Here is a 121,896-nt window from a genome sequence, read left to right as displayed (position 1 = left end):
TGGATGGGCCCGTGGCTGGATCAGCAATAGGCACACAACTCCACTCTGACTCAGATGCCAGCAGGGTGGAGGTGGGGCACTGGTATGGGCTGGAAGTATTAAAGAATAGCTTGTTCGGGATGAAGATGGACTCTAACTCAACTCCCAAATTTACTGCCAATTTCTTCACACAGTGGTACAGGAAAAGTCTGCATCTATCAAGAAGACCATGGTATTATTGCAGGACAATGCTCCACCTCATGCATCAAAGTTCTCCTCTGTGTGGTTAGCCAGCAAAGGCCTTAAAGAGGAAAGAATAATGACAGACTCCATGGACGGAAGACTTTTGAGTGTTATTGAAAAAAAGCGTGGCTATATTGGTCACTGATTTATTTTTTTTGTAAAGTCTGAGTTGTTTGTTTATAATTCTGACTATTAATCTGACTTTAAAAGATGAAAATAAAGAAGTGAGATGGGGATATTTTTGTTTTTCTTTCAGTTGCGTAATAATTCTGTACACTAATAATTCTGTACCTCACTTTCACTTTTAAACATTCAGGCTTAAGGTTAATTAACATTTGGGATTGACCAAGAGCACTGCCTTTGTTAAATAATAAAACTAATCCTCAGAAGTGCAACTTGCCTAATAATTGTGCAGGCAGTGTACTTTGGTTGATCGTCCAAAGTTTAGACAAACAACACGAATGCTTAAAAACAAACGACACAAAAGACTGAAAATGCTAAAAGACAATTTATTAGTAGACACTCATCAGCCAGAAATTACCACCTGAAAAATGTCTTCCTGAAATACACCATTTGATTGGCAGTGTAATATAAGGCAAAGGGCTTAAGATCATCTTTTATACAATTTGCACCACCAATAAACTGTTATACATTCACTTGTTAATGTAATTATGCTTTTGACAAATCTGTCCATACACCCACGTACCAAGAAAACTTTATTAGCTGGGGTTCAGTGACTGACAGGGGTATTTGCAAGAGTAATATTCATCATAATGCAACAGCATTTAGGCCAGAGATCGGCTGCGCCTTATCTGACCATAACCTAAACAAAGGTTCAATTTTGTAATTGCAAAAGCCAACACTATACTGACAGAAGTTCATACAATTACCAGCACCGTGAAAGGATAACACTACCAAAATTATTAAAGGTCATTAAAAATCGATTATAGAGTGTATAGATTTAAATCATAGGAGTTTCCCTTTTTACCATGAGCAAACACATTTCTTTAAAAATCATTTTGTTAACAAAAACACATTTCCAGTGAGCTGCAAAGCATATAGATGAACAGTGACTTTATAGAAGTCTATCTATAGGTTCTTCCCAGCAACACACCGGATCATCATTGCTCACCAAAAAGTAAAAAGAAATAAATAAATAAAAGAAATAAAAAGAAGCTTAATTTTTGTGTTGTGTTAATTCAAGGTATGCTGTTGATTTTCTTTTGCCGTCATAGTCATTATATTTTATGACTTACTGTATCTTAGATATTGTCTAATTTTTATCATGGGTTGTATTAGTCCTTAATTAACAATGTCGGATTACTTAGACCTTAAAATGGTCGATGTTTGTGTAGTTTCTGGTAGTGCACATCGTTGTTTGGGCTGACCTTCATCGAATAGAAAAAAAAGTGATGACTCCGCAGATGGGTGGTGTGTTAGGGATAAAACAGTCTACTTATGTCACACATAGTTGCAGTGAGTGTACATACGTTTTGGGAAGATACAGAGAAAAAGATTTTCAAATGTCTAAATTACTTATTCAGTAACGCACACGCAGCAGAGTGGCTATGGGTGAAAAATGTTGTTAGCCAGGATGGGTAAGTAGGTGAAATGCAGCTCATCTGTACAGGGTCTATTAACCTACTGAGAGTCCAAACAGATCTGGGTAGTAATTAATCAAAGAGATAATTTTCCAAAATTATTTATATCCAGTTTCATTGGATAAAATCTTCTGCTACCTCCAAAGCACCAAGTGGTAAATATTCAAATATAGTTGCTGTGCATTTAAATTATGCGTCAATTAGACGAGTGTTTTAACTTTTAACCTGGTGGATATTTCGTTTTGGAAAAAAAACTCTTCGTTTGCACAACACTCACTGATATTACAGAAGGAACAAGAAATGACATCAAAAAGGAAATGAACATACCTTCACCAAGAAGCACTGAATATATATATGTATGTATGTGTGTATATATATATATATATATATATTAGAAATACATAGAAAAATATATAGTCATCTGAATGCCCATTATACAATTTTACACAGTAGAGTCAGAAAAAGCCTATATGGTGTGAAGAATCGACGTGATACATACATACAGACAGTGTGAGATCTGGAAGTGAAAGCTGTTCACTGGGTGTTTAATTAGTTGGATGGAGGAGTTTGGGCACACTTGCTTCTTTTGTCTCACTCCGGAAAATCCCAATCATTACGTGTTTTCAAAAAATATTTCTGTTTTTGGGTTCATTCTTTTAATCTGTTGAATTTCGCCTATTTGGTTTTGAACGCTCATCACTAGAAACTGAACGAGTCTCACAGGCATTAAGAGAACTTGGCGGCCACACTTTGTACCCTGCAGGTACCTGGACATCCTGCGTTACCTCTAGTGACCGAGACCTACACCACATGTACCGTGTGTGTGTTTTAGACTAAAGCACAAACTCAACCAACAACGTTAGAAGTATAAAAATGCTACAATAGAGTGCACACTACTTCTAGGTGGGCAGCACTTGACACGTTTAAAGGATTTATAGTATTTATAGAGATTCATTTTGTTGTTGTTTATATTTAGTAAAGCCATTCACATGAAATATCTGTATTAGTATGCACTGATACATAGAGGTATAGTGATTCCCAACCAGCTGTGAGTCAAATAGCGGCAAATGATTCAAATTATAATCAATAATCTGAGCCAGCTGAGCTCAACCAAGGGCTAAAGCTACTAGATATATTTTAAAAACATTGTGGTATAAGTATTCTAAAGTCAGGTGGTAGATGCTCAGATAATATATTGTATTGTACTGTATAGAGTATTGTTAGGAATCTTGCCTGTGTAAAGTGGGGCGGCTAAGTTGAACATAAAATGCATTTACAAATGCTACTTGACTCACAGTAAGGCATCATTTAAAGCCTGTTGAACAATAATAAACTTTTTTAGAAGCATAACTTTTATAATATATTTAAACTTTTACTCACCAAGAGAATAAATACCTTGCATGTCAGGGCAATTTAGAGAGTACACCAGCATATTAACATACTGTACTTATCTCATGTTTGTTCAAATTTGGTAAAAATGTAGTAAAACACTGATTCTGTGAAAATCTGCAGAAGTTTGGTCTCTCTGATTTCTCTCAAAGACCCATATGAGCATGTGAGTGAGCGTCTTAATGTTAAGCGGATCGCTGTCATGGTAAGGATGTAGACTCCAGTGGAATGTGACTGTAATTCAAGAATCATGAGAGGGTCAATCAATATAACTCTTTAAAAGGCTTGGTGTAGTTAAACATCAAATAGTCCATGTAGTAGAAGTCGTATACTCGCTGTTTCTGCAACATGCTGACCTGCGAAAAGTAATTTTCTGTGATCTGGTGAGAGGTCCTCTTGTCTTTTGGGTTCCTGTCTTTGAATGTGGGAAGTCTGAGGCTTGGTGGAGCCCCGGTCAACCGCAGGAGAAAGTTGGACTCTTCCTCCATGCTCTCAAATTTGCCGATGAAGTCGTAATCTATGAGACAAGGGTGGCAGAGCTGGTTTGCCTGTTCCCAGTGGATGTCCATCCCCACTGGCCGGTGGACATCCAGCAAGTACTGAACAAATTCCTCGAATGTGACCCCGTCGCCTGTCTTGAGGGCTTCAGGTGATGGTTTCACCCTGTATTTGGCGATTATGGGTTTGCCAAACAGGTTGTGATAGTAGGGGTTGGGATTTTCAAGCTTGTCCCTGTAAGCTGACACAACTCTTGCCATGGGTTCACGCACAAACATGATTTTGGTGTATGTTTTCAGACGGTGCATGATTTCCTGCGGGTCAAAGCTGTTGAGCAACCTGAGACCGTTGCTGTAGTGGACTGTATGGTGCTTAATGTTGTCAGTGTTGGAGGCCTGACCCGCCAGTACCATTAGGGTCCTCTTCCAGTTGGAGCAACCTGACTTGGGTACCTGGCAGTACAACAACTTGTGCTTGTCCTCCACAAAGATAGACTGGACATGCCTTCGTGTGATGGCCTTCGAGATGCTGCTTTTGTACTTGGCACAGACCTCCTTCATCAGTTGCCGACGTGCTTCTATAATACCTGGGATCTTTTTCCAGCTCTCAGTGACAGAAGATCCTAAAGCAGTAGAGGTGGAAATGGAGGCCACCAGGGATGTGGAGGAAACTGAGGATGAGGAGGAAGAGGTGACGTTACTTTTGTTGTGATTGACTGGGGGACTTGTTTTCAGCAGTTTGCGTTGTCTTTTGGAGACATGAAGGGAGCTCATGTCCTGCTCTGGAAACACTGGGGTGACTGCCTTAGCGCTCTTCTCAAAGTGCGGGAACTGCATCGGAGTGATGGGGCTGGTCAGGATGGCTTCAGCAGTTTGATGATAGTGCTGAGAACTCTCTGATTTGCTTCTCTCACGGTCCTGAGTGGAAAGAGTCTGTAAAAACAAAACAAAACAAAACAAAACAAAAAACACATTTTAAGTGATAATATGGATTCACCCAACGTATGCTTTTTAGTCAGTCCAGACGCATTCACATTTACTTCACATGTTCCACTCTCCAATAGGCCACTTGATGGTGCTGTTTCACTACCCCACACACAAAGCTTTAACTTTGTTACATGCAAATGTCACACACTGCCTAGCGCCATCCATGACCTATCAATAAACTAAGCTGTAATACCGTATAAATGTCTTATAAACACTTAATGGGGAATCTAAATTAGAATCATCCACTTCCTGATTACCATCAAATGACGCCCAGGGCCATCATGCATTCTGACATTTTATTTCAATTAAATGCTTAAATGACATCATAAAGCCAACGGACTGAATGTGTAATTTTAATTTTACAACAGACAAGGTGACAAGACCATCATGAATCTTGGTTCACCTCCCTCCTGACTCAAATGGTCATATCCTTTCATCTGGAGGGTGAAAGAAAAAAAAGGTTTCCTCCTTGTCTGTTTAGTGTGCAAGACGAGTGCGAGGAAGGAACCTATACACCAGACATCACGTTCTTCAGGGCTTGCCTTGATGTAAGTCTCTCACTGGTGCTGATTATCACAGGGAAGAGAGTAAGCAGGGGTCAGCTGAGAGAGCATACAGTAGTTTTAGCACGTCTGACATAAAACCCTAGTTTGGGGATTGTCAGGCGGGATGTTTCTAGTTATCTGAACCATGTCTGATAAAGAATGGTCCAAATTCTCGATGACTTTGGAAAGATATGTTTTAGAACAAATTCTACCCATGTATTTGTTTTATTTTGTTCCATTCACTGCAATTACTGCATGGATACAAATGGATGGTTAATCATCATCAGGCTTTACTGACGCTCAGTAGTAATGCTTAAAAAGCCTAATCAAATACATGTAAAGAAACGTCTTGCCACCTATTTGACTGTGCTTTATCAATGCTGGTAACTGGCTTTATTATTATAATCTGCATTTAAGAAAAAAGTTGTCTGAAGCATGTTCAGATTTCACTAAAATGTATTTTTAATAATAAGTAAAAACAATCTAGTTTGATATTAACACACAAAAATATGTTGTTCTAATTTATTCATCATTCAACTATTCATGGTGTACACTGGAAAAAAGTATGTGAACAAGAGTTAGGCTGATCTGGAAAGAGTTACAAAGTCAGGTATTCATTTGTTCATTTATTTATTTTCTGTTACCACTTGTACTCTGGAGGGTGACAGAGATTACTGGAGCCTGTCTCACCTGCCACTGGGCGAGGGGCGGGGTACACCCTGGACAGGGCGCCAGTCTAGAGAGCCTAATGAGCATGTCTTTGGCCCAGGTCGGCTGGTGGATTCAAACCCAGAACCTCCTGGCTGTAAGGCATCAGTGCTAACAACGACAGCACTGTTCCACCCCTTCATTAGCTCACAGCTGGCAAAAATATTGCTGAACTGTTTGAAAACTCTGAAACAATGAAAACATAATTTCGAAGTGGATGGAGCATCATGATTGGGGGCTGCTTTGCTGCTTCAGGGCCTGGACAGCTCACAGTCATTTTAGGAAAAAAGAAATTCCCGTGTTTATCTAGGCATGTCACGAGTTGATGTTTCAGTGGCTTTCCGCCGGCTGAAGTTTAGCAGAAGATTAGTGAAAATGGCTCCTACAGAATGCCTTCAAACAGAGTGAACAACACAAAGAGAGTCCACCTTTGTAACGGCCCAAAGACAAGACCATTACATGTCGTTTCATTACGCTCGAATCTGAAGAGAGGCCATCACCAGACTTCCTAAGAATATGGCCAAGCTGAAATGGTTAGATAAGGAAAAATGGTCAAAAATTCCTAATGAAAATCCTGAGAATCACGATATCGTTGCAGTGGAATGACATTTGACCTGTTATTTGATTTAATTTGAGGGTTCACCTTCTTTTTTCCAACAACTGTGAATGTTTAATGTGTGGGATTAATAAAGAAATGGATTGTTATTATGACATTATTGCTTGTGACAAAGCTTTTTCTATGTCACTGTCAACAAACAAACAAAAAAAACCCAACTCTACATGTGATTTTGGCCTAGTTCAACAGGGGCCGTTTACTCACTAAACTCAGCCTCAGCCCCACTGACTGAATGCACAGTGTGAGGTCAGCCTTTCTACACAGATACTATCAGACATGCTGAGAGGTACAAGGCTGACAATCACTTTCTTTTCTTTTTTTGCAACAGATAACAAGTGGGAGCAACCTGTGTGCTTGTGTTTTGGGAGAAATGGAGTAGACACATACCTCTCTGGACTGCCGTGGAGTGCTTCCAAGCTTCATGTCTGGAGAGAGAGAGAGAGAAGAGACAGGAAAATCAGCACTTAAGTAAATAACGTGTATTTTTGTCCTTGTGGAAGAGAGTTAGGTGCCGGTGATGCATCAGAGGCTCCAATAATTCAACGCTTCCTATCACTTAACATGTCTGTTTTTGATCCGTAGCAAACCACCCGTGCTCTGCAAGTCCACAGAGTGAAGACAGGTAGCTCTAACTGTGCAACGAGCTGCCACAAGCATGGCGAGCTTGCAAATGCGTCGCGCTGCTAATAGCAAGCGCAGAGAAAGCCAACAAACCAGGGACGAGGATTAATGAAAGTTCGCATCGTGCAGTTTCAAAACCGAAGGGTAGACCAACAAAAAGAAAGATGCAGTTTGTTGAGATTGTGCAGGACAGCAGGTGAGTGATGGAGACGTACAGATTGACTTTGTGGCAGCCTTGGGGACAGGTGGTATTGGCAGATGTGCAGCAGCAGGACAGACGAAGTGTTTAGTGGTCTGTCTCCAGCTGGACATCTCCTTTCCTTAGGTCCCCCCATCTTGCTGATATGTAATCAGGGTGACAGCTCTGAGTGGGGCTGCATGGTTGTTGATGTGTGTGTGTGGAGGGGGGGGGGGGGGGGGGGGGGGGGGAGACACCTCTGCCTGAGTGGCTTGTCACTTTCAATTTGAGGGTGGAAGTGATAGGAACCTGCACGGGGGGGTGGGGAGGGGGCTGCAGATGCAGGCCACAACCTTCCCTAAGTGATGAGATGTGCAGAGCCCTATCTCACACTTAAACACGCATCAGTGGGGAGGGAATAGAACATGTTGCACAGATGCAGTGTTGTTTTAGATTAGTATGCGCTAGAGAGCACTCGGTTGCTGTCTGGCTCTGTGCGTTGAATCTTTGTCTTCATTCTTCTGATGACGAGGGAGGAGGCAGGGGAGTGAAAAAGAGGAGCAGAGTGTGCTAAAGCGGTGGCATGTGACATTTCCTGATCTTGTTTGGGTGCCGCTGTGTTATTTGATCTCCTAACCCTAATGACTGCTCATGTAGTATGCTCAACTCTGATTTCAGTTACATGAAACACATGAATACTAATCACAACACGCACAGATTGCCAGAGAAACACATCCAAGCACAACAATAGCAAAAGTCTTTCATTGTCTGCTGTTCTAAACTGATGAAGCGGCCAAGACCCTTGTAGCCCTGGCCATCTTATAAAGACCCTTGGTTATTGATCTTGAAAACCACATCAAGCTGGTAATTGAAATCTCCGAAGGTTTAATTGGTTCAATCTAAGAGGTGTTTTGTCTGACCGTTGTTACACTTTTGTCATAGCGGCTGATGTCAATACTGTCTAATTTTCCCATTCTATGTAGCACCTTTATGCCGTGCAGAATTTGAAACCTTTCATTGTACCATTCTCAACCGCTGACACAATACAAACTTTTTTTTATTTTCTCCTCTTCTTGAATGTTTGACCTTTAGTCACATGCTCAGCTCTGCAAAGGCAACGGCTTAAGAAACGGGAAAACTGAAATACACCGAGTCTGGATTTGATTTAAGCACAAGGCTAAGCATAAAGGTGGTCCTGTTCAAGGCTCTGTCTCGGCAGTGTCTTGTTAAAGTGGTTTTGAAATGACAGGATTTGATTTGATTTGCCAAATCTAGGCTTACAAATCAGTTACAAAGAAGGCTTGGATTCTGGCTCTGAAAATGCAATTTTCTCTCAAGTGGTGAGCCAAAATTACATTTCATGAGAGGAACATTTTTCACAGAGTATATGTGAAACAAGTAATTTAACGATGTAAACTGAATTTCTGGGGAATTTGTAAACATCATTTATCTCTGTAGTATCTATTTGGCTGAGGCTAATAACTGCTGTTTGATTGCAATTTCACACTCAGTCAATTCCACTCAGAATAACTATGCTATTGATTTTCACTGCTGCGCAGTGAAACTGTAATAAATTGTTAAGAGTGACGCTTCATCCTGAGAGATGCAGAATATTCCTTCTAGTAATTCCAGATGTAATAGCTACAGCAGACATCTATGTTTTATTTCTCTTTCCGAAAGTTTCACTAAATGTAAATCTGAATATTCTAGAGGTTTACGCTGTATGTTAATATTTGTTGTTATTGTTCATTGCAGCATTCACAAGACTGACTGACTGCAGCACTTCCAGAGAGACGCAGGATAACTGCCTCAATGGGCTTTTCTGCAACGGAAAGAAAACATTCCATTAAAGCTAAAGTCGTTCATACCCCCAGATATTAAATGTCAGATTCTGGTGCTTCTTCTTTTGAAGTTCTAAAGTGTTCCAGTAAACATATTCAGATATAAAATACACCATTCACAGGATAGATCAAAAGAAGTCCTATGTTAAGCTTTGCTTTGATTCTCTGGCATCTCACTGTAATTTTGCTGATGATGGAAGCTGATATGAAAGCAGAGCCTTGTCCTCTGTTGCCCTCTAAGATAACCTTGAGCAGTCACCTCCCTTTCAGAGACTCTGAATATTCATGCAGACGACCCAGCATTACGGCAAAGATCCACAGAAGCAACGGCCACATCATTAGTGGATCCATTATCATCCCTCCCTCCCAGAAATCCTTGTGCAACTCTCTAACAGAGACATACATCAAACATCATCTTTTTTTATCTGGCACTGCCGGAGAGGAGGAGCAAAGGACAAAAACAATGTGAGATAATGAGCTTGTTAAGTGAAGGATTGTGGCCCCATGCGCTGAGAGAACTTGTTAAATGCCTGTTTTTAACCAGAGACAGACCAGGAGGGTGCTAGAAGCCAGACAAGGCGTGTCCTCCTTCAGCCCACCATTCAGACTAGGCAGTCACGCTGTGCCACCATAAACCTTTCATTAGTCATTCAGCACAGTGAGCCACTGTGACCCCAACCAGCTGCACTCCCCTCTCTCCCAATAAACCACCTACACCTGCTCTCTGCATACACGTTCCTCCTCCACTTGACTCTGTGTGAGGATACAGGGCTCGGGCATGCTAGTGTGGTTTATCAGAGGAAAAACGCTTGAGAATGAAGGTATTAGGCTTTGAGCTCTGGTGCATTGATGTTTTAACTTGTTGTGGTAGGAGATAAAACGATGTTTCAGCCGCTGTTGAAATCCTTCAGGACCAGCCTAGAGAGAGCAGCTGCTGGGGAGGAGGAGGAGGAGGAGGAGGAGATGGGTGAGCAATCAGTTATTTAAGATTAAAGATGCGCTTGCTGAGACTCGCCAAAGACCACAGACCATCCAAAATGTATGCGTATTATCATCTGAAGACTGGCTATGGAAGAAGGCTCGGAAGGTGTAAGACGTGCTTAGGTGTTCACAACTCAAAGCGCAGGTTTGGCCAAGAATGAATCAAAAACACATTTATAATCCAACTACTGATTGTGCGTTGTAAATGCAAGGAAAACCTGAACACAAAGACACTCTCCTCTGCTTGAGTCCTTGGATTCTGTTTGACTGAGTCAAGAGTTTAACTAATAATCTGAAGTGATTGCAGAAGAACTTACACAGAATAATAAGGTCACAGCATCCCACTGTGAATGGAAAGACTATACATTATGAAAAGTATTTTTACTGTAGTACTGTACTTGAGTTCAGTCTTTTTAGAATATGTTTTGGCTTTTTGTTACTCTTTAGGGAGACATGAGATAGAGCATGACATAGTGGTCCCTCAAACTTTGAGCATCTTAACTTCTCAGCAACAAGGATGCCACACTTAGTAGTTATAGTTATACTTTACCTAAATATCTTCTAATTTTTGCTACTCAATAATATATTTCCATACACTTCAAAAAGAGATTTTACTTAACTGTGCTTTGACGATGAACGTTCTACATAAAGAACACACAACATACAAAGAATGGCCGACTGCCAGTGATAAAACTACTGTCTTCACCGACTGGAACACTAAAATATTACGGATGATCGTCATGGAAACCAAACACAATATAATCATGCATATTGGCTTTATTACAGTCTAAACCGGAATCAGTACTTTCACTTCGATACGATTTTTTGTATGAGAGCGGTACGGTTTTGAAGAACTGAGAGAAACGTTAGAGCTGGGTGATAAGTCTCTGTGGGTTTGTTTCTATGATCGACTACTTGTACATTTTCAGGTACAAGTAGTCTTGAGATCAGTTTTAATATAAAAATATTGATTATGGCTCGAAATTGCTGGCTTTACTTGAGCAGGAGTTCTTATGTTTTATGTTGTTGTATTACTGCATTTACATGTGCTCTGAAAACTTGTAATACCTAACAAATCCAGGGATTAGTCTTTTGTGTTAGGCTAGTAATCAGTCTCCTAATTACTTTTTTCATATTCTTTAATTTATTTTTCAAAAGAACAATCCTCAGTCACTAGCATTTCGACTCTCCTCCTCCTCCTCCTCCTCCTCCTCCTCCTACATACTGCCGTGACGGTGCACCGCGACACGAGCAGGAGGCTGGCATCAGAAGATGCACCACCTACAAAGGTTACATTGCATCAGAGCTGAAATGTCTTTTTCACAAGACAGGTGACAAAGTGTAATTATTGCATTATTGAATAACTTTTGTATTCATTTGACATTTCTGTTGGTTGCTCTGTGTTGTAATTACACCTTATTAGTCTTTAATGTTTGTTGTTTGTTTAAATCGCTGGCTAATTGCAGGCTTCAGGTGTACGGTAGGGGCTGTGGAGCCAGTTTTTTTCTCCCCCTTTTAACTTCTGTCTGATATCATCTAACGGTACATGAGTAACACAATGAAGGACCGCCTATCCTTGTCCTCAAGCCTAACCTTTACCATACCACGTGAAAAAAACTAAAATGGCACGCAAAATGCGCCTGAAGTGGAGTGCTATTTATACGCAACTCAGTGATATCACGTTGTCAGAGTTAGGGGGCAGCTGATGCAGTTCGTCCTGTTCGCCAGTAGAGGTGAATAAAGGTCACTGATGACTACTCTGCTCTAAAGACTGTGAATCCGCGCTGATATCACAATGGTTTTTTAATGCATTTACAAGTACCTGAGATGAGACATGGTGCGTGATGTGGCAAGCAAACAATAACCATATGATTGCATTTGCTTTGCGTAGATGAGCGCTGCGTTCAGTTGCATCTTTGAATAAAGATTATTAGTGTGCGTTATGATAAGGAGCATTGTAATTTTATAAACAGCAGCTTCCGGGCTAGTTGTATGTTCGCGCGCCTCCTGACCTCCCTTCCTAAACCCCATTATAACAGACCTCTGACCTCCTACTCTGACCTGTTTTCCCTTTACTGCACCTCAGAGGCGGCACGCAAGGATTTAAGGAGTTAGTAAAATCCATAAATTTTTGATGTTCAAAACGCCACGTGTGGGCTCCCGTCCACCCCTGACCCCACGTCAAGGTCAACTGCTGGAAGGATGTGCTCTCTCATTAGTTGAAATCCAAACGAAAGAGAGGACACTTCCTCCAATCCCCCGCCACAACATTAAATCATCGTGCCCTCCGCGCGGCACAGATAACACACGGTTCGGCTCATAATTGTCCGTGACTGAGCACAAGCCTAGAATACGAAGACTACATCAACATTCAGTGAGATAAAAATCGAGCTCAGCGGAAGACTATTTATGACGCCAGGCTGTGGTGTTGCATTAACACCTTTGCACTATTGTCAGAGCACTTCCAGCTCTGAGGCAATGCAGCTGCTCAGCTCACGTCCTATCACTTTGATCATCCCGCCTGAGTACGAGTTAATGAATGGGTTAAACGTGCCAAAATATCAGGAAGCAAGATGGATTAAATGGGCTTTTTTGTCAAGATATCATTTCTGATTTAAAAAAAAAAATAAAAATGTTTGATTGGAACAATGATCTACCGTTCATTTGAAAACCTCAAGGCATTATTTCACAGTGCTTTTAAAGTAATTTTTTTATGCACAGGATCGTCTTTATTTCAGTATAATTAAATGATGAAACTGAGGCAATGGGATTTCTTCTTCACTATAAATTGACATGCTGTACAGTGCTTTAGGAATAAAACCTTTCATACTGAGCCAGAGAAATTGTGATACCGCATTTAATGACAACGAAATTCTGCCTCTGTCAGGCAGTAATGTAGGTAGCTATAATAATCTGCCTCATATTTTAATTTGTTCCAGACTTGTATTCTTTTTTTTATTATTATTTCTGTACAATCTGCAGACTCATGTGTCATGCTGGTAACTTGGGGAAACCACACAGCAGGACAAAAAATAAATAATGGACTAGAAAGATTGCAAATGCTGAAAGGGGGTTTCGAATACGGAACTGATTTCCGTTTTGACAATTCATTTTGACAACAATATGTTCTCAGAGTCGATCCTACTCCGAGCACTTTTCAAGGTTAGGAGATGCAAAGTCTTCCCAGGGCAGATTTCCATGGAAACAGAGTCAGTGAGCTGTATGTGGGGATGTGGTGGGAGGTGGCTTGTTCTAATATAATGTGGAGGACAGGGCCCAGCAGCTTGAGTGAAGAGGGATGTGTAAACAAATGCTACCTGTCAGCTGTGAGCTCAGGGTTAAGTGAGTTATCTTGGCCGAGACAAGGTGCAAGAGGCCTTAATTGGCACATATCTTATTTAGATGCTGCAGAGTTCTTGACCCGTAGGTACAGAGTGCTCTCTTGAAAATGAGACGCCGCTGAGATACAAAAACTACAGAGTAAGGAGATGTTTTGAAAAAAAATGGGACAGGCACGACTTGACAAACAAAAGGAAGAAGGATTCAGATGGTGACAAGACAGGAGTGATGTCCTCTCATGTATCTATAGTCTGCTGTTCAAAGAGGAAGAAAAGACAGACACTATGAAGAGAGCGTCGGTTCTGACAGTCTCTACGGATCTGAAAATGATTTGACAGCAATCTTAGAACCAGGGATCTTGGACACCACAGCTCACTAACAGTAACGCACCCAAGGCTTCGGTCTATTCATCTACACCACATGTGCAGATGACTCCAATGGCACACCCTCTGTCACGGGGTATTTAAAATACACAGATGACATGCCCATTCATGGAGTCCTCATTAACTCTGCTGTGGCCTATCCAGAAATCAATTATGGACTTTTCTTTCCTCTCTGCACCTGAAGGTCTCGGAAACAAAGGAAATGCTGATCAGCTTCCCTGCAGCAAAAACACATTCTCACTATCGTCCATATCTTAGACAGTGACCTCATTTGCAGCCGACACAACAATTACATCAACAAGTGCTTGTCAAAGACGACTTTCAGGCGTCTGTGTGTAAAATACAACAATGTAGCCACAAATCTTCCTGTGATGCCGCAGAATCATTAGTCGCGTGAAAGAAAACAAGATGAATAAACAGCAAAAAAAAGTTTGTTTCTTCTCTTAGCTCAGTACCAGAACGTTGTTGAATTTGACATACAGCTCTCCTACTGATTGGTCTCTCCTCTCATGGTGTATTAGCTGGAAATAGCCTCTTCTGCCCTTACATGAAAAGCATGCATGATTGCAACAGGCTGACTACTCACTCTAGAACCACTTCACGCTCCCCGCCTCCCGCCTGCTTATAGGGCACAATCACATACCGCAGGGCCTGCATCAGCAAAAGCTTTATTTCCCTTATCCCCACTACCATGTTACATTCAAGTAAATAAATACACGGTGAATAAAATGTCTGAAAGGTTTGAAAAACGTCATATTCAGCTGGTTTGGGCACGTTACGGGTAGCTTCTGCTTTTTGACTATGGACAGCTCCTGGTGCTGAAATAAAATAAGGGCTAACTTTATTTATAGGGAAACGTGGAACCTGATTTAATGAGACAGTAGGATATCTTTTTGAATAACACGAGATCAAGAACAGGTTTTTCTGTATTTGCTCAAAGGAAGGAATGTGTGCATCTGTTAAACACTGATGGGCAGATGAAAAGATTATTAGCTAACAGCAACAGAAAAATGAATAATGGTCTGAAATTAGCTTAAAAAAAGACAAGGGAATTGTCATTCTCCGGCTTTTGTTAACAACCATATTTTTCTTTGATTTGAGAGCAACCTCACTGCAGAAAGTGTGCCGGCTTTGATTGTACCCTTCAAACAAATGAAAGAATTTTGACCGTAATTGCTTACCCCAGTTCATTATTATTATTATTTATTATTTTTTTTTAACAGTGCCATAAGCGTCGTGCTCTAGCTTTAGGAATGATTAAAGGAGTTATTTGATGACCTGTTTTAAGTCTTTGTTTCCCCCAATTTTTCATTTCCTCTAGATTAAAGTCGGTGCCGAATCCTTTTATCGTGACCTGTGGGTACACCGGTGGCGCGCCGAGGTAGTCTGATCAGAGGCTGCTATGTCTTCGTTAAGCCTCCGCGCTCCCCTGTTCACCTCTATTTGCAGTGAGATTGGGAACTGGAATTGGCCCTGTCACTGTTTACACTGGCCTCTCATTTGAGTTAGCGTCACGTACTCTTACACACCCCTTGTTTTCCTGTCAGAGCACTGCTGATTACAGCTGGGACTGATGAGTCCAGACATGTGAGTAAAGCCCAGGACCGCGGTTGAATACTAAGTAAATAGTTTGGGGACCGCATCGGCGTTTCGATAGATCAGCAGCTTTAGCGCTCACCTTTTGCCTACAGTCAGTGTGATTGCATTAAAAGGAGAAAGAAATATTAGCCAGATTCCGGTGTTGATAATCATTGCTTACACAGATTTTTTCTTTTTTAAGTTTGCACTGAAACAACACACACCAAAAGCCAGATCTGCTACTGAAAAGACAGACTTTAACATGGAATGTATGATTTTTAGATAACAGCACAGACGATTCACAAACTAAGGTCACGGAGAAAAACACATATTTTACAATCTCTGACATTGAGATGTATGACTAATAACAGCCTGGTCGACGTGCAGGAAATTGATTGAAGTTTCCAAGCTTTCTTAATCCCTTATGAGGAATCCTGTGGAATAACTCAAGTCTAAATAGCTCAGATTGATTAGCTGTCATAAGGAAACACGCAGTATAAATTGCCCATTCGTTCTTCCTCATTCCTTCTTTGTTACTGTGGCCTTAAAGCCATGCTCTCTTCACATGCCTGCCAGCTCACCCCTGGGCTCTAGCCACCCCGCAAGCACACCATCCCAGGTCTGCATAGAGGCTTCTGATTAGCCTCAAGCACTTTCCCCGTTTTCTTCTATTCGCCTCCAGTCTCGCCTCTGTTTTCCTCTACTCTCCCTCCATTATCATTTTGCCCCCTCCAGTGGCCGGTCCTTTATTACATCCTCGACCAAACGTCTTATCTCTTCTTTTCATCCCCTCCACTCCAGTGCATCACCTCTGGCCTCTCATCTCCAACCTATAATTTCTCCTCTTACTCCTCTCTCTTCCTTCTGAGCTGCTCACCGGCTGCATTCGTGCAAAACCAAACAAGAAAAATAATTATCTAAAACATTTAGAGCCCTCTCCCGTGTCCCCAGCCCTGCATTGTAATCATAAAATGGGAATAATGACAGTTGCTTTTTCCCTCATAGATGCATTTTTTAACAGAGGCCTCTAGTCCCAGAGCACTCTGTGTGGTTGGGCTCTGACAGGCAAGTGAAGTGTACGTGCACATCTGAACAGAGCAACACTTACTCAACCCCTTTACAACTCTGTGCTAATGAGAGGGTGTGCATGTGTGTGCGTGTGTGTGTATTAATGCTGCAAAAAGCTGTCACGCTGACTGACACCGCCTTATGCCTGAAATAACTCTTACACACGTCAGGTGGCTGTTGCCCCGAGGTCCCCAGAGCTGAGGTGTCATTTAAGAAACACAACTTGTTTTTGCTGCAGCTTACATGCTACTGACTGCCAGCCCATTTCTGTGCCTCTTGTGGGGAAAACAAAAGCATCAGTGCCGGGGCAGATGGCTATGACCGAAAATTGCCTGTAATCTGCAGCTAATCCCACATTCTTTCTGCATTATTTTTCTTTTACTTGAATTCTTGTTGTGCAAGCTCAGAAAAAAAGCCTGCTTCTTTTTGATAATTACATGGCTCTTGGATTTTTTTGGATGCCTTGCACGGAAACACTCAAATGATGTTCAAGGATGTTTTGCAAACTATACTTAGGTTTCTTTTCCCAGTGCTGGGCTTCATGCTAGCAGCATTATGTTCACATCACCTGTCTAAGCCTCTGCTCATTGGTGCTTACTGTCTACTCCACATATGAAAAACGCATGAGCATGAATTTGACACAGAGCAGCTGATGGTGACCAGTGTTGTGGGTTAGAGTACTCTAATTACTTTTTTCGTGTAACTTGTAACGTAACGCGTTAGTTTCGTGCGTTAAGTAATCAGTAACTTCGTTATTTTTAAAAAAAAGTAATCCGTTGCTTTAAGAATTTCTCCGGATAAGGAAAGAAAAATTCCGACTACAGCCTGCTTTTTGTCAGACAGTACTGTGCCACCTGCGGATGTGTCAGCGGAGGCGCAGCGCTGTGATGATGCGTCTGTGCCCTGCTGACCTACGTTACCTGTGTGTGTATGTGTGTGAGTGAGTGTTTTCGAACCGCCGGCAAGATGGCAGAGAGGACAGCTTTTGAATCGTGGAAGCAGGGCCGTTTCTAGCTTTGTAGGGGCCCTAAGCAAGATGCTGTTTGGGGGCCCCTAGTTTGTCAAACTTCGATGAAGATATTCCTAACTCTTAGATGGTAAACTAAGACGCCACAATCTATTACACTTCATGAGCAAAACAGGCTTCAGTCAAAATTAAACATCTTAAGTTGAGCCACTCATGCAAGTTAAACTGATGAAAAACTATAATACAAGGAAAATAACAATCCTCTATGCGTCAATAAAAAAACAGATTTTGAGTGTTTACTTTAAATAAAATAATACAACAAACCAACATCTATTTTAAGTGCAAGAATGAAAACAAAACAACAATGATGTCCTCATGTGACAGATGCTTGCCTATCTCATGCATGGTTGATGAGGAATGTGATGATCCTGGAGCTTCCTGGTCAGGAAGTTCAGTAGATCCCTCTGGCTCAATGTCTGGAGCTCCAACATATTTTAGAATTGCTCCTGCAAAGACAAAGCTCCTTATCAAGCAAAATAGATCATGAGCGCATATTCCTATTGTGTAATTGCAGTGATGTTGCAGTAACACCGAAAATTAAAGTGTTTTTATATTAAACATTGTGATGTACAGTGTCCCTTTAAAGCTTGTACCTAATTACAAAGTTGTCACTTTAAAGAGTTTTCTGCGTTAATTTATACATTGGACTAGTTAAAGAAATAAAACTAATATAAATGATCCACTGCCACAATAGTCTAAAATAATGAACACCATGCCTCATATTTACAACTCACTTAAAAAACAGACCTTTAAAATATTGATTTAAATTATAAAATAGTAGCACACTTCTAATTAGAGGCATATAAAGCACACACTAAACTTTGTAAATGAATCCTAGGTAATGCTAAAATATATGTAATATAAGTATCAAATATCTGAGAGACAACTTCTACAGTGCGGTCCAACGAATATGACCTAATAATGCCACAAAAACACCAGCCACAGCTTATCATTGCAGTTTATTTTACTTATAAGCTACGTTTATTTTTAAGCATATAAGGGATGTAACAAACACACGAGATAGCAACAGATAAAGACAAGACATTTTAATTCTCCTCAGATGAGGACGAACATGCAACTTTGGGGCCCTAAGCATTCGCCTAGTTCGCCTATAGCAAGAAACGGCTCTGCGTGGAGGTACGCACATTATTTTCAATTCGCCAGAGAAAAGGACAAGAACAACATAACGGTAAAATGCACACTGCGGTGGTGAAAAGCTTCTGTCGACTGCAAAAAATTCCACTTCCAATTTTAAAAAAACATCTTGTATCCAAGCACCACTCTGTCACCTGGTATTGTTATCCTGCAGAGTTAATTTGGTTGGATGAATGACGTTATTCATTGTCAGGACTTCTCGGTGCATTTAAAGGAGGCTGTGTGTTCATGTCAGTTAAGTTGCAGCATGTGCGAGGCGCTGCAAACGACTTTTAATTTTTGGTAACGCATGAGTACTCTAACGCGTTACTTCTATTCATAGGTAACGCTGTAACGTAACAGATTACTTTTAATTGATGGTAACGTTGTAACCTAATTAACTACTTTCCAAAGTAACTATACCCAACACTGATGGTGACACATTGCAGAATGAATGAAATTAATTCAGTTTTTAAGTTTTTTTTTGTTTGTTTTTTTGCCTTGTATGTGAAGCACCTGATCAGGTATTCAAAACCTACAGCCTTGCTTGGTAGATCTGCAAGAAAACAATGCTTGACAAAAAAGTCTCAGATCCCACAGCACTGTCCTGGTCTCTGCCAGAGTCTGTCTGATTACCTGGCTTCAGCATTTAAAATGCTCATTGAGCCCAAGCCCTCCCCTTTTCTGCTATCCCAGACTCCTTTCTTCTACCTGTCAGGGAAAATGCCAGAGAGGTGCTGTGAGAGCCATGCTCCGCTCCCAGCGCAGGTAATTTGACAGTGAGCAGAGAAGGGCGCAGAATAATTGGGATAGCATTTACGTGTCAATGTGACACTGACGAAGAGCGCTCAACATTTAACGTGTCCGAATGGAATTGGAGGAAAAACGGCGAGCCTGAGATTCCCGTAATAGATTTCACAAGTTGTCTAGCTAAAGAAGCAGTGGGTTAATCAGACAAACTAGACATCTGGCCTCTTGTCTGGGCTGCTTGTGTCTGAGGCTGTGGGAGAACAGACGGGAGCAACAGCAAATGATAATTTTGGCCAAGCTCTGGTCTTGTGAACAACAAGCCAATACTGCCTGAGCCTGGGCTTGCGATGGTTTTAATTGGACTTTACTCAGTGGGGCAGATGCGATCAGAGACAATTGGATGATATGAGTGGCAGCTTTCGGCGGCAGTGACAGTTTTACTGTTATCAGAATTGTTGACTTCTTACTGTGTTATAAGAAGTGAAAAAGCAAGCAGTCTGAAAGTACGCTTGCACTAATGAACTAATTCAAAAAGCAGTAGTGATAAGACTAGCAGGTTTCACGTAGCTTTTTTAGCTGGTTCTTTTCACTGAGCAGTATAGATTCACAGCTCCCAGTGTGAATAAACTGAATCTACTGACTTAGTGCAATGATGGGGGGGAAAGGCACATTGCACAAATTTCAGCAACACTTTTGTACTATTTGGACAGTAAAGTCTGACACGTAGAGGAGATGCTGAAACATATTAAATTAACATAACTTGTGTTTTTTTGCCAGTAAGAGAATTCTACAGTAATAATCATTGCATGAGACATCAGTGCTGGCTAGCTAGCGTAGACGACTTTTTGTCCCTTCTGTTCTGCTCTCATAGTGGCTGCCGCTGCCAGTCTCAGAACAGAGGGACAGCACAGTGTAATGAGCGGGATTACCAAGGGAGACTGGCAGGAATAGTACGGTATCAAAGGAAATCCAGTCAGTAAGGGATATTCAGACAGCACTCCCATTCTTTTATTCATTGCCTGCACGCCCGGAGTGACTCAGCTCACTCTCCTGCTGTCAAACCCTGTCATTATCCATTAGTGTGTTTCTGCCTCGCCAGGGACCGCCCACTGTTGCTGCTGGCGTGTGTGAGTAGGCGCATGTTTGTGTGTGTTCCCTATAAGCAGGTGCGTGTGCACGCCGTGTGTATGTGTGAGTGCATAGGTATGTTTGCGTGTGTTTCTGTGTACATAGTTGAGGTTAGAGTTTGACTCAAAAGCTGCCGGTAATAGGCAGGTTTTCTGCTGTGATTGTTGTAGCTATGGTAATACCTTGTTAAATACTGGGAGCTTGACAAGCAGTAGCAAAGCATTCATTAAGACCATTCAGATAGATGGAAAAGAACGATCACTTGCTGGGTGTTGAGAGGATGTGTTTTTACACATGGTGCGATAGTCATGTTAATGGGATCTATAATTCTACATGCAAGTTCGCATTTACATGAAGGGAAACAATTATTTTCTTGTCTGTGTTCTGAAGCCACAGCAGGAAATTACAACTTCCTCATAATATTAGAGCATTAGAGAAAGAGTCACACTTTATTATAAATACAAGCATTATTTTGTTGTGAAAGTATTATTATTACTTTTTTTGTCTGGGAAACATCCTAGGAATTAAAAAGTAAATTATTCAAATTACAGACTTGTGCAATAAATATATAACGTAAGGTGAGGTAAGGTTGGATAGTCCTACAACCAATCAGAGCTATTTTGTTCTAAACTAGTTCAACTGGGCAGATTAAGTCCTCAATAGAGTGACTGCAGACCAACTTTCCACGACAAAAAGAAAAAAAAAAAAAAACAAGGACGGAGGAAGTTTGGGCTGGCTTCCAAGTATATCATGTCAGCAAATTGACTGACTAATGTATTACACAGACTGCAGATAAGCCTGCCTTAAAACCCTCTTTCTGGCAGACATTTTGACATGTCTTACTCTGTAAAGCAAAGGTGTAATCCATAATGTCAATGATGGCTGCTGAGACATTTAGTCAAGCCATAATTAAGGTCATTAGTTATAACTGAGCCTTTCTGGATGCATCCAGACTAAATCTGGATCCAGATTCACTAGCGTATTATTTTATTATTAACCTCAAACACTTCATTTGAAGCATACATTACGGAGACGAGAAGGAGGATGACACTGTCATGAACTGGCTCGCCAGGCATGGCAAATGAATGAGATGAAATAATTGTCTAATCTGTAAAAAGAAACACAGGGATTAGCAGAAATCAAATGTAAAATAGAACAGGATGTGACAGTTGTTACAAAGGATAATAAGTTGTCAGAGCTGCCGTTGTTTCAGAACCATGGACAGCGCTGTTTGTGCGACATAATTATGAAGATTTATGTATAAATCTGGGACTTAACATTGTAGGCTAGAACACAGCATAGTAGGAAATAAGTACATTAATACAATCAAACGTTTAACTATGTAGTGTATTTAAACACAGTTAAAGCATGAAAATTCAAATGAAATAACCAAATCAGTAACACAACAAATGGAGCTGGAATGAGTATGAAGTCATTAGAGATAGAGAGATTGGAATAAAACAATTTTGCGACTGCAACAGCGATCCACGGTGGAATCCCTGGGTTATAGGCGGCCATTTTGGGGCTGTCTAACCAGACCTCAGATGAGCCATTCATACGTCAAGTGATCCACAAACCAGCAGGTTAAATTTCTTCCCCACAGTATTTCCACCATTGCTGGTGGCCTTGCATTCCACCGTGTATTTGCCAGATCTGTCAGACTGCCAGTCTGAGCCTGAACCAAGATGACTCCAACTACCCTGATGGTGCCCAGCCCCCTACCGCACTGACAGAATCACATCATACAAGGCTAACAGGCAAGTGGACCATCACAGCATCTGCCAATCCATGCTACTTTCACTGACAAATGCCGAGATTTTGTGGTGTAGTCTTCAGCTGCGTGACCACCATTAGCAGCCTGTTGAGGCCTAACATTCTTTTACTAATGTCAAGTACGACTAAAAATTGAAGACCAGTTGTTACAAGTCGACAACAAAAAGATTCCAGTAGTAGAAAAATGCAATTTCATCTTGCTGTACAGAATAAACTGTGATTCATCAATAATGCATGCGTGACAAGGACAATCTCGTAGAGTTTCAAGAATCCTCCTGTGCTCATATAAACTTTTTTTTCAGGTTGTGTGAGCATATGAGGGTGTAAGTGTGTCTGTGTGAATGATAAGGAGGCTAAGGAGCCTGGGTCTTAGGTGTTCCTCCTCTTTTCTCTCTGCTCAGCTGTGATCCCTGAGGAGGGCAGGCAACGGGCCAGAACCAGCGGGCTGGTAGAGATCCCGATAAGATGGACACAGAGAGAGAAAGGGACGTGTGCACCAGGGCATATGTGTGTGCACACGTGTAAATGAGGGTGTGAGGCCAAACATGCTGTATGTCTTGTCAGAGAGAGAAAAAAATAATAAATCAGATGAGAGAAATACAGGAAGAAAGAAAAATAGGTGGAATAGAAAGCAATATATTTTGAGAGAGAGAGAGAAGAGGAACAGACATGATAAAAAAAAAACAAGAGGGATGGAAAAGAGTGAGATGGAGTGAGGCTAAGATGTAATAGAGAAGTAGACAGAGTGATGGATACAGAGCGTGAGTTTCATGAAGTGAATTCTTTCAGCCCTTCTGCCAGCTTTGTTCACACAAGTGGAAAGTCCACTTTGGCCTCAACCCAACACCACCATTGATGTGATTACTTTCCCCGGTGAAAAGGTAATTACATTAACAATTACATTCAATTCAAAGCCATCCTCTGGCTAGCCGGCCGCTGCTAAGCCTATAGAAATAGCATATTTCTATCTGCAGTGTATGACTACCACTGCATACATGAGCTAGTCACTAAAGGTGTCTGCTGTTTGTTTCTAGGCAGGCAGCATACAGCGAATATGTCAAAGCTTTTAGTCTAAATAAGCTGTCTGAGAGTGGTGAAGTAAATTTGAGAGCCCTGAAACCTATACACATTAAAAACGGTGAAAAGGATGTAACTAATAACTGTTCCAGCAGAATAAAGCGCTGAAATTATGTTTTCAAATAAGAAGTGTTGAGTAAGCAACTATATTCATTGGCTACCTTACAAAAACACACACACACAAGTTCTTCAAATCCTCCGTGATTCTTACATAACAGCTGTCTCCTTTCACCCAAACTCCCGCCACATACTTGTTTCCAAATGTAACGAGAGTGACAAACAACGGAAGCACAATCTGAGCACAATCATAGTGCCGTTGACTTAAAATACATCAACAAACATAAATCTGGTCGTGCATGTTTAAAGAATACACGAGAATAAGTGATACTGGTATCCTAGTATCACAAAAGGTTGTAGCTGCTCTTTGTGAAAGCTGTGACACCACGGCGGTGCATCTCAAACACTTGTAGCATGATTAATTCAGTTGCCTTTGGTGTAATCTACTGTGGCAGAAGTTACAGCTCTCTAATGGATGAATAAAATTTAAGCACTATTTGTGGATTTAAAGAGCAATCCACTACAGTACATGTACCACTGTGTGCACGCTACTATTGGTACTCTGTGTTAGTGAGCACTGAAATTTAAATATTTGTACTTAGCCTTTTGTTTAGTAGCCGCAGTTTAATGGTATTCAGTACACTCTTAGTAAATTAAACGATGGCCACACTTGTGTTGTACATACTGTAGATGCAGACAAACAAATGCCCTTTGCCAAACTTAGTGTGCAAGGGTCATAAGATGTGTTTACTGTTGTTAGAAAACACCTACACGCATAGATACTATCAGCATTTATTGCCCCTGCCCTGTCTATATTGTCTACACTTGAATGAATGAAGACACCATTCTTCCGTTGCAATTACACTGTGAAGCTACACCAATGTCCAGTTAAAGTCCACAGTACAGAGCTGTGAGAAATGAAGGCAACCAGCCAAGAAGGGCTGGTGTAAGACTCAGAGTTAGAGCTTGTTTTACTGAAAGGGCTGCGTATTGTTAAAAAAAAAAAAAAAACTGGGTACTATGCATCGTCTTGTAAAATAGTTCAGTCAGTCACAGTTTGTCCCTCGGAATGAAAGCTGCAACTTTCCACTTCGGGTGTGAAAGGAGAAGATTGACTGTCCTGCTATCATTTACTATCATTCTCAACCCACATGCACCAAAACAAGCTGTTAGTGCAAGTCTATTGAGCCTTACTGGAAGTTGCAAATATTAACATACTGGTTCAACATAACAGTGGACGTGTAAGAGAGGTTTATTTGTCGGTGAATAATAGAACTGTGGCTCCGACTGGCAGCTGAGCTTCACTGCGTGTTACATTGTATTGCAGAGAGTGTAAAATTTGACATGTTAGCGCCATGCCCAGTCACCTTAGGTTAAAACTATTTAGCTTCCCCAACACTGTTATGTTGCTTGCCGTTTGATGGTGCTGACCTAAAACCTAAAGCTTATTTTATCACTGCACTCACGGCATCAGTGGTATGCCTACAATGAAAAAGTGAAAGCAACCATTCTTTGCCCCTGCTGTGCCTGTCTGCTTTTATGGCAGTGTCTTTTTGTCTTGTTTTGTAGTGTGTTGTGCTATGAGACTGTGCTGCAGAATTTGGCTGGTTTCTATATACCCACAGCAGGCCGATCGACTGACAGCTCTGATGTTGCATGAAAAGCAGGTTCGACTGATGAGGGCTCTGGCCGAGCGGGAGTTTGGCCGGCGGTGCGTTGCAAGAGCGCTGGCTCTATGGGAGATCTGTGTGATTGAATTGGGTTCACTTTGAACTCAGAGCTTTGCTCAGTGGCTGACAATGGACTTATAACAAATGTACCAGTTCTTCAGTTTGCGCAACGTCGACAGCCAGGACAGAAGCCCTGGTGGGCTGCACCGGGGGCGTGGAGTGTAAACAGAAAAAGGAAGAAAACAATAGGAGACGGATATGGAGAGCAGTGTGAAGGAGAGGTAGTGGAAAATGACAACAAGGGGCAGAGTGAGAGGAACAGAGATAGTAAGAAACGAGAGAAAGAGAGAAAGAAAAGGCAAAGAAGCATAAGACACAGAAACAGAATACTAGTGGAGTGCAGCAGTACAATATGTGACCCAAATATGACAATGAAATAAACTAGAAAGAGAAGTGGGTAGAGATGAGACGCTCTCATGGGCCTCTCACGCTGCTATTATTCATGAACTGTGGCCAGACGTTCATATCACAGAATACCTGTTAACCACATGCTGATCTGCTCTCAGTAACACCTGTTTTTCCTCCTTTTTATCTCAGTAATTGTGCTTCATTCTCCCCATTTGTTTTGACACAAGTGTCTCCTCTTCAGATTTTAATCTTGTGTCATATATTTAAATAATACATTCGTTTTGAATTGTCATCCAGGGATGCATCTGTATTTCCTACGAATGTCATTTAGCAGCCAAAAAGCACAGATCAGCTTTTTGGACATGCAAGCCATGCTCCTGAAGCACTGGGGTTGGGATATTGTTTTTAACCCATAACCTCTCACTGATCTTTAAAAACGCTGAACTGTGTATTCCTATCAATTTTTTATTAACTTGAGCTATTTACATCCTCACATTGACCAAACCTCACTAAATCTGCTATTCTCCTCACAAAGGACAAAAATCGGGGGCAGAAATAAGCATCAGGACTGTGTGGACTATGGAGGAGTACGTAAATTTTGTCTTCGGCATAATTTAATTGGCATCCGACTCAAGAATAGGTGTCACAAATATTTATCCACAAATATTTTTGGGGTTAAAAAAAATTGCAATGTACTGTAAATGTGGATGGATAATAAGTTAACCGAGTGTAAGATAGCAAGTAGTAAAATCTGGGGGCTGCAAATATTCTTTTTTTTAATAAGAATTAAGGTTGTCTCTCTTTTATACAGTTCACTTTCTGTTGGAGCAGATAAACTGAGCTGGAAGTGTTACGTCCCTGCAGGACTTGATAATCAGATTGAGTTTCATGCCTATCAGGAAGCATCTTGTTACGCTACTTAACCCATTAATCTGTCCTGTGCATGATCAAATAGAGAACTGTCCACTGGCGGGTGTAAGTGAACAACAGTGGACGACGTCAGCTAGCGGGAAGACGAGTTGTCAGTCAGGTGATTGAAAGACTAGTCGGGATCAGCGTCTGAAAGCTCAAAGGAAACCGCCGAGTGCCTCAGAGGATGAGAGAGGAAGCAGTGAACCGCCTTCCCAGCCATCCCGCATAATGACGGCGGCCCGCAAACCAACATACCAGGAAATATCAGCCTTGTGTCATGTCAGCACAGCGTTATTAATGACAGGCACTTAAAACCTTATTACAAGCCCAGCGCTTGTGCATGGCTGGGAGGCTTGGCCAGGCAGAGATTGGCCAGGTAATGAATAAATGACACGCTTAGCCAATCCACAAAAAATAATACTGCGCTACATTAATACCAGACAGAAAAGGAGGGAGTTTATAAAAGAGGAATAGCACGTTCCATATGAAGAACAATGGCAGCCAAGTTACAGTAATGGCTGTCAGACAGCAGCAATGAACAGGTGAGATTATGAGCTGATGTGATCCTGCTGTTCCCCATGGCCAATTTTTATATTCAAAGGGACTTAAAAGGCTGAAGTATGGCCTGGCTATAGACTTAATATCTGTCATTAATCTTCATAATGTTTCCACAGAAAATGGATGAGAATTTATATCAGCTTTTCAATGCAAGTGTCCAAAGAGAGGGTCAGCCAATGCCAGACTTGCTCTTCGGCTGTCTTTAATACTACCACCTTTCTTCTTCTTTTTTTTTTTTTTTTTTTTGATACTGTATTGATCCCACAAGGGGAAATTATCCCTCTGCATTTTGACCCATCGGGTCGTGTGCTGCAGCCTCTAAGGGCCGCGCCCGGGGAGCAATTTGCGGGTTAGGTGCTTGCTCAGGGCACCTCAGCCATGGACACGGGGGGAGGTGAACCTGGGACCCTCCAGCACCAAGCTGCATCTCTAACCACAACTTTTGTTTCTGATACTGCACTATTTATTGTCAAATCACCGTGCATTAAGGTAAATGGGTCACTCACAATGAAAACCTCTGCGGTTCCCTGCAGCTTCACAGAGCATTTCAGTCTTTCAGCTGTTTGGTTTTGGTTGGCTGCTTTACCCCTCTTTTTCATCCAGGGACTGAACTGGTTAAGATATGTGCTTTTAAAAAAATGTGCTTCACCTCCATGCTGGCCAAGCAGATGCTCTGCTTGAAGACTGCAGGCTTACATTTGTTCTATTCAATCGAATCTTTTTTTACTGCCTATGCAAAACAGAACGACCTCGTTGGTAAAATGTATTATACAAATAAACGGACCACTTTTGCATTTAATTTCCCGTTTCATTTCCCCCAGTGAACCCTTTGCAACCCTTCTCTCTCCAGCCCAGTTAACACGGAGCGCACCTTAAAGCCGAAATAAAACCCGGCACCAGCAGTCAGTGAGGAGACAGGAAGTTTTAAATGTTATTTGGGCAAGGTGCACATTTCATCCCCCACGGTGCGGTGAAGTAATTGCGCCGCCTGCCAGCATGGAGTGAGCACCTCCTGTTGAGTGTTTCCATCATTTTGAAGGTTATGGCACTTTGATGTAACACAAGCTGCTTCATTTGAATATCTAATGCCATATCCTGCGTTTAAGGCAGCGCTCTGATGCACATGTAGGCCACAACAAACGCTTCAAATGAAAACATTTAACATAAAGGCATGAAACGCCGTAACAATAAACCCAAATTGAATAAATGCAGAGGGAGTTTTTCATCTTAAATTGGTAATATGTTATAACCGAGCTATAGTTAATGTTTTTCTGACTGGTGGTTTCAGATTTAACCTTAAATTTGTCAAATTAATGGTTGCGTGATAAAAAAAAAATTAACATGCGGCTAATGTGGCGAGCTGATGTATGAGTAGGTGTAATGTATTTTTCACCAGTATTATAAGATTCATCCATTTACTCTCTGCTGATGTTTAAACCACAAGGACAAATGCCAGCCTTAGAAAGATAATTTCTAACACCTATGACACAGCCATTACCAGAGGAATCACATTAAAGCAAATGATAAGGAGTTATTAGATGCATCTGCCATCTACACGTACTCAGATGACAGAGCCCTGACAGGTTTGACAAAAATGAAAATAGTGGGAAAAATAAACTAGTTAAGCAGCAGGTATGTGCAAACTACATTTAATGGCGTGAGAATATGTTGGACTATGTTAGGAAGCCGTAGCAGCCATGCTCATCCTCACACTCTTGGACTATGTGACAGTGTGTCAGTGCCCATGGTACACTATAATGGCAGCAGGGGAAAAGTACAGCATCAACTTAACAAGCTAGAGTGTTGAACACTGATACAAATGTGAACCCGCACGGCTGAACGGCAGGATTTGACCTCACAAATGTACAAAACATCAATTAATTACTAGTATTGCCATTAGCTCATTTGCTGCATGATTGGTGACAGTCCCTTGGGTGTCCTTCCGACATACAGAGGCCCATAATCCAAAACAAGAAAAAAAAGATTAAAGCTACTGTAGTTCTGTCTGTTAACCTTAATTGCAAATGAAACCTGGGAGGCATCATTCATTACAGCGGGGTATACACCGGAGCTCAATTCAAAGGTTTCACTCTGCGACAAACAGCACACGGGGCATTCGCGCTCTCTTATTTCTCAGCTTTGTGTATTATAGTTCCAATTTCCTTTGCTCCTAAAGTTTGGCATTAGAGGGGATATTGGCTGCTGAGAGCCTTTTTCTCAAGTACACTGGGATAAGGTTATAATGGGAAAAAATGAGAGCAGCCAGAAATTGCTCGGATACTGAAGCGAGGAATCTTAAAGTTAAGGTAAGCACCGCCATCTTCATAATTGCAAATATCTGAGGTCTCCTCTCTCCTCCTCCGGCCTAATGATTTGTTTCTTAATAGTGCTTTCTGTTTTCTGTTTCGCATGCATTAGGGCTTTCCATTAGGTTTTCTCGAATTCTTACTCAAACCAGAGAGGAAAAGTTGATATCCCTCTAACTTCTGGCCTCATATTAAGTGAAGAAAGAATCTCTACGGGAAGCAGTATAGGGCAGAGGGTGTCACGATCAGAATGCACCGAACACACTATCAGCTTCTCTTTGCTTTGTCTGATGAAATGTGAGGCAGATAAGGGGATGATATTACCATTGGCAAACTGTCTCCAGGTTGATGGACAGCTTTTGATATTGGTGGTTTTGAACAAAATGAATCTCTTTATCCTTTTAGAAGACGGCAGCGTGGGCTGTGGAAACCACCCGGATGTCTTTGGGGTTGCATTTTCACCTCAGTCGTTTTGTTCATGTGCTAGTTGTGAGAAACTTGCAGTGAGTGCAGGAACGAAATAAGTTTCAGTTCCTACATCACCAGCATCACAACCTCGTGTGCCAACACAAGTTTGAGTTCTGAGTTTTGATAGAAGCAACCAGAAGGTGCTGTGTAGGAGGAGTGACATGGATGAGTTATTGGAGGGTGATGGCAGGGCAGGCTGCAGACTCTTGAACACTTTCAGCCTTGTTCCAATGGCAAAGAGTGAAACCAAAAGTCAAAACTATCCAGTAAAGGATATAGAAGACTCTCGCTTCTGCTTGACCCCTTTAGTGAACTTCTAACGTACATGTCTAAATCAGAAAAATATGAGATAACACAAAATCCAAATAACATTATGTGCACTATGATGATTGAATCCCTCTACAAGAGAAAGCAATGAAAATCTGTGAGAATGATGCCAAGACAAGGATCACAACCCTTTCATAGTCCATATCCAGCAGCTCCGAGTGCTGGAAAAGGTCAGCTCTGTTTTCACCGAAGGCGGCTGGAACTGGATTGAGTCCAAAGCAACTGGTGTGGAGAGAGCTGGCGGAAGGGCGAATCATTCTGACCTGGCAGCAACCCCTGCTGTGTGGGCGCTTCTCACAGTTTCGGACCATCTTTTCTTCCATTTCTGTGTTTCTGGTCTTCTCTTCACAGCTCTCATACGGACGCTGTTTAATATGCACTCGAATGCACGTGCACGCCCGCACAAAGGAAGCCATCTGCTGAGAGATGAATCATTGGAGTAATCACTCTGGAATCACCTCCTCCCACTGTGGCCATCATTTTATGAATATCTTGAGAAAAAAGAAATCATTCAAATAAATTAAACAGAGGGGGGAAAAAAAAGAAACAAAGAAGGAAAGGAGGGTTGATGTGCTTTGCATTGTGGCAATGGGTGTGGCTGATGGGCCTTTGGGTGACACTGACATTTCACCACAGAAGAGGATTCACGCTGCTGCTTTCTCACGTTCCCGTTTTAGGCGGCTTTTAAGACGAGGGGCATATTGTGTTGTGGTAGCATAAATGCCACCAACAAAGGCTGCTGTTTCCCTGTTTCCTCTAATGCCAGGTTGAAAGGGCTTTCAAATATTCATAAACATGCCCATCAATAAAGAAAAGCTGAAGTTACTGCCTCACCCCCACAAAGACGGCTCTAATGGCTGAGAGGTTGAAAGGCAAAGAGGTTGGCGGTTGAGCGAGGGGCGGGTGTTTGTTCAGGATGATGCCACCTCTCCCACAATATTCACATCGATCGTCAAGGTCCATTCTCAGACGCCCCGTGTGGAGATCACTTTTGCAAATGCGTTCTTGTGTTTGGCAGCGTCCTCTGGGATTTTTCCAGCATCGCCTATGTAAACTTTGCATATTGAGGAAATGTGATTAAGTGATTAAAGGACAAAGTCAGGACTTGGACCAGCACCACTCAATCAATAGCTCTAGTAAATCAACAAAACAGAATGCTGGCTTGGTCACTTAAGCTGCTTACCTGACAAATTGTGAATCTGAACGAGGGAGCTCGTATAATGCTTTGAAACATTTTGCCATTCCTTCGACAAGTCTCAGAAAACTTGCAGCAAAAAAGCTGTGGAACCCTGTTGCTGATATCTCATGCCACGTTCTTCCACATTAAGCATATTATTATAGCATTAATGCTGCTACAGGCGTGCATTTGTAATTACCCCTTCGATAATTGAAGCCTTAACAAAAAATGGAATTTTCCAGCGAACATGGTCATGGTGCAGAAAATTAGACATTAATACCAGGATATTAGAGCAGAATTGAATTTCACAGAGAAACGTATAAAGTTATATGCTTTTGCTCTCTGAGCTACGCCTGTCAGAGCCCGATGAAAGGCCACAAAGTTAAAGGATCCACCAAAGAGAATATTTCTCTTGCAGGAGTGAGTTCAACTGATCCTCTTTGAACATGTATGCTTTCTATGAAACCGCTGAGAGCAAATATTACCATTAGACTGACAGAGGAGAGCATTTGATTATATGCGGAGACAGACGAGTGAAATGCATGTGGGTTTGCATATATCAGTGTGTGTCCAACGTGTTTGCATGTGTGCTTTTAGTTGCAGACTCTACTATCAGACAGGATTCGTGCTGAGGGTCCCGTGTGGAAGCAACGCATGCAAAGCCGCGCTTCATTGACTCTCTGTCACGCCAAAACCTACAGCACATCTGATGTAGGGAATATTGTTTCAGAACTCTGCGTTCACTCCAACAGCATGCAATTTATTTGACACCACAGCTAATCTGAATGCTCCATCTTATTCGTGCGTGTTATCTGTTAAAACACTGCATCTGTTCTTAGCTGTGGCGTGTTAACACCCAGCGTGCGCGATAAATCGCCACCTCCTGCGAGCACGAGATGGATTACAGCGCTTTCATAGGGAGAGAATCACCTACATTAGCAAAACGAAAGGCCACCGTCATATACAATGAACCCAGCACCCCATAAAAAGGGAGCTAATTCCTGAGGGAGCTATGAGTGTTATACAGGGGAAATAGGAAAGAACAAAAGGACAAAGAAGGAGTTGATGGCTGCAAGTTCCCATAAGAATAGAAAATTAATCCTTATAACCAAATATTTCCTATCAGTTCCAGGCAAGACACAGCACTGTTTGGAGACAGCACATGGTTATATACACTCGCATTTAATATAGATCAGATGAATGTTAATTCATAGTTAATTAAAAATATAAAAAAAACTTCAATTAAAACTGAAATAACACTGGCATATGATGAGATTCATGGATTGAAAGATTAAAGATTATTTGATTTAAATATCTCAAAATATCTTTTGATCAAAACAGACGCGTTCTTCTGTCTTGAGCTGTTCATCATGTAAACAACATAAATGTAGTTTTCTTGTTGGAGACAAGGACAGTGACAGGAGAAGTTTAGAAACTAAAAAGTACATTTACAGACGAGGAAAACGAATTCCAATTTTACATAATGTGATTAAACTACATGGAAATTACAGGCGATAGCTGGAGTGTCGAGCCTCGCCGTTTAATTCAGAGGCAGCGGGAATTAACACGGTGACTGGTGATATCACCATTTGAATAATCTCTCACATTTCAAGCGCTTCGGTACATGTGCGCCATCCCCAAGGTTTGTATGGTTCTTGTTTAAAGCGGTCACTTTTCTGTCATGAAATAATTTAAATGTATGACTTTTTTTTTTTTTTGCATGAAAATGAGTTTCCCCAGAATTTCATTCTTTGGGTAAATTGATTGAATGAAGGCTGTTCCAATCCAAGGACAGTTCTATCTGTGCAGTGCTATGTTCTGCTTGAAGGGTTTTTAACATTTAAATCTTGAATACTGCAGCTGTAAAGACTGTGATATAAAGAACGGAGGTTAACGGTAGGACTGTGAAATGAAAGCAAATATTATGCAGCATCCTGTACCAAAAAAAAAAAAAAGATGTAACTGTGAGTGTAACTCTTTGTTTTTCGTTCGTGCTTGTGTCTTCTGTGCACGGCAGCGCAGTATGAGTTTTTGAGTGCGTGCTCCTCTGCTTCTCCCGCAGGCATGTGCATGCGAGTGTGATTGTGCTGTCTGAGAGTTAAAGCCTGTGTTATTGGGCAGCAGCCCTCCAGCTCTCGGCTCTGTGTGTATACAGTCAGAGCAGTGGGACAGACAGAGATTGCCACCACCTGCGGCTCAGCTGGGAGCTGCTGCAGAATGAGAGGTGAGAAAAAAAAAAAAAAAAACAACGAGGAGAGAGGAGAGGTGGTATTGGAGAAGAGCTGAGAGGAGGGAGGTGAAAGAGGAGGACGTAATTACAGGGCAGAGCAGAAGCTCATCTCTGCGTACGCCGAGAGCCCCCTTCCTCTTTTCAGTGCACACACACACACGCACAGCCCAACCCCATCGCCTTCTCTTCCCCCTTTATGTCTTCATTTGGGAGAAAACAATCCATCAGACAAAGGTCAGAATACCCCCACTTTCACTGTACCATGTACGTAGAAGGAGGAGCAGAAGAAAATGTTACGACACAGTAAGAAAAACAGTTGTTTTGTTTTTTAAAATTGATTTACAAGCAGCACAGAATACAGTATGTAGAAATGTACACGTGAGAGCAACATTTTTCTGTGTTTATATGGAAAAAATGAAAGCATATCACCAGTATTGTAAATCCTAATCTGAATGACTTCCCTCGACATGAACTTCACATAGTGCTACTGCAGCTAAGGATCGATATGCAGATGCATAAAACAAACAATAAAAGGAGCAGTGCGGTAAGGAGAGCAGCGAGTGGGCTCATTCAGTTGAAACCACCGTGGCGGTATTTGTCTGAGACGCAGGCCCGCCCGCTGACCTGCCCAGGAAAAGCTGGATCCGACTCAAGCTTTGAAAACCTTTCATGGTGCTGCTGCTGCTGCTGCACACGACTAACCGATCGATGGATGCTATCCCGCTTGACAAATGAAAAGAGAGTCTGTTGATTCTCAGACATGGAACAAAAATTGATTCTATTTGAATGTGATTTCCCGAATTTGCTATTTATTGGGATGTCAACACGGAGGGAATCCTTAAAAAGACGTAAAGTGAAGCACTTCCTGGGTTCCTTGGGTTACACATACAGAGGTATCAAATAAAATGCTTGAAAATTATAATAAATGCAGGTTCAACTGTGCTACAGCTGAACAACCTGCCTTCGCGGATGCGCACGGTAGTCAGAGATGACATCGTCCAGGTCAGAAGACATCATCCGTAGATTGACCTACAGACCCCGGATGATGATAACAGGTAACTCCGGACTCAACGGGGAATAGCATTAGTGAATCATAACAAAATATTGGCGAAATGAACGAGTTTCGTGGCAGATAATGCGTTATTTAGAGGCTGCGTCTCGATGCCCCAGTCACTCCCGCTATATGGATATACGTTGATCTAATCATTTCCTGAACAAGTGCAAATGACACAAAAGTTACATGGGTGAGTAAACAATCGTATTTTATGCTAGAAATAAGGTCCAGGTTGCAAAAAAACAGTAGTTCCCCTTTAAAATATGAAAATCAAGTACCAGTTCATCTGCAAAACTGCTAAATAGTTAGTGAATAGTTTTGTTCATAATGTAAGCAGCAATTTGATGCTATGCAGATGAAAACAGTTTTGAGTACCTTCTGAAGGAGCTATTAATAACTTGAGGGTTTGTTTTATTCCAGATATTTTATTTAAAATTCTTTTCATTTAATATTAGTTGTGCTTTGTGATAAACTGGGCACTGAGACAATCATGTCATGTATAGGCTAAGCCTTAACCTTGGAAGGTTTCTATATTTTTTGTACCAGAGCATTTAGACTTTGTCTTCCTCTGTAGAGTTCATTCATTCATGCATATGTTTTATACATAACATCTTAATTGGATACAAGATAAATATTATCTAGAGTTTAGCTCATCAGCTCTGCAAACTTCCACCGTTAAAATGAGAGCAGAGGATGCACTCCGCTGTCTTATTATAGCGCATTCACAGTAGCTGCAGCGTTTTCATCACCTTGTGATGCCGCTCCCCGTCTTTTAATTTTTAGTGAGGACATTTTCCGGTAGCTGAGGCAACTCAGAGATAATACTTCCCAACAGCAGCCATCTTAATGTGCGACACGGACTTTTTCAACCTGTATTTTGCCTGAAACGCTCCTCGAAACAATTAGCACTACTTTCGCAACTACTTGAGTGTAAAAACACAGCCAGTGTTAACTGTTCGTCAACAATACGTTATCAGAAATAATGTAATTTACACTTTCTGCTGGGTGCGATGGTAATCTACTAATAAAGCACCCAGAAGACACATTGTATTCAAAACTACTGGGCAGAAAAGAAGGGGTAAACGATGAAGCAGTCCACATAGATGGAGCGCAGATTCAAGACAAAATCTAAGACAATTCAACTGTGAGATTAGAACAAAATGGAAGCATGTCGATAAAAATGTGTTTTCTTAAAAAGATACAGTTGATTTTGATAGAAAGAAACACACTATACAAGTACTTTTTTCCAGTTACAGGTGGAAATTAAAAAAAAATATCCTGCTCTGCTAACTCCCATTCTATTCAACCTGAGCATGAGTGATCCGAGCAAGCAAGATGCCATATTAAAATTCAAATTACAAGCATATCTCTGAGTCCTCTATGTGTACGGTATATACAACAGAAGAGAATCCAAAAGTAAATTCAAATTGTGACCTGTTTGCCTTAAGAGAATATTAAAAATGAGAAACAGAAAGTAAAGTGCCAAAATCAAACAAAAACAAAAAGTTTAGCCAGAGTGTTCGGTTTGTGTCACGTGTTTATCAAAGGGTCTTTTTAATATTTGTCCCGGTTGCTCTACAATTACACAACTACTGATTATGTCTTCTTAACAATGCCATCAAAGGAACATATTTAGCAGAGAGCCGTGTTTACAATGAGTAAAAAGCATGACTTGTGATCATTGTTACAGAGAGAGAAATTTATGTTGACCTTTTGTGGTAATACTTTGAAGACCATAACAGGATACACAATAGAAAAAAAAAAAAGACACTGTACACAGGGATTAATATCAGCAAGGTTTCTCGTGTTTGAAAGACAGACTTTTCTTTGCAGGTAAATAAAAAAAGACAAGCTCACTCCCAAAATGCCACTGCATTGAGATACAGTGCACCAGAAACCAATAAATCATTTTCAAAATGAAAGAAAGCTGCCTGAAAAGATCACGCGGTTGTTGTTTTTTTTTTGTTTTTTTTTGTTATTTTATTATGAATATCCATAGCAATATTTTATTGTTATTAAAATCCTCTGGTCTATAGACAGCACTTCATATCTCTCAGAAGGGCTGTTTCAATATCCTTATAATTTAATATCCACAGTAGGATTCATTTTTATCTCACTGTCTGGAACTGCTCCCTGCAACTTACGCTCAGTGACAGCAAATGTAGATGTAGTGCATTAAGTGACACTCCTGAATAATAATTCCATGGCAGTGATATGACAGTATCTCTCTCTGTGTCTTTCTCTCTCTGTCTCTCTCTCTTCTTTTTTATTCACAAGGGTGGGTAATGATTCATATTTGCAGTTGAATCTCTGTGAAAATTACAAGGGGAGAGACTGATTTTGCATAATAGGTTTATAAATTCAGCGTGTGCAGAATTTTCCCTAACAGAGGGAAGGTCAACAACCCATTTGACTTAATGGGATTTTAATTCCTACTCTAAACTATTTACATCAGGCTTATTCACATACCACTAGTTTGTGCTGAAGCGGACCAACCAAGTGCTGTTCGAATGCCGAGCCTGGAGGACGGCTGTGCATGCTCAGTGCATGGATTATAATGTTGGCATGTTTAAGTGTCTGTTTTGGGCTGAGGTAGGCCTGAGATTGAATTGGTGGGTTTAAGTGTGTGTTTGGGCGTGGAGTTGGGAGTGGGGACACTGTGTTTGATCAAAACCTCTCAACGCACGGCTGCGGATGCTGTTGCAGTTTTCGTCTGCTATTGTTTTCGCTGGTGCGCGTCTCTGCACCCGCCTTCGTGGTCTGAAATGATCCGTGGCCCAACCCCACAGGTGTGTGTAGGTAGTCATGTTCACTGTCAAGTACACACGCAGACAAACACACAAAACCGCAACGTGCCTCAGCTTTGAACCAAGTCTTCACAATAAAACGTGTGCGACTGCACAAACAGATTTATATTCCCACAGCGCGAGCAGTACAGTACGTGCATTTAAGAAGGAGCAGGAGGAAATACTGCCACCGGCAGGAAAGAAAGAGTCAAAAATTATCTTATTTTTTGGAGATGCTTTTGAGACACGGGTGTTGTGCTGCAGTATTTGGTATTGTATGAAAAGAGGACTAAATTTACAATTAACCCATCTTGTTCTTGCACTGTAAAACATTTCAAGTCACCTCATTCTATCTGGTCAAATGAACTCACTATTTCAACTCATATTTCCAAGTTAAGATCAATTTAACTATCTTCATATAAACCGCCATTTTAAGTTGAGAGCACTACTGTTTTTCTCATCCTGACCACTAATGGCAAGTTTTAAAGTTTATGTAAACTTCAGACAGACACAGCTCACATCTTGTTTATTTTATTTATGTCATGGTTCTGTGTTTTGATGTTTTGAGTTTAGTTCATGTTGCATGTTTTTGAGTTTCCTGTCTCACCTTCTTCCTGTCCTGTGATTTCCCACCTGTGTAATTGTCTGCCCGTTTTTGTCTTTTTGAAGGTTTTGATTCTTGTTTTTGGTTCTCCTGCTGTCTCAGCAGCGCTTTGTGTTTCCTTTTTTGGCCATCTATAACTGATTTTGCACTTAGTTGGACTTTATCCTTAAACTTTTCCTTCCTCTATTAGGGCAGATGACTGCAACAGTCAGGAGAGACAAACCAGGCAAATTATTGGGCACCCCACCTCAAGAATATGTCAGTTATGGCCACTTACATCGTCTCGTATCTTTATTGACAACTTTAAAGTCCCTTAAATCCCCCATGAAGACATTATATAGTACACTACAAGTGCCCCTAGTAGGTTAGGGTTAAGGTCTTTGCCTGGTGTTCACCAGAGTCTAGGATTTCCACTGTCTACAATGAGAGTCTGCTTTGGGTCACTGATAACCACAAGGAACAAAATAATTAGCATTACTGTTGATGCACTTTCATAACTAATCCTGATGAAGACCAGTAGACTAATAAAGTTGCTCCAGACACTACAGGTGCTGCTGGAGTCTTGACCTTTCCACAGTTTCTTTTCCACCGCCATGCACCTTGGTAACTGGTCAAGCTGAGCCAGAAATCAAAACATTTTCTGATGCAATTTTACAAAAAAATACAATGCTGAAAGGAACAGAATGGATCTGGATTTCACCATCTCTGAGTTAATCATGCAACACATTTTCTCAGGTTTCCACATCTACCCTCTGCTAACTACTATTGAAAAATGCTCTGTGAGAAATTGTTGTTCTCTGCATGGCTCGAGTTAGACCCTTAACTTCTGATTCAGTAGCAAAATGGGTACAACGGTCAATTCTTCATTTCTTTTCCCATGGATTTCATGGCACAGTGCGAGCCAGAAAACATATCGAATCTCATTTACCTCCAACACGGCGCATATTGCTGCAGATTACCTTATTAAGAGACGTTTGGGAAAGCTGTTGTGAAGTGCATGTTTCAATTATAGACAAAGAGGGACCAACTAAAACATATTAATGCCTGAAGAATGAGTGGGAATTCTATGTTCAATACCTGCACGGTCTTAACCACTTGTGAACTGTATTGACTGGATAAGAAATCCATGTCAGGCAAGCCACTTTTAAAACTCGAAGAAATGAAATGCCACTGTGAACCAATTTCAGACGGTTGTACTCACACAGTATAATGAGACATATGGGTATTGCATGAAATTCTTACCGAGCATATGATCTTAATTACTGCCCAGTCTGCAAGCCCAAGTGGTATAGAAAGATATGCTCAGAGAAAAAAAAAAAAAATCTAGTTGAGAACATCATTTGAGATTTACAGATCATTTAATTATTTATTCATGGTCAAAATTAGCATTCTGACTTTAAAACTCTACATTTTGTGAAATAAATTTGTGTGTGATCCAGAAATTGCTGAAATCGCCAGCTCCGAAAGACAGCCGTGTTAAAGTTTTCAGTTCGCATTGACTTCACGTAGCAGAAAACTGTACGATGTTTGCATTTACTAAACCAATGCAGGTCATGAACGTTAGCCTTTTCTGTTACATTGAATAAGAACTTCATGTTATATCATAAAAACTGCTCCATTAAATCTGTAATTATAACTGGCCTGAGGAAAGAGAGATCTAAATCCAGAAGTGGCCGGTGTCTTTTCTCTTCCCAGCGGTGCTTGTCTCAGCTTTAGGAACAGACCCTTATCCTCACGCGGTGACTACCAGGCAGGATATCTCATTAGATCACACAACAGAACACTAAGCAGCTCTCTGCACTGACGGGCCAATAAGGTGCTCAGTCAAGCACGCTGGATGCCACTCAACTCACATCCCAGATGCTGCCCAACACTGTCAGTTCATTAATGGGATACAGCAGCATGTTCAGTGATTAGGCTGGGTAATGGGGAGTGACTGCCTCTGGAGGCTGTGGATGGTTTTTTTGGGGCGGCGGATGTCGAAGACAAAACCTCACCCAGTCCTTTTTGCGCAATTCGAAGAAGAATGGTCCAGACAATTGTGTACATGCACTTTCCCACATGAAGACAAAAGCCGCACAGTCTCTCACTTCTCTCGTGTGAAGGTGGTAAGGGGGATTAGTATTAGAGATGGTGAATAATTTCATGACTTTTGGCACAGCCACTCTGGAGTCGCCTGGGAGACTGCAAAGCCTGTATTATACAGGAGGTGCCCATAGAACCCAGCTACTGATGAAATAAGAGCTCCACTGAGCTTAGGCTCACTCTAGCTTTCAGGGAGTGTTTGCAGTTGGAAATAAGGACTAGGATACCTCGTATAACTTTGATTTGTGGGCTTCAGGGTGTTCTTTGAAAGAAACACTGATTCACTTTTTACTTTCAAAGAAATCTATAAGTATAGGTAGCTTCCTGACCAGAGCGTCTAGGAAGATGGTACATGTAGGAGGCAGACTCAAAGACATTGTGTGTGAAAAGCTGATATAGCCTGGTGTTACAGGAGAGCGGGGAACAGGACAAAAGCAGAAAGAAAGTTTTGCATTTTTTGTAGGAGAAAAAAACTGGATATAGGTATACTGTCATATATGACAGTCAGATCCTGAGAATCTACAAGCTTATATAGACAGTGAGTTTAAAGCAAATGTAAAATAATGTTGCAATATATTCAGTGGAAATGATAATAACAGTCATGGCTCTGCAGTAGAAACCGCAATTTGGATTTTGTTGCATATGTACGGGCCCTGTCGGTGTCATAACTAGTTCATGGCCTGTGCTCATTACCTAGACTGACCCTTGGCCTTCGTGGGCAGCTGTTTACCGTCTGCTCATTAGGCTTTCATTTAGACCCTGATGCTATTTCTTCTTTGCTTTGAATCACTTCTTTTTCTTTCTTTTTTTTTAATTTTTTTACCTGAACTTTTGATCGATTCTTAGTGGCTCTTCAGTAACAACTCCTTTCACATCACAGGAAATGTTTTGGTTCCGTGCTCATACCCAAGATCAGACCTAATGGAGCATTAATACTGACAAATCGATGTTTAATCTTCAGATGAATTGAAGTGGTCAGTCCAAGATATAATTGAAAGATTCATAATTGTTTTCCACTCTTCCATTGGGACAAATCTCATTTTACACAGTTTTAATGTTGTTTTCTGCTTTATACCATTGTAACGGCTACGAACAGCATCTTCAGTATGTACAGCACATGATGCTAGTTTTGCACATTTATACTCAAACGTATGGTTTTAAATCATGCACATTTGACCTCCAAGGACAAAATACTGTAATAGGTTATTGTTCTTCTATGAGTTTTGACCTCTATTTCTGTTGCCATGTCTATGTCCATGTGAAGGGGGCGTAGTGCATCGGCTGCAGGAGAGAGGTGTGGAGAGGGCTCAGGAGAGCAGCGCCAGGTGAGAGTGATTGGCACGCCTGCATCCTGTTGCACTAATCACTCTCTCCTTTTAACACAGTAGCATGCTGAACCTGGGAGAGAGACCAAACATGACGTACAGGGACGCACACATGGCTGTCGGCAGCGTGGAACAGAGAGTTGCCTGCGAACGACACCAAAGGATGTGTGTGAATGTGTTGTGAACTAAAATAAAAGAACTTAGACGTCATCGCTGTCTGAGTGATTGTCTGCTGAAGAACCCACGGTGGCATCAGAGTACGCCACAGTCCACTTCTCTTCTGTATTCCCAGGTACCATTCAATAATGCAATGCATGTCTTCTTACATATATAGTAGATATAGTCTAGCAACAGCACAGAGCATATTAATTATATTCATCAAATGACCAATAAAGAAATACATCCTTCCTATGCAGGTATCATAGTCCTATCACTACAGTCCATTAGTTAGACTGCAAAGGTGTAATATAGTAATTTAGCCAACATGATAAGTTTTTCCTTCGCTGGTCCAAAAACTGTGATGAACACACGCTATGTCCGATGCTAAGTCAATTTAAATCACTTTGATCATTTAAAATTGAATTCAAGAAATTCCAAACACGAGTATACACAGTCTCAGACATTTTCAGCTTCATTAAAAATGTATTTAGAGCCAACACATAAAGTAGCCTAAACACACCAGACACTTCACTGAGCCTCCCTCAGGCTGTGCTGGACTTTTTCTGTGCTTTGCCATCAGAGTGCCTGATAACAACTTCTCCATACACACAGAAAGTCTGAAACTTGATAATTCATATTTTTAGTGCTTTTGGTACAAATCGACAAACATATCAGTGATCTGGAATACCTGAGAGGACGCCAGGGAGGACACAATATACTCTGCTACTACTATACTGTATCGATGCGGCTTTCTCTGTATGGATCACCACAGCATGGAGGAGAGGGACGCACGGGTTTATGTGTGGTTTGCTTTTTTGCATCCCGGCCTCTGTACATCCCACATACTGTACCGTACACCGATCGGCCACAAAATTAAAAATACTGACAGGAGAAGTGAATAACATTGACCATCTTGTGGCAATGCAATGTTCTAGACATGTGCCACCCACCTTGACCAGACTAAGCACCCCCATCTCATAGCAATGACACTCCTTGATGGCAGCAGCCATCCCCAGCAGGATGCAGCCTGACACAGACATAAAAACAGTTTAGGAACAACTCAAATAAAAAACATGAAAAACAGCACAAGGTGTTGACCTGGCCTCCAAATTCACTAGATCCCAAACTGATCAAGTATCTGTGGGATGACCTGCAGAGACCCCTCCCCTCAACCCATAGGACCCAAAGGCCCCCACTAACAACATCCTGTTGCCAGACACCACAGGACACCCTCAGAAGGCCCATGTCCATTCTCTGATGAGTCAACTGTTTGGAGGCACAAGAGAGACTTACTCAATATTAGGAAGGTGGTCATAATGTTATGCCTGACCGGTGTATGCTAATTTATGATAATGATCAGAAAGGTGTCATATTATTAACCTGTCTTGCGCACACAGCACATTTATGATCACAAATTGGAGCCTCCCAAAAAAGCTTCACTTTGTATTTCACGGTGAATTTTGAGGACAGACTTTCTTCTTTTAGATTTTTAACTCGCTGCATTTGCATGCAGAATTTGCTGAAATTTAAAGGAATCCATTCTTCACCACTTTTCCCCTGTGCCACTGGCAGTCGCACAACCTCAATTCCAGACCCATTCGTTTTATCAAACGGTTCTCTTTTCTTCTAACATACCTTGGGTAATTACGGCCAAAGAGCTCAATTTTAACTTCGTCTGTCTGGAGCAATTTTTTCAAAATGAGATATTTTTTGCAGACTTCAGACAGTGGCTGTTGTGATGAGGTCGCAGGTGAGGTCTCTTTCTGATGACTCTCTCCTGTTTGTGCTACCAACGTTGCACATTGACACACCAGGGCTGCGTCAGCGAAACGCTCCTGCAGTTCCTTTGCGGTTGCGGTGCAGTTTAATCAGTTTTCTTGGTCTTCCACATTGTGTCCTCGTTCCACTTATCTGCCATTTCTTCAGATTTCAGATAGCAGAAAATGAATGCGTTTTGATATCTGTACATCATCTCTATCAATTAAATTATTATTATATTGAATTCATTTTCAGATTTCCAATCAGTTGTTGAGAGAAATCCGTCATTGTTGTTTGTTAACAAAAGCTCAGAATTTCAGCAATTTATAGGTGCCCTAATGATTCAATTAAGGCCTTAAAAGTTAATGAAGTAAATACATGCCTAATGTTTGAACGCCACAATTGCAGTTTGTGACATTAAAGACAACAGAGCATCAACATTTAAACCTTTGCATTCAACTGCATATACTGTATTTTAGGAATAACAACAAAATAAAATTTCTAGGCCAGATCTAACACACTACTCCAGGTTTGATGCTGTGCTGCTCAGCCCTTCGAGCCTCTCCCTCCTCTGAGGTCCTGCCTTCTGTTCACTGGTACTGTTTGTTTCCCACTCATGGCTCAATATGAGCTGCCAACTGCTCGTCCTCTACTCCTCCCTCTCTCCTCAATCTCCTACAGTAGCTTCCTGTGCTGGATGAAGGCCCAGTGTTTCCAAGCTTAAATAATGTGCATTTCTCTCCTGCGTCCCAGCTTCTGAAAGAGGAGCAGACTCCTCACCTGGAGACCGCGGAGTCCTTTCAGTCTGCTCCATCCAGGCGAACGCCAGCTTCGTCTGCTGTTTTATTTACCAACCCCCCTGAATTATTGAGTACAATTTAGCCTTGCTTCAGTCAGCTGGAGAAAATGACAAGCTATATTATAAGCCAGCATGCCCTCAAAAACCTGATGAATAATACACTGTAAGAGGAATTAATCTCTTCAAATAAACAATTGCGTGATTCGTTTGGAGACCGGGCCAGAAAAACAAACATGTCTCACAGTGGCACAGCGTCCGTGCCGTAGCTATTGCGTCTTTGTGAGGAAGCACAGCCTGAGGAGATGCTTTGTTTGGTCAGGGATGAAGCTAAAATCCTCATGTAAGACAGTGGACAAACCTGTAAGATGAAAAAAACGTGAATCCTTCCTTCTTATCACCCAAAGTAGTCTCTCTGTGTGGCTTCTATGCTAATTAATATGGCAAAAAGTACACATTCTCAGGGAAGGACCTCATTGTGTTGGATCCATCAGCTTTGTAAAGCAAGTTCTGGCTTAGTTAGAAATGCATGCAATGGGATTAGATGCATAATTCAGCCTCCTTCGTTTTATTATTTCAGGTAAAAGATGAATTCTTTATCACTCACCCTCCAGCTCTGAAACGCAAGTCTCCTCCCCAAATAGCTAAAATCTACTGCATGGTCCCATTTCCTTAAAACCTGTCTCCCAGGGAAGCTGTTAAAGAGGCAGCACTCTCCATCTGTCACTCAACACCAGCAGAGCAATTCCTTGTTTGTGATTGTGACTTGATAAATATGTCATCAGCTGTCCAATTTATTTTGCCTGTAATTGATTACTTGCTGAAATGTGAGTTTAATATTAGAGTTTGGGATTTTGCAGTACACCCCGTGTAACCCCTATTCACTTTGCGTTAGTTCACAGATGTGACTCATAAACAAACTCTTGGAGGCGTTCCTAGCGGAAGTGCCGCTGACCTCATTTCCTGACACCCCTAGTCAGGTTTTACACCTCTGCCTCCGCCATCAACACCACAAGTACCAAACTCGACACTGCCGTCTTATCAGGGAGTCGTTAACTCCGGCACCTATTTCTCTAACAAGCCTGTACTCACTGTACAACTGGTGGTTCAATGGTGCTGCGTGTCAGGACAGAGAAAACACACCGGCTGCTATAAATAGACTCTTCGTCAACCTTGGAGCTTTGTGGGTCACTGACTCCTTCTATTGATCTTCAGAAATTACAGGGATATATAAACACTTTTGCCAGACCAGTGTTTGTGCTCAGCTTGCAGCTGACTACTACCATATGTATGGAATAGGACAAAAAGGGACAACAGAGTCATCTTTGACTTAAAGCACCTCTTTCAGACTGAAAAAATCTGAATAAAAAAAACATACTTTTCTCAGTCTGCCCTCTCGCACTTATCTCTAACTGTTTGGGGAGTCCTCCGTTTAGATTTGGACTCAAGGGTGAGCTGATAGTGCATGGGCTGAAGGCCAGGAGGGACAAAATTTAAAACATCCACTCTAAGGGCAAGGCGTAAGCTACCAACAATCTGAACCTTGATGATATCACAGAATCAGGTGTAAAGCGATGAGCTGGTGAAATGCACAGAACAGAACTCAGTGGTCCTTTGTGTCTGGGGGTAATAGGATTGGCGGCATTGCATATATCAAAGTAATCTGAGAACAGAAAGAAATATGATTGATGCAATCTCCTTAGTGTGCCCATTCAGGTTGAGAGAAAAGCTCTTTTGGCTTTCAAGTACTGAGATGAGCTCTGTGTCAGGTTTATTTCATTCACTTTTCCTTGTAACAAATGGTTACTGAACTTTCCATGGAAACTCGCATGTTCTATAACCAGATGCTCTCTGTCAGGAGAGGCAAAACTAGCAAATGTTTGGGGCCCATCCAAAAATAGGAGCCCTTTGGCACATTGGCACGTTTGCAATGACAATTATACGCCCCCAGAAGCCTTCCAGAAAGTCCCTTTACAATGCAATGCTGCTGCCCCAGAAGCCACCAAGTGGGACCCTTCTAGGTTACACTGTAGCTGAAAGGGGGCCCACTTGAGAAGATGAGCAAAGAACACCAGCTGTTTCGGAACATGATAGTGTGTTACAGAGTTCTAATAATGACATGAGCATTATTGTGAGCTGACACTGAACGTCATGTTGCCCCTCTGTTTTTCAGACACGTGTGTAGCAGGTGCTCTGTATTATTTTCAAATACAAAATTATCGATCAAGAATTGACTGCCTGCTTTGTGTGGGGAGACCGGGATAGCCACAGTTGCTTCCTTGCAGACCTCTGACGAAACTGAGGAGAGTAAACACTACGATCTTTTAATTGCTATCCCTGCATCTGCCACCTGCTGAGGTTGGGCTTTCATCTGCATTTTAAATGTGAAGGTTGCAATGTTTGAGCACTGGAAAGTATAAAAATACAGATAATGTTTGGGATTTCTTTGCCAGCATATGCTACAAAAATCAACACAAGGTCTTTCAATCAGTTTGCATAATCACCACGTGAGCTGAAAACCCATCAAGTAGCTGTGATAATAGTCTTTCTGTTACATTACTCCTGAGGTGCTTGTTTCTTCCCTCTTCTTCTTACTATGATGTATCTTACAGATGCATTCTGCTTCACAACCGCCTCTTTCTTCCCTCCCTCCTTCTATCTCCAGGTATGTTTTATCCCTTGCACTGAATTAATGCAGCTCCCTCTGCACACAAAACAGGCTGAGGTACCAGCATTTGTTGGTGGGAGGCTGCTTGGCCGCTGGATTCAAGAATGAGTGGATGCAGCCCAGAACAGAGTGCAGTAAAAAGGACAAACTGTTCTTTAAACTTTGGTAAGGAAAATGTATAAATCCTCAGAGGGTTTACCTGAAAACACCATAGCTAACAGTGGCTTTCTTTATTTGATGCACTGATGAAAGAAAGATAGTACACTTGTAAACCAGAAACTGGCAATTGATGCAACAGTTAAGCAGCTGCATCATAAATCCTGAGTGGGGCTTTTTTGTATCTATGAATAGAAAACTCTCCTTTTCTGCATTTGGCTACGTCTCTGTGTTTTGAGGATATTCTCCTGACACGGCTTTGGAAGCTGGGTTTTACTTAGCTATTGTATTCAAATGAGATATTATTAGCTCAGATGGCAGCTCAGCATCAGCATCACCCAAAGGTCACAAGCTGTTTAAAGGGAAGACTGCTCCCAGGCTGTTTAGGTTAGGAGGCAGGGCGGAGATGAAGATGGAACACGGGGCGACAGATGATAAAAGAATGAGGGAAGAAGAGGCTAGCTTATAGATTATCTTCAGCACCAGGAAGAGGAAATGTTTCAGGGCTTAAAGGGAAGATTTTGCATTGCTTGATATTAATAGTTCAAGGTGTTATTGTCAAGTGTATGATAAAAACGACAAAATCAAGAATGTAAATAGCTTTTTTTCCCCGTCAATAAAACACAGTGCTGTTTTCTTTGTTCAGTGTTTGACTATTTGCCTCTCTGTACTTAAGCAACATGTGCAGGCAGCTTGACTTCCATAGCAGTTTAAGTGCATTCCTTGACTTGCAACACGTTTAATACCAAAACACACTCACTTGATGGAATCCAATGAAAAAATGATGAAGCTGTCGGTTTAGATAAGATCTCCGTTTCATTTAATGCACTTTCATAAACACTGTATTGGTCCAATTACATTAAAACGTTTCTGACAGTAAACACAGCGCACCGTGCAGAAGGTGTTTATTCAGAGGAAAGCAGCCGATGCACCTGCCTCCGCTGAAAGCATTTGGCTGAAACGACAAAAGAAATCCCTGAACTGGGCCTCCAATCCAAATGGAAATGAACCTTCCAAGATGTGCATGATGTGCGCAGCAGTGGAGCATGGGAATCAGAGGAGATTATGAGGGTTGCTTGCCTTATCATCCTGTGTTTACAAGGAGAGAGGCACTCATTTTGTATGCTGTTGATTGAAGGGCATGAGAACTGACAGAACGGATTTACAACCCAGCACTCCACTCATGGGCCTCAATTTACCCAGAAGCTATTGACATGGAGGCACTAGTAAAGCATAATAACCGCCACAGGAATACTGATAAGTAATGTAATAATAATAATAATAATAACAGACTTCTTTTTCTCTGATAAGGCAATTTTACAAACTCGAGGAAACCATTTTATTTTACTGTTCAAGAAGATTTCCTCATGACCTTGGAATGAATTCTGCAAAAGTCTTTTCTCTTTAGTCTCCTGCAGTGTTTGTGTCCCTGGGTCTCTGGTAGAAAACAACGATCTCATATGCACCCAATTATATTTCATGATCTTTCCATCCTGTGTGCTTTTCTGAGGCATCAGTGAAGCCAGAGAAGCCGCGCCTTGGTTCTTCGATGACTTCCAATGTAGGCTGTCCCCATGTTTTATGTCTGAAGTTAATATAATTACAGAGGGGTAAACTGAAAAGGTCAGTTTGGATCTTAATGCTTACTGACCTCATAACTGCCCCATTAGACGTGCATCATATGACATGAAAACATGGGTAACACGCTCCGATGTGACAACACACAAGTACATGTAATCCTGCGTTCATAGTAAATTTTAGTTATTAATCTCAAGTTATAAGCACACATGTCGATGGTAGTGTAACAGTGAAGTGAAAATGAGCGACCAGAGATTTCTGTCCATAGAAAACCCCCTGACCTGCGATGTAAAGTCCATCAGCGTTGATGTGTTAAAGCTGAAAAGTCCTTTGTTTTTCTGCCTCTGTTCTTTCTCAATATGTCCCTGTAAGTCTTTTTATTGTTGGCGCTATTGGTTCTTAAGTGCAGCAGAAGTGCATGAGCATAAGTTGCGATGCACATTCTGTATGAAACCGGATTAAATTGCTCTGTCGAGATCCTCCAGAAGGAGGTAGAAAACGTTGCTTTGACTGCTGCCACCCTTACCAGACTCAGCACAATGAACGGATGCATGTTTTTATAATAGCTTCGCGTTTAGTGTGAAGGGCAACCTGCAGCTCCACTGAATCCTTCACATTCTTCTAATAATCTGGCCCAAAACACAGGCCGTCACTTTAGGTCTAGCTCATTTTTGAGCCATTCTGGGCAGTTTTGATGAGGCTGTTTCACAAGTTAATAAACCTAACTGCATATACTGGCTATAGGTAATGCTTGGGTGTCCGATTTCCCAAAGTAAAGGTTTTCAACTATGTTTGAGTTGCTTTAAAAAAACATACACAATGCGATGTTAAATATGGTAGCATTTGAGTTTAAGAATAAATGTGTCTGCTAATTAACCAATTTCAAAACAAGCACATTCTTAACAGTAGCGGTTCACACAATGCAAATGAACCCCACAGCATAATGCCAAGATGCAATTCACGACTGGAGAACTGGCGGTAAAACAACACTAACCTCTTTTTTTACCAGATGCAGTACAAGCCACGCTGAGAGAAGAATTAACATAAGACATTTTTTCCAGTATTTTCACAGGCTGCCTCTCTTTTAAGACATTTGATAGCCAAGACAGGCAGAAATGCACAACCCTGTACATAAACTTGAACAAGATAATACTCCTACACATCGAAGTAATAAATATTTTGCCAGTTCTTCAGAAACAAGTGGGAAGCAAGCTTTTCTAAAGCCTGCCTGTATTTGAATCTGAGAGATGCAGAAGTAGAGTAATAGCATACATAGCAGTTTTACTGTTATTTCATCATGGTCGACACCACGCTGACTCCTCACAGAATGAGCACAGATGCCCTGGAGACATCTACGACACAATACACGCAGTACATGCAATACGTGCGTTTCGTTCAGCGGAGATCAGAATTTATGAATTGCAACAGCTAGGCTTGGGTTGGTTGTACAAGTTATCATTAAAGTAGAATAGCTAAATCATGCGTAAGCAATATGCAAGTTTGGGCTCCATGATAATCGGGATAAATGTGAAGATATTACAAATTCAGAAGGCAAACTATATGAAGAAACTCTACTTATTAGTTAATGTATAGATTTATCAGGGTACTGCTATCGCAATAGTAGCAAGTATTGTTGAGTGCTTCTACACACCTACGTAAAAGGAAATAAGTCAGACATAAATAAAATATGTTTGATTGCCTCTGTTACAGCATTTCTCTGATTTACAGAAAACCTCTTACTGGTGCAAAGTTTAGCACTTTTAACCAAACTTTGGCTGTTTATCACTTTTCTTTGTCGGTCTTGGTGACACAGTTGCAGATCACGAGCGTGCGAGAGAAAAACCAAGAAAGATATTTAACTATTTTATCTGCAGGAAATGAATTCGTATTTTCCTCCTCTTCAGTAATTTGTTAATGTCTCATCTTCAGGCGAGAATTGGCATATTGCATGTCAGTTTCGCTCAGTGGCGCCTTGACGACCCGTGATTCACTGCTGAGTCATGCAACATGAGCTGTGAAGCTTATTCAACCGTCCCTGGATGTGATATAGCCATGCAATGTGTTATCTTTTCTCCTCATTAGTATACACTGTTAAGGGAACTGAAAAAAAGTATGTGAAACATCAGGAGGCAAAGTCCAAGGGGTTACAGAGAGTGGGCTGAAAGTAAGTTGTTTGCTTTTCCTTAGTTAGCCTTGCAGAAAGAAATGCCTCCAATTTACCACAGGCACTATAATGATCCAGGTGCAGAGCATGTCTGTCCTTTTCCCAGTGGCTAAATATTGACTGTGCTTGGTAGCAGCAGATGGGCTGAACGGTGAATGCAGGCTGTGCTGGAAGGACTGACTGAGTGTACGAGTGACATCTGGTCCTTCCTGTGCCCAGTGGACCTGGTTGCTACATCAAGCTGCCTCATTAGAACTAGCTGGGGCTTTAGGAGCATTCTGCCACTCAAGCCACTGCTCTAGTGCTCCCCATCAAATCTCTCATTTGCCACTGCACCAAGACTGAAGGATCATAATATGTTGTGTCGGCAAGTTTTTGCACATCCCCCGGTTTCGCTGCATTCTGCTGGGGTCACCTACTCTCACTTAGGTTGATTTCATTTCTTGCCCGGAGAAAACTGTGATGTGGTGGCTGTTCAAAATTTCCACATTCATCCTCAACTCACAGCTGGCTTTTAGTAAGGCTTCCTGGCAAGTGGGATGTGGCTTTTAAACTGACACTGAAAATAAAAAATGTCACTTACTACACCCTTAGAGTGTCTTTATGGATACACTTTACTGAATCCCTTTTTCCCCCCATAAAAATTGTAAAATCTGTAGAATGTCTGTAACATACGATCTAGGAACCCCTGATGAAACCAGGACACAGATTTATTCACACATAAGCTCAAATTTTCCTTAAAAATGTCACTCTCTCTGACCAAATATGGTCAAGCCTTGCAACTCGGCAAGCATCTTGGTAGCCACATGAAGTTTGGGTTAACAAAGGTAGGACCCCTATCTGAATGGTCATCATAACTGCAGGAGAGACTGAGTCGTATCTGCAATTTCTATGGTTTCTATGGAGACATAAAAACAGCTTGTTTAGAATCATCTGTCAAATCTGATTAAAAAAAAGAAGCTTAAACTGTTGTTGACTTTGCCCAAAAAGTAAATTTAAAAGGTTTTTTTTTTTCACCCAGGGGATAAACCTCTGTTACGCATGCACAGTGTTTCATGACGCTGATATTTACGGGTTATTACCAACATCTCTGGCTCATCCCACCACAGCACACGATTATAGGCTATAATGGAGTCTGCTGATTCACGTTGCAGATACAATAAGCCAAAAAAGATTATGTACTTACGCTTACTGTTGGAAGTTGGTCTGAACCTGCTCCTAACAAAACTGAAACTCAACTGTGCGCTAGTGTCAGAGCAGTAACATGTGCGACTCGCAGGTCGCAGGATACCTTATGTGTCATGCAACTACCAACTGTGGCACAACTGTCTCCGGTAGATTTCTATGCAGGACACTTTGACTGGTTTGTCTATCTCCCTCGCTTTCCCCTTTATTTTTTATTAATAGTTAGAAAAGCATTTGATTTATAGAACCTCCTTTGATACTGCTGCTGTGATTCATAAAACCCACGTGTGCCAGCTTCCCAGACAGGCTGTCAGCTGTGATGGAAGTATTTAGGTTCAGCAAAATAAAGTTTCTGTAAATAAAATATTGTGGTTATTTCACAAAACAAAACTACAAGAAGTGCCTTGACATTTTTATGCCTTAGCACAATTCATTAACAAAAAAACACAAAATACTAAACAGCATGGAAGTGATTCTGGGCGATCATAAAGCGGCCCCTGTCAGACTGTTTAGTGGGGATCAAGAGGCAGGGATCCGATTCCTGATTTCTCCCTTCAGTAAAGTGGCATCTATTTCTCCGACATGAAGAGTGCTCATCTCATTAGAGTGTGTGGCCCTCTCCTCTAATGGTAGAGGCGGTTGGACTGGGCTCTGGTTCAGCGGCTCAACTCGCCTTTCCTCGGGGCTGCAATCATCTGTGGCAGCATCTACTTATCACAGAGGGCTGTTTGGATTACCACACCATGTTAAATGGCAGGCTGCCATATGATGAAAATCATAGTCAACAACGCAAGCAGCGCTGCACATTCTGCGTCCCTTCACTGAGCACTGTCTTGCTGATTCAAGCACACAAAGTCTCGTCCTTGTGAGCACATAACTCTCGGTACATAGCACAAATGACGCTGGATAATACAGAGGCTCTTCTCTATACAGCACGTGCTATCTGCAGCACGACACAGGAAAAAGCACGGTGAGCCACAACATCCCTGAAATCAATCATTAATAACCAATACAATTCACTGGGGGTGTGCATTATTTTGGGCTTTCTGTGAAATAAATAGACTCATCAAGCTGTGACAGAGCAGGCGTGTAATTTTCTCTAAGCTTAAAAGTGGCTGTGGCAATAGGAAGGTGTGGCACATCACATTTTCTCATTTCAGTCCATGGCTTCAATCAGGATGTTGAACTCGTGGCACAATTTTTATTTTTATTTTTTAAAGCTATAGACGGGGCTGGCACACTCAAAGCAACAACTGAGCAATATAAATCAATGCAATTCAATAGCCCTGCTATAAATCCTACCTCTGTAAAGTGCAGAGTTTTTACTGAGTGTGTAAGAGAGAGCTGTTAATTCAGCAAACACAGAGTTTCTTTTTTATGGTGTGTCCCAGTAGCTAAAAAGATTTGACTCTGTTTTATCTTGCTCATGTCGAATGAAGGCGTGTTTGCAACCACCCTTGCACGGTTTTCCAAGTACTGGGCCTGTACACCTTGTGCTGGCACCAGTGTAGGTCTTCAGGGCTGATGCGGTCAGTGTGATAAGGCGCAACCATTTGTGCCTTATCACAGTTATTCTTCCTCAATCACAGTTTTGAAAGAAAACCTCCTTACTCTGACCACTTGGCCGAGTCAAGAAAACTAATTTGTGCTCACCTGCCTCCAAAAACACAAAGACAATGAACAAATGTTTCCTGTTTCAGACAGGGAATCTTCGTCCTTTAATCTGAAAAAGCACCTCTTCATTTTGTCCCCGTTCCTCCTCAGCCGTTATTTCTCTCTCAGTCCTTCATGCCATCCTTAAACTCGCCCTGCTGGTGAACTCGTTTCATGTCACTCTTGATAGAAGCTAAAAAGGATGACATGAATAATGCAGCTGGGCTGAATCGAAACCAGGTGTTGGTGATAACAAGTCTGGAATGATTCTGTGTTTAAGCATGAAATTCTTCGAAATTCTCATTCTCAGAGAATCATAGTGACATGCTGTACGTGTCATTGCTGTGAATTAACTTTTTTTTGAGCAAGTAAACTACAAAAGCTTAAGGAGGATAACACAGTTGCCTTCCTACATAGGTAAAGTGCTTTAATTTTCATATGTCCAAGATCAACCTCAACAGAATTTCATTCTAATGTGCCCTACTGGTGAATAAATAATAAAGGAAGTCTATCTATGTCTTGCACGTCGATGTGAAACAGCTAGTTACGGGTGACAACGTCTTCTGAGATAGAAATGCTCAGTGCATCAACATATGGTCCAAAATAAATTAAAAAAAAATTAAAAAAATCGGAGAGCCAGTGGTGTTCCATCCATTTAATTCAACACTGTCCCAAGAGCTGCAGGGCAGCTGCTGCCTGAATGCACGAACTTCTGGGGTGCTAAGATGCGCCTGGGCACTATATTAACAGGGAGAGGGCTCCTGCCTGATGGAATATTGATAAAATGTTTTTTGTTTGCTGCACATTGCTCGGAGAGTTGACGGCTCGCTGCACTAAATCATAAAGCCCACTTGGGCGTAGTGCAGAGTCAATAACCAGTTCTTTTTCTATTCTGGGAATGCACTCAGTTTCTGGGAGGTCGTCCAATGAAGAAACACTGGTGCTGAAAGACTCTAATAACAGTTCCACTCTGTGGTACACTTCTATGTGGTACAGGTTTTCCTTAATGGTCTTTCCTAGTGTGGCAAATAACTTCTGAAGCGGTTTGTTAAACAGCATAGACACTGATGATATGTATGTTGTTCAATGGGAGCACAGCATGAGCCTCCATGAGTAGTAGAAAGACCTGCCCTGTCTTCTTCAGTCTGCACATGCTGCTATCATCCTAATACTATGTATACCACAATGTATTGGGATTTGTTCTTGGTTTCTGACATGTCTCCACACTTCTATAGAACCAGGACAATCCCTATAAACGTTTCTGTATTTGCGAAATGAAATGATGCTGGTTCTGACATTCCCTGTCTGTGTATGCTCATGCCTTGAAAGACAGATACGCATATCAGAAAAATCCGTCGATATCCCCCCCAAAAAAACTCAGTGATTTGACAGTTATTGTAAATGCTTGTGGTTCTCAGTGAGAGGTAGTGACATGTATCTTCGGTGTGAATGAAATGTTTTCCTCTGCATGGTGACAGGTGGGTAGAGCATGCTGGATCTCTGGCAGGCTGTGCACCAGCAGCAGCAGCAGCAGCAGCGGTAGCAGCAGCAGCAGTGGCTGCTCCAGCATCGAGGCTGAGAGCAGGAGACGGCCTGCCAGGGGAGGGGATGATGCCAAGAGCCGTTGTATCATTACAAAGCCACTATGAATTATACACTAGGTTCTTTAAAGCTTAACTCTGGTGTTTCCAAATGTTTAAGAGGGTACCTGAGTGAACTGCCATGCTCATTTTCACGGACACTGACCATTTAGGACACAATATTTTTTGTATGAGTTATACAAATTTGCATAGATTAAATTGCCAGGAACCCTGGGGAATGCATGTATTATTAATGATGATATATGCTTGGATAATTCTTTGTATTAGTGGGTGTTCATTAGCCACAGATTATGGATGTGTCAGTGAGTAATAAAAACAGGTGCATCTAATGCATCTGCCATGAATATATGATGAGAATAGCTGTCGAATCACAGTTTCCAAATCCCAAACACCATTACCTCTCAAAGCAAGAGGTGAATCTGAGTTATATTTAGCATAATGGCAGCTTGCGAAGGAAGAGATGAAAGTGTAACGGCGGTCCTTGATCAATATGACGTGTTTGCCTGTGTACCCTGAACGGTGGACAGCATGTTCAGATGGTATCTCAGGAGGCAGAGCATGAAGAGGGTCTGTGATGTGTTTATTTTTAGAGCACAATGAGGCTAATTGGTAAATTGGTCCAATGATTGATTCGCGATCGAGTTTGGTGTCGTCTGACTCCACAGTGAGTGATGTCTTGAAATAGCAGGGATGACAGCAAGGAGAAGGAGCGGCCAATACTCTTCCCTGAGTGCATGATCCTCCAATTAACTGTCCAGAGTCTCCCTGTGAGCTCAGCCCACTGTTAACAATTAGACACATTAAGGTTATGGCTCAGTCTGGCTGTCACCAGGATGAATTAAAGCCTTCTGTTGAAAGTTTTCTGTTTCCACACCCATGGGAAAGCTCTCAGTTTTCTGTATTACCTTTTTATTACCTCTGCTTTTAATGCATTAACCAACCAAATAACTGATCTGAGGCTGCTTATAAAATGTGCGTAATCATAAGAGGACGTAGCAGCTTCACTCTACACTGAACTTGTATAAAGAGGAGATCCTAAGGACCCTGTGGTCTTAAGCTGTCTGACAGAAAGCACTAATAGCATGGCATAACATGGCCCTGAACAGATTATCTTTATGTCTGCCCAATTAAGCATGTCCCTCCGTCTTTTTAGAGTTTACTTGGGTTTTAGTAAGTTGGGTTTAATCCATAAATTCAATAAGCGTTGAAGTCTCTCGGTCACAGCAATCTAATTTTATCACATAAGTGTTGTTTCAACAAATGGGGTTATTCCTCTCCATGGCAGAGAGCAGCCCATTACAAGATTTGATGGGCACAAATAAATCAAGACTTTATGCATAACAGTATTCCACCTCACGCAGAGGACTTAGCTCAGGGGCCTATCTGGTTCCTGGCTTCAGGTTTGAAATTCAATTACCCGCTGCCCTGGGTAGCTGCTTGCTGGAAGCAAATCATGGATCTGAGGTAAGGTTTAATGGATTTGAAATATAATTTAGCTCTGACTTGGCTCCTTAGAGACAGGTCACCATTACCTATAACCACATTAGAGGTAATCAAAGATTCTCCTGAATTCGTTACGTTGGCTTCCAGCGTGCACCTTGAGCGTTCTATTTTTCCCGTCTCTCATGCATTTAAAGGGCAAGTTATGTATAGGCATAAATCATGGATTTAATGTAGATTCATTGTGGAGGACTACGAAACCATCTTCATGCAGTTTACAGTAAGAAATCTACGATAGCGACAATATCAAGGATCAAATTCTTTGTTGGCAGACCTCATCCTGATGAGTTTCTAATAATTTCATCTGCCTCAGTGTAGCTGTGCTGTATTTCCTTACAGCTAAAACACAAGCCGTCGGCTAGGGCGGATGAGACACGGCAAATATACCCCGGCTCACCTGCTGCTCTTTTACTCTAATTGCAGATTGTAGCTTATTGCTTGGCCTTTCTTCCAGAGGAACCTTTTTCTTCCAATAGGCAGAGCCTCCCCTTCCTCAGACACCTGTTATTAATTCTCTTCTGTTTAATCAGGGGGCTGGGAGGTAGCAGCCGCTCCTCAGGCTGTGAGGATGACAAATGAATTGCCAGGTTAGAAAAATGGACTGGAATTCATCCTCTCCTGGAATTTGTGTTCACATCCATGCATTGTTCTTCTTCAAGGATAATGGATGGTATGGGGGGAGATTTTGAAGGTGCGGCACAGAATTGCAATAAATAGTTAATGTTGCAAAAAGTCACCCATTACAGCTCTCTGGGACTTTGGTGGTTTGGAAATAGCTCACTGCCAGCAGCACAGTAAAGGCAGTATGGTGGGAGAGAAGCTGAAGAATTCATAGACAAAATATGTATCTCTTTTTAGGCCAGTTAAAGCTTTCTTTTGCATATAAATAGGGCTGATTCAAAAAAGATTTTAAATCCTTTTGCTGCGCTGTCTTTCCTCCATCACCTGGAATTGACAATGCTGCTGTCTCCCATACAATTACAATCCCTCCTTCATGGAGCATATGAGGATGAGACATCCAGAGCTTGCATTTCACATGTCCTGTACTGAAACATTTCCATAAAAAGATGTACAAATTTTCACATTTAATTAATTTTTATAGCTCGATTAGACCCTTAAAGTGTTTCAGTGATAAACCATGAAGCTCTATGTTCTGTAATTTGATGCTTATCTGATAGCTATCTTACGAGTTTCATTTATGTTGTCTTGCACCAGTGTTCTTAATTCATTAATCATGGATATTACTTATTAAAATGACTCAGTGTATGAATGAATACTCTCAAAGCAATGAATATGCATTGAGGCGTGTGCCAGAGCTTTCACTACAGTGGGCCGATGAAAATTTCCCGTAAAAGTGAAAAACTTTTCTAGAGTGCAAAAGTATTTACTCAGCATTGCGTCATGAAAAAGGAGCGATCGCTCCTCTAAATCCTCGAATGGTTGCTCTTTTATGTGTCTGAGAAGGGAAAGCATGTTTTTCTCTTGTCAACTGGCATTCGATACAGAGCAGAAAGGAGGTGACCTTGTCCTGCCAGGCGCCGTGATTGGCCGACTCCATCCTTAGAACTAGTCCCCACTGTCTCCTATAGCTTTAGACAAGCTTTGTGAAATGATGTTAGCTACAGCTGTGGTTTAACAAGGTTTGCTGCCTTTTGCTGCCTTTGTGGAACAGAGGTTCAAACTAAATACTGTGGTGGAAAACGTTCTGTTTTTGGTTAAACATTGCACAACGTCAGCTTATCTACATGACATAATGTCTTTCCTTTTACAACAGACTATTTTAAGCACCCGTGTGTTTAATATTGAAGCACAATAAAACAATATAATTAATGAAAAGAACACGTGCCCACAGCACTACTCATTCTTTGAAAAAATGAGCATACATAACATGTCTTATATAATTTTTAGGTCTACATTTATTTCCACAATAAATTTGGTAATTTCCCTGGAGTGCACACATCCTATTGTTCGCTTAAAAACTACATTTAGTCAACATCTCTCTTAAAAATGTATTTTCTGTCATGTGCCTCAGAGCCTCTTTGATTTGCCAATTTGATCCTAACAGCTGTCTAGAAATTATCCCTATGTTTTTGTTCAGACAAGACAGAGACAAAGACAGACTATCCATGTTTTTAAAATACTGACTATTCTGACAGACTCAGTGTCAGCATGGAACTGAACTACACTGTCCCACATCTATTTATAAAAACTATTGATAATAGTTCTTAACAGTAATTTCTTCAGGTGATGTGGTGTTTGGGAATGAAATATGATGATGATCAGGACTTAACATTTATTGACCAGGAAAACTAAACCAACATCAGTAGCTTCAGTAGCTTGTGTTTTTTTGTTGACTGTTTGTTATTAGCAACTGCCTTATAGCTGAGCCCCGCATGTAATCATGAATAAGGCAATGACCATTTAAATGGATGAAAACAAGGACAGTGTGTTCTGAATCCAACGTGCATCCTGCTGTTTTAACATCAAAACAGCTGCCATCAAGGGACCCACTCCATCCTGTTTCATCTGGCAGCTTATTGACAACAGTGTCTGGGAATGTAATACAGCAAGCGCAACGTGCTGAATTACCGAACTTCCAGATGTCATTCAAAGTCCTTGCCTGCTAAAGCCATTGCATTGATTCCTAGAAGACAGACTGCTGTCTAGGATTTATGCACATAATGCACAATATATCAGCGAACATAAAACCTTAAGAGGGTTTTTAAAAAAAAATAAAAAAAAATAAAATGGATACACAGGAACATTTTAGCAGCACCATAAATGAAGTGATGTTGTTCTCAGGTTGCAACAAACAGACTTAGACATGTGTTTCAAATATATATATATATATATATATATATATATATATAAAATGACAAGTACCTGCCTGTCTAGTCCTGCTTTTCTAGTGCAGCAGTCCTGAAGAATTGGATTTCTCTCTTCAGAGCTATCAGCCTTTGATGTGACACAGTGACCGCGAGAGTCATCAGGTGTAAGAATGAACAGAAACCCTTGGATGCTGCAGGTCTTAAAGGTCCCGGCCATTCCTCAATGTCTTTCCGGACTTGTAACGTGGCAGCTTGCGTAAATCAAATCCCCCTCATTCTAGCAAACTAATACCATTATCAGTGTAACTGAAGCCGACAGGAAAAAATACCTAATTAAATGATTTTTGTTTCTTTTAATGAGCTCAAGTGTTAAGTCACTTTTAAGCGTCTGGCTGAAACAAGATAACATTCTGTAATAGAAAGGAGCTTGACTTCCATTTTAATGAGACTAAAGGTCTGGGAGCCTCATTTAGCAAACTATACCAAAGAACACAAATAGTGGATAGAAGGAGAATGTTGTAGAGAAAAAAAAAAAAGGAAAGAAAATAAGCAGTGGGTAGGATGATAGAGCGTAGGATTTTTAGTGACTTCAAAGCCAGCCGTTCCACCAGAGCCATCCATATTGTGAGGAAACAGCCCACGGTCAGGTGGTAATCAGGCTGCTTTGTGCTGCGTCTACCCCGGTTTGTGGATAATCACGATGGGCCAGTGGGCTGGTGAGTAAGGCCTGTGTAGTTGTCTATCCTTTAGCTATTTGATCACCGTAGGAGGACAGCGCTGAGCCAGCGTGGGAGAAATAATCAATGACAGAGGGCTATAAACAAATAATTACAGGAATAAAGGAATGTCTGAATTTCTGAGATTTGAGGAAGGGTCTGCCAATGGGCCACATAAATAATGAAAAATAAATCTCATCCTTTCTGTTGGTGTCACAGTTTTTTTTGTTGAGGAACATAAAGACTTGAGCAAAGAAGTTTAGAGAGTAAATCAGCCAATCATGGTATCAGCCACAACATTAAAACCACTGACAGGACCATCTTGTGACAATTCAGTGTTCCGCTGAGAAACCTTTGGACCTGGCATTCATGTGGACATGTACCACCCACCTAGACCAGACCAGGCACCCCCACCCCATAGCAATGACACTCCTTGATGGCAGCCATCCCGAGCAGGATGCAGCCTGACACAGACAAACACACAACAACAGTTTAGGAACAACTAAAAAAATATGAAAAACAGCACAAGGTGTTGACTTGGCCTCCAAAGTCACTAGATCCCAAACTGATCAAGTGTCTATGGGATGATCAACAACATCCTGATGCCAGACACCACAGGACACCCTCAGAAGAGTCAAACTAGAGGGAGCTTCTCTTGTGTAACTGTCAAAATTGAAACTCAGAAAACTGACTGTTTGAGAAGTCTGAAAGACTGAAACAATTCATCCCAGATGTGTACTGGTTTCTAAGGTCATGGTGAAGCCTTGGATTCTGGCTCCACATTGAAGGAGTCATTGGAGCAATGCAGCAGCGAGCAGACAGGTGGACATGATAAGCAAGCTAAAAATGTTTGATATCTTTTCTTCAGTAAATACAATTAAGGATTTCTTACACAAAAGTTATTATGTGCGACTAAATCCTGTATTTCTCAGGGCAACAGGAGTACCCTTGAGATGAATAAAAGCAGTAAAGCACACTGATTGAGTTTCAGAATTAAAGGTTATAATTATTGTTTAATTTAAATAAATTCCTAAGCCGTGTTTATATGGTTTACGGTTGGCATTGTATGAATTTCCTACAATAGCCATTCAGTGTGTTTACATTCAGTAATTATAACTTTAACTCTGGATTGTCTAAGCAGGAGGTCCCAGAAAATGATGCATGTAGAGTTTCTGAGGGAGCATCCTTCTGCTTCACATTAAAGATATTAAACTGGGAGAGCAAAGAGGGGTGTGGCATCAGTTATCCAAAAGATTTAACATTGTGTTTAACCAATTATCCCATGAAAATGACTCTCAAAAGTCAAGAAGACATCTTGCACGTACACTACCTTCAAAACAAAACATAATTCCTGTGTTTTAGTTCTTCTACCCAGAGTATCCCCTAGAATTTGCTCCTGGTTAATGTACCAAGCTCTGCTACAACTTACAATTCATCCTCTACCCCCAAAAAAGATGAAAAAATGTCACCTTGTTACTACAAAAAATGATCTTGTAGCATATGAAAGTTTAATGTTATATCCTATTGTCTGTCCCTATCAACGTCTAACCATGAGGCCTCCTGCTAACTGCACATAAATCAATAAAAAAGATAAGCTTTCATTAAAACCCTTATGAAGACACTAGTCTGTCACCAGGCATCGATCCTTCAACACAAAAAGCCTCTGCATTTCCATTCAATTTCATATTGGTGGTTTGTACTCTGCCCCACACATGCCTGCAAATAGACACAAGCCTGTGTGTGTGAGCATATATGCAGGAGAACACACACGAGTCTGGTTCATCAATGAAGCGGGGCGGGTAAGAGCGGCTGGATTATACTCAGGTCTTTCGGCATGGCTCTGAGCCGTGGGAGGCTGACCCTGATAAATCACAAACTGTGAGGCTGCGTGGTCGTATTTCGTACACACAGGCTCGTGGTATGAGATGCAGTCTATGTGGGAAGACTGCTCTAGTTGGAAGTGTGAGATAGGAGCCAAGCAGGCGGACCACGCTACATGCATGTCTCAGCAGAGCAGCGGCAACAAACAAGCCAGGCATGTAACGAAGTGATCTTGACAATAAACTGGCAGCTCATGTGTCAAGTCGCCGCCTTGCAAATATCAAAGACGGTGCTATGAATGCATTAAACAAGCTATGGGTGGGGGCGTTGAGAAGCGCTTTGACGGGGGATTCAGAAGAATGCTGCTGTGACTGGACAGAGATTGGAGTAGAGACTATCCCTGGTGGATTTCTGATTATAATCTGAGTTAAAGCAAATCACTAAGGCAGAAACAATGAGCTGTTCTAGCAGGCTTTTATTCTGCACAGCATGATGCTGTAGAATCTTTCCTGCCAACCACTGAATTACTCCTGAATTACTCTTGAAGGTTTGCATAAAGGATCGTCTGTCATGATTCTGTGTTTTGATTTCCTGTGTTCCTGTGAGTTTCTTTCATGTTTCATGTTTTTTCCTTCCTGTCTTGCCTTCTTCCTGTCCTGTGATTTCCCACCTGTGTAATTGTCTGCCCCGCCCTGATTGTTTTCACCTGTGTCTCCTCTGCCCATGTGTGTATATATAGTCCTGCCTTTCCTTTTGTCCTGTCATGCTGTTTTTCCATGTCTTGTCAGGTCTTATTATAGAGTTACTGTTTCCATACCATATTATGTCAAGTTTTAGTCTTGTCATGTTCAGGTGTTCTTCTTGTTTTGAATTTAGTTTTTGGATTATCCTGCCATTTAGCAGTGCTTTGTGTTTCCTTTTGTTTGATTAAATTAGTTTTTTCCTACTCCTGCCTCATCGCCTGACGTGTACAGGATATATTGTTGTATAGTTGTTGTTAATAAAATGGGTTATTTCAGTCTCTGAAAACATGGATTTTATGTATCGTTATACAAATCAGACACTCTAGATGATCTTGTTAGCATTTAAATGTTTTTTTTTTTTTTTTTCCCATAAATCATTTGGGGCGGCTGTGGCTCAGTAGGTAGAGCGGGTTGTCCACGAACCAGAGGGTTAGCGGTTCGATCCCCGGAATGTGCCACATGCCGAAGTGTCCTTGAGCAAGACACTGAACCCCCAGTTGCTCCCAGTGCGTGGCACTGGTGTGTGAATGTGTGAATGCTTGTGTGAGCTAATGGGTAGATGTGTCTATGACTGTAAAGCGCTTTGAGTACCAATAGGTAGAAAAGCGCTATATAAAAGCAAGGCCATTTGTATCTGGAATAATCAGCTGACTTAACCTTTTGATGAGAGTGCTATTGATGGCAGATATATATATTTAGTTTTACTGGATTGTTGAGGCTGGTTTCATTGAGTGTGATGGTTGTGGAAATCCATGTGGAAAAGTCATGTGTCCTATTAATGAAATATCCGTGATAAGAAGAGCACACTACCAAAAGACAGAAGACAGCAATGTGGCATAGGTCATATAAGCTGTTTACGGGCAGTGTTGGAAAGGATACTTTTAAAATGTATTTTGTTACAGAATACATGCCATGAACTAAAACCAATCTGATTACTTCCACAACAAAGTGCATTTGATAAGTGTATGAATGTGGCAACCACACCCTGCTCACTAAACAGACCTATTCTGGTGTGTTCTTCTGTTCCAACTGTTAGGCCCGGGTCCACTGAAAGTGCAGTATAGTATAATTTGCTGTCAAGGAGCAAATACTATAAGGGTATGTTAACGCAAAAGATGTTTAGTTTGAATAAAAAAAGACCAAATTTCCTTTTTTATATATATATTTACTCAGCTGTTAAAAGTGGGAAAATAGACAAACGAAATATTCTGTTTCTGAGTTTACCTGAGTGCACAGCTATTGCAACGTAACCCCTTCAAAATGGTTGTTACAGCTGACTGTATTCACATCAATGTTATCACACCAATAACAGTCCTTCAATACAAAACTCAAACTCAAACTGAATGTGATGATGACAAAATAATACATATTTGAGGGTTGCTTATGTGAGGAGGGAGTGTGGTGGGCATGGCACTTCATTAAACCGTTTCTGTAAACCTTAGCAGGACAATGGTTCCATTGTTTCCTCTAAAATAAAATAAAGAAAGACAGAAAAAGCACATATTAATGACAGTGACATAGTTTTATGCTAGGAAGCATACTTGACATTAAAACCACGAGGAAACATTTTAAACATATACAACTTTTCCACAGTAGCGCTACCCACAAGTACCTGAAATAATAAGTAGGAGGTGAGGAAAAGTTGTTGCTTTGTTGTCTTCCGGTATCTTCTTCGCAAGCGACAGCACATCAACCAATGAGATGAGTGGGATTCCCGCTGTCAGCTCATTGGTCACAGAGCAGGAGACGGCCTGGGAATAAGTTTAACGTAAATTGTCATACAAAGCACCCTGTTATTCATTAATTCCACTGACATTTCACACACTATTTTTGATTCTCACGGTAATACAGGACAGAGTGCGTTCAGCTCAATACGGGACGCGTACTTCTGTTTCTAAATACGGGACGATTCCGTTTTTCAAAGAACGGTTGGCAACCCTACTAGAAGCTAACATGAGCTAATTCCAGCTAGCTAGCATGTCAAATAGCCATAGCAAATCAGCACAAGATTGACAAGTGGCACATCAGCTAAGCATGTAGCCAGTTGAGCTAGCTAGCTAGGTAAGATAGCACGGTAACCTGTTAAAATGCAGACGACTACACCTGGCTAATTAAAAAAAACAAACAAGAAACTTACTTTACGATGATTCTTCAGGTTGGAGGTGGAGTCTTTGGACATTGAAAAGCGGCGTGTTGCTGGCAAACAGGTTGCACTGGTTGCACTACACAGTTATGTTGCTGCCCTGGGGGCAACTGGCTCCAGATCCACTGACTGATCAAGCAAATAGCTCAAAATGATGTTAACATTGTAGATTATTTGGTTGCATGTTCTATACTAGAGCTTCTGGGAGATGTGAGGAGATGCCTTAATTTATTTAGAGAGGAAATGAATTAACAAAAAAAGTCTTTGGGCGTTGGAAGGAGGTTGATCTCTGGTAAACAGAGGTTGCGCTGCACAGTTATGTTCTTGCCCTTTCTCTGTTGTGTCCTTGATTCAGGGTCCGGGCTCCGGCTCCGACGCCATTATCTTGACCGATCACTCAAATAGGTCAAATGGATGAAACCGTTGTTGATTCTTTGGTTGCATTTTCTATACTAGAGCTTCAGGGAAATGTGTGGAGTGGCCTTCATTTATTCAGAGAGTGAATAAATGCATGAAACATTAAAGTGCCGTCATGTAATCCTTTGATTTCAACAACGTATCAGTATACTAATTACCACCTGTTTAAATTGTTTCTGTAACAGAATACATTTACTCATAATTTGTATTCTGAATACAAATACATGTAATCCATTATTCCCAAACACTGTTTATCAGTAAACATTGCATACCATGCATTTCTGATCACAGTAGTAAAATACTGCCTGGCTTTCATACCTAGGATGTGATCAGAAATTCAGTACAGAGCAAAAACATTTTTTTTTTTACAGCAGCAATCAGAATCATTTCAGCTCAAACTGCTAAGAGAGTCAATATTTGCCCTCATTGTCACATGCCTCTCAAAATTTCAGTCAGTTTTGCAAGTTTGAAAAGTTATACGTCTGATAAAACGGATGAAATTGCGCCCACCAAATCCAAATCAATATAGCCATAGAAAAAAAAAAAAACAACAACAACCATGCATCAGATTCAAGGAGCAGCTCGATCACCGTCTCCACCGTCACTGATTAAACTCTGCAAATCATTTTGTCACATGCTGCTGTGGGTTGATACTATGAACATGAATGATTAACTTCCCTCCGTCGACAGCTTCTAAGTGGTCTTTTAAATTTCTGTCAACAATATTCATTTTCTAAGGGTACTTTTATGTTGCCGTTCATAAATAGATTCATTACACGTCTTGCGCAACCACCTCAAAATAGAAAACAATTCACAAAAATGTCCTCCTCCAGCAAGCCAAATTCCTCTAGGGGCAAAACAATAGCCTTCATATCTTCAAACAAATGCAAGTATGCAAGCTCTGCTGAAATGTTTTGTGCTGTGCAGCACTGTGCATAGGGATGTACTTTGCATATCTATTATGCGCTTTCTCTGTGAACAAGCAACCTTGTGGAACTCATCCGAAATCTGCTTTATATTTCTTTTGAAATCAATATTCAGCTTGTTGCTGTTTTCAAGTCTGCCAGCAACAACTGCCCCCAGGCACCCAAATCATAGGGCTCTTGTGAGAGGAAGCGCTTCCCTAATACTTGCATTACTTAACTCTTAGGGGAAAGAATAAGGGGCTGCTCTATGTGCTCCTGTCCAACTTAGTTCTGCATTGCTTTAAAGGGAAGCTTGTGTGACTGTTTTGGAAATATTCAGCAGCAGGTGTCCTACTGAACATAACTTCAGCCTTTTAATGCTTGTGAAGCTCCACTATTGCTGTTTTAGCATTGGTATGTTAAGTTGAAAGCACCCGCAAGAATAAAGATTGTGCTTACCTGTGAGGTGTCAGCATAAACAGATGATTGAATGGCCGCACATAAAGAGAGATGAGAAAAGAGAACAAAGAGGAAAAAAGGTTAGTCACGAGTTTTACACAGTGTTTGCTTCTTTTCTTTTTTTCTATAAGAGAGGATTTACTGCAGATGCCAGAAAAAAAAGCCAAAAGGAAAAATGAATAGTTACTGTTTGTTTTCTTGGAGAGAATTAGATGAGAAGAATGCTATGACTCATATATGTGTATGGTAAATATTTAGCTGGAAACAGGGGCAAACATCTGGGTTGGCTCTGTAAAAAGATATCATCATCTATTACAAAAGTCCCTTGTGTTAATTTGTGAGGTTTAGATGCGCTGTTGAGTGGAAGCCTGGAATATGAATATCAATACTGTCTCCTGCTACTCTGCTATAAATAAAGAATAAACAAACAAATAAAAAAATGTTTTTTTTCATGGAAATGTTGAACTATTCCTTTAGGTATTTGACTGTTTTACGGTGCAGGTTTTCCAACAGATCAGCAAAATTTTATACCACGATTTGACAAATTCAAATAATACAATGTGATGTGCAGTGAATCACTTTATGCAGCGCCCTGTTCTGAAGTGCAAAGATGTCAGTGCTTCTCTCTCACTCTGATCTCAAGATTTTCACTCCAAAATCACTGTACAAAGAACATACAACATGTGCAGCGCTCCCACTGTTAGGAAGCTGGATACAGCAGAAGGAGAGGGACAGACTCTCCAGCGCCCATTTAGGAGAATTTCTAGACACCTTTTCATTCCTGAAAGAAGCCCCTCGTATTTAATTAATGCAATGCCCATACCCTCTGGTCTTCTATCAGCCTGTCTTCCTGCTCATGCTCATAGCCATCAGCCCTGGGGCCTCAATGAGGACTGCCCTTGGCCCTTGGCCTCCAGCCTAGCCCAGCACAACTGTGAAGCTCGGCTTTGAGGCCATGCCCAAGGCAACGCAGACCAAAATCAATGTCGGAAAAGTGAGGGGGCGTTTGAAATGATCAGATGAGGTGGGGAAAGATGCAAACCCTCTAGAAGTCAATTAAATCAGTTAGATTGCTCATTCTAGTCAATGCAAAAAATGGCGAAAACAGAGTAGTGTGAATATGATGTGTTCAATAAAAAAAAAAAGGAATCCAGGCCATTGTTTTAGCACAGCTTTCATGCCATTATCCTATTTAGTCTCGACAGCCTGTGTTGCTGCTTCATAATAAATTGGTGGTGATTTAATTAATTATACAGTGGTATTAAATAAAACATTAGGGAAATTATATTTTATTGAATTAACTGTTCACCTTGGCAATTAATCTACATTTAATATGGCCTGGCCTGTTTGAATTATGAAAATCACTGGTGGTGGCTGCACGACACCCCTTACAGATACATAACCTTCCCTGAAAGATTATGCAAATGACAGCGGATGTTTTTATAATGAACTTCTTATTTTAGTATCTTTGAAATAGAACCATCAGTTAAAGTTTTTGTCATGGATACGGAGGGGAGACGTTTAGCAACTGGAAGCAAAGCTGAAGGGAGAAAGTTATATTAAGAATGTTTTCAGGCAAGAAGATTGTCTTGTGCTATTATGGTAACGCTGCTGAGAAAACGCCTTGGGTGCTGTTGCTCATTACAGTTGCTTTTAAAAAACGTGCTGTTTGTGTTTGTAACCATCACATTCGCACTGTTATCCAGATGTGCAAATGGTGAAATGTCGGAAAGAAAAATAAAATGCATTCCCACCTGACCTTTCGTCATTGTTTCTCCGGATCTGCTTTTCATCTATAAGGTTAAATTCATTAGCAAGGCATCAAAACTATGACCTAACTTTACAATAACGTAAATCCACGATGCTAAACTTTAGGACTTGATTGATGGGAATGATTCGTGGGAATTCTGCCTGTTAAATACCTCTTGATGCGTGAGAAAAAACTGTTGACCTTGACTGTAAATCTGGTATGGCTGTATTTGCAAGCAAGTATAATTATCCCGTTGTGCTGTTAATGAAACCAAGCAGGCATCTATCTTTTATAATTACCCCAATTAATGGAGGTTTGCCTTAAATGTTTAATTATATAAATATTTGCATTGTAGTGATGGATTTTCAGCCCCTTATGTAAACACATCTGAGCTGGCTCAAATGCCATTAGCAAATACCTATTAATGTTTGCCTTGAACTGCTGGGAGCCGTGCAGGTGTGACTGACAATTCAGATGCTGTCAGATAAGCTGTCCATCACAGAACAGTGGACTAAATGGAAATGCAAACCTGTACGGTAGAAAGGTATGCAGTGATGTTCCTGTGAGGCATTTGGAATAAAGGTGTCCATCAAATCGCAAATGTTATGCAGCGTAGCAAATTCCCACCTGTGCACTTAGGGAGGTGGAAATTAGCATAATAGCCTATAGTGATGTATTCAGGTTTGATAGGAGGATCAGGCTCTGTAATTATGAAAATGCAGAAATTCACATGCTTAAGGATTTTTTTTGTATAATTCATTTGAGCCTAAACAGGCTTCAGCAATGTAACATTCATGTTTAACAAGGTAAATCCATCAGGGTTGAAGTCCATTGATACTCCAGATCACAGTCAACATTAATCTTTTGAGGTGAGGCTGGTGCCTGTTCTTAGCACTGACACTGAAACAAATCTGAGAAAATCTACCCGTGGAACATGTACGTGCTGACTTCATGGTTAAGATATTTATTTACTGGGTAAAGATTTAATTCCCATTGTTGGATTTTATGATCAATTTAAAGTTTACACCGTCTCCCTACTAATGACCATCTCATCAGTCTGGGGATCACATTCGACCGCCCCAGTTCTGCATTGTTTATATTGTTGACTCACGCTAATTCTCACTATCCCCACTAACTCATTTCAGCTAATTCTGATATTTCTCACGGGCACTGAAGACAGCATACTGTTAATTAATTTGAGCCAGTATCTTTGCACTTTATGCTCAGCACAATTAGGCTGGTACTCTCAGTTTAGTGTGCAAAATGCAAAATTGGCTGAGGGAGGAAGCGGGTTCTTGTAATGAACTTTACGATGTGATCAACTTGTAGATCCGACAGACACACGTGCACACACGCTTGGCTAATATCCAGCAGGACTGTTTGTATTGCTCTGATCACTGCTAGTCTCAGGCTGAGAGGCCCGCGGAGTAAACGTTCGCTGCACCTGCTAGAAAGGAAGTTGTAACCTGGTGTGCAACACACGTGTTTAGGCTGGCTGATTAGACCTCTGCTAGGGTTGACTAGACCTTTATCACGCAGACATTTTGACTTGTCATAGGCGTAAAATCACAGGTATAACTGATGACATTAATGATAGCTCTCTTCTGTTTAATTAAAGCCTGCCAGTGAGCCAGCGTGCACAATATCAGCAGACAGAAGCCTGCACACCGAGGCTGAACAGATCCCGTCTGGTGATACATTTGAGTGAGAACATTTGTTTGTGCTTATTCTCAGATCTCAGATCTCAGATCGTACCGACAGTTTAAATCAGTCAGAAAATCCTGTCAAAAAGAGAGAGCGAGATAGTGTATATTAAGCTCGCCGCTGTCATATCATGATTGTTTTACCTTAGCTCAGTACCTTTTATTCATGTTTCCAGTCGCATAGCTAATTAATTTTATGATTGAGATGTAATTAAGTGGGAAAATTGCCATGGGAGGGTGTTGATGAGACGAGACAAAGGTTGCTGAACTGCATGCGCTGTCGAGAAGTTGTTGAAAATGGATCTGACAATAAACCATGCCCCAAAAAGAAATTAGGCACAAAACAACACATGTAGTCAAAATAAATGCAGTACGCATGTGCACATACGTGTAAGCTTACAGTTGACAATATCTGTTTTCAGTGACTATAGCTTCAGAAATGTTAAATGGATCCTTTACACACAGGAAAAAAAATAAAAAAAATAAATGCTTTTGGCGAAGTAATAAAATAATGAAAATCACTGTGAAATGTAATTCTTTCTTATGGCCTGATGTTCAAGAGGTAAACTACTAACTTATTCCATCTTACAGATATATATTTCCTCATCATAGTTGAGAAGATTTACTTCTGTTAGTGTGACAAAACATCTGGTTGGTGTGTTTTGTATTTGCTTCACAAATGAGGAGAGGAATATTGTTTCCTGTGTTGCACATTTATTATTATTATTATTATTATTTCTTTTTCTTTTTTTCCCAGTAGATCACAACTTCCAATCTTCTGTAACTGAGGGGGGAAGCCTAACAATTCAACTGGGAAGGGCACGAGTGCAGCTCATTATGTGAATGTTGCCATGCTCCGGATCCGTCAGCAAAAATAATTAGGTGTTATATTACCCACTGTCATATCTTATGAGCGACTGAAGCCATCCAGTTGGGATCAATTGCGCTCACTTTGTGCGGGGAAAAGTAATAAACACAATTATGCTTTTTGCTGCTTTTTGAATTGAAGCCGCACCGCGTGACTGAATGGGCCGTGTACACGCACTCAAGCTGAACGCCGTGCCAATTACCACAAATCATAGTCAGCTGGCTTTCTACCTCCTTTAATAGGACTCAAAACTTTCCCCCTGCTTAGTGTCGTTGAGCACGGCCCCTTTCAACACTTCCATCTAATGTCATGCTCATTAGAATATAAATTGGTTTGTGATTACTACCTGCAACTTTGCAACCGGACCGACTGATAATGATGTGGCCAGAGACAGGGAAGATTAAAAGGCGTCATAGTCGATCATCGGCATGTACAGTCATTCTGTCACCGTTACTGTTGATACAACTTGATAACAGTGATAACTCGCCTTTTTCTAGGTTCATTCTTTGTATATTCCCTGTGTGCATATGAAAGTGAATAAACAAGATCAGTGTCTCATCCGCCTCTAGGTCGTGAGTGAAGAAAATTAATGAATAACTACAGTACTTGGCTAACTGTTAGCCATGGTGGCTTCTAAATACCAACAGTTGCCTAGCAGCAGCGTTCTCATAACTTGCAGCTGATGTTACGTCAAAGCATTTTGTCTGCACAAATTACCAAGAGTTCACAAGTTCTGTTTGAAGGCAGCAAAGCACAGGAGCCATGCAAACACTCAGCTCAGCCACCTTAGCGGCGCTGCGTTCGCTTCCATCACCACTAGAAAGAAATTCATTCTAATGTTTTTTCCCTCTGGTGACATTGCAGGCAGCCGTACACATACACGCTGACAATGCAGACGATGTGAAAAGCGCGACGTTTGAATTCATTGTCACGCACATGGATGCGTTTTTATATCATTTGCTCCGTGTTACACCAGTTTCAATGCTCATCTGCATTGAAATTAGTGCTACGGGGTGAGTGGGAGCACGAGGAGATAAGAATTTATAGTTGGGTTCACGGAAAACTAGACACCAAAGGTTTGGTGGGGAATTCATGAGTTTGTTTTTCCTTGTAAATCCATTTCTTCGCCAGAGACCCAATAAAGTTGCCACAAAGGGACACATAAAACCAGAGATTAGCTGTCACTTTCATACCAATGAATGTTTGTCTCATGTGACAGAACGCCAAAGGAAATATATACCAATAGCAATGACAACAGAGTGTTAAGTAGCCACAATAAATCCAGTTTTCCAGTGGTGATTCACTGTTCTTAAGAATGATTGGGAGCTGTTTTTCCGCTCTCATGTCAGACACATAGAAACACAGCTCTTGATCGGAGGACAGACAGTCTGAGCCTTGAGACTTCCTCCTGCCCCGGCACACGAGCAGCCAACATGTGACACGCGCGTGCTGATCCCTGTCGCAGGCAGAGGATCCATTATATTAAAGCCTGATTGATTTCAATATCCTGCCACACACAGAGCTTGACATTTATATTGAATTAAAAAGTGGGACTTTAATTAATTCACATACCCGCTCGGCTTAATAATACTCCCCTCCATCTTCAACACATTGAATTTAATCGAGCATGTCTCATTGGAAATGTGAAATGGATGTTTGGTGCAAAAAAAGCATTCTTAGAAAGAACAATAAATCTGCCTAATGGAGTTTAATACAAATGCCTGGCTTCTAATGTCTTATTTTTTCCTTGGCGCTATGTAAGAAAGTGGTGTGATTATAGATCCAGGTCGTGACAATAAAACTGCAAATGACGGAAATCACAATCCATATGTTATATCGATTCCCATTTAAACTAAGCGCTACTATCTGGATGTTGATATTCTATGAAGGTAAGAAAATTGCTCAAAAATACAAAGAGACTGGAACGCAACTGAATCACATTAGTTCACATTGTGATCAGATCTGCGGTTTAATGGCTATACAGAAAAAAAAGGAGAGGAAAAGAAAATCTCCACAAAGCAAGTTGGAAGGTCACACTGTGACGGTCACAAAGAGAGCTGAGTGGAGATGTGTATATATATGAATTCTAATTTTTACCAGGTGTGAACCCGTGAAGTGGATGTCATTATTCAGACAGTGTATCCAGATATAAATGCAATGCCACGTATAAATGACACTCAAAAGACATGTAACAAAATAACAGCTCTGATGCAATATTTCTTGGCTTTTTAAGATGATTGTAGACGACTCAAACGTATTACAACTCCTGAAATAAATTAAAATAAATGTTTGTGACGTAAAACCTCAAAGTAAAAGAAAACTTTCATTTTCGCATTCAAGAACCATACAAATTTCACAGTTGATGAAAACCTGAAGCAGATAATAAAGTTATCTCATTTATTTCTGGTATTTTTGGTTTGTGGCATAAAATTGCATAAAACAGCAAACACATGAATCCTGTTTGGGTTGTTTTACCGACTAACTGAAGGTGAACTGTCTCTGAACTACAACACTTTTTCGGTCGTCTCTGGACAAATGAGTAATAAAAAGACATAAAGAAACAAGTGAGACATGGTCTGAAGGGTTCTGCTGATGAAGGCACGGCCTTCACACATTCAAGTTTGGTACTTTAAAAAGGAAGTCCACAACACTCTGAAGAAACCTTGGGTTTATCGTCTACCTAGGCATTGAGGCAAGTCTTCGTTGATGCTAAGATGCTGCCGTCACCTCTATACTGTTTCACAGACTGACTGATCTGCCCGCATGTAACTGCAATTAAACCACAACTATATCTACAGAATATTATCACAACTGCATGGAAAGCCAGGAGTTTGCCGTCTTAACAACACACATGTTCAAATCGTTATTCCTTTTTTGTAGGAACAGGTGAAGTGGAATAACATTGCTCAAGGATATTACGCAGTAATCTCCCAGGAGACGCTTCTTAAATTTGGTCATAAATAAATCATCATGAAAGACGTCTTGACACCAATCACAGCAGGCAGAATAAGGAAGTGGAGGGAAAAAAAAGAGTGACTACAAGAAGAAATCCTATAATCTGCCTTGTGCTTTCAGTTTGGTTCAAAACAGTCCCATAATTGTCTAACTCCATTTCTAACCAAGGCTTAGACAGCATTTCCAGCAGACTGGCAGGTTGCACATCAAAAGAGGCTGCATGAGAAAATAATTAAATATATATGGGGGGGGGGGGGAAAGCAATATACAAATACAGCTGCAGTGAACGCGTAGGTGGTTAGAGGTGCATTAAGTTCCAGCGGAGCGTGATAACGCTTGCCTGAATTAAATGAGCTGCATTAAACAAACAATGCACAACGAAAGGAGAGATTCAACAACACTGAAAAATGACCACTGCACACATACAAGACAACATTTCATGGCCATGTGGTGGAATTAATGACACTGCTTGTGTTTTCTTCCCTCTCTTGTCTGTTATTTTTATATATTTGAAAAGCCAGCCATAAAATAAACAGTGCTTCTGGCTGTGTCTCATAAAACCCCCCTATGGTGACGGCAGACCTTTTTGACAGAAATGTCCAATCAAAGCAGCAATGGGTCAATGTGGAGATGTTCCAGGAGTGTGAGTTATAGCCGAGTCCAGAGTGTTATTTTAATGGGGCTGCAAGCAGTGGCTATAAAAGCTTTGGCAGCTTGTTGGCTCCGCAGGCACCATTCATGTGTATCTCTTAGTTGATGCAAACCTTATATAAGCTCCGTGGGATGGGGGGCTATCTCTCTAACATAGTGTCTCAATTCTGGGGACTTTTTAACGCCGAAGCTGGTAATGACTTCAAGGTCTGCTGCTTTTTCGCGGTGAGACAAACGGACTGGAAGATTATTGTGTGTGGCAGCACGGCCGCATGTGCTGCACGAGACGTTTACATACATTTTGGATCTCCAAATATGAAGCAGGAACCAAGGTATCATGGGTAGTGAGGAAAAGGCACATGACAAGATGATTCTGCTGTTTTGCGGGGAAGAAGGCACATCCTTTGGAGTCTGATAAATCAGCTCCCTTTACCAGTAGTCCTCTCACACCCACAACATGCTGCTATGAATTATACTTGACACTTCTCCCCATTTATTTTCTCTCCAGATGGCACCCTGCCCGACATTTTGGAAGTCAACAAATAAAAAAAATAAAAAAAAGTACCCTTGAATAAAATTGAAAAAGAGTGAGTAGTAATATACGTGGAAGCAGAGTTTGTGTAATTAGTTTTCCCTGACCCCTGAAACAACGGGCTGTTATCCTCCCAGCGGTTTGTCCCCCCGCTGCCTCCTCTCGATTTTCATTGCAATCACCAGCCAGTTCTTAAACGTCTCTTCTGAGAGAGCTTTCAGTATGCACGGACAGTCATCCTAACATCTTCATCATGAGATAATGTGCTTCATGTTTATTCCGCCCAGCGCTGAACCCTGCTTGATAATAAATTTATCACCATCATGTTCTTGCACTGCCTCTTTCAGAGCCCTCATTTTATCACCGCAAAAGCAGCAGTAAATTGGCTTGCGAGTTAATAGAAAATACAGACAGCCCACAACTGACCACACTTAAAGTATGCTGCACATTAGAGCTGAGCAATTTAGCCTTTTTTTCTGTTGTTGCGTGGGTCCAATTTCTTTTCTGTTCACAAAAACTAAAGACAAAATATGATTTAAAATGAATTTCGTCAAAAGACCAGCTGGGACAGGTGTTTGGGTGACAGCAGGAGAAGCACTAGTCTTGATTTTATGAGCAAAACCTCAAATGAGCCAACTTTGTTTGGCAAATGCTTACATGCTTTTTTGGTAACGTGAAGCGGTTTTGATCACGTAAATGTCATTAAATCGTGCAGTTTATTGAATCACTCTTCACAAAAGGCTTCCTTAGAACACAGAGGAGCTCTAACGCTGTATATTGAGACTCTTCCGTCGCTGCTATATGATGAGACGGTGTGCAAGAAGACATGGGAAGTGTAGATGCGTGTCAATTCACTCAATAGCTGTTACAGTAATAGACTGGTAAATGAGATGGAGGGACACTCCTGAGACATTTGACATGCAAATTAAATAAGAAGTAAGAGCCGTCGACTCGGAATCCGCAAGAGATCATGGACCAATATCTGAACATACACCGCTATTAGTCTATAGACAAAACTGTAATTTGATGTGATTTCCCATATGATTTTCCCACTCGGATCTCTCATCGAAGCAAATGAATCACATTCACTAACAAGAGTCACGTATGAGGTGGCATGACACTTTGATTGTGTGTAATTGACCGCCACTGTCGTTCTGCATAGTTAATAGAAAAGGAAAATCCAAATAGATGAATGCTTTGCCACTTTAAAACGGTAACAGGTAAGAATAAGTAAGTAGTTTTAGCAAAATAGGTCCTATGGAGTAAATATAAAAAAAAAAGAACAAAAAAAAAAAAACGGTTTATCTGTAACCTAACAATATGCTTGATTCATTCAGGTCTGGTGTCGTGACTGGGTCTTTGTCATGGAAATGTTCAGTTTTTTTGGTTATTGGTTAACCTTTGAGTTGTTTGGTTACTTTGAAAATACCAGTGGCTACCCCTCATGGGTCCATATCTGTTTTATGTCCTGTCTTTGTTTGATTTCCACCCCTGCGAGTGTCTACTCCACCCTCATCACCTCCGTCTTGTTATCCTTTCTGTCAATATCAGTCTCTTTCTCTTCACTTTGTCAGTTTGTCCTCGAAGTCTTCCCTTGTGTTCCTCACGTCATCGCAGTTTGTGCTTTGTTTAGTTTTTGAGTTTTTTGCTTTTTGTTAGTCTGCCTTTAAATTGCTCCTTAGGGTTTTGTCTTTTTGGATTTTTGTCAGCCTTCAGCTGCTGTCTTTTTTTTTTGGCACTGTAGTTTTAAATAAATCACTTGCTTCCTGTGTCCAGTGTGGACCTGACATTGGTGTGAATGTTACTTAGACATGTACCACCCACCTAGACCAGACCAGGCACCCCCACCCCATGGCAATGACACTCCTTGATGGCAGCAGCCATCCCCAGCAGGATGCAGCCTGACACAGGCACACACACAAAAACGGTTTAGGAACAACTCAGAAAATATGAAAAACAGCACAAGGTGTTGACCTGGCCTCCAAATTCACTAGATTCCAGACTGATCAAGTGTCTGTGGGATGATCCACAGAGGTCCCTCCCCTCAACCCATAGGACCCAAAGGCCCCCACTAACAACAATCTGTTGCCAGACACCGCAGGACACCCTGAAAAGGCCCATGTCCATTCTCTGATGAGTCACAACGGTTTTGGAGGCACAAGGGAGACCTACACAATATTAGGTCATAATGTTATGCCTGATTGGTGTATTGACTGAATGCCAAATTGCCAAATTGGTATACGCCCATGGGGTGCAGGACGAGTAATCAACATTTTCCGGTTTACCAGGTAATTACTTTGTCAAAAATATCATTGAGGATACCTACTATGGCATATCAGCGATGTTTCATATAACAACACTTTTCAATGGGATCTTTTAAGGCATGTGACGCCCCCCCCCCCCCCCCCCCCATCCCCAAACGTCCCTCCAAATCTTATTTTAGTTGTGAAGTTTGGAGATATAAAACAGTACCTCCATAGTCTTTTACTAAAATGTCCAGCTGCTGTTTACAAGACACATCTTGTGTTCACGCCTTGATTTTGCAAGCCTAGACAATGCTGCAGAGGTGCAGGTGTATATGTGAACATATGAGAATCCCTGTAACCATAGAAACTCTCTCAGTGCTGACAGGCTGGCAGAGGAGACGTTCGGAGCAGAGAGGGCTACGGGCGGATGTTTGCACAGAATATTAGGAATTAATGATTCATGGACAAATAAAGCAGAGATTTTTCTTCATAAGGCGTGTGACTATTACAGTAGAAGACCCTTGTCTTTGGTTCAGTGTGTGGTAAATAATCAAAAAACACGGTTTATTCCAAACGAATGATAGCTTTGCTCATAATACTCGTTAAAAAAAAAAAAGTTCCAAGATGGAGTTGAGGGAGGGATGAGCCCCTATAAAAAAATGACAACTTGAGACACGAGTCAATCTCAGTCAAACCGCCCTTGTACATGAGCTCTGGTATTAATCTCAGTTTACACAAATGTAAATTCCAATCTTAAATTTATTCTTATACGCACATTTGTATGGTCTTCCCTGTGGCAAAATGTCAAGTCACAAGAGCGCTTAATAAGATAAGAGCCACAATTTAGCAGCCATAGATGATAAGTAACATAAGGCACATCAGCACCCATTCACGGTGGTCACCAAATGATATATGCATATGGTATTTATATATGTAGAGAAGATAACATTTTTAAATCCATCAGGGTTGGATAGGATTAAGTGGAAAAAGTGTGTCGTGTTCCATCAGCCAGATGAACGTATGGTTAAAGTATATGCTACAAATAGTCTAAGATTTGTTAGCACTTCACTCCCACTCTCCGTACCACGGATTTCTCCTTAGGCTTGCTGCATCTCTTTACCAAGGATCACCTCTCTGTTCATGCTGCCTCTAAGGCCTCACCGGGGAGCTCTCCCTCAGACGTTATCATACAGCTGCCAAGATGAAGTTTGAGACACAAGGATTAAAGGGAGCACAAGGTTTTTTTTGGAGCCACTGACACCTTACTTACTCCAGAGGAGACGTTACTTACAGCAATACTGGATGTTACAGTGTTATGGCACTAGGGGTTCACTACCACTTTTAGTAATATTTATGCAGAGCACAGCTCTGCTCAGGTTCATTTAATTTCCTTGTAATAAAATTAAGTGAACGCCGCAGTATTGACTTGAAAAAGTGCGCTGTCAGCTGAACTTGATGTGAAATAAAAAAATCACTTCTCACCAGTTATCAATCTGCACAGTCAATCCTATGAATATTTGTGCTGGGCTTAGTGAAATGATTGAGATCGTTTCTTGTTTGCTAAATTAATGGAATAACGTGCTTAATTAGAATTGACATTAGACTGAGTAGTCCATAAAACAACAACAATTTGGGAATGCGTGTGTTTCTATTTGTCAAAACTGTATTGAAAAAACAAAGCATCCATGACAGTTCACCCACCAAGAATCTCCTTTTCTGCGATGATTAAAAGTAAAATGTGCATAGCAAATATTAGTTAGGCTCAGTCATAAATCATCAGTGAGAACGACTCTTCAGGGCAGCAAAATAATCTGCAGATTCAGAGTAAATGCAGCCTGATCAATGTATTCAAAGCAGTTTTGCATGAAGCCATCCCAGGGTTACTTCACATGTTCCAGCTGTAAATCCCCAGGCTCATATCTGTTAATCGAGAGAGAAAAATATGTTTGGCTTGTTAGTTGTGGATGATTTGATTAATGGCCACCCTTTTCGGTCGACTTCTCCCGTGATGCATGTCAACCTGGAGGGGATGCTTGCTCGTCTCATAACGTGCTGTTTGGAAATTGTAGGTGTGCGCCAAAGTGATATTTGCATTAGCATACTAACAAGCACTATCACTGTGTGTATGTGTGTGGACGGTCACCAGTAGTGAGGCAGGACGGGCTTTTTGCTGAATCCTGAAGATGAGGGTATAATGAATTGTGTTCCGCATATGGCACATTGATAAACTCACTACATGCCATTAATCAGCAGCAGAGGGAAATGGGAGAGTCTTGGGAATGTGCTTTGATTGACAGGCTAATTTAGTGAGAGGAACAGCTTTTCTTGCAATGAATATGGCTCTGCTTACACGGGCTAATTAAAGGTGGCTACTGCGAGGGGCAGACTTTACCGCAGATTTAAGTGGTTGGATCAGTTTTCGTCAGATTAAATTTTCGCGGCGGGATCGGGTTTGCGAGACGGAATAAGTCATACAAAGGAGATGGAAAAGCTGCTGCACAGTCAGAGACTTTTCAAAGGCGTTGGTCAGTAGCTGTGGCAGGCCGGCTGCCTAGCTACAAGCATGCCAGCACTGGCATTGTTTGGCCAGGAAACGATTATAGCTGTTTTGATTGCCTACATAAAAAGATGATCGCGGACTGTGATTATCTCACTCATCCTCCTTTTATAGCGGTGGAGCTGAGATGGCATTAGACATCAGCCTTGCCCTCAGTCTCAAAATATCTTATACGCGTTGCCCCCCCTTTGAATTTCTTCCGAGGGCAATTCTTCTTTTCTATTAGCATCTCATCTGGCATTACACATTGAATTTTCTCACTTTAAATTTGTGTGCCAAGCCGTGCTTCTGCTTGAATAGCAGAATAATCCAATCAGCGGAGAGAGCTTCAGACCAAAGACATCTGACCTCTACTGAAGATGGGATCTTGTCAAAGAACATCTTATTTCAGATCATTCTCTGCCTCGTTTGTGGATCCCCATTCCTGCTACGTGCGACATGCTCTTTTTTCTTGTTCTGTTTGTGGAGCAATGTGTGAGACACTGGGAAAATATCATGGAATATTCATTGCAAGGGAGACTCTTGATAATATTATGCAAACACCTGAAGGTAGAGATTGCTTGCATTTTGCATTTTGCATGTACATCTAACAATCTAAGAAAAACAAAATGAAAAAGAACTGATCATCACTTTTTGTCATAATGTACTTTATTAAGATGTATTTTTTATGCTTTTGTTATTTAGAGATTTAGATTTTTATTTCTTTTGTAATTATTGCAGCTGTAGCAATATAGCGATAGGCCTAGTACATAAATACTGAGACAACCTGTAAAATCCTAATCACTTCAACTGTATTAAAGCATACAGTGCCAGACTTACGAAACCCCAGTAACAAAGAAAGAAATCCAATAATTAAGTCTTGTCATGTGTTGAAACCTGTTGAGAAAGCAAGTGATGCCAGCTGATGCTGAAACAACGGCTGTCCAGACTATCCAATTATCTGACCATATTATCTTGTTGCTACCTAGAGGAACAAGGTCAGCTGCTGAGCGTCCAGAGTTATCGGTAATACTCCTGCCGGAGACAGCACTGTCTGCATTGCATCATGTGATGACTTGAGGCTCGAAGATGTAATCTCAAGGAACCCTCTGCCTTGGCAAGTACTTCGGCTCCTTTGACAGACTAGCCAACAGCTGTCTACTGCTGTTTGCCTTTCTGCTGTCTTCCAACAGTCTTCTGCTGTGAGGTCGATCACCTGACCTGTCCATGCAGCACAGCCCAATGCCTCCTATATTCCTCTGAAGGGGACTCTGTGCCTGACAATCAGCCGCGAGTTCTCTCTTTGCAAAAAGACAAAGGCATTCACAAATGCACCAATGGCTTGAGTAGGATTAAATGTAACCAAATATAACACTGAGTGTGGAGTCAGAATGCATTAGACGTTAAATGCCTGCTGTAACTTAATTATGTGATTCATTTTTTAACAGGATCTTACGATGCTGGAGTAGTCACGCTATACTGTAAACCAGCCTAACACCAGATGGAAAAAAGAAAGGCATCTCAGAGCATGAAGCACTTGCAACTCCATACAAATTACAAGGCGCTATAAGTACAATCTGGTGATGAGTTTGTGTGTAGAGCAGACAACAAAAGGCAGTGTCCTGACTCTTGATAAGCTGATAGAATGGCCCTCTCTGCCCGAGGAGGTACTTGAAAGCAGCAGCCGAGTGTTTGCAATCCTTTAACATGGAACCATGGCGGTTCCGCTGCTGTACGGCTGCGCCACTTTGATTGTTACATCACATTATAGTTGCGGAACATTATTTAGTGAACTGTTTATAATGAGGAAACTTGCTCTGCTGCGCTACTGCGAAATGACGTCTTATACTGTTAAGTCACATTATGCTTATGGTAAGTTATGCAAGTGGTATGGCAGTGATGCAAAAATATTAATCAGGTGTAATTTTTGACTGCTGCTGAGGGCACTGGAAGACATAGTAGAAAAGGCTAATTAGAAGAACATGATAAGTTACGGTTTGATGGGTTTCACCCCCACAAGGGCTCACACAGGATAAATCTAATTTAGCAGTTGTCCCCAGACGCGTACATTCCTTTGGCTTAAACAATATACTTGTCACAACACCATGTTTAGCCTGCTGTTACACTATATGCCCCAAATGTTGCATACCCCTATGTGTTTTACATTTAAATTACGGTGTAACTTGTTGAGAGCATTAACCAATTTTCTACTGACTTACTGCAGCAAATAAAACAACTTGGATCCTGCTGGAGGAATTGAATTCAAAGACTTAACACTAAAGGCAAAGACAGTGGTGGAGAGACAGGAGATAGTGAGTAATATCCTTAGTACACCACATCACTCACCAGCTTTGGGAAACCTCTACCATAGTAACACAATCCTCATCCAAGGCCTCCAGGTTTTCGTAAAAGGACACAGGGCCTGAATCTTTCATTAAATGAAGCCTCATTTCATTATTTAGAAGATGTTTTTTTTTTTTTCTGCCTCAGTTCACATGCTAAATGCCAACTGGCAACTCCAAGGCCGATTTAAATGAGTCAAATTCGGGTCCCATCTGCCCTGCTGGTTGCCTTACTCTTCCCTGCGAGTGAGTGGGTGGGCAGACTGGATAATGCAGTCAGCCTGCGAGATGCACACCGGCTATCTGCAGTGTCATCTGTCTTCCCCCTAAGCAGCCCGTTCACCTGTGCCAAAGCCACGGTCTCAGCAACACGCAGACCCCGCCGCCACAGGTGGGACCGTTTTTAATCAGAGTGCTTCAACTCCTCTATTACTCATGGTGTCATTATGAAACTGAATCCGTCTTGTATATTTAATCTGAACAACTGGGCAGTCAGAAGAGGCTGGTGAAGCGGGGTACATATGAGATGAATGTGGTGTCTTGATTAAAGAAAAGTGTCCAAACCAAATCAACATTTCATTAAGAACAAATAAGCATCCTAGCTGATCCTGCGACTGCACTCTTCTGGAACTCAGATGTTGTACCTGGTCTGGTCTGTATATCTTTGTTTCCTCCTTCAAACTCAGGTCCTCTACCAGAGTCCTGGGACCTTGAGGGTCCTGTGCAGTATCTTAGCTGTTCCCATCACTGCACTCTTCTGAACAGAGATCTCAGATGTTATTCCTGGAATCTGCTGCAGCAACCAGTGTTACTTGTATAGAGGCATTTCATCAGTCCTTTGTCCCCCTATATGAATGATTACACTGAATGAATGCAGAATGAATGAAGCGATTCAGACTCAAACATTTTTTATGAGCTATGCAGACAATATGGCCTTGTCCTTTCCCAATGACATGGGAAGCATGCATAATCATGCCACGGACGTCTGGATTTTGTGTGCCTTGTGAATGAATGGCTGCAGTTTCATAGACTGTAAAACAGAGAGCATCATTACACACAGCTCTGACTGCTGAGGGATCATTTGAATAATGTAGTTGGTTACATTATTATCTGTTCCATTCATTACTGACTGGTAGAGTGGCTCTGTTCCTATTACATAGGGATAACACTTCACTGTATGAAACCCTTCATTTACCGAGCTGGGTTTGGCATAACGCTGTGTGTTGTCTCCAAGGAGGAAACCATTATCTGCAGAGTAGAAATCCTCTCTTCTTAGAAAGTATTCAGCTTCATACAAACAAAAACAGTCTTCCCCCCCTTTTACTTAATTTTCCAAATGGCTCCGTGAATAAATCTCTGCCGAGGAATGAAGCAGCTTCCATTGCTACTTACCAGAGGGGATTTGTGTAGCTCAGGGTACGAAACAGGAAACAATAAGAAACATAAGAAATGAAAGTGACACAACATCTGTTGACATTAGCCGTTCAGTGAAATTTGACCAATTTGCACTGTCCTTTAAAAAAAAAAAAACTCTTTCTGTTTTCCAATCTGCTAATTTACTGAGCACTTTCATGACACAATGGAAATTTCTAAATTATTTAGAAGATTTGGCACCCACCAGTATTGCTTCTCTAGTGTGCTCTCTTGTTAAATTGGTGCACAACATAATAGCCACTTTATCAGATATCTAGCGGTATGAGCTATTATATTATCCTGTGAACGTGCAAGGGGATATTTTAACATGCAGATCCCCTGGCAATAAATTACATTCCTGATTTTGGAGGCATATCAAAAATAACGCATAAATGTGAGCGATGCCTTGACTTATCATTTCTGTTTAAGCTTTATTGATTGCTTCCACTGCCAATGAAGCCAAAGGCAGGGGTCAACCACAGGGCAGGACTTCTGGAGTCGGTATTGTCTTCGCTTTACTCATCACAGTCAATACTACACGGATATCTCCACACCACGTGATCCATTATATACAGTAAATGGAAGTTTTACCCAAGCAGTTGTTGTTGGTGAAATACATTCGAGACTGGTATCAATAATGCCATGAATTACATCCGCACATCACGTCTGCAGTCGGCTGCAGAATGAAAATGAATTCAGGCACCGTGGGCTGGACGATCAAACATGTATTCTAGTTTGTTATAGAAATAAAACACTAATAGAGTCAGAATATTAATTTTCTTATCCATTATTCATGTGGTAGCGTAATGGGACTGTTGGTGCTAAGGCCAGTAGAACTAACAGTGCAGCCCTGCTGGCAATGAAATTGGCAATCATGACTTTTAATTTATCGGTGGAGCTTGCGGACCAAATTTCAGAACTTTGAATTTGATGTCGGTCCTCTTCCAGACACAGTGGAATCATACTTTGCCTGAGTATATTAATCATTACACTTAAAACAATTTACACAGTTCAGCGCCTTACGTGACAGCGAACACAACAGCGAACGCAACACATTAAAACCACTGCAGTGGTGTCCAACAAAAAAGATTATACAACGTTGAATTTGTCGCCTAAAGTTAGCATTCTGACACACTACTACGTTCAAAACCAAGTGTTCAGTCAGTCATAGCGCTAATGTTTCTTGAAGGCACCATATATGGCTCCTTAATGCTTAACTCTTGGATTCAAGCTAAGCACAAGCAAGTCATACAGTACGTACTCAGATACCAGGCTCACTGTGAAAATCTGCGTTTGGTTTGTAATAGCCACAAGGTTACAACGACATCCTTTTAGGATTAGTTTTCCAAGCTTTGCTTAAATCTTGTGTGTGAATTAGTTTGTTCCCCACTGGCTTTTTTTTGTTTTATTTTTTCTCAGGAAGTGATCAGAAGGAGAAAGAATCAGCTTTATAATTAGAGTAATTAAGAAAGCACGGGGGCAGGCAGTGTTTTGGATGCCATGAACCACTAAGCACAGTCCCTGGGTGGTAATTACATGTATACACTACCAGCCTGAGCTTTGTTCAAGGTTTTGCTACACTGGCCATGAATTGTATAGGAGCAGCTTGTTCATGCAGGAGGGCATAATTGGCAGCAGAAAGAAAAACACGATCTCAATCTGAGGCAGTTGTAATGATGCAACTTGGGAAATAATCAGGTATGAGTGTTCAAACTTCCCTCCTGCATTCAATGCATGCTTAAACGGAGCGATACAAATAGTTAAAAGATTGCGAATGGTTGCAGTCACACATAATTTATTTATTTTTTTATTTACATGTATTGCTATTGAGGATTAATTTAGTTTTGTGCTGGGGAAATATGTTTTCAGCCATGAATAAGTAGAGTTCTTTGTTGGAACATAAAAAGGTAACTGGAGAAATGAAGATATCCTTCAAATCCACTGTACGTGACGTTTTGAAGCCTCACATTTCACTGCACTGAATACATCTCATCAAATGACCTTGCTGCATTGTTAGAGCAGCGATGCCCCTCCTCTGTGGCCTGAATGTACCACTCTCCTGCACTAGTACTCTTACAATTACAGAGTGTGAGGAGAATTGGCCGTTTCTAACTCCACTCTGAATCACTCTGCTGGGGATACGCTGCATCAGGGGTACACCTGGTGAGCAGACCTGGTGTGATACTGATAAGATATATTTTCCACACCTCTGCACCACCGATACACACTGACACACTATTACAAAATCATTTACATTGTGCCCAACCCAGCCCGCCTAGTATCCCATAGATCATCTCCAAGGAGGGAACTAAACTCACATATTGGGAAAGGACTCATCCATCCCCTGCCAGTCAATTAAAATGCCTTACCATGGCACTGTAAGTCAGACCCGTGGCACGCATCTAATCTTAAGTGCAGCTTTCACAAAGTTAATGGCAATTATGGCAGACACTTATAATTATAAATGAGATGCTGAGGTGTTTATTTAAAAGCCTTTAGAGGAACAAGGTGTGTTTCTCAACGCAGATTAGCCACTGACCTTTAATACTGCAGTGAAAAAGAAAGTGGTTCTAATGATGTGTACTGTATAGTGTGTAGACATTTTAAATTTTTTTTTTAAATGGAAATCTAGATTCTTGTCCGCACAGGAAACAATTAACAGGACGGCAGCACTTTGTGCAACTAATTCCAAATTGATGTAATTAAATGGAATATTTAAAAACCAAAGCTCGGCAATACTCATCATGCTCGTCGCCGTCAAGTATCTTAAGACTGTTGTCATTTCACATTTGATTTACTGTTGAAGAGGAGGAGGAAAAACATGCCAAAATTGCGAGTATACTCAGCTTAATCTGTGCACAATTGCAGAAGCTTTGGCAATCAGGTGAAGAAAAAAAATAATTGCAAAACAAATCTCTGATTAGATATGATGAGGATTTCATTAAAAAGCAATAACAATGATAATGTATCTTTGATTCTAACTGGCTCTGTGCTTTAACGGACGCTATCACTGGACGGTGTTCTTAAATATTACCTTGCGATATCTCATTAATTCCCACTTAATTATCATCACATACCATTTGGTGGATGACTCGGGGAAAGCTGTGAAACAGGAAGATGGTATCAATATTGGAATTGCGTTCTGATAGGCTCCTCATTCACTTAACAAGCAAATGATCCCAGTGCATTTTAGATACTGTAATTAATCATTTACATAGTCTGAGCGCCACCTGATAGGTCATCCTGCTGTGCTACCTCAGTGCTCTTCTCATTAAAATGCTAATCTAAACCGCTGACCCACCCCGCTGCCGAGGAAGACTCCTTATAATGACTCTCTCCCTCGCGCTTCTTTGTGCCCCCTTAAGACCTTCATAACAGGAGGTGTTATAGGCCGAAAACAGGGAACTTTCCCCAACAAAACAGAAGCACTCAGAGAACGTAGATATTCATTTATTCCAATGTGCTCCCCAGTGCTGCGGTTGGGACGCAGGGCTCATTACCCAAATGTGATTTTTAAAATAGCTATTTCCTCTCGCTTCACCTGGCTTATATGCTATATACCATAGGTGAGTGATGCTTGGTGTAACCTAAGAGATTATGAACTGCTGTAGACTCGTCCGCCTGTCAGGACAATAGCAGGCTGGGATGCATGATGAGGAAAAGACTATAATGAAGCAGCAGCTCAGGTTCCAAAAATATGTGGTAGTAATTTAATCATGTCTTACTCAGGTAGGTTCACAAACTACAAATCTGGGTTTACTGGAAAAAACAAGATTCATGACACAGAAATGTGTAAGAAACTCTCTGAACAATAGTTTAAGGGATAAGTAAAAGCTCAGCACAGCACAAAAGTAAAACGGGCTCCCTGGAATCACACCTTCTGACTTCGGCAGTCCTCACCAATCAGAGCCATCAACACAGTTAACGTTATCACTGATTTTCACGATTTGATTCAATAATACAACATTACGATCAACTGCAACATCAGATGAAGGCTATAAAAAGGGGTAGACGACATATATTGTTTGAATACTGTACAATCAAATCTGCATGGAGGTAAATTCACAAGAAGAAGTGTTTGAGCTCAGAATGAACAAAGTCTAAAAAGATCTTGGACACGTAACTGATTTTGCTTTTGTGTGCATTTGTTGCAGGCTTCAGGCCAGCCAGTCGTGAGGATAAATCTGAAACAAGGCAGCGGCCGCTTACAGTTCCAAGCTCTGTTATACTGTATACAGTCTGTTTCATATTACATTTGAACTCCTTCTGTGCGTGCAATCGTTCACATTTTATATACAGTTACACTGGAGTGTTCTAGCCCGCTAACTACCACTCTAAAATGATTGTAAAATAGCCTTGCTGATGGATATGAAATACATTGCGATAATGGAGTGGTTATTTTGACTGAGCACTGCCAGTAAACAGGGCATATGAGAACACACATGAATGGACGGCTGCACAGCAAACCATGCATGCTGCCATCACAAGCCAGAGGACGGCTTCCCTTGACTGGTATGGACATGGCTGTATGGACTAAAAATATTCACTCACAGTTCGCCACACAACACTGAACCGTGGGTGACAATGTGATGTTTATTCAAATGTGATATATTTAAATTTGTGTGAGGCACAAATTAGACAAATGAATTAACATTATGTTGTTGAGTGTGTTCGTTTCCAAGTATTTGCAGAATACAGTCAATTAGACATTCAATTGTTTTTATTTTCATCAGTACTGGGCTAAGGAACAATCCTACTAATACGTAACCAGCAATGCATTCTGATAAATGTAAGTGGGTTTAGGATTAGCGCGCCATATGGGATGGAAAAGGGTACTGTAAAATGTGCATATAGACAATAGCAAAAGATGTTTAACACCACGAGAACCGTCAGCGGGAGTAATTTCATATTCAATTTCGGAGCTGTCAAAAGTCCTTCCCTTATGGTCCTGTTTTGAAAGTAGTAGGATGCCAAACCGCCTTTTAAAGCGTGTTTTTTTTCCTGCCACACTGAGAAGGATATCGCAATCAGTGATGACAGCGATAAATAAGTGTAAAGTTGACAGACATGATGCTGATGGATGGCACTTATGACTCCGGTTAAGGGAACCAATAAATGCTTTGTTTATCCCACGTCAAGCTGAAATGTGTCCGGCTGCTGTTAAACCGATTTTTCAGTCTCCTATGTGGACTTAATAAATTAATAATGCTCAAATTCATAGTTGAATGTTCAACTACAGTAATAAACGATTCTCAAAAGTGATTTTATTTTTTATCATAAATATTCTTTTATTAGAATAATTTATCTCTATTTAAGCATTAATGAGCATAGTTTGCCGGAATGCACATCTTAAAATGACGGCACTGGTATAGACTCTACACCAGGTTGTTTTTTTTTTTTTTTTTTTTTATCTACAGTATATAACAGTACATTTCTAAGAGGAATTAACATTTCAGTTTCATTGTATTGTACAGAAGCATTTTATGTGATTTTTGGTACTGCTGTGCCTTGTGCAAAAGCATGAATAAGTCCAGAATTTTGCCCTGGGCATACAGAGTTCATGCTGTGCAATAGATGTCTGTTATACTCCATAACTGCACTTCTCAGCTGAGGATGCCTCTTGTTTCCTGAGTCTACAGCCAGTGCTTTGGAGGCAATAACTGCAGTTATTGTTGTGTGCAACCACAACACATGCACACACATACTGTTTTACCGTTTTATGGATTGCACACAGTGATAGCTGCTTTCTGAACAGTTACTAGAAAAGAGCCAGATAGCAGGGTGGTAATTAATACTGTCACAGTGTAGCAGCAGACAGCCCGAATCGAAAATTATTTCGTGTGCCACGGAATAAATGTTGAGTAAATGTGCAGGAATTTTAATAAAAATGAGCTGAAGCCACATATAGGTGTAGAAAGAACAATAAACGCGAAAAGATGGTCTGTATCAGCACGTGGAAAATACACAGCAGAGGATAAAAGCAAAACATACAGCGAGTTGAGGGCAGAAAACACTATTTTAGGAATACGGCATTTAAAAATAGACGTACAAAAACAGCCAAGCACGTGCCACGTCATAAAACTCCTAGCTGATCCACCAAAAGCTGAGGCTCGCAGTTTAGTCTTGCGCAAGCGAGAGCTCCGCTTTTGTCTGGGATTCAAAAATAGATTTTCATTAATGCTGTCCATGACGATATTAATCACGTCAAACCTCCAACTGAGAGGAGGAGAGGACTGAAGCAGTCTGTCGCGTTCGGAAAACATATTCCAGGCGAAGCCGCTCTTCGATAAAGCCACTCTCCTGAAAAATAAATGGCTGCAATAACTCCACGCCTCAAACACAATAGAGTCTTTTCAGGAAGAGGATTCAAATAAATGGAGCAAACTGGCTGGAAGTGATATGTCACTACATTAGAGGCCTCTTAGACGCTACTGTAGCCTCTGGGTGACGTTACGACAGGTTTGGGGTGAACTGCACGTCTGGGGGGGGGGGGGGGGGGGTTTCGGTCTTGTGAAGTGTTATAAAACACGGCTTAGCTGCCAGTGTTATAGTATAAAATATACACATGGATACAATCGTGGTTTTATTCTTCTGGAGGGTGTCTAGAGAGGAAGAGATCAGTATAAAAGAAGCAGAAGCAGCCTTTTGATGCCACTTTGCTCGAAAAAAACTCCAAACGGCTTTTTACAATTTACGCAATGCACTTTATTCACTCAGTCCATTTTTCCATGTGTTTGAGACAGAGTTTAGAAAGTGTTCAGTCACTTGGACTAAACTAAATCAAAATGTAGTTGATTTTAAGTAAAAAAAAAAATCTGCAGCCTTTCATGAAAACCCTTTGCTGGTACACTTGTGTAAAAGACAGTAACATACAAATAGTAGAGAACAGATCCAATTAGGAACCTAAGCCAAAGGAGAACTAAAGAAAGAGAATCAATAATACAAATGTCAAGATAGACCAAAGGGGATCCAAAAATCCCCTCCATCTCCCATGCAAAGGATGATTATTTATCATTGTCTCTGTGGCACCTTACTTATCGTCCTCTTAACTTTAGCAGGACTGATAATGCAGGCGTGATTTATCACTGGTCAGCAGAGAGGCCACTGATACCTGAGAGGGTTTGCATTTATGCATTATTCAAAACTTTTTTTTTTATCTGCCATTATGGGATTATAGAGGAGGAAATGCTTAGTTCTTTTTCCAGAGGCTTAATACAAAAGTGCGTCCTACTTCCCATTTAGTTTAATCATTTTATTGCGTCGCATCATTCTGAAAGCATGTCACCCTCTCTAGAGGAGGATCTGTCACCTAACATCATCCCTCTCATAATGTATCGTAGATGTCATATCTGTCCAAAGATAGAAGCAGACACGACGGCGGGGTTTTATTAATATAAATGCGACGATTCCTCTCTAACGCAACCTAAGCTCCCATCCCAGACATCTTTTTTTCTCCTTTTCTGATCGCGCCGATAATGTTTACAGCTGTAACAAGAGCGAGCCCAATCAATCAGGCTGTGCCGCGAGAGGCCTGTTTGCAGTTGCTGGTGAGAATCCATCGAGGAGCAAGAGGGTGAGAGGAGCCGTGTGTTAATGAGGTGAGTAATTAAGGAGGAGGATATTGAGCCTGATGACCCCTGTGGCCCGGATGAGCGGGGGCAACCGACCACCAGGCCAAATTACGCGGAGACGACTCATTAGACGAGCTTGGCTACGCAGGGAGGCCTCACCTGTTCGTCACGCTCAGTTTGTCCTACATCTCTCACTGACCTGCAGAGATTGAGACAATTATCTTTTTTTTTTATAGCGTGACCATGTGTTTCTTTTGGTAAGTGAGAACCACATAACATGAGTGAAAGATTTATACTCTGGACGGCTTGCACTTTCAGCCAAAAAAAAGGAATTCCTCACTTGCTGAACTGATTGTTGCTGAAAACGTTAATGTGTAATAAGCCATCCGTGTTCCAGAGGTGCTGACTTTATCACATCTCTGCACAAATTCAGACAACAGCAAATGAAAGATTTTTCTCCAGGCATTTAGGTTTTGGCATCGCACCGAAACAGAGGAGCCAATAGATTAATCCTCTGATGCCGATAGCTTTGTCTCCCAGTGGAAAGTGACAAATAGGATGAGGTAAAGCTCAATAATATAAAGTGCTGCATTGTTCTGATGTCACCCAAGTGGGGTGATGAAGTGTATTTTACACGTTGTGCCTTCATTAAGTCTGAGCTATCGTTTTCAGCGCCACATTCCTCAAATGACTTTGGGAATTATGCAGTTGCAGTGCAGCACAATGAGTTTGTAATTTGTATTTTTTTGAATTAATAGGACCTTTTTGTCTTATTTTGACACCGTCTACAACGTAGTTTCAAGCAAAAGAAATCTCTCAAGCACCATTTGTTCTGTAAGCTGGCCCAGTGTCAATGAGTTTACTCTAAGAATAACTCCTCACAAACAATGACTCATCCTTTAGGGGCATTTTACCTCCTCAAGGTTATTAGTAAGAGAAACCAGAATAGATGCATATTTGCTTGCTCTATCCGGGTACCTGTATAACCATCGAGGACAACACTGTCCTCCCTATTAAGGAGACTGTAAACAGTGAAGCCCAGCTAATCGGCTGTTCAAATTTGGACATGGTAATCATCTCTCTCTGATGTGGTGATTGGCTCAGAGTCACTCCAAACATGACAGGAACTGTACTGAAAAGGAGCCAGCCAAAACATTTTCTTTCAACGCATTGCTAATTTATTCCTGTCCAGAATAACATCCTCTCTTTATTGGAATGTCCTCCTTAAATATTAGAGAATACAAATTAGGACATTTGGAATCCATGACGGCATCTGGCAGGAGTTTCTTATCTGCAGTGCCATTCTTCTTGAATGCACCGATCCACGCGATCTGAATATTCACAAAATGCGTATATGTTTTACTGTAGAGGTGTTTGTCATTCCCATAGGAATAATAGTAGGAAGAATATTTTGAACCTGCTCTTAAAAAGAGAGAAGATTTCCATAAAGCCAATCTATGAATAACAAGGTAAGAACCCTCACCCCCTCCCAGGTGTATGATTCCATCAGTTGTTTGTGGGGGGAAAAAAAATGCATTAACACCTCGGCGCTGACAACACAATGAAACCGACGTGCCATTTTCTCACCCACGCTCGAACTATTTCCGTTAAAGGAGGATAATCCATTCGATGGGCGCGCATCCAGTTTGACGTTGGAAATACAAGTCACAATGTAAGACAATATTTTTCCCAGATTTGCAACACCTATGCTGATGAGCAGTCATTGCTTTGGTGTTACATACTGCAGAAATTCAAGCAATCGTGATTTGAAGGCACTCTGCTGACAGCGATATGCCTGAACCAGCAAAGCTACAGCAGTATCCATAAATTAAATGAAAGAGGAAAAGTTAGTAGCAACATTAAGCAAGCAATCAAAATAAATGGTTAAAAATGATTTGCACTTACAACTACCGCTGGAAAGAAATGATGATTCTTGATCATCAGAAAGTTTTTTTTTTTGGCTTATGTCCAAGCATCTGTTTAGTCAATATGATTGTGTTACTCTGTGTATTCTCTAAATTGTTAAACAGGACTTTTTTCAATGCCACCACTTGTTTTGACAAAGCTGATGTTATATTTCTTCCAAGTAGCTTAACAATTTAAAAAACACAATGCCCTTTCTTTGCAACAGGTGTAGGGATCACCTTAAATAAAGTCCAGGTTCTTAAAGACTTTGTGAAGCTGTAGAGGCTGAAATCAGTTCAGAGGTAGGCACATTTATGCCAAAAAAAAAAGTTGGATATAATTCCAGGGCTTTACAGCAGTCGGTCAATGCATTGGTGGAACTGTAAGCAGGAAGGACACTTGGTCTTGAATCCATCTACACAGTCATTCATCATGCGTTATCCACATTGACCAGCGTGGTAGAAAGCTCACTGTGCTCCTCGAGTTACTGTGGAGATGATAGTGACGGAGGCTAGGTGTCCAGATGGAGCAGCTGTCTGTGTTTTCCTGAGCTGAGAAGCTCTGATTACACAAATGAAGCTGATGATGCCTCTGAACTTCAAACAACACACTCCCTTTGTTGCAGCACCGCACAGTGCCACTCCGCCGCAACTCCACATGCACCCCCCCCCACGTAGAACCACTCCCTGCCAACATCAGGACCCGCTTTCCACCCAACTCCATCCTCCTGTTTTCAAGATAAAACAGGCAAAGCTCAGACCATGAGATGCTGCACGGCAGGTCTCTTTCCTCAGACATCCCACACTTGTCTCCGTGCAGAGATGGCCTAAAACTGACATCGACAACAGGAGCCTCATTAATCTTTATAGCAGCTTGAGTCAGAGTTTCTCCCTCTTTGCCTGTCTGCTAGGTGGCATATTCTCCTGAGAAAAGTATTCAGCATCGTGAAGGTTGCAGCATGTTGTCACAGCAAAAGATTCCACATGTGGTGGGGTTGCAGATGAAAGGCAAACAGGGCATGCATTTGAATATAACCTGTGCGGAGACATTTACAGAATTAACAGCTTAAGCAGCTGTGAAATCTTCTCTTTATATTTCCTGCACCTGTGCTCGTGACCCTGCATACTGCAGTGCAGCTTAGGTTGTTAACGCAGAGAGTTTGTGTCCTCATCCTGCTGTCAGCATGGAGACAATGTATGCATGTGCCCACGAGGGTTTGCCTCTTGTGAATAGCCGGACTTTACATAAGCAGTGGGGGGAAAAAAAATAATAATATGCCTGTATTCACTACCGTCATCATTTTTATTGCAGTAAAATCTGTCTTGTTCCAAAGATATTAAACACACACAAAAGGGCACTGAGAAGGTATAATCGAGGCGATGCCCCAATTCTGTCAAAATGTTGCCTCACTGAGTCCTCCATGCTTTTTTTCTGTAGTGCTTTGTTGCCTGGCTCGCCTGTGAGAATCAATCAGCTCTTTACACCTGAGTTACGATGGTCCCCACTAGCATCTGTGTGTTACTGCAGCAGCGATTTATTTTTTTGCCGTGACTTAACGGATTCAATTACAGAGGGGAAGATAATAAGACAGGAAATAATGACTGTAATACAGATGGAAAACTACAAGCTCTCAAGCACCAGAAAAAAAATGAAATAAAATAAAAACCTATATTTAATTATTTTCACAAAGCAAAATAACCACTGTAACAAATGATAAAAAATTGAAGGTTGAATTATTATTATTAACGTATTAGGGCAACTTTGTTTTTGTCTTAGCATAAAGTAACTATACCTAACTACTTTAGTTTCTTTTCTTATTCAGAACTCTTCATATAAACTATCTTATTCAAAGATCTGACTTTGTTCCTTGAATGGAAACTTTTCAGTCAGAGAAGACATTATTACGTGTACTAAAACAGCCAGGGGATGGTGTGTGTGTGTGCGTGCGTGTGTGTGGAAGAAATAGCTTTCTTCCATCAACGTGAGCAGAATTTTTATTCTTAGTTAAGGGTCACGAGTTGTGACCTGGCTCCAATCTTGGTGGCAGATCCAAATGTCTCCAGGAGCAAAATGACAAAGATTAACTGTCCCTTGGAGCTTGAAGGCTCATAATTAATGCTGCCTCACTTCTCTCCGTGACTCTGCTGGGAGGAGGATTGACACTGAATTGATAGAGTTGCCATTTAAGGGTCAGTCACACCATGATGGGACAGACAGTGCCAGAGCCCACTTTGGTATGTTAGCCGAATTTTTAATGTTGTCACATTAAAAAAAAAAAAAATCTTTTTCTATCACAGAATCAAATGCCAAAAAGAAAAAAGATTTGGTTTAAAAAAATGTACATTAATTGATATCTGTCATAAGAATGACTTGTCACCATGAACCTTGCAACTTTTATCCTTCCCTTTTCACGCCATACTAGAGACAGCTGGATTTGATGGATGTTTGGTGCAGCCTTAAGGTTTTTAATTAGGTGTTGGTTCTGAATTCAGGGGGAAACCCGTAGAGGGGTTCTACTCTCCGTGTGGCGTACAGTGCAGTAAACAGCCTTGGAAAAAGGGCGGCTTTGAAAGCTCTCTCCTACCGCTGAGTGGGCCCTGCAAATCCCTCCATTGAAGTGGGCTTATTTCTTAACAGTGCTCCTACAATTTTGTATGGATCCTCCGGAATCCTCTTTGCACATAAACACCCACAATGATGTTGGCCAAAAAAATGGGGAAATATTCTGTTGTGATATACAGTACAGTCTGATTCATAATCAATAAAATGGGGAGTCAGAAACAGGGTCCTTTTATTCTGTGCCAATGAGCCAAAGGACCGGTGAGCCAGTACTGTAAATTGGGGTATTTGTATCAATCCCAGTGGAGGAGGACAAAATCCCCCTCGATGATAGAGCAGCAATGGGAAATGGAAGGCAGAGCTACTGTATATGGAGGTTAAGTCTTTTAGCCTCTGCTTAACCTAAGTCAGTTCTCATAAAACAAGCGGCGCTGTGTTTTATGGCACAGGAAGACAAAATACCTCAAAGACTTACAGAGATATCAGGAAATAAATATAAGGGGATCTATGTCGAATTCTCTTTCGTGCCAACCTCGGAGAAAATTGGAAATGGGTAGTGAACAGCTCAATTTGTCTTGATGTAATTTAATGGCCTGCGCCTGTTATGGGCTCAGTCTAATGCAGTAAAACACAATGAGCAAAAATGATTCTGACTCAGGGAAACAGGGTGCAAACTGCCTGGCAGCTGCCTGAAAGCCTTCCATTTCTACCGCATTTGAGAGCGGTATTAAAAGGCCCTAGCGTGGAAGACTAAAACAAATTAAAAAAGAAAGAGAAAAGGAGTGAAAAAGAAAAAAAGGGGGAGACACAATGAACTCAAAGGTGATATTCCTCAATTTCACATTACATCGAAATATAATAAGCACGTACAGTGAGTTAAGGAGGTTGTTGTATTGTTTTTGCAGAAAAATACTGTAGGTGCAAATTCTGAGCATGTTTTTGGAAATTCTAGGTTAATTTATGTGTCGAGGACAAAAACACTGGACGCCATCAACAGTACAGGCTGCCGCAGCACGTAACGTATTTCATTACAGACATCGTCAATGTCTGAAAGTAGCCAGAAATGAGGTTAAGATTGTTGTGCTGCATCCTCAGAATTGACGTTAATGGCCATCTGTTGAGTTGCTGAAGGACATTATCTTAAAGGGACAAAGCTTAGAAGCTGAGATAAGGGTGGAAGATGCACTATGTAATGTCTGGGATTTGAAATACAGACTCCCGCTGGGTATGTTGCACATGTAGAGGAAATAACTCAGAAGTGTTACTCTAAGTTGCCCCCCGAGTAAATTTGCAGAACTGCAAATATTCTGTGCCTATGACCATCAGTGGACTGGATTAAATCATATAAGGGAAACTCAGAAGTGCTTACATTTTGCAGGTATTCTAACAGGAGAACTGACAGGATCTTAGCTCTCTGTGTATCCAAACTGGGAAATAAAATGAGAGAATAAAATCACCCATGCACTGTCAATTTACACCAACATGCATGACTGAATAAACAATCAAGGAAAACAAATGACCAAGTCTACATCATTTCCTTCCTTTGTCAAGCTGGTTTCACTTACATCAAACACTGGCAGAGACACACTTATTACCAGAATAGTAACTTCACCACAGGGCAGGAAATTTACTGTTTCGTCCAGGGCCAAGCTCATCATGCTGGATATTTGCCGACTGCTGTCACTGTTTGATCAGCTAAAGTGATTTCTGGGTTACACTGCAAGTTATCAACAGTTGTAAACAGTAAGGGTAAATGAAGGGGGAAGCCCTACAGCTCATTTGACAACACAGATCGCTTTGGTTCACTTTCCACTTGATGGAAATCAAGGTCTTGAAAAGTCTTAGAGACAAACACTAGGCCAAAACTGAAAGTTATTCAGTGTTTTCTGATGCTGCAAAAAAGGTCTGTCTGTATATCGATAGCAACTGTATATTTTATCCACGCCAGCTGCACAGCTCTGAGGGTGGCAGCATTTGTCTGTCAGTTAGCCTGGTGGGTCTTAGTTGAATGGAGTAGGAAAGAAAAAAAAAAAACATATAAACATTTGATGCTCCCCACAGGATATAGCCTGCTGGCCTTGGTGGGCCTTTGAGTTTTTGTCTCGTCTCTATACAGACATCTGTGGTCCACATATGATGAGTCATAATGACTTTGATGATCTCCCGACTTTTCCTTTAGCACAAAGGTGAAGTAGACATTAGTGGTTTTGACTTAAATGTCTCAACACCAGTTGGACAGTCGATTGTGAAATCCATTCATTCATTCATTCATTCATTCATCTTCTGTAACCGCTTGTTCCTGTGAAGGGTTGCGGGGGGGTCTTGAGCCTATCCCAGCTGTCATCGGGTGAGGGGCGGGGTACATCCTTGGACAGGTCTCCAGTCTACCTAGAGAGACAGACAACCATTCACACTCACATGCACACCTGCGGCCAATTTAGAATCACCTAACCTGCATGTCTTTGGACGATGGGAGGAAGCCAGAGTACCCAGAGAGAACCCACGCAGACACAGGGAGAACATGCAAAGTCCCCACAGAAAGGCCCATGGATTCAAACCCTAATAAGACTCCCTATAGCCTCAGTTGTGCTTGGTCTTTAGCATCTCTAACTAAAATGCTGCATGTGGTAAACATTATATCTGCTTAATATCAATGGGAAGCATTTGTCACTGCGAGCAGGTGGATGTTAGCATTTGTCTTATAGCAGTTATGTGCCAGAGTAGCTAGTATGGTTTACATGGACTTTAATGCGTTCAAATCCTTATGCATACAATTTATGGCAATGTATGCTACCAGATCCATCATGTGCTGGTTAAATGTTCACAATGACCTCCTGTTATTTTCATTATTGCATCATCAGCCCACAGCACTTTTAGGCAACAAACACCATCAAACCATTTTGCAAATAGTGGCATCCAAAAACAGCACCAGGTCAAAGTCACTCAGTGTCCCTCACTCAGCAGTATAGAAAACAACTAAGAATATCTATTTCTTATCATATGACCGCTATTTCAAGATCAATAGCCCAAATCCACAAGGGAACACTCCAACCATCCCCCCACAACTACTAGGTTGAAATCAAATTGTAAACAGCCTGGAATAGCTCTTGTGTGACTAATTCCTTCTCTCCAGCCATAACTACTGAGATCGAAAGTGGCTTTTTGTATGGACCAGAAAATTAGATTCTTTACCCTATTAGAGACACAACCCACACACGCAGACCTGACAAAAAAAAATCTGGCTTGTCAATATTAATAACTAATATGATCAAAGATGGCCCTGCATGTTTTATTAGCCATCTGGCAGTTCCGTTGGGTAATTTAAAAGCAATTTTGGAGTTGTAACATTTGGGAGAAACAAAAAGAACGTGGGTGTGGGGGCACAAGGTTGACGAGAGACTGAGAGATTCACTAGGTGCGAGCAATTAGCTGTACGGCAATCCCCTTGTTAAAAGGCTGGATAACTCCCAGATTGGATTGATTTACTGGCTGCAGCCTGGTGACAGCTCCCATATCAGAGGCTTGCTGCCCACTGAAGTGTGCATTAGGAGTTGGAGTTGGCAGCAATATGGCTTTTATATTTAACAATCTTTGCCCAGATGGAGTAGAAGGACTCGAGAGGGACGTTTACAGAGGGGAGCCTCCCATCACTTGTCAGCATTGTTGGGGGCAATTCCTTGTTATCCCCACCCTATCGGCTGCTATTCATGTCATTTATCATTCCCATCACATTTTCTTTGTGGCCCGCATCAGAGAGAGAGAGAAGAGGTCTGGAGGGGATATATGTATATAAATATGTTGAAAATTGGCTCAGTATGGATTCCTTTGCTCGTGCAGACCCCTTTGTTTGGTGGCAGACAGAGGTGGCTTTTATGTGTCTGCCAGCAGGGCCACGGCTCTCTCCATCAATGGCATGCCATTCAGGAGATAAGCATCATCTGGCGGCCCACTCCACTGACACCACCACTTCCTCCCGGAGTCAGCAGATTACATTTTAGAAGTTGACAGCTTGTTATCACTTTGGATAGCAGGAGGGCTTAATCTTTTGTTCTTTTCTGGCCGGGGGAGGGCTGAGGAGTCACCGGCTCAGGCCACTGATTCCACCGACTTCCCTCCTTGTGCCCTCTGCAGTGACACACACGGTGAATAGGCCACTCTCTCCTCCACTCTTTTCATCTTTCTCTAAGAGTGCCTGCACTTTGTAGAGGGATTACAGTGATGGAAGCCTCAGCAGCGCACAATGATATCCATTCAACACGTCTCATGGCAGACAGGGGATGGGTTCAAGTCTGATTTGATAATGGGCACACTGGATTCAGTCTGCAGGGACAGATCACTGCTCCTAAGGCAGGGCTTGTCCTTTGGGAACAATTGTGTGGAATCCCTCTCAGAATAATATCCATGACCCTAATAGGGGTGGAGAATGGCGTGGTTTTTCACAATGTTGTAGCTCATACGGATCCATACAGAGACAAAGGCTTTTCCTTTGCTTAAGTTACTGCATACATGTCATGCTATACAGAAATATAAACCGTGCAGGTGAGTGTGGGAACATCAGGTTTCAGAAGCCATGGTTCTACAGAGAAAACATGACGTTTCTCACGCTACTTTTAACCTTGATGTGGGAGCTAGACGGCCAGCTTTCCTTCTTGTCAGTGGCACAGTAGATAGGCTTCATTCTTGTGACTCACACATTTTGCTGCAAAAATCTCAAAGCTTCATTTATGAAAGGATCATAAAATAAGTATAGCTAGGCATACAGAGAACACTGGTTCTGTTTTAAGGATCTCAGTAGACATAGGAGCAGGTTGCATTTTTAAACAGATTTGAGCCTTGGATTTATCTCTATGCCTTGGTATGTTTGAGAGAGAGAGTCGTTTATACTCACACATTATTAATTAACCCGTTTAACAGAGCATTATACAGTTTTGTTGCCCATCTTGCCAAATCTTCCCATAGTGATTGGATGATAAGATGAACAACCTTGAACATTGGCATTTATTATCACTGCTTTTCTTTTGAAGCTGCGAGATGTCTCCTTGGTGAGAGCTGTTGGTTATATAACCTCCCTCTCTCCTCCCACTCTCTCTTTGTATGTCTCTTCCTGTCTATAGTGTTTGCAGCCTTTTTGGAAGATGGCTACAAAGCTCAAACATACAAGCTTTTTTTGGTTGGGAATACTTAAGACAAGGCTTTGGTTCTTCTGTTTACAGCAGAGAGGACAAGCTTTCTGACAGGAACATTATGTTTGATGTGAACAGATTCATACGGACACAGTGACATTAGAAGAATCATACAGCTTATGCAACACATCAGTGTTGTCTGATGAAATTAATTCCACGGCCCAAGTTTCAGTCTGACAGTCAGCAGGCAGCCATAGGAGTAGATGGTGTCCTCACCAACTTTCAACAAAGATTAAGTGTTCCTATCAACATACAGTAGGCCTGTAGAGAAATTGGCTTGCTTCTGCACTGACTTCTGCTTAGACTCCAGTAAATGTTCCTGTCACTAAGACTGCATATTAAATGAGGTCAGATGGGAACTGGGAGAGAGCAGAGGTTAACTCTATGATAAATGCACTTAATCCCTTCTCTGCTTCTTTATATTTTATGAGATGTATGTGTCCCTTATTGTTATGCGCAACCTGAGTGATCACAGTGTCACACTGCAGCCGAAATGCATCATTGTCCAAGTATGTGCGGCTCAGGAAATCACACCCCTTGGATCTGAACAGTGTGCATCTCATCAGAACAAGCCTGACAGTGACAACCTCAAGATGAATCATGATGATTCACCCATATCTGAACAATAGAAAGAGCGCGTTATCACCAAGCTTAAGTCCATTCCAGAAGTCTTGTGCTGTGGACAACCTATCATATGGTCATACCACTGCTGTGAAGCATCACATCAGACTGCATGACGAAACTCCCTTTACGGAGAGGCCAAGGTCTATTCAAGCAACACCTCAAAGAACTGCTTGGTGCAGGGATCATAAAAGAGTCAGAAAGCTCCTTTGCGTCACCAGTAGTCTTGGTGCAGAAAAAGAACGTCTCAATCAGACTATGCATTGACGACAGGAAGTAAAATGCACGAACCATCAGAGATGCAAATGCCCTCCCAGACACTGAGGAAACATTTGCAGCCCTCAGTGGCACCAAATGGTTTTCTGTCATGGATCTGAAATCTGGTTATTACCAGGTTGTGATGACTGAGGAGGATAGGCCTAAAACAGATTTCGTGTGCCCCTTAGGTTTTTTTGACTTCAATCGCATGCCACAGAGTTCACAAATGCACCAAGTACCTTCCAATGCTTGATGGAGAAGTGCGTTGGTGAGCTGCATCTAAACGAGGTACTTGTGTTCCTGGATGACTTAATCGTCTTCTCAGACACATTGGAAGAACATGAAACACGGCTCATGAAGGTGCTGAACCATCTTAAAGATTATGGTTTAAAACTGTTTCCAGAAAAGTGTCATTTATTTAAGACCTCAGATAAGTACTATGATAAATGCACTTAAATACCCCGACAATATATCTGCCTTGAGAGAGTGGCCTCGCCCTTCCACCCGGAAGGAGCTGAAATGTTTTCTAGGCTTCGCCGAATACAACAGACATTTTGTCGAGGGTTACTCTGAGATAGCCAAACCTCTAAACAGCCTGACAGCAGGCTACTATCCACCAAAGCAAAGAGACAAAGCCGGACACTCCTGGATATGCTAGGGACCCTAGAAGAGAAAGACAAATACCATTGGAGGGACTTTGTCAAACCCCTGGTCCATGCATATAATTTGTACTGGACCTTGTACTGGGAACCCACCCTGATATAAGCAATCACCAGACCCACTCAGAGTATGTCAAAGGCCTTCAAGAGAGCTACTCACTAGCTGCTAAAAGTTCTCAGAAAATGGTAGAGAAGAACAAAGCCAGGTTTAACAAGAAGATCAGGGCAGCAGAGCTCTTTTAAGGAGATAGGGTCTTAGTGAGAAATGTGAATATCAGGGGGAAGCATAAACTTGCAGACAGGTGGGGACAGAGAATTCATGTTGTTGTCAAAACGATGAGAGATAGCCCTGTCTATGTAGTTAAACCTGAAACAGGAGAAGGACCACATCGCACACTGCACAGAGATCTCCTTCTGCCCTGTGGGCCTGTGAAAGAGACTGGAGAGCTCAGTTCCCACACTGATACACAGAGGAAAATGAGGCCGAGAGGCAAAACAACAAAAGACACACAAGGAGGTGCTGATTATGAGGAGAATGAGTTGTATAGTGATGAGGACGAACTGTAACCTAGCACACAGGTGCCAGATATCATCACCAGGGGTCCTTTCATAATAATGGAGGGAGCTTCCACTGAACCTCAACCAGCCTTGAAGGTGTTAAACCCTGAAACCCCTGCGACAGAGCTCTACACGCCTTCCTGAGACATCTAGCCATGAGCTCCAAACAGGAGTCCCTCTTGCTAGCTTAGAGAGTAGTGGTGCAGTTACACATTCTACTTCACACTGCAGAGCTCCGGGCTATGTTCACATCCCAGAACCTGAACCTGGCATGACACACATATGACCTGTTAGAGACAGTATAGATCATGTCACAACAGACCCTGTTGTTGCAGAGACTGACAACACAGTACCTGGAAGTCTAGAGTCAGAGCCCATAGAGTTAAGACGTTCTAGTAGAGAGAGAGACGCCATCCTCGCAAACTCATGTATGATGAGTTAGAGGAACCTTTGCTTTTGGCTATCAGTTCATTCTTTCAGACCTTAGGGGCTGCATTTTCCCAAACTGCATCTTTTCACATACATGTACCTGATAAACCTTATGCAGTCTAGAGGGGGAAACTGTAACTCAGGTTATTTTCTGCGGCTTCAGTTACAGATTTCCCTAAATGCCACTTATGCAGATAATCGGCAAACCCTGTAAATTACTGATGTTCCCTGAATGCATCACAGGTAGGTTGTCAGCTAGATGGCATGCGTGCAGAGATTATCCATTCTTCCCTTCAATGCTGCAGCATGCATACCTGACACAAACGTGGTTGTCTTTGTTGAAAAAGAGTGAAATAAGTATTTTAAAGTAAGATTTAGATAAAACAGAACTGGCGTATCACCAGAGAGAAAGGAAACCACTGCAAGCTACAGGGTCACTGTGGAAACAGGAGCACTTGAGAAACTCCGACGGGTGTTTTCTTCTAATCACCTAAGTATCCTGGCTGGTTTTGTTGAAGGATGATTCTATCTGTGACATTGTGGAGCTGCTTCATTTTCTGGTCCCGGTCGCCATCACTGTTATGGATGCCTTCATCTTGTCAGGACACTGACAAGTGTAGGTTGTGCCAGTCCAAGGGACGGTAGGGATCAAATCAAAGGAACTTTTTAGGAGAATTTTTCTATTTTACTTTGGTATTTTTTCCACTGATATCTCAGGTAATTTTTCGTTCTTGAAGCCAAGAGAGACTGAAAATTAAAGGGAAAAAAAACTAAAACTGATAACTGAAACATAAGTGTATTTTGGTCCACTTGTGGATACATTTAATTTTTTTGAAGAGGTACTTCAATATATATGAGAAAGGTATCTGAGAAGTGATATGCCATGATATGATATTTTCATAAATACATTCTCCATCTTTTTTCTACTAAGTCAGTGGTTGAGTGTGTTGTGTGGGTTGGAGGTCTTATGCCTCTCCTTGTAGAGTCTGTTACTGCCAATCTCCTCACCGAACCTAGTGAATATTGAACCTAACCTGCAGGTTACATATGGCACAGTATCTGCTGTCAAAAGATTAAATTAAGCTCAGATTTTAATTTATGCTTGGAGTCCTGAGACTTGTCAACAGTTGCCTCTTGACAAAAGGTGATACACCACATCATTCTGCGTATATAGAGTACTCTCGCAACAGCTGGCCTAAGGCAGACGAAGCAATTTTAAGATGGCACACGTGGACACTCAAAAGGGCAATGATTATCTGATCTCTCAGTCAAGGTTTAGTTACTATTCGAGACTCATGCATGAAGGAATGGGAGCACTGGGATGTCAGGAGTGAAAGGACGACTGCATGCTGTAACTGGACATTTTATCTTTAGTAGACCCAGCAATTACCCTCTTTAATACTACTACAACATCTACAAGTTAGCATCAGTAGCTATTAGCAGGTGTATATGTGGACTATCTATGCAGAACAGATAAACATTTGAAAGTGAAGATTATGGAACTACAATAAAGGGCATGTGAACCCGTAGTAATTTATGTATTCATGAACAAAGTATATGCTTAGATTTTTGTCTAAATATAAATATGAACAAACACAATCTCTCAGGGCACTGACAGCAGGGATAATGTCAAAGTGAACAAGAAGGCGAAGCACTGACTTTAATCTTTGCCGGCACGGCTGCTGCATGCGTGCTGAAGCCGACCTATTCGTAATGATTACAGAGTAACAATGCATGCATTGTTCAGGAGAGGTGTCCTTCCAACTGTGTCTCAGTTGACCTTTCCGTGCCTCTGGTCAGTCAAAGGCACATACTGTAATTACATATTAATACAAGAGGAAGAGGAAGAAAAGGTCTCTCACAGTAGTTTGCACTGCTATCACATACAATACGTGTCCAGTCACACAATCTTGAAAACTGGAATTTGGAGCATAGTTACCACTATAAAATGCATCTTCAGGGAGTGTAAAAGTAAGAATTACCGATCTTAAATATGTGACCCCATCTTTTTAAAGGGGGCAAAATTAAATTAGACAAGTGACTCTCAACTGACAATTGACAATTTTTTCAGCAACGAATAGGGATATACCATTAGCTTAGATTCGGCTAAATGAGGCAAAGACCCAAAACACAGTGTCGACACTGAACAAGGTGGGATATTATGCAATAGCAGAGGGGAGGTTCACTTGCTAAAACAAGTCAAGACAAGTCAAATGAGCCTGACAGATGGTAAAGCATCACAAAGGGAGAAAGCCACTTTTGGTTTCCAGACTTCATGATGACATTACCAGCAAAGGACTCTGTCCAAAATATTAAAAATCATGTTAATTTGTGCAGTGATGCTGACACCCTGAAAATATGGGACTGTGCATAAAAATAGTTGTAGTTTCTTAATATTTTTGTTGCATTAAAGCTGTAAGACTGCACTTCAGTCCATTATTTCTTTTCCATTTTGAATTTGTTGTGATGGCATACAGAGCCAGATAAAGATAAAAAAAGAGATTAAAAAAAACGTGTTGCCATCCAAATATTTAAGAACCAGACAATATAAACTGTTTGATAAAATGATTAATATACCAGTATAATGGGTGGCTTTGTATGTTATTTGTCAATAATTTATATAAATCTAGAACTATCTTTGTGAAAATGAACCCTTTTGTGTTGGCAGTGGCTGTGGGTGAGCCTCAGTTCATGCAGTCACATAGCATGGGGAAGACTGACAGCATCGAGAGACAACATCTGTGATTACAATCTTCAAAGACATTTTCAAAAATCAACCTCACTGTTGGATCCACCTGGTGCTCCAGCCTCATTTTGTTTTATTTCCTTTGGAGTTTCCAATGTTACCCAGCGTGGTGTTACGGAAAAGGGCAACCCGAAAGTCCCATCGCCATCAGCAGGACGGCTGAGCCGTGCTCTGCTTCTCAATAGGGGGCCTAAACCAGCCTGTTTGTGCCAGTGCCTCAAAGGATTCGTCTTCAACTCTGCTGAGTTCAAAGAAGGATCATAGTTTATGTTCCACTCTTTTTTTTTTTATATTTCAATCAACGTCCTCTTCTCTTTCTTTAGCCTCTTCTCCCAGACTGTGTGGTTTCTTTTGGATTTGTCCTCCGTATTTCACAGCTTTCTAGATAACACAAAATGTGCTGTTGTGAAATTCAGCAGAGAGCTCTGCTTTAATGTGATTTGTGGCTGTGTACCCATTCTTATTGGGTTATCTCACAAAATAACTCTAAATCTTATACTATAAAAAAGTTTTTAAAAAACTCCTTTATTTTACAGCATATGTTAGTCAAGCAACATTATTATTGTCATTATTATGTCTATAAGTCTGCAGCTTACTATCTATCTATCTATCTATCTATCTATCTATCTATCTATCTATCGTACACTGACAATGCTCTGCTAGAGTGGGAATGTGAAAAATGTCGTCTTTTTGTATAGATTGGCATATAGAAGCCATTGGTGAGCGGGATCAGATGGCAGGGAAAACAGATTATGTTGCAAGGCTCCCATGGCATAACCCTGGGCATTAATGTTAATGGAAAACCACATGACCTTGCAGTCGCCTCTGTGCAGCTCCATTTTAAATCCAATTGACCTGACCTAGGTCTGGAAGAGGCTCAGGAGACGGCGATGCAGGCACCTGATACCCATGCATAAAAATAGTTTGTTTTTTCTTCTTCTTCTTTTTTTTTCAGGATATCCCTGAGGTCTCCAATGAGGTTTCCTCTACTCCCTGAGGTGAAGAAGAAAAGGCAGAGCTGAATGTGGAACCATGAGCACAGTGATGACTGCTGGGATACCCACGTCCCATGCTCATGTGATCCTGAAACTGAGCGGGATGGAAAAGATTGGCATCCACTGATTTAACATTAAAATTACCGTATGTTGTCTTACTTATGCTCAACAGACAGAATATCCATTGTTTTTCAGGGATGTTAAAGTGCTGTGATGAAGTTGGCTTTGCCAAGTATTGCTTTCCAATGCTTTTCAATCTTAGTGCTTTGGGAGGAATGGAGGGGATAGTGCCAGCACAACACAAACAGGCTTTGTTAAAGGAGCTTTTCACAAACAGATAAAAGAATGGAAAAGCAGGGTGAAATAATATTTTTCCACAAACATCCAGTGAAGGATTTGCCTAAAAATACAGTGCAGTTCTACTGCTCTGCAGGTCATCATCACAATTTAATTACATTAAGACACAGCTAAATTGGACTATGCAAACAGACAAGGCTTAAGGGATTACTGGACCTCTGACAGAGAGATCAAATTTTTCCTTCGAGCGTGAAACAATATGCCCGGTTCCTGGCAGGCTCCATGTGGACAGAGATAGAGGGTTGTGTAGTTGGAGGGGGCTAATGGTAGACGAGAGTGAGGTTAATTTTATTTCTCGTTTCATATATTGCTTTCTAAATGGTCTGCATGCAGAAATGGATAATGCTTCGTTCAACAGGATCATAGCCAAGACAACAAGTCTCTGTGTATCCAAAGATTTTGTTTGTCTAGATCACTTTACCTCCTCTGCCTTTACGTGTTTCCCAGAACCTCTGAACTTATGCAGCAAATTAAATGCCTATTTCGTAGTATTTATTAAAATGCCTTGAATGAACACGGCTTCATTGTTTTGTTAAACACTCTGCTGCTGCCAGCTTACTCTATGGCATTCTACCCAAATTTTGCATCACAAACTGTGGACCTTTTACTTCTCCTTTGTCTGCCTAGTAAGAATGACTGAGCTGTGAATGTATCATGGCATTCAAAGGGAAGACGTGTTGAGCTTTTTCACTTCATAAAAGCAGAGCTGGTCAAGACTGACATTTTCAAACCTTGGCCTTTACCAGCCTTTCACTTTACAGCTCCAGTGGACGTCAGCCGGTCGGTATGAAACAAAATCAAAGGTATTGACGACATCTATTTTGCCACATGATGCTTCCAATCTAGTAGACTGAATAGTCATGAAAAACCTTCAGTTACAAATTTTTTTATTTAATTCTTAACCAAATAAGAAAATATCTTGCTGTGCGGGTCTTTAGTTTCTGAGTTATTTCCTGTATTAATCACCTATTGGCTAACAGTGTCTAACTGACACCTGGTGCTTAACACGCAGGGTGGAGTGGGTGGGTGGTTATTGCTTTTTTTTTTTTTTGTCTGCTGCAATAGAAAACGAGATCTCAAGATACAGAACAAACATTGTTCTAAGGGAGGTTATACATTGGCAAACACTTAAGGCAAACTGCTGCGTGTGGTTAAGTCTCCGCTGATTCACTTTCACATGACATAATATAAACTATAGCTGTATATGATTCTGTATATCTGGTCCTTCTAGTTACCAAGTTGAACGAGGATGAGTGAGACAACCTCTCATAATGAGGATAAACTGTCTATAATGACTAGCAATGTTTCCTACAACCCAGTCACACCTGTATGCAGTTTTCAACAATACACAGCAAACTTGAAATAGAATATCTTTTAAGCCCTTGTTTCTTTCTTTTCCATTTGTTTTTATATTTAACAACGTCGGTGTTATGGGACTTTTATTTGGCATACACTCTATTCACCAGTGTCACTTACAGCTGATCAGAGCTCTTAACCATTGACACCTGCGCGCTGCAGCTGGAAACTAATGGATGCAGCAACACGGAGCGAAAACGCGTGCACAGCTAATTTCTTTAATTACACATGGCGTAATTATTTATAAACTGAGAGCCATTACAAAAAGCAGAATCATTTTCCCCTTAAACTAACAAGCCGTGGCAAGCAGCCTCTGTCAAATGTGTGCAATTTAATTACATAGGTATTTATTGTAATAGTTTAGAACATGCCAAACTGGGTTTTCAAGCTGTTTTTGTTCCTGGATACATTTGTAACTTTGCATTGGAAATTATCCAACATAGTCCAAGCATTTTTTAAGATTTGTTCAATGAAAACCTTAAATAACTTAAATAATTTACGGTATTTAAAGTTAAAGGGGAATTACTGTTTTTTACAATCTGGACCTTATTTCTATACGATTGTTTACTCACCCATATAACTTTGGTGTCATTTGGAGTCGTTCAGAAGATATTTAGATCCGCGTATATCCATATAGTGGCAGTGATTGGGGCACCGAAACGCAGCCTCTAAATAACGCATTATGTGCCACGAAACTCGTTCATTTCACCAATATTTTGTTATGATATGCTAGCAGTAGCAAATTACAGGTTAACAAGCTGCACACACGGTTCAGAGATGACACCATCCAGGTCAGAGGTTAGTAGGTCAATCTACAGACCCCGGATGATGATAACAGGTAACTCCGGACTCAACAGGGAATAGCACTAGCGTATCATAACAAAACATTGGCAAAATGAACGAGTTTCGTGGCAGATAATGCGTTATTTAGATGGTGCCCCAGTCACTCCCACTATATTGATATGAGCGGATCTAAATATCGTCCGAACGACTCGTCCAGGTTGTAAAAAACGATAATTCCCCTTTAATGAGTAAAACTGACTTGTTTTGTGTGTTGTATGGGCCCAGCTCTAACCACAAACACTAAACTAAATGCACTAGGAAGTAATGTAAGCTGCTTTTAATAAAAAGCATTTAAAAAATAGCATGCTGTTTTCAATTAGAGCTTGCTAGTAAACACACATTTCCACTGACACACAGCAGTAACAGTTTCTTCTTCATTTGGGGTTTGTGGGGCGACACGCAGGTCAATCTTCCAATCCCAAAAGCAGTTGGTCCTCATTCCAATACTCATTTGAAAACAGCCCAGAGGCGTAAACTGCGCAGACAGGTTATCCGAACTGATGGGTCTTGAGGCGTCTCCCTGAGAAACTTGCTGCTGTTCGTCCAATTGTCCTTAAACAATTACTTGGAAGAGATGAGGTGGCGACCGCATGCCATTTAAAGTGCAGTTTCCTCAGCTACCATTGTGCAGACCATCTAAACCATGGGACACAAAGCTCTCAAGTGCAATGCCAGCCAAATAAAGAGGTGGAGAAAGAGGGGGAGGAAGATAAAAACTGACACCCAATGTATTATAACTCAGCTCTATTAGATATGAGCTTCTGCTGGGGTGAAGCACCATAGCTTAAGGCAAAGATACTGCTTGCTCATTGTGCGTTAGCGAGGGGGCTGGGAAGACTGCGTAGCTGTGTTCTGTATACAGCACACAGTCTCTCATGCATGATTTAGTGAAGTGAAATTCTTACTTCAATATCCAAGTAGCGATACAATAGAAGAGATAAAAGGATGTGCTACGGCTGCAAAAAGTGTCACACGGCACGTCCTATGTGTTAAAAAATGGCAAGTAATCAGGAGAAAAGTCACTAATGAAATGCCGCTACCTCTTGCTAACATTCACTCACACTCAGACATACCAGCAAAACAATACTGCCACTTGATGACGATTTTCTAAATACTGCCATGTCCCTGAAGTCCCACAGCAATTCTGAGTTCCCACGTTTTTACATATTGATTTTGATTTTCTATTGACTTCCTAACTGCAACTTTGAGTGCATAATGAAGCAAGCACTGCCTATAAATGTTAAATAGGAGGGGGTTGTACAAGTATATATATATACACTCACTCTTACGATACTGCACTTCGAGATGACATAAATAAATATGACTCAAATCAAACAATGCTGTATCCTGAAAGGTATTGGTTCAGCTGTCCGAGCGTCTGTCAAACTGTCATGTCCGGGTCATGGCGGGGCGTGTTTCCTCCAGACTGCTGTTCCACAGAAAGCATGTTAAGGTAAATTAAAGTGCAGAGCTCACTCACGTGTAGAAGAGTGCTGGGGAAACTGTGTGCAGTACTGTATGTGTTCACACACTACGATGGTAGTAGCTCCTCTATACACGACTGAGTTGACCTTACTCCCAAGATAGGAATATTTGGACAGTAGCAGATAGATCCCAGAATTTTGAAACAGTAGAAAATAAAAAGGAATTAGATCAGGTGATGATGTTGCTAAAAAGATGGCAGAGGGGGAGCAAGTAAATCCCAAGTTAGTCAGACTCAGGCAGGTGGTAAAATCCTGACTGTCACAAACCTCCGTCACGGTTCATTGTTGCGCTGTCATCACTGCCACTTGTGTGTGTACATGATGTTCTTTACAATGAGAGCTAGATTTTAGCTCTAAATAAAATGATATGAAACTGAAGCATCGGCAATTTTTTTTTTGTCCCAGATCCCTCTTATCCTGATCTTGATTCTTATTTTGACAGAACACGGGACAAATATATGCAAATATCTCAACAGGCATGTTAAATGTCAAATGCAGGAAATTATTTTATTTATTTGTTTATTTAAAAAAACAACAACCAGGAGTTCGGATTTAACTCATTCATCATAACTCATTCCTTTTTGTTCAGCATCTGGTTCCTTTAATCGCTGAACGTTTAAAGTACCCTCTTATGTGTGCTACGCTATATGTCACAAAAACTATGCACACGTTTTTCTGGTTCTGGTTTGTACATGATGTGCTTGTTTGTCTTCTGCGTGGGCTCCTGTGTGCGTCCTGCTTGTGTTTGTGTCTTTGTGAACGGCCTTTTTTTTTTTTTTTCACCTGACACCACCCCTGAAAGCATCTGACAATCAGGGGAATATTAGAGGGTTGGAGAGATTCCACTCTAGCTAAGTGGCTCTTATTGCTGTTGAGTGTGACACCGCTCATATTCATAATGATTCACAGTGCTGTTGACACATGATAGTGCAGATACTCCCGACTCTCTGAAGTTCTCTGCTGGTAATAATTTTATCTCCAGAGAACCTCCTTGGCTAGCTCCTCAGTATTTTTGTTCAGAAATTCATTGATTGATTTTGACTTGCAGATTTTAGTTTATTTACTTATTATAAATTTGAGTGTATTTTCGTGTGATCTAGATTGTGGCTGGATGAATTTAATTCAAAAGAACTAAATTATCAATCATCAGTCTGTATGTATGTGTTTAGTACTGCTGAAGTCCACGTCATGGGTTGGTCCAACGACAACATGCAAGTAATGCTGCTCTCGTTTGGAAAGGGTAGTACAAGCCAAAGATGTGTAAAAGCCAGCAGCTGATCTCTTGTTTCTGAGACACGAAGCAGCTTAGTTTTATGCGATCAGGACACTCGTCCATCATGGCTGCTTAAACCCCAATCTTCTTAATGCTTGGTGCCAAGCAGAAGCACAGTGGATTGCTTTCAGGACAAAGGTCTGACTCATTTGGAAATTGAATGTACAACCTCCTCTTGGAAAAGGACTGGAAACTCTGACCACAAGCCCCCCGAGTTGAAATGGAAAGGGCAGCATTTGGGTAAACAAATGCTTTCAATGCTACACAAGGCGCTGTATATTTATATTTGCATATGCTTTTGGTATGTATAGAAGGCCTTTGTCTGCCTATGTATGCATTACTAAACCGGTCTAACCATTGTTCACCTGTGTAGAGTTTGTGTTAATGTCTTTCTGTATGTGCATGCTTACATTTTAGTATGAGTTGTCATTCGTTGTGTGCATGTTTCGTAAGGCTATGCTGTATTATATACTATACTGTAAATTGCCAAACTCACTGACAAATACAATGCATGTGTTGTTATTTCTTTGAAAAATCTACGAGAAAATATATTTAGCATACAGAAATTTCAATGAAATTACAGAAATCCTGCTTTCCACACTCAGTTTTCTGCCAAACCTTTGCAATACTTCCTGATCCATAGGAGCAGCTGGAGTGTTAGTCCAGCAGAGTTACACAATAGAGCAAAACGCTCGTTAGACATTCTGGCCTCTTAAGAAAGACTGAAGACTAACCTGGGCCGTGTAGCTGGACCATCTCTGACAGATCTTGCTGGTGGATAAAGAGAACCAGACCTCCGGCAGCGAACAGCAGGATGAACCAGACGAAACAGGGCACCCTCCTTCTCCGTCCACACAGGGAGTCGGCCATGGCCTTGGTCTTCATCCACAGCATGATGTGGCACAGTCAGACACTAATGCAATAAGTTCTAAAGAAAATCGAAGAAGGTGGAGAAAGGAAACAGTGTTTTCAGAGTGTTTTCTTATCAGTATCGCATCATTCCTTCCATTTGGTAAATTAAACTAGTGGAAAATAAGTGCTGCGCTTCAACATAAGTCGAAGGTGCTTAGGTTACACCCTACACCTCAGCATTTCCACACACATCCATTCCACATCTTACTTGATAGTGTTAGTTACAAGTTACAATGCAGATGAATCATTTACAAACAAAGGAAGTGATTTTGTCTAATTGTAATGAAAGTAACCGTATAAATTCTGTTTTGTCTCACATCAATTTGTGATTTGCAGTCTATATTGTTTCTTAATGAACTCAACAGACAGTCTTATCTCTTTGAAGCTGATAACAGTGTTTACATCAGCATTATGTCTCGTCTCGGTGTGAACGTCTCAAAGAAAAATTAAGCCAGCGTATATTATTTATTCAAAGCCAACGCCTCAGCTATCTAAGTATTTAGTTAAAAAGAAAAATCCGTGGAGTCAGATGACTTTAAAAGGTTTGGAAGTTCAAGGTTTTAGAACTACCGCCTAATTCCTCCAAGTAGAGCAATCTGCATTCTGTTTGTGCGGATACAGCTTGGTAAACACAGTTCCAGCAGGACTGGCATGGGTGCAGACCAGCTCTGAGGTCTGTTCATACAGCGGAAAGACCGCGTAGCATCTGTCTTCAAATTAATATGCAAATGAGCTTCGGTTACTACTCAAGCATGTGTTGCCGCTGCAGAAATAAAACTGTCTCTATTTCAGTGGTGTCGAGAACTGGATTTTCACGATTCATCCTGTTCTAAAACCAGAACTTGCAGATAAACTACAAATGACAGTCCAAACCAAATGTGACATCTTTACCGCTGCAATGCTCGGATTTACGGGGATGTCTGTCGAGGTTTGGGTTTCGTTTATACAGATGATAAAATACACAGATAATGAATGACGGCATGAAGTAGGAATAAGCAGACAAAACAGAAATCCAGAAGGACCGATCACAATGGCTGTCTTCAGAGTCAAGGAAACAAACAATGACAAAGACGACATCAAAATGTCAACAAGGAAAATAATAATGCAAAATAATAAGTAAGAAAAACAATACTGTGGATGGGTGGGAGTTTTTTTTAATTGGTGACTCTGGGTGAGCATTTCACTGACATACAACTTTGCATTTGGAACTTTAATCAGTACAGATGCAAGCACAGCAAAGGGTCAGCAAGGTTTGCAGATCCATTACAGTTACAACATTGCTCCACCCAGAGCAAGAACCCATGCCTAATTAGAAATTAGGGCAATTTTTTTTTTGCTCTAACAAGAGAGTACTGCTTCAGAACTTCAGACACTGCAACTCTTTACCTGTTCATCGCCATTTACCTATTCATGCTCATAGGCAAATGACAAGTCTTGTTGATTTTTGAAAGAAGTAAAATGCAAATCCTCACACCTCTCTCTTGCATCCATGCTGGGCGGAGTCCCTATCCCATATCTGATTACCCAAGTTTGTATGGGTTTGTTGTACTGATGGTGAAAGCGGCTGTCACACAATGGTAGAGCCCAGGGGGAAAACGTGTCAGCCAGTAGGTCACTGTAGGTACTGTTTCAAACAATCTGAATTCAGTTACGTAATTACTCAATTACAGTTGTAACATTATTTTATCTTTAAATTTATATGGTTATCCCTTCAACTGGAAACATACAAAAGCTGAGTACGGGAGACAATTGGCATTAGAGTGAGATGTTATGGCTATTTCTTGCAGGCAGCACACACCAGAGCAGTATTACTAAACCAAAGACATACTAGTAGATTATTCACCAGCTCCTAGTGACTACTGCTGCGGTACAAATAAAAAATTGCTTGCATGCTGTCAATGACTGCTGCTGTTTAATAAATGAAAATGACACTTGTCACTTGGATGGGCATTAATTGGACTGGCGTGGCAGCGGAGTCCACATCAAAGTGAACATCAAAGTATTTGTCGTTGTGGGGATAAAGCTAGTCATTCATATGTCAAACCGTGAGACCACCCTAAAATCCGTTTATTCTGCATTTTGCTCATGACATTGCGTTTCCGTATGAATGTTCCTGAGATCAGTCCGTACAGAAATCAAGCAAAGACACGCATAAAGTGCAACTAAAAGGTGCAAGACACTTACTGCTGAGGAGAGACGGGAAATGTATTTCTTTCTTTTTTTAGTTCTGTCGCTCTTCACACTTGGATGACTGTGTTCCACCATTTCAGTTCAGCAACAATCACTGCACAATGAAAGTGGCTTTACACATGTCATTATGCTATGTTATTTATAAAGGGCTAACTGATCTTTGTATATATGTCCAGGTTCAATGTTCATTGGACATTTGTGGAGGAGTAATTTCTTTACAGCAGCAGAAGTTTACCTGGATGCATTTCAATCGTATTACTGTATTCTATATTATAATGTTCGGATGGCTAAGCACACGACACATTTGCCAAGCTAATGAAGGTTCACATCAGGCACAATTTGTATTCTTATGTGCTTACGAACATTATAACAGAGCTTTTAAATTAGTGGACATTCACAGCTATTAATAAAAACGTAATACTCATGAAGCTGATCTTTAGTGAAAGTATGAGCTGAGCTAGTACACAGCTGGCTATTGCTGTATGTATGAGTACACTGGGACACATTATACTGACAGATGATTTATTTAAAAGAATAAAAAAAACAATGCAACAATGCCATAAAAAAATTAAAAGCTATATAGAAATTAGATAAAGGGGAAAGCAGGTTAAATGGAGTAAGCTATTTTAAAAAGATGAGTTTAGAGTGTGGGTTTGAAATGTGTCAGAGAGTCTAAGATTTGAATGTCAGGTGGGAGACTGTTCCAAAGGTGTGGAGCTGAGCGACTGAATGCTCTGAAACCCATGGTGGAAATTCGAGCAGGTGGTGCAACAAGTAGTATGCTGCAACACAACATACTGCAAAGCTGAGTTAACCCCTCTATGGATCGCATTTGACTGGAAAGGTGCATCTTGTGGTCGCTGGTGGTGTACAATAAAGTAAAAACCAACGCAGCATCTAAAAATAATAATAATAATAATTAATGATACATTTTATTTATTGGCGCCTTTCAGGACACTCAAGGTCACCGTACAAAATTGTTAAATAAAACACAATTAAAATACACACGAACATGACAGCAGATAAAAGTGAGACCATGGAATAGAGTAGGCCTGTCTGAATAAATAAGTTTTAAGCTGAGATTTGAAGGTGGTGAAAAATGATGTGAAAAGCTACTCACTACTGTATGAATGCAATGCAACTATAAAGCTAAAACAGAAAGCTGAAATGACACCACGCAACCTACAGAGATCTGGCAACTCAGCCAACTGCACGGCTGACATCCTCTACTCAAAATCAGGATTTACAACAACAGGCCCGACCAGAGTCAAACTGGCCAAGCAAGTATTGGAGGAGGAGCAAGGAGCAAGAAGCCAAAACACTGACTATAAATAAAAACATTAATAAAACATTGGTAATGTTGAAGTCACAGTTCTGAACCATGTATAGAGTACTCATTGAAATACCTGGAAATTCAAAATTTCAATTTTCATGAGAGTTATTGTAGGACATAAGAATTTTTATTTATTTATTTATTTTTTTACTTCAACATTTTTGATTTTCATGGAGAAAATCAAGATTAATGAATTAACCATATATGGTTCCTTACCCCATAAAGGGTTAATACTTGATACAGGACCTAACGGAGATCTGACGGCTCATCTTAACTGAAAAAACTAACGCCCAAAAGTTTTTTGAAGGGTGAAGAACCTTCTTAACATAGTTGATAGTTGACAGTGTACATGTTTTACAAACCTCACTGACAACCCTACACCACACAGCAATTCTGAGCAAGAACTTTCTCTGCTGGTTGTGTTTGTGTGGAACTACTGTACGTCTTTTCCAGGCAAAACTGAAAAGGAAATATCTATTTCACCTGAAACATTCAAACAAAAGATGAATACGAAATCACAGCAACCGTCACGGTTTGACACAAACACCTCATTATGATCAAACAACGCTTCATTTTAAAGACATCGCCTTTATGTTCCACTTCCAAACAGATGTATACGCCAAGAAGTGACACAACGCGCCCGCTTTTATGCAGAAAAAAAAAACAAGATTTCTATTGTGTCAGAGTGATAATAGTATTTGATGTTCATCACACACAATACACATCAAAGAATTATGCTTTTTAGTTTCAGGCAAATCAAAATGTATGCGAGACAAATGCATGCAGTTGCGTTGGTACGGTTAATTTCTCTCCTGGGCCCAGGTGGTGAACAATGTGGTTGGGTGTGCATATGCTGTGTGTGCCTCAGACTGTAAACAGCGTTAAAGGAACAAGCGCTGAAGGATTGTTGCGGTATTTTTCATCTCTGTGTTATTTTCATCAAGAAAGTCCATGGCATGCTACTGATGAGTTTTTCTAGCACAAGGACAAGTAGAAGCAACCATCAAACCCCACCACGGATGAGAATGACAAAAACTATTTGCTCAGAAAGTTTGAAATGCTAAAGACTTCGGTCAGGTTTTTATACTGTTAACTAAAACCCACTGACTGTATGTATGCAAAGAAGGATGAAACCTCTGTGACGTCAGAATAAGTTCTTTAGCTTAGTGCGGTGGCTCTGTGGTCACGATCTTGGCATTGCCTCACTCGGCCTCACCCTTGACTACTAATGTGATAATGTGCACTTCCTGGCTGGCTTAATTTTTAAAGACCCTAAGTTTCCCTTTTGCTAAAACCAGTGTAATCAGTCAACTAAGATTTGACGGTGGTGAAATTAACACCAGCTGCTCCACAGGGAAAAGCTTAGGTTACCAGGCTCTGCCTCTATTCATATAAAAATTACAGTATGGAAACACCATTCTTCTTTCCTTTATTTACTCACATTGTTTACACTTGTAGTCAAATATCAGTGTCTTTAGCATTGCTCTTCTGTATATTTTGATATTAACACCGGATAAATCAAACTGCACATGTGGTCTGAATGGACTACAAGAAAGCAATTCACTTTCATTATTTCACTACAAATCCAGTCCCCTTTCTTCCTCATAGTGGTTCAGAATTCTTCAGACGGCCTAGAAAATAAAGTAAAACAAAGTAAACAAAGTAAGATTTTATGATTCATTTAAAAAAGCTAGACACAATCATTTTCACGCCCATTAAAGAGTTCCGTCACAGGAGCATCCAAGATTCAACACACCATGTTCAAAATGTGAATCATTTTCACAGGGGCCGGGCTGCCTGTGCAACGGTGCACTTGTATTCGGCTGGTACACAAAAAGAACTGTGACCACTTGTGGGTTCATGGGCTTCTGGAAGATCAAAGTGTCTGGCTGGAGTAAGGTGGCCAGCTGGCAGCTTCACAGGGGCTTTCAGTACTCGCTTGAAACCCCTGCCCTTGTCAATATATACTCATCTCCCCCCAAAAATCCTTTAATCTTCAGTCACCATATATGCTGCCTTTCTGTGACCAGAATATGGGAAGTAGAGACAGATGTGATTTCCCAGGCAAGGAAATCAGGTAAGTGCATTCATTAGTCATATGAGGCTTCCTGCAGGGTCAAAGAGGGCAGAGACTGTGGGTAATTAAGTGTGGTAAATGAAACACTAATTGAATGAGCGACCCTCTGCCTGTGGTTCTTGTTTAATCATATGAAGAAGCAGATAACAAAAAAAAAAGAGGGGGATTCATTTTCTCTCACGTGGGTGGATGTGATTATGGCAATGCACAAACTGATCGCCAAACAATAAACGTTAAATAGCGATCAAGGTAGATGTGTTTGTATTGACTCGATTAAAGAGGCACTGACACTCCACCCAAAGTTATTAGAGGCACACATGATTAATTGTAAATCGTTAATTTTAAACCATTAACCTCAAAATCATGATGAAACACGTTAGCGCAATAGAGAGCGTGTTAAAATTCACACTGAGGTTCTGTGTGCTCTCCTTCAGCAGTAACCACTAAAAGGATAGCAGCGCAAGAAACATCTGATGCAAAACCATACATCAAAATGTTCTGGCTTGTTTTAAGAGACAAACAAATATAGAGAGAGATCTAATTTTGTGAAGGTCTTATTTTTGCTACGATAACAGCCCTGACCCGTCCAGGCATGGACTCCACTAGACCTCTGAAGGTGGTATCTGGCACCAAGTCTTGTTTGTCCAGCACATCCGACAGTTGCTCTAGATGGGAGGTATTTAAAGGCCAGGCCCACCATTTTCGCTTTGTGGCCGGGCACATTATACTGCTGAAACATCCACATGGATGGCAGGACCCGTGGTCACCCAGCAGAACATTGCACAAAGCTTCACACGGCCACTGCCAGCTTGCCTTCTTTCCATACTTAAGCCAAGTGCCATGTGTTCCCCAGTTAAGCAATGCAAATACACCCAGCCATCCACGTAATGTAAAAGGAAACAAAATTCATCGGACCAGGCAACCTTTTTCATTGCTCCGTGGTCCAGTTCTGATGTTCACGTGGGTAAGGGTCAGCGTGGGCACTCCGACTGGACTGCAGTTATTCCAATGCACTGCGTGTTGTGACACCTTCCTATCAGAGCCAGCATTAAATTTGTCATCAGTGCTGAGCTACAGTAGCTTTCCTGTTGGATCGGATCACACTGGCCAGCCTTTGCTCCCCACATGCATCAGTGAGTCCTGGCCACCCATCACCCTGTCGCTGGTTCACTGCTTTTCCTTCCTCGGACCACTTTTGATTGGTACTAACCGCTGCAGACCACGAATAAGACACAAGAGCTGCAGTTTTGGAGATGCTCTGCCCCAGTCGTCGAGCCATCACAATTTGTCCCTTGTCAGATTCGCTCAAATCCTTCCACTTGCCCATTTGTCCTGCTTCTAACATCAATTTTGATGACACAATGTTCACTTGCTGCCTATCCTACCCAATGACAGGTACTTTGATAACCAATTAATCAGTGTTATTCAATTCAGTTGTCACTAGTCATAATGTTATGGCTGGTCGGTGTATGTCTTAGGTCAAGACAAAGCCATCTACTATTGTACACAACCACCTCATGGTCTACATCCCTAGTGCAGCATCAGTCAGTTTAACACATCCTGAATACATTTAAATGATAGAACTGTCACATCCAACATTACAACATTTTAAATATTCAGTGTGCCAGCTTTACAACTTAAACACTGTAAAAAGTTAAAGAATGTTCTGCACTTTAAGGTGAACAAATAATTGAATGCATTACAACACCACATGTTTTTGTTGTTGTATTTTAAATCTGCAGCCAAGTTTTAAATATATTTTGCATTCTTCTGGTTCTCAAGAGTGTTTTCTTTGTGCAACTAAGCTACTGTGACCAAGCAATTTCCCTTGAGGATGACTAAACTGTATCTAAGTCTAAGTCTAATATATAATTTTCAAATCTCCGACTTGAAAACTCAACACACAAAACTGAAGAGGTTACTACAGTTCCATTGTTAACTGGACTAATTCTCTAGTTGGTGGTTTTATCTGATTGCTGTATGAGTGAACGTTCAACCCATTTGGGTCGACCTACTGTACAGCACAAGTTAAGGACTTGTTCCAAGAAGACATGATTGCCAAACGTCAGTAAAATAGTTTAGTTAACAAGGGCGGCAACACTCTGGCCTAATTGATCACCACTGTGGGTGTGAGCTGTTCCAGAAGAGTTAACATTTAAAGACCCCTACTGTGGAGAGAGATGTTGGCAGAAAACGTGACCGTGTCCTTGGCCCTAGATCTTCCAGGCACCATGCTGTCTTTGAACTTAAAGAGGACCTGGTTTGGCAGCAGCCTCCGAACCTGTCACCTTGTCAGCCTGAAAGAAAAGACTGCCCCTCACCACTGTAACTCTATGAGCTAAGCCACGTCCTCTAAACTTTTGCAGAATCACCCTGATGAAATCTGCCTCTCCTACCTTTTTTTTTTCTTTCGGCTCCAAGATTAACAAGCATTGTGTCTTCTCTGCACAGAGCGGGTTGGCAATAAGGGAAGTGTCTCTCAGAGAAGCACTTATATCACAAGCCGAGCCCTGAGCATCACTGTCTCCAAATAACATTGTGTTTTCATCAAACTGGATCCTGAACTGGGTCCAAATGTCAGGAGCGAGTCAGCTAACAATTTTAAATGAGCTCTACGATCACAATTTATGTGTATTGTCATTCACTTCAACGAAACACTTTGGCAATTACGATATTGTGTGCTATGCTTTTAGACAAAGTGCCTGTATACAATGTGGTTTAACATCCAAAAATGTTAAAGGAAGGCCACTTGAGTTTCTTGAAGACATTTAGCAACTCATCCAAGTGGCTTCTTCAGACCTAAAGGGCTGGTAGAGAGGGATGGGTTTAAATAGGAACATCGGTGGGTGTTACCCATCAGAAACTCCAGAAACAACCAGAAACTCGCTCGACTAGTGTCTTTTAGCGGTTTGAAAGGCTGAAATACTTTCC

General features: G+C 41.1%; 1 protein-coding gene across 1 annotated transcript; it reads right to left on the bottom strand.

The window, feature by feature from the left end:
- Window positions 1–3,308: 3,308 nt before the first annotated feature.
- chst8 (carbohydrate (N-acetylgalactosamine 4-0) sulfotransferase 8) lies at window positions 3,309–114,381 on the bottom strand. Its single transcript, XM_084541125.1, has 4 exons — window positions 113,188–114,381; window positions 68,415–68,453; window positions 6,953–6,990; window positions 3,309–4,642 (listed from the first exon to the last, which is right to left on the bottom strand). Exons 1-4 carry the CDS (start codon window positions 113,345–113,347, stop codon window positions 3,476–3,478), a joined length of 1,404 nt encoding a protein of 467 aa, XP_084397251.1. The 5' UTR covers window positions 113,348–114,381; the 3' UTR covers window positions 3,309–3,475.
- Between the last annotated feature and the right edge of the window lie 7,515 nt (window positions 114,382–121,896).

The sequence above is a fragment of the Chelon labrosus genome (assembly GCF_963514085.1).
Source record: "Chelon labrosus genome assembly, chromosome: 3".
In the NCBI taxonomy this organism is placed as follows: Eukaryota; Metazoa; Chordata; class Actinopteri; order Mugiliformes; family Mugilidae; genus Chelon; species Chelon labrosus.
This window is presented reverse-complemented; position numbering and strand designations above follow the sequence as displayed.

What these genes read in the sequence shown, in the direction of transcription:
- chst8 (XM_084541125.1), bottom strand. Translation starts at nt 113,347, where the DNA reads ATGCTGTGGATGAAGACCAAGGCCATGGCCGACTCCCTGTGTGGACGG. An exon ending in AAACAATGACGAAAGGTCAG is followed by an intron (nt 6,991 to 68,414) that starts GTGGGAATGCAT and finishes CTCTCTCTCCAG; the next exon opens with ACATGAAGCTTGGAAGCACT. An exon ending in CTCCACGGCAGTCCAGAGAG is followed by an intron (nt 4,643 to 6,952) that starts GTATGTGTCTAC and finishes TTGTTTTTACAG; the next exon opens with ACTCTTTCCACTCAGGACCG.